Source organism: Microtus oregoni, unplaced genomic scaffold, assembly GCF_018167655.1.
Source record: "Microtus oregoni isolate MIOR12 unplaced genomic scaffold, Mior012 000044F_ref0000062, whole genome shotgun sequence".
In the NCBI taxonomy this organism is placed as follows: domain Eukaryota; kingdom Metazoa; phylum Chordata; class Mammalia; order Rodentia; family Cricetidae; genus Microtus; species Microtus oregoni.
In genome coordinates this window covers 3,255,092-3,397,036 of record NW_024543218.1, presented here as the reverse complement: position 1 = coordinate 3,397,036, position 141,945 = coordinate 3,255,092, and the positions used below count along the sequence as shown (strand labels likewise).

Genomic DNA, 141,945 nt, shown 5'->3' with positions numbered 1-141,945 from the left:
ACTCATTGGTGGATTCTAGCCATAAACAGAGGACATTGCACCTATAGTTCAGGAGCCTGGAGAGGCTGGATAATGAGGTAAACCCAAAGAAAGACAGATATAGATCCTCCTGGAAATTGGAAGCAGACAAGACTGTCAGGCAGGGGTTGGGAGCATGAGGGTGGGGAGGGGAGAAGAGAGGGAGAGAGGGAGAGGATGGGAGAATTGGGGAGAGCTTGGGAGGGTGGACAAGGAGGAGGGGTGGATATGGGAGCAGGGAAGAAGATATCTTGATTTTGGGATCAGTTTTGGGATTGGCAGGAGACTTGGCTATGGAGAGGATTCCAGGTGTTCATGGGGATGTTCCCAGCTGGGTCCTTCGGCTGTGGAGGAGAGAGAGCCTGGACTGGCTTTCTTCTTAAAGAATTTCAGAGCCCAAGTCTCCCCCAAATGAGGGAAAGTGCAAAAAGTAATCAGAATACACACTAACAGTAAAGTTTTTAAAAGTTGATTAACCATTTAATCAAAGCAATTGGTTACAGTTGGTGCCTAGAAGCTCACATACCAGGTGTTACCGTGCTGGAGTTCATTCCTCTTGAAAAGAGAGAATCATAACTTGCAGGCATGAAGCCTGCCTTGTAGGAATGTTATCATATTCTCTTTCCCAGGTGCCTGAAAAACATTCAGTTGGGAGCTCTAAGCAGTGATGACTCAAGATGACATCCAGGTTGTGAGGACTTCCAGAGACATAAAACTGAAGTCAGTATAGGGTTAAGGTGATCAGGCATTGACAAAGTGGTGTGGAATTTGAGTGAACTGATAGGAACGGAGGTTTGTGAAAGTACGAGGATCAAATGCCATAGTGTTGGTGGGTGGGCTGTAGAGTTAACCAGACTAGCTTTACTATAAAATATTCAGCTTTAATAAGGGGGAAAAGGGAAGCTTACAAAGCCAGAGTTCCAGCAAAGCACAGGAAACCAGAGGAGGCAGGGAGCACACCTGCAAGTTTTAAAAGTAAATATTAACCTAAGGGGAACACGTCCTACAAACAATGTGATTGGTTGGGCTTCCTCTTCATCTCCCCCTTTTTTCTAAATAAGACAGAACCAAACCAAATAAAATTATATACAATAGGAACAAATAATAAATATAAAATTACAAATAACAAACAATATTAAGCAAGAAATATGTAACAAAAGTTTTACTAAACATTCTCTTTCAAGGAGTCTAAATAATGTAGAGAGTAACTCCAATTATCTAATCTTCAACTCCATCAAAGATCTGAGAAGGGAAGTAATATTACTTAAGCAACCAGGAAGTACAAACGAGAAACTTCCAAAATGTGCAATAAATGACAGAGACAACTGACTACCTGGGCAGTCTCGTTTGCAATGTTGAGTCAACCAACTTTGGCTAAGGCCTAACATAACTGACATACCATTATCAAAGGCAAGGAACTTTTTTAGAACTATCCTACCCTGTCTTGGCAAGATAAGACAATCCTGTTTTATCTATGGATAGTCTGTATCTTTCTCATTAGTCAAAGTATGGGCTTTTCTTTACCCAAAGTCCATTTTGCCCAAGAAGACAAGCTTCCAGTAGAGTGTCTGGTGCTCAATGTTCTCTCGGGAGTAGAGCGGTGTTGCCAGGAGTGATTGTATCTGGTTGGCATGGAATTCTAGGTTAAATTAAAGGCCATTTTCTACAGCTCTTTGAAGAGGTCGAAGAATATACTATCTATACTAAATATAATCTCTATGTATCTATCTATAAAACCTGATTATCCTAAATATAAAGATGCCAAACATATATGCCTGTTGATTTATAATTCTCGATACCTATCTAACTTGAGGACTAAGAGAATAAACAACTGTGCAATATATGAGGACAATGATCTCCAAATGTAAACAATGTCATTATTCTGTTCTTTATTCTGTTTCTATAAAAACTTCAAAAACCGCATTCTTCCTGGAAGAAGGAATGTAGTGAAACCTGTAACTGGGCCATTGATCATTTACATTTTGTTTAGAAATGTAAACCATCAGTTGTCCTTTCCATGGTTGGAGTAGTGTTTCTATATTGACTTGATCATCGACTTGACCTACTGAATACCTGATCTCTTTCTGTACTTGAGTTGTTCTCATGGGTACTTTTGTCACATGTACTGGAAACCAATCACCACAGCTGTTTATTTTATATTTACCCATTATCCAGCTATTGAATGTTAACTATTTATTGTATGTTTATCTCAATTTTTTATGTGTTGAAAATTTTTCACACCTACACACAAAAGAAAGAAATGAAAGAGAGGAAGGAATAAAGACAGACAGACAGACAGACAGACAGACAGACAGACAGACAGAATTGGCAAAACTGAAGGCAAACTAGGCAACTGTTGAACAGTGGGTAGGTAAGGAGAACTTCTCATGTTGCCCTTTAATGCAGCCCTTAATTATATGACCAGGAAGAAGACACAGCATGATTCAGTTGAAATCCTGTGAGTACTGTATACTGTCTGTTCTCCAAAACTCAGCAGTCAATGTTAGTATACTTAGCAAACAAAATGTGACCTTATTTACACACTGAAGTTATATCTATTTCTTCTTTCTGCATTTCTGTTATGGTTGCTAAGCAGCTTGAAATGTGACTGTGATTTCTCTTCTACTTGTGCCTGTTTTCTACTGTTGTTATTTCAACCACAATGTCCAGAGCAGCTTGAGGAGGAAAGGGCTTGTTTGTCTTACATTTTCCTGTCACATCCCAATATTGAGGAAATCACAGCAGGAACTAAAGCAGAGGAATGCTGCTTAATGGCATGCTCCTTGTGTCTTGCTTAGCCTAGCCAGGGGTTTCAACATGCTCAGTCTGGGTGCTTCCACTTAAATTATTAATTCATAAAATACCCTTACAGGCCAGATCTGATGGAGCCTTTTCTCTGTTGAGATTCACTTTTTCCAGATGTCAGTAAATTATATCACACAAGTGAAAAATGAAATGACATATTATTGGGCGGAACCACACTTCACACCTAGTGTGCCAAGCTGTATTTTGTTCTGGAGGAATCAAAGATGAATCCAACAAAGTCACTGAAGTCAGAAAGCTGAAAATGCAGGAACAAGTCAAGGTGGATAAATACAGTTCATTTCTGCTGCTGTGAATCACATTGACTGCCTTGTTGAGAATAAGGTTTGATGTCTTCGGTCAGGCATAGGGATTTTCTTGGAAAACACTTTGAAACATAAGTATGTTAAGCTTGCAAGCATGATAGAGTACACACTGTTTAAGAATCAGAGGTCACTAAGTATCTTACAAAGGAGTGACTATCCTCATGAAGGTAGACTGATCCCCTCCAAAGTACCACTGGTGCAGCTACTAAGAAACCTTAAGGTAGAGAAAAGCCAACACTCTCAATTTTGCCTACTGCCTAAGTGATCTGAAGCCTATTCTACAACCTATACTGAGCAACATGATTTTTTTTTCTATTGCTTATGGTAAGGTCAGGGAATTTCTTGGAATCCAAGTCACATAATGTTGGGAGGAACAATGATTGCAATCAGGTGAGAGCTTGGGTCTTAGCAGGATGTCTGTATAATTACAAAGATCATCAAAACAATGACCAATTAGCACAGTCTAATTGACTTTCTTGGATGTTGATCCTGGAACTCAGCATGAAATTCCATAGCAACAGAACTCTTCCAGGGACAGTACTCAGAGAAAATAATATGGCCTTCCTGTTGAACCTTTGGAGCTGGAGCTGTGGGAACTGAGAAATATGAGCAGAAGACCCTTAAAACTTTGGTTTATGTACTTAGAGATCCCCAAAGGCCTCAGACCACAGGAAGCCTTGGCTAAAGCACAAGTCATGGATTGAAAACTGAGAGGTACAGTATGGATTGCAGATTGCCCAAGGATTCTGAGTCTCTTCCCATAACACATGAATATGAAGCTGGGAACTCACATCATGCTATGTAAGAAAATAGAATTGGGGCTTGGGGGATCTAAAACCTAGTGAATTCATGAGGTATTTTAAATTTCTTGATGGTAAAAGCAAGGAGAAGTCAACTATACTACTTCTGTTCCTGTCTTTACCAGCAGCAAGGAAAAAGATTAGAGACAATCTAATGATAGAATACAGAAAAATAATGATGAAAACCAATAAAGTCATAATATGATTCTTTTGAAAAGAGTAATCATATTGTAAATCTTTAGAAAACAAGACTCATTACTAGAACCAGAAAAGATATGGGAGACAACACTCCCAAATTTATACAATAAAATATGACATGCATAAAGAGACAAATCTCACCTGAATTCACTTGTGTGAAACTACCAGGGTTTCTCTGTGGTTTTGGAGCCTGTTTTGGAACTAGCTCTTATAGACCAGGCTGGTCTCGAACTCACAGAGATCCACCTGCCTCTGCCTCCCAAGTGCTGGGATTAAAGGCATGCACCACCACCGCCTGGCTAACTTCACTTGTATATTGTGTTTAAAGAGTTCCCTTAGAAGTTGGGGGTATCATTATGGTTACTCAAAGCTTGGGAAAGGTGATGAGAAAGGTGGATGGAAGGTGGCTATAAGTAATATATTTTGAAAGAGAAAGATGCCACAATTCATGGGTAAATGTAGGGTTAGAGGAATGGCTCCACAGTTCAGAGCACTGGCTGCTCTAGCAGGTGATCCAGGTTCAATTCCTAGCACCCACATGGAAACTCACCACTGTTTGTAATACTGGTCTTGGGGAACTCACTGCTCTCTTTTGGCCAGCAAAGTTACCAGGCTTGTACTTGGTAATTACTTGTAAGCAAAATACCCTTATGCATAAAATAAATTATTTAAAAAAAGAAAAGTGTAAAAATAGTAGTTATAATGATCTATTACCCCAAATATGTGAAGGAATGTGTTTTATAAGTAGTTTAATTTAACATTTTACAACGTATTTGTATAGTGTATATATTTTATACATCACATTATATAAGATTAAAACATGCTGCTATGTATTTAAGGTATAGTCTAAAAATTTAGACAACTCAGACAAATGGAACATTTTCTATAAAAATTATCAAAGCAATAAAAAATTTCTCAAACTTAGGCCTCAGCACAAATCTGCAATATCTGCTAATCTGGGAGGCAGGAGAATTCTAACTTAAACACCTTCCCAGAATACAGAGTGAGTATAAGGCAATCTTGAATGAATCAGTTAGAGCCTTTCTCCAACCAAAAGTGGAAAATAAGGCTTGACATATAGATCAATAGGAATGTTCTTACCTAGTAATGATGAGAACTCAGCTTCAGTCCTCTCACCAAGAAAGAAAAGGGGAAAAGGTCTGTGGACATGGCTTGATGGGTCAAAGCACTTGTCAAATAAATATAGTGTCCATAACAGTGAGTTATCAAAACCCAAACAAAAAAACTGACTGTACTTCTCATGTCTATAACCCCAAATTTGTGTCTGCCCAGGGAGTTAGGGAATGGACACGGGAGGATCCTGAGAGGTAGTCAGCCAGGATGTTTGGGATAAGTAACAGAGGAACACAGCTAAGAGGCCACATCTCAAACCAGGAGGAAGCTAAAGATCCACATCTAAGCTTGTCCTTTGACCTCCACACATGTGTCAAGGTGCATGTAGAGTGAAATGACCAGTAAAAAAAATCCTATTATGGCCCCAAAATAAGAATTAGTGAAAGAAACCAACCTTGGCCCTGGAACCAGAGAAATCCAACCTTGCCCACTAGAACCAGTGAAAGAAGCCCATTCTAGCTTTGAACAGAGTCAATAAAAGGAAGGCACCCCGACTCTAGACACAGTGCCAGTGAAATAAACTCACCGTGACACTGAAACCATAACCAGTGAAAAAACACACCCTATCTCTGAGTCCTGATTCAGTGAAATAAACTAACCCTATTCCTGAAACCAAAACCAGTGAAAAAAAGTATACCCTAACCCTGAAACCAGAACTAAGCAAACACATCCTGAGCCAAAGAATACACTGGAATTAGAACAAAATAAGACTCTGACCAACTGAACATAAAACTAAACACTCCCATAGCAGAGAAACCATCAACAACTGAGCATAAAACCAGCTAATCACTGAGTATAAAGTCTATCCAATCTGAGCTTGTCTAAGATCAAGGAGATTGAAACCTGAACACTTCCCTTCCTGAAAATCTTCCTGGAGAAACTCTACCCTTAAGTATCCCTAGAAAAGTTTCTGTGTCTGCTTAGTTCAGAGTTTCCCTTCCACACTCTTGTAGAGTCACTCAAATTTCTGGCTTCCTCTGCTAATGAATCTTGAAATCATTTAGGTGAAGATTTTCTATTGCTGGCACAGATCAGAATCTCTGCTTGGCAGCTCCTTCAGGGGAACATAGCTGAAGAAATAACTTTTTTTCTATAACCACAGTGGATTGCTACATTTCTTCAGGGAATTCTCCTAGCAGAGTGAAGCAGAGTAACAACTTGGGCAGTAGCTGAGAGGAAAAGGTGCTTCTGATGTGAGTCTCCATTGGGAGCAAAGTAGTGATCAGCTGTCTCGAAGAGAAGAGCAGGTTTGCCATATTTTTTGGGAGACCATCCTACACTGGATCCCAGCTGCAGTTATAGCCTGACATCCTGACAACAGGACAGCTTTTTCCATACATTTGTAGGTAAACAGGATACTTTCCCTTCACAGTTGTAGGTATAGCCTCACTTCCTAATAAATCAGGATACCTTTCTCCTCACAGCTGTAGGCATACACAGGATATTTCCCTCCACAGCTGTTCATATTTCCTGCCTTTCTTACAAGTCAAGATACCTTTCTTCTTATAGCTGGATGTACCCAGAACACCTTCCCTTACTGCTGTAGGTACAGCATGAGTGGATGAGATGTTAAGATACTTTAGTTCCATGTCTATAACACTTGTAGGCATATCTGGACTTCCCAACAAGTTAGGATAACTTTTTCTCCAGAGTTATAACACTTTCAGGGATAACCTGACGTCCTGACAAGTTAGGACACTTTTCTTCTGGAGCTGTAACACTTGAAGTGCACACACACCAGCATTCATACACATTTAATCACACCCGTGCATATGCATGTATGCATGCATGTTACACACACCCAAACTCACCCACCCAGAAGAAATAGAAATTCTGAGTAGACTTTGTTCTGATTAATTGTCCATTAGCTTGGCACAAGCTAGAGTTGTCTTGGTAGAGAAACCTAATTGAGAAAGCACCTCTATCAGCTAGACTGAAGACAATTCTGTAGGGCATTTTCTTGATTAATGATGCATATGGAAGGGCCCAGGCCATTGTGGGTGGTTTCATTCTGGGTCTGGTGTCCCTGGGTGCTGTAAGAAATCAGATTGAACAAGCCCTGAGGAGCAAGCCAGTAAGCAGCACCCTACCATGGGACCTGCGTCAGTTCCTGCTTCGAGAACATGGAATAAGTTGTTTCTTCCCCATGTGCTTTGTTGGCATGTTGTTTCCTCAAAGCAGTTGGGAGCAAACTATCCTCAATAAACTTATCCTCAATAAAAAGGTTGAATTGGCAATAATAAAAAGCAGAAGCCCAGTTACTTTTCTGGTCAATTTACCCAGCATTTAAAGAAACAATACCAATTGCTCATAAACTGCTCAAAATATTAAAAAGAAAGATGCGAAGGAACCTTTAAAGACATCTTTATGAATTTCAAGGAACCAAAAATCTTACACACAGCTACTGAGTTCGAAAATTAGGCAGCTGCTTTGAAATGGAGCCTAGTAGCTCTTCAATACATGAACCAGAGAGAAATATCTAACAGTATTGAAAAGGAGAAGAGTAGTTATCTTTGTGCAGAGTGGAAGCAACTGTGAGCATCTCACCACAATTTTCCAGAATTTTCTACAGACTTTTTGTAGGGGAGACTTAGCCAATCACTTTACTTGGGGGCAGGGTCCCCCAAGGATATTTTTTACTTATAAAGATTGCCTGCATGCTCCCAGCCGCCCCCTCTGCTTTCCTGTTCTCCGCGGGAACCTGTGGTTCTGTAAGTCTATTTCCCCATTAAAGCTGTATATATTTTTACAATCTGTCTGCATTCATTTACGCCATTACAACTTTTCATGGGAGAGATAATTTATAAAATAAGATTAGGACAGAAGCTAATGCAATATTTGATGATTTGCCCTTTTGCCCTTCCACTGATTAAGCTATGATAATTTTCTATAATCCAATATTTCTTTTAAAATGTTTTTTCATATCTGTTGAAAACCACCATTGAATGCCACAGAAATTTATTTAAACATTGTTTTCAAATTGCACATCAAATTTTCATTATTTTTTGTAATGTGGATTAACATATATTGTGCTGTAAGTAAAATTTGTACATATTAATCATTGAATTAACGATATCTTTTTTCTATGTCTCTGTGTGCGTGTGTGTGTGCATATGTGCATGCATGCACGCATGTGGATGTGTGCATGTGTGAATGTATTTCATGTATTCCAGGCTGATCTCAACCTTACTTTGTGCTTGTGGAGTTTCTTTAACTTCTAATCTCTTCATCTCTGTCTCCTAAGTATGAGAATTATAGTTATGCACCACGATGCTATACATGTGCCCTTCATTTTTTCCTAAACTAGATTCCTAGTGATGGCAGAGAAGGATGAAAAGATCTGACATTTAAGGTCGTCTGTTCATTTCGCAATTACTGTTTAAGAAGTTTATATTGATTTATTACCCCTTCCACTTCTTTTTTTTTTTTTTTTTTTTTGCTTCAGCTGCTGTTTATTGACACTCAGGTGGGCACTATAGCAACAGGCCTGGAGATGCTGCACAGTAGAACGGAGGTGGAGAGTGCAGGGTGTGACCGCAGTGACAGCTGAGAAGTGCACAACGAGCAGTGGGGGAGGCCAAAGCTGTTGGGGAAGCAAGTCCGGCCTGGGGGCCAGAGGTTATTATCTACACAGGAACCTGGGCCCCACGCCCTAAGCCCCTACTCTTGCTGTCTCCTGACTCCAGGCCAGGGCTGGGAGTTCTCTGGACAACTTTCTACAGGAGCAAAGTACACAAGAGATGTTGCTGCCCCTTTGTGATAAAGCCAGAGGGTTTCCAATTCTGCATTCCTCTGTCACCCCTGGTTTGGGTAGGGCCATATGATAGACAGACAGCTGGGCTCTATTCCATGTTTCAGCAACAGTAATTTTCCGGGGTGTCCCAGCCCACCAGCGCCACACTCTGGCCCAGAGTGAGCACTACAAGCGTTACTGGCCTAATGGATGGGATGGGGGAGGGGATGGGACAGGGGCTAGAAGAGGGGCTCCAGAGGGCCATCAAGGCACAGGCACTACACGCATGGTGTTGGTGAAGCCAGAGCCAGGGCACCACCCAGTCAGCACAATGACCACATCTCCCTTCTTGAAGAAGCCTCGGGCCTTGCCAACATTCATGGCCAAATTCACACGGAGGTCTACATCCTCAGCCCAGGCGTCCTGCACTGCATCCTTACACAGCACAGGGAAGATGCCTCGGTACAAATGGGCCTGGCGAGCTGTCTGGGGATTGCGCGTCACAGCAATGATGGGCGCACGCGGGCGGTACCTGGCCACCTGGTGAGCACTCCTGCCAGACTTGGTGAGCACGATAATGGCCCCACTGCAGCACTTGAAAGAGGCCTCCACAGCACCCACGGCAGCAGCTTCTGTGGGGTCGCTGGTGATAGGCGCCAGACGGCGGAGTTCCTCGAATAACTGCAGGTGGTAGATGGCAGCCTCTGCCTCACGGGCAATCAGGTGCTGCATGCGAACGGCTTCCAGAGGGTAGTCCCCTTTGGCGGTCTCTCCAGACAGCATGATGCAGTCTGCTCCATCTAGGACTGCATTGGCCACATCACTGCCCTCAGCACGGGTGGGGCGGGGCTTCTTGATCATGCTCTCCAGCATCTGTGTGGCGCAGATGACTGGCTTCCCAGCTCGGTTGCATCATCCAATCATCACCTTCTGAGCCAGGAAGACCTTCTCTGCAGGAATCTCAATGCCCAAATCGCCACGAGCCACCATGATCCCATCACTGGCCTCCAAAATCTCATCAAACCTGCGGACGCCTTCGTGGTTCTCGATTTTGCTGATGATCTTGATGTTCTTGCCCTTCTCTCCCAGGACCTTCCTAACCTCGTGCACATCAGCTGCCTTGCGGATGAAAGACGCAAACACCATGTCTACATCCTGCTCCACCCCAAACTTCAGGTCCTGGATGTCCTTTTCTGACACAGCAGGGAGGTCCACAGCGGCTCCGGGGAGGTTCACCCCCTTCTTGCTGCCCAAGGAACCACCATTCTCCACCTCTGTTATCAGGAAGTCAGCGCCTTTCTCCTTCACCTGCAGTGAAATGAGCCCATCGTCTACGTAGATCTTGCTGCCCACTTCCACCACCTTACAGATGTTCTTATAGTCCAGCCACAGGGTGTTCTCGTCACACTTTTCCATGTAGGCATTGTCCAGGGTGATCTTCAGGGTAGCTCCCTTCTTCAGCTCCACTTCTGCAGTGCCGCTCCCTTTGATGATCTCAGGCCCCTTTGTGTCCAGAGCCACGGCAACAGGCCGGTATAGAATGGGATCAGAGGCGAAGCTTTCTGTGGCTGCACGCACGTTCTTGATAGTTTCCGCATGGTACTCATGAGTTCCATGAGAGAAATTGAGACGAGCCACATTCATTCCCGACTTGATCATCTCCTTCAGCATCTCCACAGACCGGGAAGCAGGACCAATGGTACAAATGATGCCAGTGTCACGGGCCGTGATGGGTGCGGAGTCAATGTCCAGGCGGCACATATGTTCCAAGAAGGTGTCAGCCATGGCCGCATGCAGCTGCTGGGTTTGAATGAAGGCAGTCCCTGCTTCGCTGTGTGGCTTCGGCATGGTTCCTGAGGTCCTCGGGCGTACTCCGAATCCTGCAACGATACCCAAGACGGACGACGGAAGGGTCGAGACGAGTCTCTGCTGTGCCCCCCTTCCACTTCTTAGTTAACAATAAGCACATGATCCAGAAAAGCCGATTCACTAAGTGTGTAAGGGAAGATGGTATCTTGTAAGAGACTGAATAAAAAGTAGCATAGCCACACTGCTGCCCCTAATCGTGCATGCTCAGAAGATATCTATGAGCAGTGGTATCTTCCCCTTGGGACACTGTGTGTGTCAACTCCAGTGGGGGAGATTCAGTCCAGCATTGCTACCAATCCCTTGGGGAGATCTCTACTTAGGAACCACCACTTGGGTAAAATTAAATCCTTGGCTATACAAGAGAAAACCATTTTCACCAAAATTCAAAAAGACATAGAGGGAAAAAGTATGTATAACTAAGATAGATACAACATAGAGAGAGATACTGTGCTTAGGTGTCCTTACAATAGATGCTTAAATATTTGTCAGATAGCTTAATGGATGTAATTCATAGTTGGGTATAGTGGTATATGCCTTTAATCCCCGAAGTTTGAGGCATCTGTCTCTGGTGGCAGCTACATGGTTTCTCCTCTGACTCTGTCTACTCTTTCTATATATCAATTCATTAACTAATAAAAGCAACTGTATATTGAGGGACTTCCCATACCACAAAGGCAGGCTGACACTTGTCTACATAGTGAGTTCCAGACAAGCAATGGGCTACAAAAGTCCTTGTCTTAAAAAATAAAAAAATAATGTAATGTAATTTATAAAACTTAAAGATTTAGTACAAATTGAAAGCAGAAGTATACAAATTTAAAAATTACTTATTTATGCCTACACACACACACACACACACACACACATATATATGTGTGTGTGTGTGTGTGTATATATATGCACATCATATTTCTGCAGAGTCTGTGGAGGCCAAAGAGGGCAGTGGGTCACCTGGATCTATGTTGTGATCTGCTATGTGGGTGTGAATCCTCTGCAGAACAGTAAGTGCTCTTAACTGCTGAGTCATCCTTCCAGGTTTTATTCCTCATCGTCAGGTATTTCCTTTTTAAATGAAATTGTAAGGTGTATTAATTAGATTTAGAGATGATTATGGTATGCTAACACAGTAAAATGCAAGACATAGACATTCTGGCCCTAATTAAAGAGAGTTGTTGATTGTTTTGTAGTTAGGTTTTTATACATTTATTTTTATTCTGGCAACAAGGTTTCTCTGTGTAACCACTCTGGCTGTCCTGAATCTTTCTTTGTAGACCAGTCTGGTCTCAATCTCATTGAGATCTTTGTGCCTCTCCCTCCTGAATACAGGGATTGGAGGCATACAACCCCATTGCCCATCTTGAGTTCTTGATCATTTTGAACATTCTCTTTGAGATATCTTTAGAATGATACATACTGCCTCTGCAGAAAATCCGTGTTTTATCACTTGTGTCAAATTTTCTTGACTCTTAGTGAGGAAAATATACCAACTAGACCCCAAGGAGAGCAGCTTCTATCCCTTGCCCTGCTCCTTTATTTCCTTGCTATTTCTAGCCTGCCTCACTGAGTCCCAGTGGACAGAGGCCAACACAAAAGGGCAGACAGAGTGCTTTTGAGGGGCTGTGGTGGCCTGGAGTCAGCTAGCAGGAGGGCCACACAGATGTTTTGCATTCAATACACTGACTGTACCTCAAGCAGCTTCTGTCCCAAACAGCAATTGCAACTCCACACTTAATCAGCAGCAGTTTATGCTATGGGATACAGTGAGGAAGGAATTTTGTTCCCTCAGACACTGGCCTCAGACTCACAGAGATATGAGATAGGGGATCCCAACAAGACACTAAGTAAATCTATATCTAAATCTCTTATCCTTCTATTGAACTCAGGATTTAAATGTTGAGGGAAATTCCTGCTGGCTCAGAAAGGTTGAATAACAAGTTCCTAATGTGTCCTTGTTGTTGGCATTTATGAAAAATGGAGTGTCTTTCTACACGGTCCCCACTTAAAAACTCTCACTAGACTTAGTTTCTCCCTACAGCTTCCTGTCAGATGGTTGCTGATGTTGCCTGTTAACCACAGGTTAATTTTATTTAATCATAAAATGTAAAACATGCTTGCATCATTAAAAAGGCAGCAAAAAGTGTAGTGCACCTTTACACAGTGAAAATAATTTTCTACAACAGCAGACCACTATTGGACATGGGACCACTATTGCTGGTGGGAATGCAATCTTGTGCAACCACTGTGGAAGTCAGTGTTTCGGTTTCTCAGGAAATTCGGGATCAACCTACCCCTGGACCCAGCAATACCACTCTTGGGAATATACCCAAGAGATGCCCTATCATATGACAAAAACATTTGTTCAACTATGGTCATATCAGTATTATATGTAATAGCCAGAACCTGGAAACAACCTAGATGCCCTTCAATGGAAGAATGGATGAAGAAAGTATGGAATATATACACATTAGAGTACTACGCTGCGGTAAACAACAATGACTTCTTGAATTTTGCATGCAAATGGATGGAAATAGAAAGCACTATCCTGAGTGAGGTATCCCAGACCCAAAAAGATGAACATGGGATGTACTCACTCATAATTGGTTTCTAGCCATAAATAAGGGTCACAGAGACTACAATTGTTGAACCTAAAGAAGCTAAATAAGAAGGTGAACCCAAAGAAAAACATATAGTTATCCTCTTGGCTATGGGAAGTAGACAAAATTGCCGGGGAGAAAATTGGGTTCTTGGGGGTGGGGTGAGATGGGGGTAAGGGGAGATGGGGAGAGAAAAGTGAGAAGGGAAGGAGGGGGGGAACTTGGGGAAACAGGAGGATTGGGAAAAAGGAAGGTTGGACAAGGGAGCACGGAACCACAATTCTTAGTTAAGGGAGACACCTTAGGGTTGGCAAGAGACTTGACCCTAGAGTGGATCCCAGGAGCCCATGGTGATGTCCCCAGTTAGTCCCTTGGGCAGCTGAGGATAGGGAACCTGAAATGACCCTATCCTATAGCAATACTGACGAATATCATGCATACCACCATAGAACCTTCATCTGGTGATGGATGGAGATAGAGACAGAGACCCACACTGGAGCACTGGACTGACCTCCCAAGGTCCCAATGAGGAGTGGAAGGAGGGAGAACATGAGCAAGGAAGTCAGGACCACGAGGGGTGTACCCATCCACTGAGACAATGGGGCTAATCTATTGTGAGCTCACCAAGGCCAGCTCAACTGTGACTGAAAAAACATGGGATAAAACTGGACTCTCTGAACATGGCGAACAATGAGGGATGATGAGAAGCCAAGGACAATGGCACCAGGTTTTGACCCTACTTCATGTTCTTGCTTTGTGGGACCCTAGCCAGTTTGGTTGTTCACCTTCCTGGACATGGACGGAGGGGGGCGGACCTTGGACTTTCCACAGGACAGGGAACCCTGACTGCTCTATGGACTGGAGAGGAAGGGGGGAGGAGTTTGGGGGAGGGGGAGAAGGTTGGGAGGAGTGGGAGGGAAGTGGGAGGCTGGGAGGAGATGGATAGTTTTTTTCCTTTTCTCAATAAAAAAAGAAAAAAATGTAAAACATGTTTGCATAATTAAAAAGGCAGCAAAAATGTAGTGCACCTTTACACAGTGAAAATAATTTTCCACAACAGCAGACCACTGTTGGAGGTCAGACCTCACTCCATATGGTGTGGATGATGTGTAAATAGAGACTGTACTTTTGTTTCCTGACCTCCCAGGCTTGAATAATCACACAAAACTATATTAGTTACAACACTACTTTGTCAACAGCACAGGCATATTGCTATATAGTTCTTACATCTTAAATTAACCCATTTCTGTTATTTTATATTTTACTATGAGGGTCATGGTTTCTTACTTCACATCATGACTCTTGGGTGGCTACATAGCATCTGCATGACTCTGCCTTCTTTCTGCCCCCATTCAATTTAGCTTTCCAAACTAGCTATAGTCTGCCCTGCCATAAGCCAAAAAAGATTCTTTATTAAACAGTGGTAATAAAGCATGTTCTTACCATACAGAAGGGAATCCCAAATCAATGATGCCTACCATTGAGGCTTGTGTGCATGGGGAGTGCAGACCCTCAGTGTCTCTGAAGCTCCAACTGCTCATAAGGTCTCAGAAAGGGACCCTAGGGAGGTTGGGCAGCTACCTAGGATAGAGCACAATGATAACATGATGGCAGGTAGAACAAGCCCCCTCAGATGAATCAGGAATACTGAAAGATGCAGTTGTTAGGTGGGGTTGAAGAGGAACCCCAGCTTAATGTTGTTCAGGGTGTTTGGTGTCCTCTGACCAGACAGGTCTGGATTCTTGTGATTTTTGACAGACCTAACTTCAACCTCTGGCGACATCTCCCGGAGGTCTAAGTCTTGCCTAAACTGTAAGAAATTCATCCAGCTCTGTTCATACTCGGGGAGAACACCATGCTGCCATGAATGTGTCTACATAATCATGTTCATATATGTACTACATAAAGGTATAAAAGGACTGGAATTGAGCCGGACTAGATATTAGAAAAGTAGGATTATTGTTCCCTGATCTTGGTATAATATTACAAACCAATGGGTAGAACAGAGACAGCAAACTCCATTGGAACAGGTACAGGGGAGTAACTGAAGAGTGAGTGAACCAGGGCCAGAGCCCACTGAGGGTCCGGACATAAATCTGGGACCTTCAAGGGAGTAGACCTAAGCCAGACCAGGACCCCTGTTTGTCTTGGTGTGAGTCTAGGACCTCCAAGGAAATGGTTCTGAGCCAGGACCTCTGCCACTCTGAGACTGAATCTGGGACCTCTGAGGGATTAAGCAGAACCAGAGATCTCTGCAGAGCCAAGTGTCAGTCATGGACCTTAGAGGGAAAAATGCTGATCCAGGACCTCTGTTGCTCAGGGCCTTGCTCAGGGACATCAAAGGGAATAGACAGGAAACTGAAACCTCTGCAGGTCCAAGTGTGAATCTGAGAACTCTGAGGGAGTAAGACTGAGCCAGGTCTTCTACTGTTCTGGGCGCACTTGAGCCTGGGAATTCTGAAGCAATAGACCAAAGGCAAAGATATTTGCAACACCAACTCCAAGCCAGGGACTTCTGCAGGAGGAAATCCAGACCAAAATTTACAGAAACAGGTCAAAGCTGGTAACCTAGGCCAAAGTAGTCCTGAGACAGCAAACTCCAAGTGAGCAGAGCAAAGCCCAGGAATGTTGAGCTATCTCTAGGAACACAGGATAACCAATGGGGTAACTAGAACTATAGTACTGATAGTACCACAAAACAATCATCTGAGCTTTGGATTAATGGACACCTAGAATATTAATCAATAGAATCTCAGACAGCTGCAACATGCACCTAAGAGTGGAATAAAAGTACAAAAGGTAAAACCATATGCAACACCACAAAGAGCAATAAAACACCAGGAAAACCTAAAGAACCTTCAACAGCAAGACTTGAACAACAAAATATAGATGAAGCAGAAGAAAGTGACCTAAAAAATAAATTCAAGAGTTTGTAACTCATAAAGAGGAAATGAGAAATTCCCCCAAAGAATTGGAGGGAAAGGCAAAAAAAAAATTGGAAGACATCATCAAATCCCTTAAAGGAATCCAAGAAAAAGCAATCAACCATATGAAAGAAACTATTCAAGACTTGAAAACTAAAATAGAGACAATAAAAAAAAACACAGACTGAGGGGATTATAGAAAAAGAAATAATGAGAAAATGATCAGGAACCACAAACACAATCATGAATAACAGTATATAAGACATGGAAGAGAGAAGCTCAAGCACTGAAGATATAATACAGGAAAAAAACTCATCAGTTAAATAAAATATTAAATGTATCAAAAGCTTAACCCAAAATATCCAGGAAATATGAGACACCATGAAAAGGCCAAATCAAAGAATAATAAAAATAGAAAAAGAAGCTCAACTCAAAAACACACAAAATATATTTAACAAAAATCATAGAAGAAAACTTTCTCAACTTAAAGAAATATATACCTATGAAGATAAAAGAAGTTTACAGAACACCAAATAGACTGGATCCATAAAAAGTCCCTTCAACACATAATAATCAAAACATTAACATATAGAGTCAAGAAGGAATATTAAGAGCTGCAACGGAAAATGGCCAAGTACCATATAATGGTAGACCTATCAGAATTATACCTGACTCCTCATTGGAGACAGTGAAAGCCAGAAGGTCATGATCAAACATTATACAGACATTAAGAGACCACAAATGCCAGCCCAGACTACTATACCTAATAAAACTTTCAATTACCATAGAAGGAAAAAAACAAGACATTCCATGAAAAAACTAGATTGAACCAGTACCTAGCTACAAACTCAGCCCTACAAAAAATACTAAAAGGAAAACTCCAACTGAAGAAAATTGGCTTAACCAACAAAAACATAGACAATTGATGGTCACATAGTAGCAAATTCCAAAGAAGGGGAAAATGCACAAGTTAACATCACCAACAATGAATACTAAAGTTAACAGGAGATAGCAATCACTGGTCATTAATATCCCTTAATGTAAATGGACTCAACTCACCTATAAAAAGACACAGGCTAACAGATTGCATGTGAATACACAATCCATTTTTCTTCTGCATACAAAAAACAACCACATCTCAACCTCAAAGACAGACACTGTCTCAGAGTAAAGGTTAGGAAAAAGGATTCCAATCAAATGGAAATAAGAAACATCAGGTGTAGCTATCCTAATATCTAACAAAATAGAATTCAAGCTAAAATCAATCAAAAGAGACAAAGAAGGTCATTTCATACTAGTCACAGGAAAAATCCATCAAGAGAAATCTCATTACTGAACATCTATGCCCCAAATGCAAGGGCACCCTGATATGTAAAAGAAACACTTCTAAAGCTTAAAACATACATTAAACTCCACACACTAATAGTGGAAAACTTCAATATTCCCCTCTCATCACTGGCCTGGTCAATCAGACAAAAAATGAACAGAGACATAAGAGAACTAACAGATATTATGACCCAAATGGACTTAACATACATCTACATAATATTCCATTCAAAACAAAAGAAAATACTTTCTTCTCAGCACCTGATGGAACTTATAGAAAAACTGACCAAATACTCAAACCGAACCTCAACAAATACAAAAAAAAATTGGAATACTACAATGTACTTTCTCATACTATCATGGTTTAAACTAGAAGTAAACAGCAATACTAATTTCAGATAACCTACAAACACAGGGAAATTAAGCAATGTTAACCTGAATCATCAATGAGTCAGGGAAATTAAAACTTCCTAAAATTCAATGAAAATGACCACACAACATACCCAAATTTATGGGACACAATGAAAGCAGTGTTAACAGGAAAGTTCATAGAATTAAATGCCTACATAAAGAAGCTGGAAAAATCCCACACTAGTGAATTAACAGAAAATTTAAAGTTTTGGAACAAAAAGAAGCAAACTCACCTAAGAGATCTAGATGGCAGGACATAATCAAATTAAGAGCTGAAATCAACAAAATTGAAACAAAGAAAAAATAACAAAGAATCAATGAAATAAAGAGTAGGTTCTTCAAGAAAACAACAAAATAGACAAACCTTTATCCAAATTAACAAAAGGCAGAGAGAGAATATCTAATTAACAAAAACAGAAATGAAAGGGGGACATAGCTGCAGACACAGAGGAAATACAGAGAATCACCAGGTCATATTTTGAAAACTTGTACTCCACAAAATTGGAAAACTTAAAGAAAATGGGCAACTTTCTGGATACATATCACTTACCAAAATTAAATCAAGACCAGATAAGCAAATTAAACACACCTATAATTGCTGAATAAATAGATATAGTCAAATAAAGTCTCCCAACAAAAAAAAAAAACCCAGGACCAGAGGGTTTCAGCTTAGAATTCTACAAGTCTTTCAAAGAACCAATACCAATATTCCTCACATTATTCCACACAATAGAAAAGTAAGGAAAATTGCCAAACTCTTTTTATGAGGCTACAATTACACTGATACTCCAACTACAGAAAGACATTATAAAGAAAGAGAATTACAGACCAATCTCATTAGTGAACATTGATGCAAAAACACCAAATGATATACTGGCAAACCAAATCCAAGAACACATGAGAACCATTAGGCAGCATTATCATGTTGGCTTCATAACAGAGATGCAAGGATGGTTCAACATATGAAAATCTGTCAAAATAATCCACCATATAAAAAAACTGAAAAATAAAAACCACATGATCATCTCATTAGATGTCATAAAAAGGTTTAGACAAAATACAACATCTCTTAATGATAACAATCTTGGAGAGAACAGGGACACAAGGAATATGCTAAACATAATAAAGGCAATATACAGCAAGACAACAGCCAACAACACACTATAATGGAGAGAAACTCTCAGTGATTCCACAGAAATCAAGAACGAGAAAAGATTGTCCACTCTCTCCATATCTATTCATCGTATTTCTTAAGGTCCTAGCCAGAACAATAAGATACAAATGGGAAATCAAGGGAATACAATTTAGAAAAGAAAAAGTCAAACTCTCACTGTTTGTTGATGACACGATAGTTTACATAAGCAATCCCAAAAATTATGCCAAGGAACTTCTACAACTCATAAAGACTTTCATTCAGTAATGTAGCAGGAAACAAGATCAACTAAAAAAAATAATCAGTATCCCTCCTATACACAGACAATAAAATGTCTGGGGAAGAAATCAGAGGAATAACACCCTTCAAAATAACCACAAGTAGCATAAAATATCTCAGAATAACTCTAACCAAACAAGTGGAAGACTTGTATGACAGGAACTTTGAATCCTTGATGAAAGCAATTGAAGAAGACACCAGAAAGTGGAAAGATCTCCTATACTCTTGGGTAGGCAGAATTAACGTAGTAGAAATGGCAACTTTACTAAGAGCAATCTACAGATTCAATGAGATGCTCATCAAAGTCTCAGCAAAATTCTTCACAGACCTCAAAAGAATGGTACTCAACATCATATAGAAAAACAAAAATCCCAGGACAGCCAAAATAATCCTGTACAATAAAAGAACTTCTGGAGGAATCACAATCCCTGACTTCAAACTTTACTAAGGAGCTACAGTACTGAAAACTGTCTGGCACTGGCATAAGAACAGACAGGAAGACCAATGGAACTGAATTGAAGACCCAGATATTAATCCACACATATTCAAACACCTGATTTTTGACAAAGAAACAAAAAATATCAAATGGAAAAAAGAAAGCATATTTAAGAAATGGTGCTAACATAACTGGATATCAACATGTAGAAGAAGGAAAATAGACCATATCTATCACCATGCACAAAACTCGAGTCCAAAATGGATCCAAGACATCAACATAAAGCTAGCCATACTGAACCTCATAGAAAAGAGAGTGGGAAGTACACTTGAAAGCAATGGCACAGGAGACCAGTTTTTAAATATAACCCCAGCAGCACAGACAATGAGAGAAACAATTAATAAATTGGACCTCTTGAAACTGAAAATCTTCTGTAAATCAAAGAACATGGTTAATAAGACAAAATGACAGCCTGCAGAATGGGAAAATATCTTCACTAATCCCACATCATACAGTCTCCAGAATATACAAAGAACTCAAGAAATTGCTCATCAAAAGAACAAATGATCCAATAAAAAACTGAGCACAGAACTAAACAGAGAACTCTCAGTAGAGGAATGTAAAATGACTGAAAGACACTTAAGGAAATGGTCAACATCCTTAGTTGTCAGAGAAATGCAAATCAAAACAACTCTGAGATTCCATCTTACACCAGTAAGAATGGCCAAGATCAAAAACACTGATGACAACTTATGCTGGAGAAGTTGTGGGGTAAAGGCAACACTCCTGCATTGCTGGTGGGAATGCAAGATAGTACAGCCCCTTTGGATGTCAGTACGGTGGTTTCTCAAAAAATTAGGAAACAACCTTCCTCAAGACCCAGTAATACCACTTTTGGCTATATAACCAAGGGATCCTCAAACATGCACAAGGACAAGTGCTCAACTATGTTCATAGCAGCATTGTTGGTCATAGCCAGAACATGGAAAGAACCTACATGCTCCTTGACCAATGAATAGATAAGGAAAATGTGGTATATTTACATAATGGAGTACTACACAGCAGAAAAATAATAATGACAGCTTAAATTTTGGAGGAAAATGGATAGAGCTGGAAAACATTATTTCGTGTGAGGTAACCCAGACACAGAAAGACAATTATCACAGGGATTCACTCACAGGTGTTGCGGGAGGTCCTCCCACTCCTCCAGCCTATCACCGCTGAGGTACCAGCCCACTGGGGCGTGGTTTCTCTCCCTTTAAAAAAGCGGCCACTTCCCTCTTCTCTCTCTCTTCACTTCCTGCTCCGCCTGCGACTAGACTCCTTTCCTGGTTGCGAAGAGGGCTGTTGCCTGGGACAGTGATCTGTAAGTTTTTTCCCCTTTAAATAAATACCACCCTAATAATCATAACCCCGAATTGGTGTGGCATTGTTTGTGACTTACGCCTTCATTTTGGCACCCAACGTTTGGTTTTAGAACCTCTCCTTTCCCCACTCACAGCAGCGAGTTCGGCTTGGCGGCCCCAAGTTCGGCTTGGCGGCTGCAGGCTTGGCAGGCGCAAGTTCAGCTTGGCGGCCACGGGCTTGGCGGGCTCTAGTTCGGCTTGGCGGGAGCCCTCCCCTTCCTCAGCCGCCAGCGGCCTTGGACTCCCCACGTGGATTTAAACTCCACAGGCCCGCGTAGTCTCTGGCCGCGTGGTTTGCTCTTTTCTGAGTCATTTTTAAATCTCCCTTGCAAGTACAGCTCTTAAGTGGCATGAACCAGAGTACGTGGTTGCTGAAAGCTGCAACCCCTCAGGGTGACTCTGTCACGTGGAGGCAGAAGCGGCTTCCAGATTGCTCTTCTCTACCCCTGGATTCTGGGTTTCTGGTTCCGTCTCAGGAATTGATTTAATTACATTTACTTTGTTGAGAAACTTGCATTTTCCAGTTTTTAACATCTACTAAGGCACTGAAACAGGACCATGTTTTCACCGCGACTCTGCAACAGCGCCACCTGCTGGATAATAGGTAATATTGCAGTTTTTGTTTCTAACGCAAATTTTACTGCTTTGTTTTCACTAATACAATGGATTAGTAAATTTATATTTACTAATACAATGAATTACATCATACAAGGTTTATATGATTATGGGGATACCTTAATTTGCTTGTTACTAGCCTTCAGTTTTCTTTTCCATATTCTATCATTAAGGAAGAATATGGCACTACTAAGAACGATTGAATCTTTACGTACTAATAATGAACAGAAGAATATGGCACTCCTAAGAATGATAGAATCTTTACGAACTAATAATGAACAACTAATTGACAGGATTAAAATTATTGAAAATCAGAGGTTATCTGAACAAGTGGATACTATGACAGACAAAATTGATTCCATATCCAAGGGTATTAGAAAGTTACCTGAAAGGGTACAGGCTGTTGAATTTGATGTTCAGACTTTATCACAAAGTTTTGATAAGGTAACAGACAGAATGTACCTCCAAGATGGGAATCTACATGATATACAAGAAAAGTTTAAGGAGGACATGTTATCTTTGAAGGAAAAAATTAAAGCTTTGGAATCACAGGTGCAGAATGGGGACCAAAAAATTGATACCTCAGTGAAATCACTGGAAATATATACAGGTCAGGAGATTCAGGATTTAAGAGAGACAATGATAAAAAGATTTGAAAAGATTGGGGAAATTATTGCAGCTGGTGAACAGAGTAAGGAGGCACAAGGACAGGATACAAGGCCTCCACCAGCTATTAGAACTGGCTTACCCAGGGTTCTAGCGACATACCCTATACTTAATTCTGAAAAAGCATCAACTTCTAAAGGCTCAAAGGGAGTCAGAGATGCTAGATGGACGCCAATAGCAATGAATGATCTGAAAGAAATTAAGCAAGCTGTTGTTAATTTTGGCTTGCACAATGCATATGTAAAGGAAATGATAAGGACTTGGGCTTCTAATGCTAGAGCTACTCCCCATGATTTCCATCAGTTAGTGTCTGCAGTTTTAGATAATGGACCTTCCTTGATGTTCGGAATTTATTTCAGAGAAGAATCCAAACATATGGAACAGCAAGGAAGAGCAAAAGGTATTGAGGTTTCCCAAGATCAAATTCTTGGTGCAGGAGAATATGCTGATCCACAGGTCCAAGCTCTTTATGACAATGAAGTACTGTGTCTATGTCACCAAGCAGCTTTAAATGCTTGGAATAGGATACAAGATCCAGCAAAAAGAGTTGAATCATATACCAGAATTAGGCAGGGACAGAGAGAACCCTTTATTGACTTTTTGCAAAGATTAATTAAGGCTCTGGACATAGGGGTAACAGACCCAGAAGCTAGACGAATACTTCTTGAATCTCTAGCTTTTGAGAATGCAAACATAGAATGCAAAAAGATAATTGGGCCTTTAAAGTCTAGATCAGCACCTATGGATGAATGGATTCAGCATACGATGAATGTTGAGACGTTTAGCTATAATGATGAATCTTGGGTAGGAGAAGCGATTTCCAAAGCAATGAGGAGACATCAAACTGCCAGGTGTTTTAATTGTGGTAAATTAGGACATTTGCAAAGGAATTGCAGGCAAAGAATTTCTAGGAATAATATCTCTTCTGGGAATGACAAAAATAGGAGACCTCGGCCTTCAGGTATATGTAGGAGATGCGGTAAAGGCAGGCATTGGTCCAACGAATGTAGGTCAACAACAGACAGACGGGGCAATCCGATATCATCGGGAAACTCCTTGGGGGGCCTCTCGCAGGCCCCCAAGCCAACAGTGGCCCAGTCATTCCCAGTCACAGTGGAGAACGTGCCTCACCAAGAAAATTAAAAGCTCCAATTTCTGCTGTAAAAAGTAATACTGGTCTAAATGAAGAATTACGTGTGGAGGATGAGTCAAAAAACCCAATAGGACAGAGTAAACGTATATTTTGGCAGACTTCTATTAATGATCAAAGACCAAAGCTAAGAGTCTGTATAAATGGCACTTTTATTGAAGGCTTATTAGACACAGGTGCGGATGTAAGTATCATTACCCCAGAATCTTGGCATCCGAATTGGCCTCTTCAAGAGGTAGATGTTCAGTTCCTGGGAATTGGAACCCTATCTCGTGTAAAACAAAGCACAAGATGGGTTGAATGCATAGGGCCCGAAGGGCAAATAGGAAGACTAAGGCCATATATAGCCAATATTGCCATAAATTTATGGGGCCGTGACCTGCTACAGCAATGGAATTCCCAGATTAACATTCCTGTATTTCCAGGAACTCATAATTCTGGGAAGGATATGATGAGGTATTATGGAAAAAGGTCACCAGCCATTCAGGCTGTACAAGAACATACAGCAAATACCAAACCTTTAGAGGTACCAACGGCCCTACCTTTAAAATGGCTAACTGAGAAGCCAATATGGACCAAACAATGGCCTCTAGCTGAAGATAAACTACAGGCATTGGAACAGCTGGTGCAAGAGCAACTAGATGCTCACCATATTGAAGAATCAACCAGCCCTTGGAATTCTCCTGTGTTTGTTGTAAAAAAGAAATCTGGTAAATGGAGAATGGTGACAGATCTAAGAGCTGTCAACAAAGTAATTCAACCTATGGGCCCACTACAATCTGGAATTCCTTTGCCTTCTCTGTTACCAAAAGGATGGCCTCTTATAGTTATTGATTTGAAAGATTGTTTTTTCACTATACCGTTACAAGAAAAGGATAGAGAAAAATTTGCCTTCACAGTGCCTACTTATAATAATTCTCAGCCTAATAGGAGATATCAGTGGACTGTCCTCCCACAGGGTATGCTCAATAGTCCTACACTGTGCCAATATTTTGTAAGTAAGCCATTGGAAATAATTCGTAAACAATTCCCCAAGTCCATCATTTATCATTACATGGATGACATCTTATTATCTGATTCAAATAAAGATACTTTAGAAAGGATGTTTGAAGAAGTAAAGAAAGTCTTGCCTAGGTGGGGATTACAAATTGCCCCTGAAAAGATTCAAAGAGGAAATTCTATTAATTACCTAGGTTACAGAATAGGGTTAGAGAAAATTAAAACGCAAAAGGCACAAATTAGGAGAGACCGGTTAAAGACTCTTAATGACTTCCAAAGATTGTTAGGAGGCATTTCCAGTCTACGACCAGCTGTTGGGATAACACCTTATCTAATAGTTCAATTAAACAAAACCTTAGATGGTGATAAAGATTTGAATAGTCCAAGAGAACTGACAGCTGAAGCAGAAAAGGAACTGACAATGATTGAGGAAAAATTACAGGAGGCACATGTGGATAGGGTGAACCCAAATCTTAGCTGCATCCTAGTCATATTGCCTTCCAGAATTTCTCCTACAGGGATTCTAATGCAGAGGGAAGATATTATTTTAGAGTGGATATTTATACCTAATAAACCAAGTAAAAAATTAAAAACTTATGTGGAAAAGGTCTCTGAATTAATTATAAAAGGTAAGCTGAGACTTCGTCAACTAGCAGGTATAGACCCAGCAGAAATTATAGTGCCTTTTACTACTGAAGAAATAAAAAAGTTATGGGAAGACAATGAACCGTGGCAAAGAGCTTGTGCTAACTTTTTGGGAGAAATTAATAGCAACTATCCCAAAAGTGATAGACTTAATCTCATAAAAAGAACTTCTTGGATTCTTCCTAGAATTGTACGTGATGCTCCAATAACTGGAGCCCGTATGTTCTATACTGATGCAAATAAATCAGGGAAAGCAGGTTACAAGTCAGATGAATTGAGTAAGGTGGAACAAAGCCCTTATAATTCTGTCCAGAAGGCAGAATTATATGCCATTCTTATGGTGCTAAGGGATTTTAAAGAACCTCTTAATATAGTTACAGATTCACAATATGCAGAAAGAGTTATCTTGCATATTGAAACCGCTGAATTTATACCAGATGACACAGAGTTGACTTCATTGTTTATCCAGGTACAAGACATAATCAGGAACAGGCTTTGTCCGATGTACATAACACACATCCGGTCCCATACAGGTCTGCCTGGTCCTCTAGCCAAAGGCAATGCTGAGATTGATCAATTATTGATTGGAAGTGTGTTGCAGGCCTCGGAATTTCATAAGAAGCATCATGTCAATAGTAAAGGCCTAAAGAAAGAATTTTCCATTACTTGGCAACAAGCTAAGGACATTATAAAGAGATGCCCTACTTGTTCTTTCTATAATCAAACACCGTTGCCTGCAGGGAGTAACCCAAAGGGTACTAAGAGAAATGAAATCTGGCAGATGGATGTGTTCCACTTTATGGAATTTGGTAAATTAAAATATGTACACCACACCATAGACACGTATTCAGGTTTTCAATGGGCTACAGCCCTGAGCTCAGAAAAGGCTGATTCAGTAATCACACATTTATTGGAAGTTATGGCCATCATGGGTATACCTGCGCAAATAAAGACAGATAATGGTCCAGCATATGTATCTAAGAAAATGAAACGCTTTTTTGATTATTATAATATAAAACACATTACAGGTATACCAAATAATCCTACAGGTCAGGCAGTTATAGAAAGATCAAATCGTACTATAAAGGATATGCTGAACAAACAGAAAGGGACTGAAAATACCCCCAGAAATAGATTACATAATGCTTTATTAACCTTGAATTTTCTTAACGCTAATGAGAAAGGAACGACAGGAGCAGAAAGACATTGGATAATGGAAAAGTCTGCTGAACTAAATCAACCGATTTATTTCAAAGATGTGCTGACCTCTCAGTGGAAGCCAGGAGATGTGCTACGTTGGGGAAGGGGTTTTGCTCTTGTTTCCACAGGAGAAGAAAAATTGTGGATACCATCAAAATTAATAAAGTTTCGATTTGAAGAGGAGAAACCTCTTGGAAAGGAGAAATGACAACTCATCCACAATGATGATATTCATACAGGTGGTAAGAAAAACATAGAATGGATGCAGGGTTCTGTTCTTATCTCCACAGGAAAACACTCATCTTTGAGAAATTCAAGGGACCCTGGATGTTTGGATACTGACAGATGGAAAAATACCTGCCCAATAGGAAATATCAAGACAACTGAATGGATTGTGTAAGTAATATTAAACCATATTTCTAAATTTATAAAGCTGGTTTTGAAGTTGGACTCTGGCTCAGTCCCTCTCCAATTCCAAGCCTGTTAGTAAGAGAAAAACCCAGAGTTTCTGGAGTTTCTGTCTCATGTCAAGAGCCATGATATGGGACAGAAAGAAATATGAGTTTAGAAAACATCTTTGCTTTTCTTCATATCTATCATACTTTTCATTGAATATATCTATCATGTCTTTCATTGAATATATATATATATATGTCTATATGTGTCTATATGATTAATGTTTAAGTTTTTCATAATGAACAATGAGTTTTTCCTGAAGTGACATTTGAAGTTTCCAGGAAGAAGATGGGGCCCCATAACAACAACTCCACCTGGTTGATATGACGTCATGATACTGATAGCGCTACTACAAGACCTGCTTTGGGTACCAGCTGCACAAGACAGTTCCAACTTGGTTAGCTGAAATGGTGCACATCTTATACAACATTTTGGCCAGACCTGCACAAAATACTCAGAGACTATTGGCAATTTTAAAAGACATTGATCTTGAAATTTAACCATCATTTCACTTTCACAGGATCCCCCAGAAAGAACGTCGCCCCCATGACAGCTGGAAGTAATTCTAGAGGACGACGTCCCCTTTCCCAATAAAACTTGCCCTTGGGTTTAGGGACATCATTTAGGGGTTGATTATAATTAGTATACGATTGAGGGTTGGGGGAGGAATTTTATACGCTCAGGGATCATTTTGAAAGAAAAAAAAGAGGGATGATGGGATAATAGATTTGTAATTGTGAGTTACTGTTTTTAGACAAATACATTGCTATAGATTCTTGTATATTGATACAAAGTTAAATTATATTGACTATTGTACGCATGCATGTTTCTACCTCTGTTTAAAACATTTTTTTATGTATTGACATATATTGTATTGATATATATATATATGTATTGTATATATTTACCATATTGCAGTGTACATTTCTACCTCTGATTAAGATACTTATATAATGATTGTGTATTGATATATATTTACCTACTGCAATGTTTATTTGTACATTGTTTATATTTGGAGGTCATTGTCCTCATTTGTTTCACAGTCGTTTATTGTCTTAGTCTTTAAGTTAGATAGATATTGAGAATTATATAGACTAATAGTCATCTAAGTTTGTCATTTATAATAGACTAATCAGGTTCTTTAGATATATAGAGATTATACTCAGTATAGATAGATAATCTTCAACTTCTTCAAAGAGCTGTAGAAAATGGCCTTTAATCTAACTCAGAGTTTTGTGGTAGTGAGACACAATTGCTCCTGGCAACACCACTCTATTCCCGAGAGAATGTTGAGCACCAAAGACACTCCACCTGGAGCCTTTCTTTTTGGCAGAACTGGCGTTTGGGCAAAGAAATGCCCATACCTCAACAACTGACAAAGATACAGAGCATGCATCAATGGATAAAACAGGACTGTCATATCCTGCCAAGACAGGGTAAGATAGTTTTGAAAAGTTGCTTGCCTTAGAAAATGGTATGTCAGTTATGTTAGGCCTTAGCCAAAGTTGGTTGCTTTAACGCTGCTAATGTGACTTTGGGTGATTGCCCAGGTAGCTAGTTGTCTCTGTAATTTGTTGCATGTTTTGGAAGTTGTTTTACTGAACTTCCTAATTACCCAGGTAACATTATTTCCCTTCTCAGATCTTCGATGGGGTTGAAGACTATATAAATGTAGTTACTTTCTCTCATGACTTGGCCAAGTTATTTAGTATACAAGACCTAAGCTAGTTAGAATAGGATATTTGTACTTATTGTATATAATTTCATAGTAGGTTTAGAACTCTCTTATTTAAACAAAAGGGGGAGGTGTTGCGGGAGGTCCTCCCACTCCTCCAGCCTATCACCGCTGAGGTACCAGCCCACTGGGGCGTGGTTTCTCTCCCTTTAAAAAAGCGGCCACTTCCCTCTTCTCTCTCTCTTCACTTCCTGCTCCGCCTGCGACTAGACTCCTTTCCTGGTTGCGAAGAGGGCTGTTGCCTGGGACAGTGATCTGTAAGTTTTTTCCCCTTTAAATAAATACCACCCTAATAATCATAACCCCAAATTGGTGTGGCATTGTTTGTGACTTACGCCTTCACACAGGTAGTTTTTAAACATAAACCCAAGAAAACTAGCCTACAAACCACAATCCCAAAGAAATTACCCAAAAATGAGGACACTAAAAGAGACTTACACAGATCTAATCTACAGGAGAAGTAGAGAAAGACAGAATCTCCTGACCAAATTTAGATCAAGGTCCCATTGTGGACCTTGTGGGAAGGCTAAAGGGGGTAGGGAAGAGGCAGGGAGGAGAATAGAGAGAAATGTTGAATTCAATAAAAATCAATAAAAAATACATTCCTAAAAATGCCATCTGGCCATAAACAATATTAGAAACCAAAGATACAGGAGGGAGATAATGAGAGGAGAAAACAGTTTTGAGCCTAAAGGGAAAGAAAGTTCAAGTGTTCTTGAATGAGTGCTGATAATAACTGCCTCACAAGAAGAACACAAGAGTTTGTGGGGTAGGGAGTTTAGGGAAGATCGAAACTCACATTTGTCAATTGTGACTGAAAGTCTGGGAGAAGGCTAGGAACTAGGCAGGCAGTCAGGCAGGCAGCTGTGAGGTCCTGCTGATGAACATCTTTTTGAGAGCAGTGAGAAGCCATTTGTGACTGTCAGTCAGGAAATGATGCACTCTTAAGTAGTACTTAAAATGGTACTCCCAGTGCCCACTGAGGACACATTAAGAAGGAAATACTAATGTCTAGTATCTATTTATTTTCTTGGTACTGGTCACACTATGTAGCACAGGATGACATTAATTTAACCATCAATCTGCTTTAGCCCCACACATGCTGGTATTATAGTTGTGAATGAAGGAACCTAGCGAAGGCTGAAGTCTTGAGATTAGATCACATTAAAATGCTGGACACTAGCTCAGACAAGTTCAGGACAGGAGAAAACTGGGGAGTCAGACTGACAGACTTAGTGAGACAGACTGTGTCTCTACAGTGGAGGTCCCCATAGTTCTATAATCTGCTCTGCATTGGTATTGGCATTTGATGACACAAACAGAAAGTCAAGATCCCTATCTTTGCAGATCACTTCCTGCTTGATGGGTGTGAAGTCCACAATGAAGAGGACTGTAAAGACCATGTTAGAGATATAACCATTTGTGTTCATAGGTTTCATGTACATGAAACATGATGATACTATAGAAAAATAGGACCACAGCAAGGTGCTCCAAGCAGGTGGAAAAGCATTTGCAGGGCCTGCTGGCTGAGAGCACCTTTAGGAAGGTGACCAGGATTGGCATGTCAGAAAGGCTAATGAGGTACTTGAGTAGAGGTAACAGAAGGATGGCATCCACAAGGACAAAGTCATTTTTAACTGATATGTCACCACAGGCCAGCTTCAGCACACCCAGGACCTTGCAGGTGAACTTTCTAAATACTTGGTGGCCATACAATGACAGTCTCATGGCAATGACTGTTTCTGTCAACTACCTGATGACATAGAATACCCAGACGGCTCTTGGAGGCATTGAGAAAAAGCTGTGGCTCATGTGCACAGGTACCTGAGTTGCTGACAAATAGCAAGGTAGTAATCACAGGCTGTGATGACAAGCAGCAGGCATTCTGTGGAGCCTGTGGAAAGTCTCAGATGCATCTGGATGTCACAGCCATCAGAGAGATGGTCTTCTGGGATGACAGTAGGTGGAACAGCATCAGAGGCACAAAAGTAGATGTGTAGCAGATTGTCTAAATGGAAATATTACTCAGAAATTGTATATGGTGTGTGTAGGCAGGGATCAAACATACACACAGTCATGAAGGCAGTGTTCGGAGCAGGGTCACCAGGTTCATAACTGAGCACAGAGGAAAGAATAGATCTTCCAGGGATGAGTAGTCAGAAAATTCCTTCAAGATAAATGCAGAGACTTTTGTCCTGCTTCTGGTCTACATAATGCAGAGTTATGCCTGGATACACAGTAGAGTGGAAGGAGAGAGCATGCAGTGTATTGAGAACACAAAAAATTTTAAGGTCTTTTCCAACATGGATACACATTCTGTGACTTGAAGACAGTCTCCTCATCTTCTGTAGGTTACATCGCATCCATGTGACTAGTGAGGATAACATCCCTAAGAGGGTATTTATGGAAGTATCAATAGGCAGAATCACAGAGAGCCAAAGCTGAATGAGAAATAAAGGTCTTTACTGTAGGATTCTTAAAACGTTTCAATGGCTAATGTTTATTGGAAGCTCTCCAAAAGCAATGTAGACTATGCACTTCCAAACTTACCTGAAGTTACATCCACTTCACCTCTTATCCTATCACAGAGAAGTGACCTGAAAACAGCATTTGAGAGCTGGTAGCCTGGATAAGAGGTCCTAAAACTTACACACATACTGGAATTATTTGGAAGACTGTCAAAACACAGTGTGTGTTCCTTCCAGAGTTTCTGGCTTAGGGCAGATGTGTGCTGTTGCTGCTTTGATGGCATAGGAATGAATGTCTCTAAAGGTCCTGCTGACTTTGCTGCAGCCTCTAAGCCATGGCTTACACTGTTCTCACTATCTGGAATATTTTCATTTTTTCCTCACCTGTAGTAGCTGATCTGTCTCTTCTGGTTCTGTTTGTCACACTGTATGCTTTATATCTCAGGAAGGGGGCAGATACTGACCTGTAAACCTGTGAGGAGGCACACCCCCAGAGAGATAATCTGTTAGGTGCTTTGTATGGGCTACAGCTTTATAAGATGTCCTTTTGTGTTTCCATCTCTACTTAAGAATCAGAAATGGTTTTAGAATTAGACAATGTCTATCCTTCTCTAAATCCAAGCATGATGTTAAAAGAAAAATTCAAAACTCTGTCTCATGTCAACAGTCTTCTGGTATGGAACAGAAAGAAGATCAATTTTGAAGGAATATTTTACTTTCCTTCATGCCCATTTTGTCTTTATCTTATCTTTCAATGAATATATGTCTACATGAATAATGCTTACATTTTCATCAAAGAACAGCTTCCAAGAAGAAGACATTGGGGCCCCACAATGTCTCTACCTGGTTGATATGACGGCATGATGCTGATAGCACTACGAGACCAATTTATGGGTACAAGCTGCAGATATGGTGCACCTTCTTACAATGTTCTGGCCAGAATTCCAAATAAGAAATTCAGAAAAACCCTATCAAATACTCAGAAACCATTTGCAATTATCCAAAACAGCCATCTTGAAATTTAACCATCATTTTGCGTTTATAATATCCCATAGAAATAACATCGTCCCTGGAAGCAATTCTAGAAGATGCCATTCTCTCTCCCAACAAAGTTTGTCGTCACAGTCAGGAACAACATTTACGAGTTGATTATTACTAATATAGGATTGTCAGGAGCCATTTCAGGCTTCTCCTTTCTCACAGGGCATTGAAGTAAAAATCTTGAGACAGAAAACTTAAAGTTAGCCAAATCATTATGTGCTGATCGTGGAGACTCAAGCTCTGGAAAGTACCACAAAGTGTCTTCAGGGCTTGCTGCTATCACTAACAGCAGGTGTTCTAGCCACTGACCTTGCAACTGCCCTGCTTAGCTCTCAAACTGCCCCACTTAGTTGCCTAGCTACCAAGCCCCTCCTTCCCTTCCCCCTTTCCTGAGTTCCCCCTGCCCGAGTACCTTTCTGAGGAGTATTTAAGGCATGAAACTTGCTTCAATAAACGGATTCCTTGACAAAATACTGCTTGGCATCCGTTTCTCTTTCCTCCCAAGTCTTTCAGATAGTGCCTCTTCAAGACCCTGGAGTAACTTAGGACCTGCTGGGTGGGTCATAGGATTGGGTGAAATGATGTACACCCAGAGATCTCAAAATGAGCGAAAATGGAATTGGATAATAGGTAGATTACTTACTCCTACTAATAAGTTTGTAATAGAAGGAATACTTGTGAAATATTTTTTATGGATTTACATTGGTATACTTTTGTATATTGACACAAATTCGAATTATATTTATTATATAGACTGTTTTGATTTTTGTTTAGAATATTTGTAACAACTATATAAGGTTATTATGTCAGATTCTATAAATGTATGATTCTACCTGTTTAAAACATATTTTTATTGATGCAATTTTATGATATATTTATCATATTGCATTATATTACTCTACCTCTGATCAAGATTTTTATACATTGTTTACATTTTGAAGTCATTGTCCTGCTTTACTGCATAGTTCTTTAAAGATTGTTTTATATTCTGATATGAAGTCTTATTCTTCAACACTGTGATGAGACTTTGGTTGATTGGTCAGTCAGTTGTCTGTCAACTACTACACTTTTTGGAAGGTGCTAGACTGCACTACCTGCCTACTCAAGTAATATTATTGCTCTTCTCAGGTCTTTGATGGGGTTGAAGATGAGATAATCATACTTACCATCCTCTTATGATCTAGTTAAGCCATTTCTACTACAACATGGACTCCTTAGGATAAAATGCTTATCAAACCATTAGGATGTATTCCTTCCTTAATATTGATTATGCTTATTGTAATTCTAACTTTAATTTTGACATCTTGTGTACAGAGTTTTGTATAGGGTTTGGAATTTCGTATTAAGTTAAATGGGTAGGTGCTGTGAGAGCTCCTTCAGTCAACAGCTTTAAAATATCAATGCACTTGGGCATGGTCTCTTACAGTATGAATGAATCTATAAAGGGTATAGTTGCTCTCTTGAATCCAGTTCTTGATTCTGGATGCTAGCTATATCGTATATGAGATCCATTGCTCTGTAGGTGCTCATCTGACCTATAAAAGCCCAAGGTATTCTTACACTCTAACTTGGTGTTTTCAGAAGTCAAAGATTCAATTAGTACTCACATAGTTCAGGGTCTGTCACTCTGACTTGTACAGCCTTCAAAATTCATCATTAAAACATGAACTCAGTGTTACATGATGAACTTAGAATGAATGCAGCTACATTAGGTAAAATCAAGCACTTCCGTCTCAAATGTTTCATGTGTGATTATTGGTTTGGGAAGATTGGGAGATATGGTATAAATCTTTAATTTTCTGTTGGAAAATGTGTGGATTGTTTTTAATTAAATATCATAAATCAGTCTGCCTTAGCAAGAGGAAGTATTTCATTCAGCTACAAAACTAAGAAAAGTTCCATATTTCAGCTATTCATTTTATACTATCACTTTGTTTAATTCACCCACAAACGGCTGTGAATCAAGGATTTTTTAATTGTTTTTTATTCAACTATATTTATCCACTATTCACCCTTCCTCCCCCATCCCATTGTCCCATGATTCACATGTTCCAAATTTACTAAGATCTTGTCTTTCTCTATGTCCTATATAGAATAGATTTATGTATGTCTCTGTTTGTTTCCTCTTTGTTGTATATGTTCTGGGCATTGTGAATTGTAAGCTGACTGTCCCCTGTTTTATATTGAAAAGCCACTTAGGAGTGAGTACATATATTTTTTCTTTTTGGTTCTGGGTTAACTCACTCTTTTATGATGTTTTCTAGGTCCATAAATTTGCACATAAATTTCAAGATGTAATTGTTTTTATCCACTCTGTAGTACTCTACTGTGTAAGTATACCACAATTTCTTTTTCCATTCTTCTGAGGAGGGGTTGTTTTCAGGTTCTGGCTCTGACAATATTGCTGTGAACACAGTTGAGCATTTGTCCTTGTGGTATGATTAAGCATCCATTGAGTACATATCCAAAGGGCATGACTGGGTTTTATGATAAGTTGTTTCCTAATTTTCTTTCATTTTTTTTTAATTTTTGGTTTTCTAAGACACGGTTTCTCTTGAGCTTTGGAGCCTGTCCTGGAACTAGCTCTTGTAGACCTGGTTGGCCTTGAAGTCACAGAGATCTATCTCTGGCTCCCAATGTGCAGGGATTAAAGCCATGCCTCACAACCCGGCAGGTGACTTTCTAATTTACGGAATAACCATACTGATATCCAAAGTAGCTGACTCAGTTTGTAACCCCATCAAAAATGCAGGAGTGTTCCCTTAACTCCACATCCTCTCCAGCTTAAGTTGTCATCAGTGTTTTGATCATGCCTATTGTTACAGATGTAAGAGGGAATCTCAAATTTGTTTAGATTTTCATTTCTCTAATGACTAAGGAGTTTGGAAATTTCCTTAAGTGTCTCTCAGTCATTTTAGATTCATATGTTAAAAGATTTATTTTTAGGTCTGTACTCCATTTTTATTGGAGTACTCCATTTTTTATTTGATGATCAATTATTTAAGTTCTTTGTATGTTCTAAAGATCAGTCTTCTATCCAATGTGGTTTAGGTGAATATCTTTTCCCATACTACAGGCTGCCTTTTTTTGTATTGTTGATCATGTCCTTTGTTTTACAGAAACTTTTGCTTCAGGAAATCTCATTTATAATTTTTCTCAGTGTCTGTGATGCCTGGGGTTATAATTTGAAAGTGGTCCTCTTTACCAATGTGTTCAAGTGTACTTCCAACATTCTGTTTTATGTAGTTCAGTGTGTTTGTCTTTATGTTGTAGTCTTTGATCCATTGGGACTTGAGTTTTGTTCATGATGATAGATGTAGATCTACTTTCATTCTTCCCCACATTGATATTCAGTGATGCCATCACCATTTGTTAAATATGTTTTCTCCATTTTATATTTTTTGGTGTTTTGTCAAAAATCAGGTGTAGTAGGTGAGTGGAGTGATGTCTGGGTCTTAAAATCAGTTCCATTAGTCCTCCTATCTGTTTTTGTGCCAACACCAGGCTCTCTTCAGTACTGCAGCTCTGCAGTCATCTAAAGAAGTCAGGGAATGTGATGCCTGCAGAAATTATTTTTTATGTAGGATTGTTTTGGTTATCCCGCATTTTTTTGGCTTTTATATATGAAGTTGGGTGTTTTTATTTTGAGATCTGTGAAGAATTTTTCTGATATTTACATGGGAATGGTAGTGAGCCTGTAGATTGCTATGGTGATTTCTACCTAACAAGGGCAAAGGACATCTTCCCATTTTCTGGTGTCTTCTTCAAAGATTTAATGTTCTTTTCCAACAGTCCTTTCACTTCTTTAGTTGGTAATTCCATAATATTTTATATTATTTGTGGCTACTGTTAAGAGTGATGTTTCCATCATTTATTACTTCAAACCATCTTTCCTTTTCAGAAAATATTCCTTGTAACCACCTTCTATCTACCTTCCTGATGACCACTCCCAATCTTCTGATAACTATAATTATATTCCCAACTTCTAAGGATACTTTTATACAAAACCTACAAGTAAGCGTATGAGTGATTTGACTCTTGATGCCTCTCATATTTCAGTTAATGATATCCTTTGAGCTTAAAAACATTGTTGAAACTTTTAGGATTTTATGGTTCTGGTTTGAGAGCCAAGTTGTGTTTCTTTCACTGGGCCTTTTAATGTTTTGGCTGTTTTCAGGGAGATGTTGTTTCATTATCTAGTTCTGGATTCAGAGACAAAGTTCTTTCCTTTGGCTGTGGTTTGAAGACCAAAGTTGGAATACCCTTCCTGTAACTGAAAAGGATTTATCCATTACTTTGCTGGTTCAAACTAAAATAAAGAGAGTTATAATGATGCATGAACAAATTGTTGACATTTTCAAACTTTTTTCTACACAATAACTGATTTTTGTTAACTGACTGTAAGTGGCTTGACATCTAAAAGAACAATTTAAAAGAAGCACCCAGCTTTTTCATCAGGTCCAAAGATTATGATAATATGCACAAGCTTTCTCAGATGACTACACACTAAGTCTTACTCTTATATAAAACACAAAACATTATGACACTGAATTCATTTATAGTTTCACTACAGTATGATTTTTTTCTCATATTTTTTAAAAGTATCCAAATTATCTTCAGCGTTTCTCTACAGAAGGGCTCATATTATGTATTTGGAGATAATTGTGAAAAAGAATTTACCACATTCCATTCACAGGTATCTCTAGAGTATGTTACATTTTAAGCTTTTGAAGAGTACAGGCGTCTGCAAAGGCCTTATCACACTGATATCATCCATAGGGTTTCTCTCCAGTATATGTCCTTCTATACATTTGAGAGCACCATGTTGAGCAAAGGCCTTAACACACTGATTACATTCATAGAGTTTCTATCCAGTATGTGCTCTTTTATGCCTTTGAAGATGACTGAGAAGGGCAAAGGCCTTACCACACTGGGTATATTCATAGGGTTCCTCTCAAGTATGTGTTCTTTTATGGCTTTGAAAATTACTGTGGTGTGCAAAGGCCTTACCACACTGATTACATTCATGAGGTTTCTCTCCAGTATGTGTTCTTTTATGCCTTTGAAGATGACTGTGACATGCATAGGCCTTATTACAGTGATTACATTCATAGGGTTTCTCTCCAGTATGTGTTCTTTTATGCAGTTGAAGATGACTGAGACTTGCAAAGGCTTTACCACACTGATTACAATCATAGGGTTTCTCTCCAGTATGTGTTCTTTTATGCATTTGAAGATTATTATGTCGTGTAAAGGCCTTACCACACTGATTACATTCATAGGGTTTCTCTCCAGTATGTGTTCTTTTATGTGTTTGAAGAACACTGTTTTGAGAAAAGGCCTTACCACACTGATTACATTCATAGGGTTTCTCTCCAGTATGTGTTCTTTTATGCACTTGAAGATTACTGTGTCGTGCAAAGGCCTTACCACACTGATTACATTCATAGGGTTTCTCTCCAGTATGTGTTCTTTTATGCCTTTGAAGATGACTGAGACGTGCAAAGGCCTTACCACACTGATTACAATCATAGGGTTTCTCTCCAGTATGTGTTCTTTTATGCATTTGAAGATGATTATGTCGTGTAAAGGCCTTACCACACTGATTACAATCATAAGGTTTCTCTCCAGTATGTGTTCTTTTATGTCTTTGAAGACCACTGTGCCATGCAAAGGCCTTACCACACTGATTACATTCATAGCGTTTCTCTCCAGTATGTGTTCTTTTATGGCTTTGAAGATTACTGTAGTGTGCAAAGGCCTTACCACACCGATTATATTCAAATGTTTTCTCTCCAGTTCGTGTTCTTCTACGCAATTGAAGATTAATATGACGTGCAAAGGCCTTACCACACTGATTATATTCATATGGTTTTTCTCCAGTTTGTATTCTTTTATGTGTTTGAAAAACAGTACATTGAGTAATGTCTTTACCACACTGATTATATTCATAGGGTGTCTCTCTAGTATATATTCTTTTAATCTTTTGAAGATGGCTCTGATCAGCAAAGACCTTACCATGCAGATTACATTCATATGTTTTCTCTCCAGTATGTTTTCGTTTATGACTTTGATGAGTTACATACAGAAAGTCTTTATTATCTTGAACATATTCATAGGGTTTCTCTCCACTGTGTGTTCTCTTATGCATTTCACGATGATTGTGACAAGAAAAGACTTCATCACATTGCTTAATTTCACAGCATTTTTCTCCGCTATGTGTTTTTTCATTCCTTAGAAGATGAGTGTTATAAGACAAGACTTTACCACAGTGAGAATATACTGAAAACTTTTCTCCAGTTTGATTTCTTTCAATCCTGCAAGCAAAATTTACACATGTAAAAGCTTTACCACATTCAATGCAGTTGAACCTTATACCTATATGAATTAACTTCATATTTTTTCAAATTGTAAAAAGGAATCTAATATCAAGGTTTTATAGCTTTGTTTAAAATCATGTTTTGTTCTCTCATTGGGGGTCATTTTACATCTAGAAAAAATTTTTGTGATGATAAATTCCATTGTGTCATGGTTTATCTTTTCATCTATAACACTACCTATATTTTTCTAGGGTATTTTTTACATTTTTGAAGAGAACTGCATATACTGAGTGCTTTACCTGTTGTAATAAGAGCGGCGGGCTACGTTCCTGGCACCCACCCACTCATATTATGACAGAGTGGCTCTCTAACGTGATGGACTACATCCACTTAAAAACCTGAGAGGTCTTTAGAAAAGGGAGAGAGTTTAATACAGCTTTGGCTTTTTGTGGGTGGCTTGCCACAAAGAAGTTTTCCTGACTCAGCAGCAGGAAAAAACTGGCTGTTTTAAAATGCCGGCTTTCTGGGCTGTGCCGCCATCACCATATCTGTCTGGCTCCTGCTGGAGACAGAGCTTTTGAATGGAGCATTTGGAGTAAAGTGGTACACCTCGCTTGATGGCGATGTGGACTGCCATGTGCCTGGAACTGTGAGTGGCTCAGGGGCACCAAATGGCTCTGAGGCAGGAGAGGCTCAGCTCAACCATGCTGAACTATGCTGGTCTCAGCAGGAACTACCGTAATTACCATAATAATAGCATGGTTAAGGTTTAGACTAGGCAGGACTCAGGTGGTACCATATTACCTGTACATGGTGCAACTTAAGTTTTTAAGAACTGCTTAACATTTTAAGAAATGCTCCTGGATAGTAAAAAAAATTACAGATTCACAATAAAACAGATTCAGACATAAAAGACCACTAAATGAGTCACAGTGTTGGATGAATGTACGTAGGCTTGGGAGAGAGAAGAAAAAGAATATAAAGAATAAAGTTAATGTCTTTAAAAAAAGGGTAAAGTCTTTAAAGAGACAGAATAAAGTAAACTGATAGAGTAAAAATAAGACACATAAAAATGGAAAATTCACAGTGAGTCTGGATTCTTTGTATTATTGTGCTTTCTTTAAAATTTTTGACTGTACAGGAGCTAAGTACAGAGAGACATTTTATTACATGGGCTACCAAGCTGAACCAGAATGGATTTCATAAGGGTGTTATGACTTCAGAATTTTGGTTTAAGGATATGATGCTTTGGAAAGGAGTTTCTTCTTTTGTTTTCACAGAGGATGAGACCCTGTGGATTGTGTCTATCCCAATATGGTATGATCATGCCCTCCTGAGAGGTTGCTGTGAACACCTTCAGAAAATTACTTCACTCAACTGCCGACTGAGATGAACCTAGCAGACAGGTTATCCCATAAAAGACCTGAATAACAGCACCCCCATTCAGCAGGAAGCAGTTTGGAGAGAAAAAAACTGTGCCCATGTTCCCAAATATTGTTTATAAATGTTCTTTTACATTTAAAGGGGGATATGATATAGGTATGAATAATTTGCATTGGTGTGGATTTTAAGGTCAATTTTGTTATACGTATATGTATTTCAGTATCTTGATTAAGGTATTGTGATTGTGTAGTTCATTTTTAAAATGTAATGTATAATTAGGAAATACAGGTTGTTGATGGATAATCATAAATATTAGTCAAGCTTGTAGTCATGTTAGTTAGATATTCAGGTTATATATAGAGATATATTTCAGTTAGATAGGTATTCTTTATATCTTTGAAAGACTGCAGAATAAGAATATGGCATTTAAATGTTTTAATCCCTTAGGGCTTTTCATGACAATGAGACACATCTGCTCCTGGCAGCATCAAGCTACTTCAAGAGGAAGATGGGCATCGAAGAGGCTCCTTATGGAGTTTGATAGCCATTTGGGCAAGAAACTGCTCTTGCCTGGACTGTTGCATAAACTGGACACAAAGAACCCGCAGAGAAAGGACAGCTGAACTTGCCTAAAGGCAAGATGTTCTTTCAGGGTTCCTGATTCATGAAAGAGTCTGCAAGACATTCTGCAGGACACAGCAGAAAGTGACTGAACTGTCTTTGAAATTTCCTGCTTCATGGAAATGTCTGCTGAACACTATGGGTCTGAAGGCCGAAGACGGATGCCCCAACGAAACAAAAGAACTTTGGGTGACTGTACAGGGAGCAAGATGTCTCTGTCATTTCTAGAGTTTTGGATTTCTTGTTTACTTAGGTAATATTATATCACTCTGGAGTCTTGATGGAGTTGAAGAATAAATAAATAGTTATAGTTTTCCTTAGTTATGATAAAAGATAAAATAGATATAAATATTGTAACTGTAATTCTTGCTTGATAACTGTTTTGCTATATGTAATTGTACTATGTTAAAGTTAAAGCCTTTCTTTTTTGTTTAAACAGAAAAAGGGGAAATGATGGAGGTGGGTCTTGTATCTTATCTGTTGCTTTCATTGGTTAATTAATAAAGAAACTGCCTAGGCCCATTTGATAGGCCAACCCTTAGGTGGGTGGAGTAAAGAAAACAGAATGCTGAGAGAAAGAAGCCAAGTCAGTGAGTCGCCATGATTCTCCCATCAGACACAAACACAGGTTAAGATCCTCCCTGGTAAGCCACCAGCCCAAGGTGCTACACAGAATATTAGAAATGGGTTAGATCAATATGTATGAGTTAGCAAATAAGAGGCTGGAACTAATGGGTCAGACAGTGTTTAAAAGAAAACAATTTCCGTGTAATTATTTCGGATAATGCTAGCCATGCGGGTGGCCGGGTGCCAGGAACGTAGCCCGCCACTCTTATTACAACATTTACAAACATTACTCCATTCATAATTTTACTATATTGTGAATCATTATACATTTGGTAAGTGAACTAAGACACCCAGAAGTATTTGCATAGACCTAGAACTCATGTTTGTTTGTTTGTTTTTGTTGTAATGTGAGTTTGTATTTATGTATTAACCATGATGATAGAAAATAAATTAACTTTGTATTTGTGGATCAAATTAAACATGTATACTCTACATAGGAACTACAGTTTATCTTCTTAATTGTTCTTAAGGAGAGGTATGCTAAATATTTCCATATTCCTATTCCATATTCCTTTGCTCATACACTTGTGTCAAGAGTGACATATCATATATATATATGAAAAAATCATATGTATATATATATATATATATATATGAAAAAAAGAATAGTGTATAAAAGATTTCCAAAATGAATCCACAAGGTTCAACTTTCAGAGACTTGAGGTATAGATATTAAGGTTTTTCCACATCACTGCCCCTTGACCCTTGACTAATCTGATTTCACTAAACTTAGCACAGTCACAAAAAGTATATGAGTGATACAAGGCTTACCATGGGCTATTGAATTAGTAGAAAGTTTTGCAGCTATACTCATCATCATTGAAATATGTATACATTTTCTGTCATGAATAGCAAGAAGCAAATGAAGCAGCAGTTCTACAACATAGCTCTCATGATGCTATGAATCAAATGGTGATATCTGTTTAGGCATTGCTACCTAGACTTTTTCTTAAATGAAGGCTTTGCAGATGCAATTCATATACAAGAAATTGAGGTATATGGATTTGTGAGAATTTAATAACCATCAATATATTTAAAGCTGTGCTTATTTACACTTTTGCTTTTGTTTTAAAGTTCCAGAACACATTACAAACTATTTAAGGGAAATTTGTTATGAACTTGCCCAAGAAAATTACCTTGCATGTCTTCTAGAACATTTACAATGCTCTTTGGTGTTAAGGTCTTCCCAAAAGTATCCTAAAATACAGTACCAGAATAGAAGTTATATTATTTAAGAATGTGCAACAATTAGCTTATTATCTTAAGTGCACCTAAAAACTGTGACTGTGTTATTCACCCCATTATTCTTTCTCTAAAACAAATTACAGAGCAAAATTATAAACCAAGGAAAAGTTGTCTCCATATTTTGAAACATGAAAGAAATTCATTTTCACCTATAGTAGTTAGGTTCCAGTAGGTCTCCAGCATCACATCTTTGTAGAGATTCTTCTGGGAAGGATTCAGTAAATCCCACTCTTCCTTAGTGAAGTTGATGTGCACATCATCATAGGTCACTTCCTTCAAAAATATACCATATATGAGTACAGTGTAAGTATGAGAGTGAAATGCATACTTCTTTGACAGTATAGTTTTACGATTCTGGTGTTCCCCATTCTTGTTCCATGACATAGACAGTCACTTTAGAAGGAAATTGAAAAGGAGAATCAATTCTGTTATTTCTGTGTCATTTGTATAGGATACCTCCTTATATGAGCAGTATCTATTCATGGGGAAAGAAAAAGAGAAAAGATCAACAGTATGTTGTATGCATGAGAAAATTAATGCCTACAGAAAGGAAAAAAAAGATGGGCAAACTGGGCTTATTGGTGTATTTTGCCTTTACCACAATGCTCAGCAAACAGAGGTAGGTATATTTGTTTCTGAGATGAATGCCAGTCAAGATTTAACAGAACTGCTTATCCATTTTTGGATACCATGTATTTTGTCAGAGGTTGAGGCATGAGCATGTCTTTGCCCAAAGGCTAGTTTTGACAACAAGAAAACAAGCTTTGAGTGTCTCCGGTGCTTAACATTCCCTGGAAATAGACAATGCTACCAGTAGTAATTGTGTCTCACTTCAACAGTACCCTAGGTTATGTAAAATCCAGATTTTACAGCTGTTTGAAGTGGCTGATTTACCTATCTATTCAACATTTATTCTTCATGTGTGTGAAAAACCTGATTATTCTAACTATAAGTAAGACAAACATTGATGACTATTGATCTATAATTCTAATACCTATATAACTTAAAGACTAAGACTTCATATTAGAATATTGTACAATAAACAATTGTACAACAAATGAGGACAATGGGCTCAAAATGTAACCAATGAATAGGTATCTTGATCAGTGGAAGAAATGTACATTGCAATTTGATAAATATATTTATTAATATATAAAATGTTTTAAGCATTGGTAGAAGCATGAATGCATATAATATTCAATATTTAACATTATATCAACATACAAAAATCTATATCAAAGCAATTGCCTATAAATTATAACTCACAAGAATTCACTCTATTACTTACTTATTATTATTGTATGTAAATTCACACTATCTTATTCCATCCAATTTTCCCTTTTATTTCAAAGAAATCCCTGAGCCCATAAAATTTCCCTTCCAACCCACAACCCTATACCAATTATAATCAACCCCTAAATGATGTCCCTAACCCTAGGACAAACTTTGTTGGGAGAGGGGATGTAGTCTTTTAGAATTACTTCCAGCTGTCATGGGGGCGATGTTCTTTCTATGGGATCCTGCGAAACTAAAATGATGGTTAAGTTCCAAGATTACTGTCTGGTATAACTGCAAATAGTCTCTGAGTATTATGTAAAGTTTTTCTGATCTTCTTCTTATAAGGTCTGTCCAGAACATTGTAAAAAGTGGACCATTTCAGCTAACCAAGTTGGAACCATCTTGAGCAGCTGGTATGCGAAACACGTCTGGTAGTAGCACTATCATCATCATGCCATTGTATCAACCAGGTTGAGTTGTTGTTGTGGGGCCCCAACTTCTTCCTGAAACTTCAGAAATTACTGCAGGAAAATTCATTGTGCATTGTGGAAAACTGAAACATTATTTATAGTCATATACAGACATATATATTCAATGACATGTACAATAGACTTGAAAGTAGAAATGTAGAAAAGTGAAAATTTTTCTAAATTCTTCTTTCTGTCCCATGATCCTGACATTGAGAGAGAAACTCTGAATTTTTATTTTAATGACATGCTTGGATTTATAGAGGGACAGAGCCAGTGTCTTTCTCCAAAACCAGCTCTATATATTCATAAATATACATCCACTTACAAAAGGCACCCAATGAAATGATAGGATAAAAGTGTACATTACTGAATCTAAAAAAAAAAAATAAAGGGGCATATATGTGTATGATGTAAAAGTATAGATCATTAAAATTAATTTAAAAAGGCAACTACTTATTTATATATTTTATATTGATATAGATATGGATGCTCCCTTTTGATATAAACTTGACATTTTTATCAAAACATACTGTCTATGATTTTTATATTCTTACTCAAACCATTTTATCTAATTTAACTCACTTAAACATGTAATGAAAATTTCTAGTCCTTGAAAGTTATTATTATAAACCAATTAGGATATAAAGTACTGGATGTTAGTACTTTGTTATTTATTACAATGGAAATTATACTCAAGTTAGGTATGTTTTCAACATTATATGGAATGTCATTAGCTGATTCAAATGTAAATACTTTAGAGAAAATGGTTGGTGAAGTAAAGCAAACTTTGTCTCCTTGGGAATTACTTCTGAAAATATACAAAAAGGTGATTGTATTAATTATTCAGCATATAAAATAGTGTTATAAAAATTTGAGCCCAAAAGTTAAAAATTAGGAGAGGTTATATGTGGAATCTTAATAAATTTCAGAAATTGTTGCAAGACATTGACCATCTATATCCCATTATTGGAGTAAAAAATTGAAAATAGTAATTAGAACCAAACCATAAAAGGGGACAAGTCAAAGAGAATTATCATCTAAAGCAGAAAAAATGGTTTAGTAGAAATAAAATTATAAAAGGTACTTATGGATTGTTTGGATCTGGAGTTTGGTTACATTCAAGACTTTTTTTTTTGATACAGGTTTCTATGTAGCTTTGGAATGTGTCCTGGAACTACCTCTTCTAGTCCAGACTGGCCTTGACCTCCACCTGCCTCTGCCTCCCAAGTGCTGGGATTAAAGGCTTGAGCCACCACCTCCTGGCCGTCATTCTAGACATTTTATGCTCTATGCATTCCCTATAGGTATTTTACTGCAGAGGAAAGATATTATCTTATAATCGATATTTTAAACATATAAACATACTGAAAGACTAAAAAGTTATGTGGAAAAAGAAACTGAGCTGTTTTTAAAAAGAAAACTGAAACTTCGTCTATTAGCAAGAATTTACCAAGGTTAAATTTTAGCATGTTTAGTCCAGTGCTCCAGTGTGGGTCTCTGTCTCTATCTCCATCCATCACCAGATGAAGATTCTATGATGATATGCAAGATATTCGTCATTATTGCACTGGAGCACTGGACTGAGCTCCCAAGGTCCCAATGAGGAGCAGAAGGAGGGAGAACATGAGCAAAGAAGTTGGGACCACAAGGGGTGCACCCACCCACTGAGACAGTGGAGCTGATCTATTGGGAGCTCACCAAGGCCAGCTGGACTGTGACTGAAAAAGCATGGGATAAAACTGGACTCTCTGAACATGGCGAACAATGAGGGCTGATGAGACGCAAAGGACAATGGCACGGGGTTTTGATCCTGCTAAATGTGCTGGCTTTGTGGGAGCATAGCCGGTTTGGATGTTCACCTTCCTGGATATGGACGGAGGGGGGAGGACCTAGGACTTACCACAGGGCAGAAAACTCTGACTGCTCTTTGGACTGGAGAGGGAGGGGGAAAGGAGTGGGGGGAGGGGGAAAAGGGTGGGAGGAGGGGGAGGGAAATGGGAGGCTGGGAGGAGGTGGAAACTTGTTTTTTTTTCCTCCTTTTCTCAATAAAAAAAATTTAGCATGTTTTACTAATGTTGAAATTGAATCATTATGGACAGGAAGTGAACATTGGCAAAGAGCTTACAGTAATTTCTTGGGAGAAATTAACAACAAATATCTCTTTAGCCATAATATTAGTGATCATACAGGGAAATAACTATTTCTAGGGAAAGGTTTCATCTAGCTTCCTGTATTTAATTTTGGGTTTGAGTCTCTCTCTGATATCTACGCATACATAACAAATACTCATCTTTAACCTCTTACAGATCTGCTGCATATGACAATTAAAATGATTAAGTTTTTTTGCAATGAAATATGAGCATGCATTACAGTGACTCTGAAGTCTCCAAAAGAAGTGTGAGTCACACAAGGAAGATTTCAACTGCACTATGTAATTGTTTCACCATCTAAACACCAGGTTTGGACTACACACTGCTCGGGACAGTATCAAAATGGTACACTGAGATATTTGAGACACCTGGGAACATATGTTTTAATTAAGCAAACAGTTCATTTTGGAGGTTTGAGGAAGAGATGATGGGCAAAAACACAGACAGATTGAATGACAGAATTGAATCAAAGACCCAGATATTAATCCTCATACCTATGAACACCTGATTTTTGACAAATAAGCTAAAATTATACAATGAAAAAAGAAAGCATCTGCAACAAATGGTTATGGCATAACCTGATATCAACATGTAAGGATGCAAATAGATCCATATCTATCACCATGCTCAAGTCCAAAGGGGATAAAGACCTTAATATAAATCTGATCACACTGCAACTGAAAAGAGAGAAAGTGAGGGCTGGAGAGAAGGCTCAGCCGTTAAAGGCTAGGCTCACAATGATAAATATGAAGAGAAAGTGAAAAGTAGCTTAACAAGCATGGAACAGAAGACCACTTCCTAAATATAACACCTGAAACGCAGAGTCTGAGAGGAAAAATAAATAAATTGGACCTTCTGAAACTGAGAAACTTCTGCAAAGCAAAGGACACAGTCAATAACACAATAAGGCTGCTTATTGGATGGGAAAATAAATTTCCAATCCCATATAAGATAGAAGACTGATCTCCAAAATATATAAAGAACTCAAGAAATTAAACATCAAAATTTCAAATAATTCAATTAAAAATGGGGTACAGAACTAAACAGAGAATTTTCTATAGAATATTCTCAAATGGCCAAAAGACACTTAAGGAAATGTTCAACATCCTTAGCCATCAGGGAAATGCAAATCAAAATGACTCTGCAATACCACCTTACACCTGTCAGAATGGCTAAGATCAAAACACCAATAACTGCTTATGCTGGAGAGGATGTGGGAGTAAGGGGAAGACTCTTCCATTGCTGGTGGAAATGCAAATTGTACAACCACTCTGGAAAACAGTATGTCAGTTTCTCTGAAAATTAGGATTCAACGTAACTCAAGACCCAACAATACAAATGACAATAGTGTAAACTCCTTTATACATTAATATTGGTTTTAAAGTAGAGGATATTCATGCTATAATCCACAGACACAGAGTTAGTTAACAACAAAGGATCAAGGGAGGGATACATCAATCTCCCTGAAAGGGGCACTAGAATAGGTCTTCTGAATTGAATGGCGGTAGTTGGGTATGGAAACAGGAGAAATCAGGATCAGGGTGGTTGGATGTAGGGAGAATAAGGAAAGACTACAGGAATTGGGGAACATTTAGGAGTTGGTATGGTACCTAGTAGAGTAAATACTCATTAGGTTGTATAAAAATGCCACTAGCAAGGACTTTTAGGAAAGAGGGATAAAAAGCCTGTGGAGTCTTTTCTAACCAGGCAAAGTATTCAATGTTGGGACTGAAACACCAACCCAGCAACAGTCACATCTACATCTAGTCCTGATTGTAACATGTGTTGAGTTATTTGTTCCCCATAACTTGTAGGAGTAAACAACAAATAACTCGTGAAACTTCAGGCCCATTCCATTAGAAGGAGACAATGCCCATCCTAATTGGATGTCCAAGACCTGAAGCTCACTTCACTACAGGTCTGTGATAGAACCAAACAAGATAGGAAAAAAGTCCAAGAAATGATTTCTCATAATATTCTGTTATTCTTATAGAATGGTGCCTCAGACAATTGTTACCAAACTGGCCTAATCCAGGAACTCAAAGCAGCAGGAGCAGACACAGGCAGTCAAACAATAAGAGGAGATAAGAAGACCCTGCTGGCAATGGGGAGGAAGTACCATAGCAACTGCCTCCCACCTTGGTTGAGGACACTAGGTTAACACAACCCACAGAATCAACTAAGCAGGAGTTATTGGTGCTCACAGAGACTCTAAAGGTAAACAATGAAGAGAGATTTGGGGGAAATATGAGACTGAGATGAATGGTGGAAGGAAGCACTGCAGTCAAGGTAAAAAAGAAGAAGAAACAAAAGACTAATGAAAGAGAGGAATGAGGACAAATGAGGGAAGATTGTGTCAAGGAAAGATGAAAATTCAGCAGAGTAAATGCCAAACCCCGTGGTTCTCTCTCAGGTACATGGGGCTACATATTTTGTTTGGCTGGTTTTGTGTTTTTGTTTTGTGTTTCTTGAGACAGGGTTTCTCTGTAGCTTTGGAGCCTTTCTTGGAACTAGCTCTTGTAGACCAGACTGGCCTTGAACTCACAGAAATGCACCACCAGTGACTGGTGAGGCTTCACTTTCCAAGGGCTTACTTAATTAGTTCTATCCCTACTGAAGCAGTAATCTAATTGATATTTAAAATTAAAACTGCCTTGACCAGGCAGTTGTGGCACACACCTTTAATTCCAGCACTCAAGAGGCAGACGCAGGCAGATCTCTGTGTGTACAAGACCAGCCTGGTCTACAAAATGAGTTCTAGGACAGGCTCCAAAGCTACAGATAAACTCTGTCTCAGAAAAACTAAACCAAACTAAACCAAACTAAAATGAAATAAAACTCAGGAGTCAGATAGCAGGGTAAGAACTTGAAAGATCAGAAAATCAATTGATCAGCCACTGGTGACTACTACCTCTTCAATTTATCCATGCAAGAAAAGAGCCCATATCTTCTCTCAAGCCTGCCTTAATAATCCTGATTCCTACCTGGTCAACAACATCCAAACCTCTAGGGTAATTTACAGTGAGGTTGTTGTTAGCTCTGTCCTGACTCCAAGCAAACTGTATTATGAGAACATCATCAAAATGTCATAATTTCCCCTTTCTTACTAAATAAAAAGTGAAGGATTCAACCAACACAGTAAAGCTATATACAAAATATACAACAACTATGTACAAATATATATAGGAAACAGTGACCAATTCATTTGTATTTGGTAAATTTAGATGTAGAGAGCTGTGTGGAGCCGCACCTGATGGTGCTGGCTTCTGCCCTCCGTGATCCCGAAAGTGAGTGCTCTCTGTGATAATCAACTTCTAATATGGCTAAGGCCTGACTCATGCTATTATCACACAATTATTGTCAGCTGCTTGCATATGTGTGGACCTATGGGCACTGCCCATGTGGCAATCCAGGGTTGGCAGCTTGTGCCTTTTTAAGGGCTAGGAGAGGTTTGCCCGGGGTGAGAGAGAGAGAGAAAGAGAGAGAGATCACGATTCTGTAAGAAAGTCCTGAATAAAACTGCCTGCAAGAAGAGTTCGGGTGTTGTGTCTTCCTTGATGGTCAAGGTGGGCGTGACATTTAGAGAAAATACTATATTATCTATCCTATCTAGGTAAGTCCAAAGTGTTGTACCTAAATCATTATTTATCCCACCCTAAAATAAACTTTTTATATCTCTTAACCTTACATATTTCATTCTAGTTTCTGAGGTGTTTCAATTTGGTAACAGAGAAAACTACAATTATCTAGTATTTAAGTCCTTTAGAGACCTGTGAAGGTTATAGTACTCCCTGAGTAAACAGAAAATATAGTGTTTATTTATCTCCATGCAGAAATCTCAAGTCCAAATAGATCAAAAGAGAAAACCAACCACATTGAACTTCATAGAAGTGAAAGTGGGAAATACACTTGAACACATTGGTACAGGAGACCACTTTTTAAATATAACTCCAGCAGCACGAACACTAATAGCAATATTTAATAGAAGGGACCACCTAAAACTGAGAACTTTCTGAAAAGCAGAGGAAATGTTCAATAAAACGGCAGCCTACAGGATGGAAAAGGTCTTCTTCAACCCCACATCAAACAGAGGGATGATATCCAAAATATATAAAGAGCTCAAGTAACTGGTCATCAGAAGAACAAATAAGCCAATAGAAAAATAATTGTACAGAATTAAACACAGAACTCTCAAGAGATGACTATAAAATGACTGAAAGACACTTAAGGAAATGCTCAACATCCTTAGCCATTAAGAAATGTAAAAACAACTCTGAGATCCCACCTTACACCTGTAAGAATAGCCAAGATCAAAAACACTGAAGATAGTTTATGCTGGAGAGGATGTAGGGTGATGGGAAAACTTCTCCAGTGCTGGTGGGCATGCAAACTGGCACAATCACTTTAGAAATCAGGAAGGGAGGAGAGCAGAGAAAAATATATACCTCAATGAAAACAATTTTAAAAATCCAAGAAATGACATAAACTACTGACTGCCTGGACAGTCACCCAAGATTCCACTGTACTGTTGGAATTTTAACTTTAGCCTATACACCTAGAAAATCTGACCAAGTTTCTGTGAAGCAGGAATTTTGAAGGATTGTCCTTCTTTGCCATGGCAATGCTCAGCTGTCACTTTCTTTCATGTCCTGCCTATCTAATTTAGACAGTATACTGTCAGTAGTCAACTCAAAGGGCAGTTTCTTGCCAGTGCCTAAGTCTTGACAGCAAGAAAGTTAACTACATTTAGTCATTTCTATGATATCCATAATTTCTCTGAAGTAGATTGGTGTTGTCAGAAACAGACATGCCTTATATAATCATAACATCTTAAGTGCCATATTTTGAATAGGAAATATTTGATGACTTATTGAAAATGTATTTTTGGCCAGAGAGTGATGGGGCATGTCTTTAATCCCAGTACTTGTGTGGCAAAAGCAGGTTGATCTCAGTGTGCTCAAGGCCAGTATGTTCTACAAAGTGATTTCCAGAACAACCAGAGTAATTCAAAGGAATCCTATCATGAAAAAAATGAAAATGAAATATCTTTTGGCTTCACCTTGAAAGCCTACCTAACAGGACTATAAGTATGATTATAACATGTAACATTAACTTGTAATTTTATTAATTTAAATAGCTTGTAATAGTAATTTTCAGGACTAGAGATTTATTTTATATCATAAAGTTCGGCAGAAAACCTTACATAAGAGTAGATATGTATGTACAGTATCTTTTATCAAAAATAACCTTAAATTTCCATGAATATACAAAAATATGTTAAATAAGATTAGAAACATCTACAATATAACAAAAATAATCTCAAATATGTATTAATATAAAAAATCCATACTAATATAAAATATTTAATAAAAATAGTTTTTTATTTAAGGTCAAATTAGTAATCTATCATTTATCCTATGATTTCTATATCTTCCCTGTTTCTTTTCAGAACAAGATAACTAAATATTTTCTCCTTTGTTTATATATTTTACCATTACCCATAGTAACTTGTTACCTCCTCCACCTCAATGATGGCATAATTCATGACCTAATGAATGACCAAACCCCAACTCTTAGGAATATGGGAACCATGCTTTTGAAATTATATTTTGATGTCTGTGAGCAACGGCATCTATAAGGGTCCCTGAAATAAACCTAAGAAAATTTCAATTTATGGGAGAATTACCTGTATTATTTCTTGTCCAGTCTTTGTGTAATGGGAAAGTATAGGAATTATCTCAAGTTCTGTCTAGTGTAGTGCATGAGGACCATATTAGATAGTAATCTTGGAATCATCCTGAATAATTTATAGCCCAAAGCTGACCTTTGGAGGAGGGTAGTCAGTTTAGTGGCATTACCACACTCTAGGAGGAATCAATGTAAAATCATTAAGATTTTAATGGTCACTGCTAAGAATGATCGTGGTTTACTGTAGAAAACCTTTTAAGTGCTATATGTAGTAAAGCTCAAAGAGGTTAAAGGAGCATAGTTTTTTATTTATATACAGAATCGAAAAACTTACTTTTAAGTTACTTGATAGAGATTTAGACCCAAAATCATGAACAGGAATTAAAAAGAAGCCTTTTATTTAAATTAGATTTTAGATGTAGTGCAAACTGATGTTGTTCATAAATCCTGTAATCAGTTAGTAGGGCGGGAAGCTGAAAGATCAATGAAGCACAGCATCCATCCACTAGATCTTAGCTCTATAAAGTTCCCAGTCCAATGTGGGAGCCCACATGTGACTCAGTTTCCATCTGGAGTCATTTCAGACTTAAAGATTCTATTTGAGTCCAAGCATACCTGCTGTTCTAGTAACCTTGAGGGCTGTGAATAACATCTGCGTTAGCCAACAGAAAAAGCATTTTGCCCAGCTATAAGAGTCCATTTTTTTTCTATTAATATTTGGGCTAGTGGAGGCCAGCCAGGGGCACCCCTAGTTAATGATTAGAAGCTGCTTAGCTGAATCAGATAATGCACAGGTTTGAGCTGCCTCCAAGCACAGTGCAGGAAGGTGGGGAGCTGACTGTACTGCTTTTTGATCTGCATTTTGACTGTGTTTAGTACATATGCTGGCTGAGAAATAAACTCAGGCTGTTTTCTATTGACCTTTCATCCTTTCAGTCTAACCTATGTTTCTGTCTTCATTTCTCTTAATCTAACTTTTCCTTAGCCTCAGCATTCCCTCCAAGGGAAGCCCTAGATAAATGTTGTTAAGACTCACCAAATGGGGTATCCTGTCTCTATAAATCCTCAAAGTGAATGCAGTTTCTACAAAACACTCAATCCTCAGCTCTTCTCTCATTACCACCTTATATTCCTCTCTCTTCCCAAGCATGCCACTTCCTATCTGCAACTCCTTAGTGATAGGATTAAAGATATGAGACACCAGCATTGACTCTACAACAAACTAGTGTGACTACTGGGATTAAAGGTGTGTGTCAGTATTGCCTGGGGTGTAAGGCGGGCCATGGCATCTGTTTTACTTTATGATCTTCAGGCAAGGTTTATTATTAAAATATAAATGAAAAAATAAAATAAAATACTTAGAAGCAAGCATCTGAGATCAAGAAGAGAAAAGTAAAACTGTTTATCACCAAAAAATATAAAAAATATTCTGAGTACAAACTGGGGAAGGTCCATCGTTTTCACAAACAATGAATGATATAATTAAATTATGGTTCACAAAATCAACAATATGGATGACACCATTGACAAAACAAGGCACAAACACAAATCTACATACACACACATGCACAAACACACACACACACACACATACACACACACACACACATATATATATATATATAATTGTTTCTTAAAGAAGAACAACAAGGTTCTAATCTAATTCACTGAATCACTGGCCATCACACATGCTGTACACTCCTGTTCTCTCCTTTACCAATAATAGAAAATGGGTTCGGTGAGAAGGGCTCTTTCACCAAAATTTACAATATTCACTTGAAGTCTTCTGATGTTTTTCCTTTACAGAAAATAGATTTGATTACTGAAAGCATCTCATTCTCTTGTGATAAAGAAAATTATGTCTGTTAGGATCACTTACCATGTTTCCTACAATTGGTGATGGAATCCAAGTCTGCATCACAGTGAGGAAATGAAATCTTTTTAAATGGAATTTCAAGAGAACAGATTTTTAAAGAATCAGTTTACATGTAAATCAACTTGATTTCCTCTAACTACTTGGAGTTCCAACCACTTCTGAAATTAAGGTTACTGCTATTTTTTGTGTATGTTTGTATATATTTTTGTGTATGATACTCTCTATATGATTGCTAGAAGTGATCAAAGCTTCACCCAACGCTCACCACGATATAGCTTGTGATCTTCCTGCCTACACCTACTGCAGAGGCAGAATAGAATCATGGAAAGAACCCACAAACTGTCTGCTACTTGTATTCCCAATTGCTAACTCTTCCCGTAATTCCACATTGGCTAGGGCTCACAATATTAGCAGTTCCTCTATAGGAGGATCAGAGATTAAATGACTCAGACTGCACAGTCCTTCCAGTTCTGCCCTCCCAGCCCAGCAGACAGGGCCCCTGTTTAAAAAGATTGTATTTAGTATACATTATTCCACTACCCTAGAGCACATCCTGTTCTACATCCAAAGTACAGGGTCCTCTGTGTGCACATTGCATTGCACACTCACTTTCCAGTGCAGCCATCCCATTGCCTCAGAGAAGGAAAATCCTGAAGACAAACACAGGTCACATTCATAAAGGAATCACTGTTCCTGTGTAACTGTGGTTACTTTGTAACTGTTGTTAAACAAAAACAGACCATGAATTAGAAAACAATCAGGATCATGTTATGGCTCGGAGGGAGCAAAGACAATGAGAATATGATGCAGTTTTAAGCTCAAAAATTATTTTGAAAACTTGAAATAGACTTTATGGCCATGTGCTCGAGAGACTAAGGATTTTTATTAGAGCACAATAAATATTTCTCATGTATTTTCCCTAAAGATGAACACCTTATTCCAGAAAAGTAACAGTCCTGTTAAGCAGGGCCACAACATTTTACCCAGATTATCTGTTTTTGATGAACTATTGTAAATATCACAACTAGATTTCAAGATAAGGTAAGTGCCATACCTAGATTACCATTGTCTGTGGACTGCAAACAATGGTCAATCAGGATAATCATACAGCATCACAATTGACCTCCTGATTCCACATAAGTAATCTCAGTTGAAGGAGGAAAGCTCTTACCCTCAGGCCAACCTCTCAATTCCTGCACTGTGTCTCCACCAGCTTCAAAGTTGGTCAATAAGTTCAATTCTTATACCAATCCCTCTTCATTTCTAAGTCCCCAATAAAAGCCAGAATGATTAGCAGACACTCATTAACTGCTCTATTTTTCTTTCTCACTGACTAGAGAAGGACAAACCTGGAAGGAGTTGCAGGACTGTCTTCCCAGAACTGGCAACAGAGGCAGGATTAGGTGTGTAAAATAATTCTCAATTATGTAGCATGAGGCAAGCCTAAAGTATAGGAGACATTGCTCTACATAGAAATCAACATAACTTGAAAGAAATGAAATGAAACTACCAATGACTTAGAAACCTTGGAAAACAGAAACAAATAGAGATAACAGCAGCAATTTACTTAAAGAAAGTATTTGAAACTGAAACCAAAAAGTGATTTTTAAAGTGATGATAAAAATGCACTTTTAACTGTGCAGTAGTGGCTCAGGCCTTTATTCCCAGCACTCAGGAGGCAGAAGAAAGTGGATCTTTGTGAGTTTGAGGCCAGCCTGGTCTACAAGAGCTTGTTCCAGGGCAGGCTCCAAAGCTACAGAGAAGCCTTGTCTCAACACACCAAAAAAAATGCACTTTTAAGATTAAATAAAATTTTCTATATTGATTTTAAAAAGGAGTAGGCCATTCCCTAGGAGAAAGAATGTCATTAACAAGAGGTAGATTGATGGTACAAATATACATATGTTCACGCTGAGATTTGTAACCGAATACATAGAGTTAGTCCATGGACTGTTTTTCAAATCTCTGAGCCGACATAACTCTGTCAAGCAAGATCGATCATATTTCTTACCAAAAGCAATCTACAGATTGAATACAATGCCCATCAAAATCCCAGCAAAATTCTTCAAAGATTTCAAAAGAACAGCACTCAAATTCATTTGAAAAACAAAAAACTCAGGATAGCCAAACAATCCTATACAATAAAAGAACTTCTGGAAGCATCACAATCCCTGTCTTCAATCTTTACTACAGAGATACATTACTGAAAACAGCCTGGTATTGTCATTAGAACAGACAGGAGGACCAATTGAGCTAAATAGAAGACCCAGATATCAACTCACATATCTTTAAACACCTGATATTTGAGAAGGAACGAAAAAATATCAAATGGAAAAAAGAAAACACATTTAACTAGTGGCGCTGGCATAACTGGATATCAACATGTAGAAAAATTAAAATAGACCCATATCTATCAGCATGCACAAAACTCAAGTCCAAATGGATCAAAGACCTCAACATAAAGCCAGCCACACTGAAAATTACAGAAGAAAAATTGGGAAGTACACTTGAATGCATTGGCACAGGGAACCAATTCCTAAACATAACCGCAGTAGCACAGACACTAAAAGAAAAATTAAATGGGACATCCTGAAACTAAAAAGCTTCTGTAAAGCAAAGGACAGGTTAACAAGGCAAAATGACAGCCTACAGAATGGGAAAAGATCAAAATCCCACATCAGACAGAGGTCCGATCTTCAAAATATACAAAGAACTTAAGATATTGGACACCAGAAGAACTCATAATCCAATAAAAAATAGAGTACAGACCTAAACAGAGAACTCTCAACAGAGCAATCTAAAATAGCTGAAAGACAATTAAGGAAATGTTCAATATCATTAATCAGAGAAATGCAAATCAAAACATCTCTGACATTCCATCTAACACCTGAAAGAATGTCCAGGATTAAAAACACTGATGACAACTTATGCTGGAGAGCTTTTGGGGAAATAGAAACACTTCTGCATTGCTTGTGGGAATGCAAGCTGATACAGTCCCTTTGGATGTCAGTGTGGCAATTTCTCAGAAAATTAGGAAATGACCTTTCTCAAGACCCAGTAATACCACTTTTGGGTATATAATCAAAAGATGCTTAATCGTGCCTCGAGGACATGTGCTCAACTATGTTCATAGCAGCTTTGTTTGTCATAGCCAGAATGTGGAAACAACCTAAATGCTCCTCCATAGAAGAATGAATAAGAAAAGTGTGGTACATTTACACTATGGAGTTCTACACAGCAGAAAAAAAATAACAACATCTTGAATTTTGCAGGAAAATTGATGGATCTAGAAAACATTATTTTGAGTGAGGTAACCCAGACACAGAAAGACAATTATCACATGTACTAACTTATAGGTGGTTTTTAAGCATAAAGCAAAGAAAGCCAGCCTACAAACCACAATCCCAGATCTTAGACAAAAATGAGGATGCTAAGAGAGACTGACAAACATCTAATCTACATGGGAAGAATAAAGGATAAAGAGACAAGATTTCCTGAGTAAATTGGGTGCATGGGGACCTTGGGAGAGTGTTGAAGCGGGAGTGGAGAGGCGGGGAATGAAGCAAAGAAATTGTAGAGCTCAGTAAATATCAATAAACAAAGATCGATCATATCTGCAGAGGATAGTTGCCTAATTGCAAATTAAATGTTACTTGACTCAAGATAACCTTCCTAATCTGGACACCCACACAATCACACAACATTAATTTACACATGCTGGGCAATTACAAACCTCTCCTGCTACCACAATCAGGCCCTTTCTCATAGTGGTGGCTGCAACAGCTGATTGCCTATGCTGTGCCCCCTGCAGTGCACACAATAATCTATTCTTCCTCTTGTGGTCTGAGGACAGAAGAAATGCTCCATGTGCAAATCCTTTTCCTGTGACTGTGTTGGACAGTCAACTACATGGCTCAAATGCATTTTTATTTTATTTTATTGGTTTTGTTTGAGACATGGTATCTCTGAGCTTTGGTGCCTGTCCAGGAACTAGTTCTTGTAGACTACACTGGATTCAAACTCACAGAGACCTGCATGCTTCTGCCTCCCGAGTGCACCATCAATGCCAGGCAAATACATAATTTTAAAACTGTGAATGGGTACAGTCACTTAAGAACTTTGAGGGTGTAATATAGAGGACACTCAAGATTGTCCAGGAAAGCAACAGACAGGGACCAAAGCCATCTGAGTCAAAATAACAGAAGTTGTCTCAGAAACAATATTTTTATCCGGACAGAAATGCAGCTCTTCTACAATTAATATGCCTTTCCACAGAGAAATCACAATACACACTTAGAAGATTAATAAAGAAAAGTTTCTTAAATGATGTTATGCATTGATCTCTGTCCAATGCTCAAGGGGAGCTAGGATAGACAGATTTTGCATTCAATATATGCTGTTATCCATAAGCATCCCTTATGATAATGGTCCAGATTAAACTTTGAACAATTGAAATAGAAACAGGAAACTTGCCAGTCTAAATATTTAGGCAAAAGTATTCTCAGAATATTCTCTTAAGTATGCCAGTTACCAGTTACAGACAGGGTTCTAAGGTGACGATCACAAGGGAAAAGAAAGACTGGACTGGACAAGTAAAAGATAAAAAAGATAAGGTGAGGAGGTGTTGCAGAAGATCCAGGCAAGTCTAGTAAGCTTCTTAAGAATAACATCTTAGGCGGGCAGTGGTGCAGCACGCCTTTAATCCCTGTACTCGGGGATTTTTCGAGGTGTTTCTCAGTAGCTTTGGAGCCTGTCCTGGAACTCTTGTAGATCAGGTTTGCCTTGAACTCAAAGAAATCCATCAGATTCTGCCTCCAGAGTGTGGGAATTAAAGGCACGCACCACTACTACCTGGCAGTGAGTTTTTATTTTTAAATCAGTGATGGCTTCTTTGAAATGGTTTGGAGTCAAATATCTGCACAATCCTGGTAAACAATGTGTACCAGGGCATTCTAATCTCTTCCAGTTCTGATTAGCATATATTTAAAGTCTGGGTGTTTTACATGAAGTTCTCCCTCTGCTAAATTCTACTTTGTGAGACTAATTATTTTTTAAGCATTGGTCAATCTATTGTATCACCAATTCTACTCTTCAACATTATGGTACAGTAGTGGAAAGCTACACAACACATGAGATGCCTTTGATAACCTCTACAAATTTAAATCTCAATTCAGATCATATTTAAAGCTTAAATGCAAAGTGCTCGATACCGAGAAGATATTGGAGAATCTAGGCTTCTCTGAGTTTGGCAACTTGTTTCCATGAGTGCAAGAACACTGTTGAAGTTGACTAGGAAAGTGTTTTTACACACAACTTCCTGCTCCCAATACTCTAAGGAGATGAAGCCACAGAACAAAGTTATTCAGAGGCCTGCTCCTAGGTTCAGGAGATAGCAGGGACCATGAGGGACTTCACATACAGGGAGAATGATGGCAGGTTCCCACCCAGACCCATGGAGGTAACACCATAGTGTTTTCTGCACCTCACCCTCTGCTCCTCCCCATCAGGAGACAGCATTTCCTCACTTACCATGTTGGGCTTCTCCATTTTGCAAAAATTCTCAGTGCATCGTCTCCCTGCAACAGCAACTGCACCGAGAACAGGAATTCTCTGGCGCCAGCTCCACTTCAAAGCCAAGACTGAAGATGGCTTCCCAGGAAGAGACCTGCACTGCTTCTGACTGGCAGGTCACCTGGAGTGCATGATTGGCTACTGAGTCCTGAGTGACAAGAGCACCTCCCATAGGGATACAGTGTGCTTAAAGACACAGAATACTGATTCCTGTGCAATCCATTGCCCCTAATAGAGAACTTCTCCAGATCTGAGAATATATACATTTCAATAGCACTTGCCCCTGGCTACAAAAGCAATCAATGTCATCTTCTTGCATGCCTAGGAACTTTCCCTTTTTCTTCCAGCACACTATATGACTTGTAGGGTGCACTGTGCTAGGTGGATCAAGCATTTTCCTGTCCCATGGGGTAAGGATGCCTAGAATACTAACAATTAAAGAGAGTTTTAAAGTTACTAAATGAAATATTTGTTCTGTGGCTTCATTTCTGAGGTCAGATGAACTGAAGGTACTTTTTATATGGTTTTCACAGGGATTTTATACAACAGGAAAGAGAAAAGCAGGAAACAGATCTCAATCAAGATGATCAGTCTTTCCCCCATCAGAAAGGTGGATAATGGCTCATTGCTTTAGGGTTTTGTTCCTTAAATTTGAAGCAAATTCCAGGTAAATGAATAATAATAAAAAGAATAGTGTTCATGGAAATTTGAATATGTAGAGAATAATGGAGCTAGAAAGAATGAGCACTATTGTTAGCCAGCACATCTCACTCCATAGTCAGGTGAATAAAATATACAACTGCAGTATTTAAGATTCTCTACATGAACAGGATTTGTAGAATGAATCTCACCATGTATGTAAAAAGTAGGCTTATTAAAATGTCTCACAAGCTATTGTCCAGGTAACTTAAGAAAAACTGCCTACCAATGGCAATTGAAGAATCCAATAGCTTGCTTCTCAGCCTTTTGTCTAAGGTCAGGTGAAGATTCTAGTAGTTGTTCTGCCCCCAAGGCTCTGTGACTCAGCTGGTTTTAAGTATTCATCAAAATTACAATGCAGTAGGCTCTAATGCTAGTAAAGGAATGAGCTTGGTAGCCAGAGCTAGAGCACGGAGGCAAAACAGAGACTTTTCTTCTTCTTCAAAATACTTTATATGTGACTGCTGCTACCAGAATGGGAGATGCTGATTAAAGTTCGGTCATAGTCTTTGTTGGATTCAGGTTCGTTTTTAGTTTTTGGTGATTTCAAGACAGGATTTTTCTGTGTAGTTGTAGAACTCATTCTGTAGGCCAGACTGGTCTCAAATTTAGAAAATCCCACTGCTCATGAGTGATGGTGTTAAAACTGCACACAGACATGAGTGAGAGAGATAGCTCACTGGTTAAGTGTGCACAAACACCAAGCAGCTTAATGTGGATCCTATCATCTCAAACTATACACATTAAAGGAATATTTTCCCATTTCAAACCTTTAAGTAAAATCTCCTCAGGTATAATCAATTCTTTGTGTAGTCAATTTTAACTGCCAAAAATAGCCAGACATTTCAACAGCCAAGACAGATGAAATGAGAAAAAATTCTTGCCTGTAGGAGGCATAAAGAATGTTTATAAAGTTGTTTTCAAAATTGTTTTTCCTCAACGAATGAAGCATGGAGATTTTACGTAGGGAGTCTGAACATGCTCATGCAATGTTCTCCCTTTCCTTAAGCATGCTCAATTAACAAATCCACTTTAATGATAATCACAATGTAAAAGCAAAGACATTTAGTGACATTCTTTCCTCAAAATCATGTAGGAACAATTGTAAATTAAACAAATGATGGAAAGAAATGCCTCTGGCATGTTCATACTGTACCATAAGGTTTTAGTTGAAATTCAAGTGGATGACACTGTGAAAAGTCAATTATCAATTTTGATTCTTATTCTAAAAGATAACTTTACCAACACCATAAAAAGTACCTTCAGTTCATCTGATCTCAGCATGAAGCCACAGCACAAACTTCTCCATTTATTACCTTAAAATTCTCTTTAGCTGTTAATAATATTCTGAGCATTCTTTCCACCGTGGGACAGGAAATCACTGCACCCACCTAGCACAGCACAGTACACTGTACAAGCTAGCTAGCCACATTGTGTCCTGGAAGAAAAAGGGAAAGTTCCTATGGAGTGCAAGATTATGACAGTGTCTACTTTTGGAAGCCAGGGATAAGTGTTATGAAATACATATCTTGGCCCTTCTAGAAAAGATGTTTGACTGGGGTGGGAGCAATGGCCAGGAACCACTGTGCTGTGTCTTTAAGCACACTATAGCCCTGTGGACAGTGTTTTTTTTTTCATTCAGACCGAATTAGCTAATCAGGCCCTTTAAGTCATGCAGGCCTCTTCTGGGCAGACATGTTCAGACTCAGCTTTGCAGAGGAGCTGCCTTCAGTGGTTTTTTATGCTGCAGTGTAATTGTTGCTGCTGGGAGTTGAAGAACTGAGAGGTTTGACCAGCTGGGAAACAGCAACATTGTGAGCAAGGGAATGTTGTCTCCAGATGGGGAGGAACAGAGGATGTGGTATAAAGTTCCAGTTTTCTATTTGAGAAAAGCACAGTTCTTTCAAATGGGCAATATGACACCAGGTGACATATAATTGAAATGCAAAACATTGTTGTCTGGAGGAGTTACCTGATCAATCAAGGCTTTTTTTTTATGCCCTCTTGAGGAAGGAAGAACAATCTTGGGAGACCTAGTAATAGATTGGTGCCTAAGCCTTTTGAGTTTCCCTAGGGATCTGATCTACTGATAATAAAACAAAGCTCCTTCTCTAAAACCAGAAATATGCTTAGGGGAGCTGGTAATGGTCTGGTGACAAGGCCTTTGTGGAGGGGTTGCTTCAGATTCTAAGAACCCAACTCTTCCCACCATATGGAGATTTAGTTATCAGTCCCATGGCCACTCTGCTCATAGTAAAGTTCTTGAGATACCCTGTGTTCTCATTGTATAGATTTGTTTGAGTAGTCTCCTCCTAAATTCATGTGATAATTTGTACTTATAATTCTCTAATATCTTTCATTTCTCCCTTGGAATTATACAAGATGCTATTCTCCTTTTAAAAAATTTTTTGAGACAAGGTTTGTCTCTAGGAGTGTCCTGACTATTCTGGAACTCACTGGGTAAATCAGGCTGTCCTTGAACTCAAAGAGATCACTTGGCGCAGCAAGGGTGTGTGCCATCAATGCCCAGCAAGATGCAGTTTTTCCTAGGAAGTTTACTAGGCATCTGCAAGACTTCCCTACCCTAGGATTGGAGTCACCATTATGAAAATGTTCCTGGCTGAGCAGAGTTGGCATAGGCCTTTAATCCCAGCACTAGGGAGGCAAAGGCTGGCTGTAAGTTCAAGGCCAGCCTGGTCTACAGGAGCTAGTTCCAGGAAAGGCAATTAGGCAACAATTCTATGCAGACATGGTTGATCTTGCTTGACACAGTCATGTCAGCTCAGAGATTTGAGAAACAGGCCATTGACTAACTTTATGTGTCAGGTTACAGATCTCAGTAGCCAACATATGTATATAGAAACCATTAATCTATCTCTTATTAGTGACATTCCCTCTCCTATAGAAAGGCCAACTCTGTTTCAAAGTCAATATAGAAAGTTTTATTTAATCTCAAGAGTGCAATATTTTTATCATTTTAAAATCTTATTGGTGTAATTTTCAGATATTTTTTTAAGTGTATTGCTCCTCTTGTCTCTGTTTCTGTCCTCCAATGTTTCAAGTCATTAATAGTTGCATTTTATTTCTCTCAAGTGATGTTAATTATTGATTTCTTTGTCTCTTATAGTTTAGGCTTGCCTCATACTATATAATTGAGAATCATTTTGAACACCTAATCCTGCCTCTGCTGCCCAGTGCTGGGAAAACAGTCCTGCAACTTCTTACAGGTTTGGCATTGACTTGTCAATGAAGAAGAAATGTAGAGTAGTTACTGAGTGTCTGCTGATCTTTCTGGCCTTTATTGGGGACTTAGAAGAAGAGAGACCTGTGCAAGAGTTGAGGTCATTGACCAACATGAAGCTGGTGGAGACACAGTTCAGAAAGGGAGAAGTTGTACTGAGGGCAAAAGCTTTCCTCCTTCAACAGTAGTTGAAATTAGCATTGTGGAATCAGGTAGTCAATTGTAGATGTTTCATGAATGTCCAGATTGACCATTGTTTGCAGTCCACAGACCAAGGCAATCAAGAATCTGGGAAAGAAACTGACCTTATCTTTAAACCTAATTGCTATATTTAAAGTAGCTCATCTAAAATACAAAATCTGGGGGAAATGTTGTGGCCCTGCTTAACAGGACTGTTACCTTTCTGCATTAAGTTGTTCATCTTTAGAGAAAATACATGAGAAATATTTAATGTGCTCTAACACAAATCCCTAGTCTCTGGAGCACATGGCCATAAAGTCTATTTCAAGTTTTCAAAATAATTTTAGAGATGAAATCCACATTATATTTACATTCTCCTTGTTGCCTCCAAACCCAAATATGCCTGGATTGTTTTCTAATTTATGGTGTGTTTTTCTTTAACAACAGTTACAAAGTAACCACAGATGCACAATAACAATAGTTACTTTATGAATGTGACCTGTGTTTGTCTTCAGGATTTCCCATCTCTGAGCCAATGGGATGGCTGCACTGGGAAGTAAGTGTACAATGGAATGTGCACACAAAGGACCCTGTACTTTGGATGTGGGATAGGATGTGATCTAGGGGAGTAGAATAATGTGTACTAAATACAAAGTTTTTAAACTGGGGCCCTGTCTGCTGGGCTGGGAGGGAAGAACTGGATGGATTGTGCTGTCTGAGTCATTTGGTCTCTGATCCTCCAGTAGAGAAGCTGTTAATATTGTGAGTCCCAGCTGGGTGGCCCTAGCCAATGAGGGATTCTGGAAAGTCTTAGCAATCAAGAGTACTAATGGGAGAAAATGGTTAATTTGGCTTATATTGCCATATTGTCGTTCACTACTAAAGGATGTCAGGAAAGGAACTTAAAGAGGGCAGGATTCTTAATAAATTTTTGTATGTTGAACCATTCTTGCATCTCTGAGATGAATCTGACTTCATCATGGTAGATGATTTTTTTGATGTGTTCTTAGATTTTAGCTAGTATTTTATTGAGTATTTTTGCATCTATGCTCATCAGGGAGATGGGTCTGTAATTTTCTTTTTTGGTTGAATCTTTGCATGGTTTTAGTAGAGGTGTAACTGTACCATCATTAAAGGGGTTTGGCAATGTTCCTTCTCTTTCTATTATGTGGAACCCTTTGAGGAGTATTGTTATTGGGTCTTAGTTCTGATGGAATTCTGCCCTGACACTCTCTGGCCCTGGGCTTTTTTTTTTTTTTTTTTGGTTGGAATGACTTCCCTTTCCTTGCAGGTTATAGGTTGATTTAAATTATTCACCTGATCTTGATTTAATTATGGTATGTGATACCTATTCAGAAAATTGTTCATTTCTTTTTTTCTCAAAACCATTGATTTACTATAATACAAATAAGGAAATCTTAACATTGATATACAAAGATTACAATTTGACCAAAGAATTTCTTCTTTACTACACAAAACATGATCCAGCAGTAAAAACAAACCATTTTCCTTTTTCCAGTAAAACAAATGATATAGTTTTGGTAATAAAATAATTTTGAATATAGCCCAACTATATTTACCTATTATCCAGTCAGAAAGTCTTATCATAATTTAGTGGATTGGTTGTATCTCCACTAACAAAATATTTAACCCCTAAAGCAGCAGTCATTTATAGCAACTCTGGTACCAACATCAAAGGTGTTCGGTCCTTCCGAGCTTCCCGGGATCGATTCCTGACTACCTTGCTATGAATAGCACAGCTCACACAATAATGCAGCTTGACATAGAGTTTGGGGAGCACATAGGCATCGAAGACACTTGCTTCAGACATGTCCCTGATGGCAGCCACCTCTACGATGTTCTGAATGATGAACTTCTTAATGGCCTTGTCCTTGGGCACACAGCGGGCTCAGTTAGTGCAGCGAACTGGCTGCACATGGCTGCGGCCCTTTTTGGCACGACCGTTGTTTCTCCTTTTTTTGGTCATCTTGGAGCCAAGTCCCGAAAGAGGCTAAAATGGCTCTCTTAATGAGGATATCTTCTTCCCTGCCCCTATATCCACCCTTCCTTCATCTCAACCCTCCCACTCCACCAAGCTCTCCTCAAACCTTCCCTTCTCCCTTCTCTCTCCCACTCTTCCTTTCCCCCATCCCACCCTCACCCCCACCCCCATGCTCCCAACTTTTGCCTGGCAATTTTGTCTGCTTCCGATTTCCAGGAGGATCTACGTATGATTTTCTTTGGGTTCAAGTTATTATTTTGCTTCTCTAAGCTTGTAAACTATAGGCTCAATGTCCTTTGTTGATGGCTAGAGTCTACTAATGAGTGAGTACATACCATATTCATCCTTTTGGGTCTGGGTTATCTCACTCGGGATAGTATTTTTTTTTTGGTTTTTTTTGAGACAGGGTTTCTCTGTGGCTTTGGAGCCTGTTCTGGAACTAGCTATGTAGACCAGGCTGGTCTCGAATTCACAGAGATCGGCCTGCCTCTGCCTCCCGAGTGCTGGGATTAAAGGCGTGCGCCACCATCGCCCGGCGGGATAGTATTTTCTATTTCCATCCATTTGCATGCAGAATTCAAGGTGTTATTTTTTTTTTACCACTGCGTAGTACTCTAATGTGTATATGTTCCACACTGTCTTTATCCATTCTTCCATTGAGGGGCATCTAGGTTGTTTCCAGGTTCTGGCTAATACAAATAATGCTGCTATGAACATAGTTGAACAAATGTTTTTGTAGTATGCTTGGGTATATTTCCAAGAGTAGTATTGCTGGATCCTGAGGTAGGTTGACTCACAATTTCCTGAGAAACTGCCACACTTATTTCCGAAGTGGTTTCACAAGTTTGCATACTTAGCAGCAATGGATGAGTGTTCCCCTTACTCCACATCCTCTCCAGCATAGGCTATCATTGGTGATTTTGATTTTAGCCTTTCTGACAGTTGTAAGATGGTATCTCAAAGTTGTTTTGATTTGCATTTTCCTGATTGCCAAAGAAGTTGAATATGACCTTAAGTATCTTTTGATCATTTGAGCTTCTTTTGTTGAAAATTCTGTGTCTGTTCAGTACTCCATTTTTTAATTGGGTTATTTAGAATTTTAAAGTCTAGTTTCTTGAGTTCTTTATATATTTTGGAGATCAGACCTTTGTCTGATGTGGGGTTGGTGAAGATCTTCTCCCATTCATCAAGATTCCTTTTTGATTTAATGACAGTGTCCTTTGCTTTACAGAAGCTTCTCAGTTTCAGGAAGTCCTATTTATTCATCATTGCTCTTGTTGTCTGTGCTATTGGGGTTTTACATAGGAAGTGGTCTCCTGTGCCCATGTGTTGCAGTCTACGTCCCACTTTCTCTTCTATAAGTTTCAGTGTGGTAAGGTTTATATTTATGTCTTTAATCCATTTGGACTTGAGATTTCTACATGGTGATAGATATGAATCTATTTTCATTATTCTACAGGTTGAAATCCAGTTATGCCTGTACCATTTGTTAAAGGTGATTTCTTTCTTCCATTGTATGCTTTTAGCTCCTTTGTCAAAAATCAGGTGTTCATAGGTTTGTGGGTTAATATCCAGGTCTTTGATTTGACTCCATTGTTCAACATCTCTGTTCCTATGCCAATACCAAGCTGTTTTCTTTACTGTAGCTCTGTGATAGATTTTGAAGTCAGGGATGGTAATGCCTCCAGAAGGACCTTTATTGTGCAGGATTGTTTTGTCTATCCTGGGTTTTTTGTATTTCTATATAAAGTTGATTATTTTTCTCTCAAGGTCTGTGAAGAATTTTGTTGGGATTTTGATGGGGATTGCATTGAATCTATAGAGTGCTTTTGTTAGAATTGCCATTTTTATTATGTTGATTCTTCCAATTTAAGAGCATGGAAGATCCTTCCATTTTCTGGTGGCCTCTTCAATTTCTTTTTTCAAAGCCTTAACCTTCTTGTCAAATAGATCTTTCACTTCCTTGGTTAGTGTTACCCCAAGATATTTAATGCTATTTGTGGCTATTGTGAAAGGTGAAGTTTTTCTGATTTCCCTCTCTGCTTCTCTATCCTTTGTGTATAGGAGGGCTACTGATTTTCTGGAGTTGATCTCGTATCCTTCCAAATCATTGAAGGTGTTCATCAGCTGTATTAGTTCTTTGGTAGAGTTTTTGGGTCATTGATGTACACTATCATATCATCTGCAAATAATGAAAATTTGACTTCTTTTTTTCCAATTCGAATCCCATTGATGTCCTTATGTTATCTTATTGCTATTGCTAGATCTTCAAACATTACATTGAAGAGATATTGAGAGAGTGGCCAGCCTTGTCTTGTTCCTGATTTTAATGGAATGGCTTTGAGTTTCTCTCCATTTAATTTGAATTTAGCGGTCGGCTTGCTGTGTATTGCTTTTATTATATTTTGGTATGTTCGTTGTATCCCTATCCGCTCTAAGACATTTATCATAAAGGGGTTTTTTATTTTATCAAATAATTTTTCAGGATCTAATGAAATGATCGTATGGTTTTTTTCTTTCAGTTTATTTATATGATGGATTACATTGATAGATATTTTTGTGTTGATCCAGCCCTGCATAACTGGGATAAAGCCTACTTGATCATAATGGATAATTATTTTGATGTGTTCTTGGATTCAGTTTGCCAGTATTTTATTGATAATTTTTGCATCGATGTTCATGAGTGAGATTGGTCTGTAATTCTCTTTCTTGGTTGAGTCTCTGTGTGGTTTTGGTATCAGGGTAACTGTAGTTTCATAAAAAGAGTTTGGCAATTACTCTTCTGTTTCTATTATATGAAACATATTAAGAAGTATAGGTATCAGCTCTTCTTGGAAATTCTGGTAAAATTCTGCATTAAAACCACGTGGTTCTGGGCTTTTTTTTGGGTAGGGAGGTTTTTTATGACATCTATTTCCTTACAACTTATAGGTCTATTTAAATTGTTCACCTGGTCTTCATTTAATTTTGGTATATAGTACTTATCTTTAAAGGGTCCATTTCTTTTACATTTTCCAACTTTGTGGCATACAGGCTTTTGTAGTATGTCCTAATATTCTCTGAATTTCCTCAGTGTCTGTTGTTATGTTCCTTTTTTCATTTTTGATTTTGTTAATTTGTTTGTTCTCTGTCTGCCTTTTTATTAGTTTGGACAGGGGCTTGTCAATTTGTTGATTTTTTTCAAAGAACCAGCTGTTTGTTTTTTTTAAAGCAATTATGAGTTTCAATTTTTAAATTTCAATTCTTTTAAATTCATCCTTACCCTATTTCTGTTTCCCATTGTTTCCAGGTCAATAAGAATTTCTTTCTTCTTTTCTCAAGTATGTTGATTGTTTATTTCTGTTTCGAGCAATGTCTTCTGTAGATTAGGCTTGCCTTACACTATGTAGTTAATAATTCCATTGAACTCATAATCCTGCTTCTTCTGCCCAGTGCCAGAAAAAAAATCTTGCTACTGCTTCAAGGCTAGGCCTTAGCTGGGCAGTGAGAAGAAATAATAGACCAGTAGATCCCGTGTAAGAATTGAGTTCAATGGTCAAATTTAAAGCATATGTTGTCCCAGTTTAAAAGGGCATAGACATGAAGGAGCATAAAAACTCCCCTGTTTTGAAAGTAGTGCATATTAGAAATATGTAGTTACATTGATTGAAGTGTGATCATAATTAGTATTATTAATAAATTTCCAGATTCAGATATTGGGGTAAAACTGACAGAACACAGATGAAACCAAGCAGCTACATTAAAATTATGCAGTTAACTTGTTTGATTGAAGCATGATCCTAATTAGTATTATTAATAAAATTCCTGAGTCAGATATTGGGTAAAAGCTGTCAGAACAGAGAAGCAATCCAACAGCCACATTCACTTTTTAGATCTCTAAACTTTTGGATCTAATGAGGGAAGAGATCCCGTCCCCACCCATCTTAAATTCTTGTCCTCATCTCCCAAATGCTGGAATTAAAGGCATGAGCCACTTACTGCCTAAACCTCTGGTTCACTAGTGGTTACCCCCCACTTCTTATCTCCAGAGAAGCTTTATTTGTTGGAATAAACATGAAATATCATGGAGTAATTGATAAATGTCCTGACTGGTCACTTCTCACATCCACAGACCAGGAAATCTAGAATCTGGATTAAGAAGGGAACTTAATATGGAACCCAATTACAGATAATACACTAGTTTGAACAAAATATAACTGGATAAAATGGTATGGCAGTGCCTAAAAGAACTGGTATTTTACAGGTTTAAGATGAACATTCTGAGAGAAAATGACTGAAACTTGGTGTGCTCTATTATAAATGTTTTGACTCTGGACTATATGGCCATAAAGTCTATTTCAACTTTTTAAAATAATTTTTGAGGATAACAATTCCTTAATTTCCTTCTTTATTCTTCTTCTAAGCCTTTCCATAGACTCTTCATTGTTTTCAAATTCATGGCTTCTTTTTGCTTTAACAGCAGTTAATGTGACCTTTGTTTGGCAGCAGAATTTATAAGTTGTGATACCTCTACCTGTCTTCAAAGGACATCAAGTCTGTAATGAAAAATGCACACAAGGAAAACTGTATCTTGGAGGAGGAACAGGAAGTGCACTGAGAGACTGGAAGAGTTCCTACTAAAATACATATTTTATTGATGAGAGTCTTTCCCTAGGGTGGAAGGTCATAGCTGCGAAGGCCTATACAATCTAATCTTTAATCTCTGCTCATCTAGTAGGGGGGCTGCTATTATCCCGAGGCCCAGCTGGGTGATTCTACAGGGCAACATTGGGAGGTAGATTTTTGAATTTTTCTTGATTTCTTCTCTTATGATGCTCTGGGCAAAAGTGAAGGAGACCATAAGTCATGCCATGAGAAGTGGAGGTACATTGCCTTCTGAATAGGATGAGCAGGTTTGCTGTGCTGTCAGATCTTCTGGGAGTTTGATGGACCATATGGTAGACTGTGCTTCTGTTCATTCATGTGTTGACCTAGGCCATGTACCCAGGACTCTAAATATTCTTGAGTGTTCATTTGGAAAATAATGGACAGAGACATTGAAGACTGCAGTATAGAATGGTATAGTGACAAAGAATACATTGTTATTTTCACCTAAAAGATCCAACTCTTAGTATGATTTAAATGAGAAGACAAACAGTGAAAATAATGCGTGTTCCAGGATTTAATAATGAATCTAAATATGACATGAGATTGTGTAGTATCATGGGAAATAAACTCTGATAGCAGTAGGTCAACTAAAATTAAGTAACAGCATGCTGCATTGTTATAGTTGATGTAAAATTACACATATTTAGTGTATGAATTCAGGTTCATTTGGACATAATACTCCCATGGGCCAGCACCATTACCATAGGGGACACAGTAAAGTGTCATGCCCAGACATTCTCTTTATATCCATGTGTTGATGTGTCTTCATTATATACAGAGTAGTACTCATAAAATGACATAAATTACTATAAATCCCAGCAATCTCCTCAGTATATTTTCCATATTAATGGAATTAGAATTTAGAAAAAAAAAGAATTTAGAAGTATTGGATTCTCATGCTTATGGCAGCTATATTCATGGTGTTCTAAATATAAAATCAACCTAAATGTTCACTTATAGAGAAAAAGTTTTGTGTCTCATGAGGCCAGTGTGCTAACAAATGAATGAGGATGATAACAATGGTCAAAAGCTCATGAACCCATAAAGGACTGTCACAGTCAGTACTGTGTCCATCATAAAAAAAAATGTAATTACAGCTTAGGGTATGTCAACCCACCTATTTCTCTCATTTGTTTCTAATCACTATTGTGCTCTCATAAATCACGTGGAAGTGAGAGCTTCAGCAATAAAAAATGAGAATCTAACTAAGGTAGCAATGTAAAATGAAAGACAAAGAATGAATCTAGTTGAGGCAATCACTGGTAAATGGTTTTTCTAATGTTCATTTAGTTGGTATGTGGAGAGGAAAAATATCAAGCTTTTTAAAGCAAGGATTATTATGGAGATTAGATGCAAATGTGCTACTATGGCATAAAATGCAGAAAAATGCTTTATTTGGTTAGTGTGAGAACTTTTTCAATGAGTCATACTACACAAAAAGTAAAATTAAAGTGAAGAAATAGGTTGCCTTGTTTTGTATGAATTTAAATTATGACAATAAATTGTATTTTGACAAAAATGTGATAATCTTAGACAATTGAGTGTTTTCTTTTGTTGAAATAACCAACCTTAGAAAGTTACACTTTCATTTTTGCTTTGCATACTGCTTAAAGAATTAATATTTTAATATATCTCTTAATATATGATTAATACATAATTAGCATAGCAAAACATTATAACATTACTTATATTTTCATGTTATTAAATAATTACTCAAAAGGTATTTCTCCTTAAAGAGAAACAAGAGCATTCTTTTGGAATTAAATGAACATGGACCTCTGTAATATTCCACAGTTCAAACTAGTGGAAGAGAACACAAGAAAATGGCCTGGGTTTGTTTTCTGTATAATTTAACTTTTACATTGCTGAATTGTACAGAGATATAACATTCCCCATGTTTAATAAACAAACATGTTTCAGCTGATTGCATTTCCACCTGCATTTAAAACTTTTGCGGTACTCCACTTGAAGCTTTCTTATGCAGTCATTTCAGACTACCAGCTGACTTGCAAGCCTTTGCAAGTTCTTGCTGTCTTTCTTCAATCCCTTGTTTACCAGAGTGCTTCAAATTCCTTAATGTCTTTATAAGCAAAACTACATTTTATGTTACATTTTAGGATTAGTGAAATCATTTCTTTCATGTGCACACGTTCTTGGATATATGCACTTGTTCATTCATGTACCCCAAAGGCTGTGGGTGGTTCTTGATTGGTCAGCAAGAACAACCACATAGTTTTCATTTATTGTTGGCACCACCTAGTGGCCACAGTAAAACTAAAAATAAATAAATAAAATCACTTTTGTATGCTTACACATCATAAATTTCTCTTATGCCTACTTTTCTTTATAGACCACAATTAACCATCATGCATTTAACTAATTCATCATTTTGAACTTTCAATAAATTTGAAACAATTAAAAATGGGAAAAAGATATTCCACAGTATAAGTCAGTAATCATATTTGGCCCCATAACTTCATGGTAAATTTCTATAGGATATAGTACATGGTAACCAAGTATCAGTGTACTGACTAAGAAAGGACATTTCTGGGAAAAAGTAGGAGGTAATTCCCAGTAATGCTTCCCAGAAACTATTCAAGAGGCAGCCATGTTGAATAACAGACCACAGGTAGGCTGTAGCCACAAACAAATGCATGACCTTGACACCTGTGGGTGTCTGTCCTAGATAATCAAATCAAGGCTCCACACATTCTTTGATTTACAGAAATATAGGGAAAGCAGCCAGAAGGTGTCTGACCTGTGCTCTAGGGTCAGATAGAGAAAGAAGACACACAAACAGTAAACTTAGGTTCTCTTAAGAGAGCAGCTTATTTGTTGCTAATGTTGAGTCATGAAGTCCTTGGTTGAAGGAGGCAAGCCTCTGGTCACTGCTAGAAAACATAGCCCACCAAAGAAAAGGCTCTCTTTATTTTATTATTGAAAAAAAAATTTCTGCCTCCTCCCAGCCTCCCATTTCCCTCCCCCTCTTCCCGCCCCTCTCCCCCTCCCCCCACTTTTCTTCTCCTCCCTCTCCAGTCCGAAGAGCAGTCATGGTTCCCTGCCCTGTGGAAAATCCAAGGTCCTCCCCCCCTCCATCCAGGTCTAGGAAGGTGAACATCCAAACTGGTTAGGCTCCCACAAAGCCAGAACATGAAGTAGGAACAAAACCCCGTGCCATTGTCCTTAGCTTCTCATCAGACCTCATTGTCTGCCATGTTCAGAGAGTCCGGTTTTATCCCTTGCTTTTTCAGTCACAGACCAGCTGGCCTTGGTGAGCTCCCAATAGATCAGCCCCACTGTCTCAGTGGGTGGGTGTACCCCTCATGGTCCTGACTTCCTTGCTCATGTTCCTCCTCCTTCTGCTCCTCATTGGGACCTTGGGAGCTCAGTCCGGTGCTCCAGTGTGGGTCTCTGTCTCTATTTCCATCCATCGCCAGATGAAGGTTCTATGGTGATATGCAAGATATTCATCAGTATGGCTATAGGATCGGGTCATTTCAGGTTCCCTATTCTCAGCTGCCCAAGGAACTAACTGGGGACATCGCCCGGGGCACCTGGGAGCCACTCTAGGTTCAAGACTCTTGCCAACCCTAAGATGGCCCCCTTAACTAAGATATGTGCTTCCCTGCTCCCCTATCCAACCCTCCTATATCCCAATCATCCCGTTTCCCCAAGTTCCCCACATCCTCCCCTTCTCACTTTTCTCTCCCCCTCTCCCCTAGGTTCTCTTAAGAGAGCTGCTTGATTGATTTGTTGCTAATGTCATAAAGCCCTTGGTTGAAGGAGGCAAGCCTCTGGTCACTGCTAGAAAACATAGCCCGCCAAAGAAAAGGCATTACAAAGATGCTGCATTTGACTATGTTTTTGGGCGTTCAGAATTTTTTCCAAGTTATTTCAGATTTTATGTGGAAATCTGGCTACACATTGGAATGCCATTTGTGAAGAGACATTTTTTCTTTAACTGTCAGCTCAAAATTACCACACAGAGGCTTTTAAGATTTTAAGAATTGAAAATGCTTACCCAAAAGGTCATAGTTATTACTAACCTGCTCTTACATTTTAGTTAACCCATATTCCCCATTTAGTATCTTCCACTGGTAGAACATTTATCAGCATGGCACATTCATGTCTTCCTCCCTCTGCTTCATGCCCAGCTTCTGGCCAGTCAGTGTTTTATTCAACCAATTTGAGTGACAAATCTTTAGAGTATACAATAAAATTACTAGGAAATGGGATTTGGCTTACCAAATATTCAAAACCTGGCTACTCATGAAACTATGACTTCATTTTTATGTAAAACCTACCCAATAGCTGGGAATGTTCATATTACAAATATAAACTAGCATAAATAAGCATTTGGAAAGCTACACAAGCAAAGTTAGTAATGATTTGTATGTATATGTATGTGCCAGTGTATATACTTTGTGTGTATATTTGTGCATGAGTGTGTATACATATTTGTGGAGATGTATGTATGTGTGCAATTGTGTATGCATGTGTATGTGTGGAAGACAGAGGAGAAACTCTGGTGTTATTTCTCTGATTTTCCCAAACTTATTTGTTATTTTTTTTTGAGATGGGGTCTGTGATTGCTTTATAACTTTCCAAGTAGACTAGGCTAGCTGCCAAACAAGCCCTAGATACCCATTATTCTCCATGTCACAGTACTGTGTAAAAGGTCCTTGTGACTATCCTTTTTTTGCTCTTCAGCATGATTTTTGGGCCTCCAATTGAGTTCCTTAAGCTCACAAGACAAGCTCACCTGTCTTCTCAGCCCCACTCAATTCCAGGATTTTGTCCTCACTGTTTGGTTTTGGTTTAGTTTTTGATACAATTCCATGCAGCCTTGAGACTGGGCCCCCAAGTACTGTGTAATAGGTGTATGTGAAGTCCAGAAGTTGATATGAAGGGGCTTCCTCAATCTGTCTCTTTCTCTATCTCCATCTCTCTTTCTCTGTCTCTCTCTTTATCTATATCCCATTTTGAGACAGGATCTAACACTGGAGTTCTCTGATTCTCCTACTCTAGCTAATCAACAAATCCCAGGGATCTTCTTTTCTACATCTTACCTTAGCTGGGATCACAGGCATAGCCATCCACAACTTGACATTTTATATGGGTACAGGGATACAAAATCAAACACCCAATTCTTACACACAGTTCTTTAACACCCAAAGCTCCACAGATATTTCCTAAAAATCATGGTATATAAACAATGTGAACAGATGGTTAGATACTAGATAAACAGATTGATATATGAGAAGACAAATACTAAATGCCTATCAATTATGAAGTCTAAATGTGGAATTTAGGAATGTTTTGCCATTGTTACATTTTGAACATGAAATTTCTTCATAGATTATTTGCTTAATAACTGGTTTCCCAGATGGTGGCACCATTTGGGGATTGTGGGATCGTTTTAGTCTAGGTGCAGGAATAGATCACTGGAGATATGACTTGAAAGTTATACATTTCCCTTGTCTATTCTGTATTCCTTCTGCTTTCTGGTCCCCATGTCATAAGGAAATTCCTCAACCACCTGATTCAGCCACAGTGATTTTTGCCCAAGGGCACAGGACTAAGCAACTGTGAACAGTTGTACCGAGTAGATATCTAGACCTCTACTGGGCCTTCCACAAGACTAATTAATTGATTAGCACTTAAGTGACTGTGGAGCAGTTCGAATGATATAGGATCAGAGCATAATTCTACTTTACAGTTGATTATGTTTTGCATTTGATTATTTGATTATCTTTAGCACCTTTAATATCCATTTGTCTTTGTGTTCTATTTTGTGTAGAGACACAAGATCCATGGGAACTCTTTTATAAAATTTTATAAAAGAACATTTAATTGTGAGTTGTTTACAGTTTCAGATGTTTAGTCTATTATTGTCATGGTGGGAAAAATGGAAGCATGCATGTAGCTAGGGTGCTACAGAAGAAGTTGAAATTTCTATGTCCAGATATGCAGCCAGCAGGAAAATAGAGACCCTCCTCCTGGGTGGGGCTCTTAAAACTCAAAGCCAACTACTAGTGACGTACTTCCTCTAAGAAGGCTACACCCACTCTAACAACATCACACCTATTGCCTCCCATTTACTGCCAATGCTTGGTAGAACTAAGTATTCAAATATATAAACCAATTTAGAAATTCTTACTTAAACAAACCATGATATTCTCTACCCACCATTATGTCTTACTTAACATCCTTTAATTGTAAATAGAAATCTTTGGAATGTACTAGTTTACAAACCCTTATTTCTACCAATCCAATGGCCTAGAACAGAGGTCTCCAAAGTATAATCTAACACACATGACTCATAACCACAATTTCACCAAAGTATTTTAAAAGTATCTTAATGTATGTCCTTTATTCTGTTCCTACAAAACTTCATAAAACTTACATTTTTGCAGAAGGGAAGGTGGTGAACCTGTACCTGGGAAACTGATCATATTTTTCTCTAGAATGAACCATCTCTTATCTTTTTCATGGTGGGGTTGTGTTTCTGCATTGACATGATCAATGACTGGCCCTAATGAACCACTGGTCACTTTCTGTCCTTGAGTTGTTCTCAAGGGTATCTTAGTCACAGAATCTGTAAATGAATAACACAGCTATTTATTGTAGATTTATCTTAAGGTTTTTATTTTATATTTGAAAAGTTTCATGCATACACAAAAGAGAAAGAAATGAAAGAATGAGGAAGAAAGAAAGCAAAGGGAAACTAAAAGAAAATATGTAACTGTTGAAAAGTGGATAGGCAAGGAGAAACTTCTTATGTTCTCCAATATTGCAGCTCTTAACTACATGACCATTAAGGAGACAGCTTGATTCAGTTGAGATCCTTTAAGTACTGTGTGCCCTCTTTACTCCAAAGCTTCGTAATCAAAGTTAGTACACTTAGGAAACAAAATGTAACTGCAACATTGACATTATTCATATTTCTTCTTTCTGTATTTCTGTTATGGCTGCCATTTTGCTTGAAATGTGAGTCTGATCTCACTTCTACTTGTGCCAGTTTGTTTTCTATTATAATGATACAGCCACAATGTTCAGCACAGCTTGAGTAGGAAAGGCCTTATTTGACTTCAATTTCCCTATCACAGTCCATCCTTGAGGAAATCCCAGCAGGAACTAAAGTAGAGAAATGTTACTTAGTGTCTTGCTTTGCCTGCCCAAAAGTGTCATCATTCACAGAGGTCTGTGTGCTCCCACTTAAATCATTAATCATAAAATGTCCCTTATGAGTCAGATCTACTGGAGACTTTTCTATGTTGAAATTCTCTATTTCCAGATGTCAGTAAATTATATCACAGAGGTGAAAAAGTAAATGGCACATTATTGGGCAGAAGCACACTTCATACATAGTGCTCCAAACTGTTTTCTGTTTTGGAGAAATGAAAGATCAATCTAACATTCACTGAAGTCAGCTTAAAATCCTATATCAAGCCAAACATGGAGAAGAGAACACCAGATGATTTGTGCTGCTGTGAATCACAGTGACTGCCCTAGCTGAGGATATGGTTTGATTTCTTTTGATCAGGAACACTCACTTTGTTGGACAACACTTTGAAATATCAGTACATTTGAACTTGTTAGTATGAAAGAGTACACACTTAGTGTTCAAGAATCATTGATATCTGAGTATCCTACAAAGGTATGTCTGTCCCAAAGAAGGTAGACTGGTCATCTCCAATTATCACAGGTGCAGCTGCAGAGAAACTAAAAGGTAAAGGAAAGCCAACACACATCTGCCTCCTACTTAAGGACTCTGAATCCTATTGTACAGTCTATACTGAGCAACATGTTTTATTTATTTATGATACGATCAGGATATTCCCTGGAATTTAGTCACATTCGCCACCCTATTTTTATGAGAAACAATGATGGCAAACAGGTGAAAGTTTGCTTCTTAACAGGACATTTGTAAGATTATGATAAACACAGAAAGCAATGTTCAATTTCACAGTCAACTGACCTTCTTGGAAATTGTCCCAGGAACTCAGCATGAATTGCCATAGGACCATAACTCTTCCATGGTGAGAACCCAAGGAAAATGACTTAGAATTCTAATTAATTCTCTGGGTTTGGAACTGTGGGAGCTGAGGAGTATGGGCAGATAAACCTTAAAACTTTGATTTATGTAGAGTTCCCCAAGCTCAGCGGACCATAAGAAGATTTGGCTAAAGCACTGGTAAGGGTGTGAGCACTGAGTGTTGCAGGATGGATCAGAGATGAAGGAACCCGAATCTCATTCTATGACACAAAAAGGTGGACCTAGGAACTCAAGTCATGTTGTTGTCAGGATACAGAGATGGAACTGAGGTGATCTAAAATCTAGAGATAGGGAATTCCTGAGGTATTTTTAATTTCTTCTTGTGTAAAAGCAATGCAGGGCCAAAAAAAAAATCACCTCTGTTCCTGGCCTAACCTGCCTTGCCCTGTTCTACAATAGCAAGGTAGAAGATAGGAGCAGAAACAAACAATATAACACAGAAAAATAATAAATCAATAAGACCATAATATTATTCTTTTGAAAACCATGATCAGATTGTAAATCTTTAGAAGAAAAAGACTTTTGTTCTTAAAATCAGAAAGTAAATGGAATACACCATTCCCAATTTTGCAGAATAAGGAACATAAAGTAATAACTGTAACATCTTGTAGAAGATGAAAGTGTACAATGTTCAAAAGTGTATTTGAGACTAATGGATACCATAAAGTCAAATATGTAAGGCATGAAGAGACAAAACTCACATGAGTTCACTTGTACTTAACAGTTCCCTTAGTAGTTGTGGACATAATTATGAGAAAGGTTGTCAGGAAGACAGATAGAAAAAAAAACATACAAAGAATACAAAGTAGGAAGTACATTTGAATGCTTTGCACAAGAGACCACTTCCTAAATATAAGCCCAGTAGGACAGACACTGAGAGAAACATTTGAATGCTTTGCACAGGAGACCACTTCCTAAATATAAGCCCAGTAGGACAGACGCTGAGAGAAACAATTGATAAATGGGACCTCATGAAACTGAGAAGCTGCATTATAGCAAAGAACACTGTCATCAAGAAAAAATGGCAGCTGTAGAATTGGTAAAGATCTTCACCAACTGCACATTGGATGGAGAATTGATCTCCAAACTTATAAACAACTCAAGAAATTGGTCATCAAAAAATCCAATAACAACTGGGCTACAGACCTAAAGAGGGAACTCTCAACAAATGAATCTAAAATGACTAAGAGACACTTAGGGAAATGCCCAACATTTTTAGTCATTAGAGAAATGCAAATCAAAACAGTTCTGAGATTCCATCTTACATCTGTAAGTATAGGCAATATCAAAACACTGATGATAATTTAAGCTGGAGAGGTTGTGGGTAAAGGAAACACTCCTCTATTTCTGATAGGAGTACAAACTGGTACTGCTGCTTTAGATATCAATATGGTGATTTCTCAGAGAATTAGGCAGCAAACTGGGAGGTGGTGGTGCATGTATTTAATCCTAGCACATTTTAGGCAAAGACAGGTGGATCTTTGTAATTTTGACACCAGCTTGGTATACAAGAGATAGTTTCAGAACAGGCTCCAAAGTGACAGAACCTCTGTCTTGAAAAATCAAAAACAAAAAAAAAAAGGGGGAAAGGAAAAGAAAAAATAAGAAACAACCAACGTCAATACCTGGAAATAATGCTTTTTTATATATACCCAAAGGATGCTCGATCATACCACAAGGGCAAGTGCTCATCTGTATCTACAGAAACAATATTTGTCATAACCAGAACCTGAAAACATCCCCTCAACTGAAGAATGGATAAAGAAATTGTTGTACATTTATACAATGGAGTAGTACACAGTGGAAAAAAATAATGACCTCTTGAAATTTCCAGGCAAATGGCAGGATCTATAAAACATTTTATAAAATGAGTTAACCCAGACCAAGAAAAACAAACAATGTAATCATTCCTAAATAACTTTTAGATATAATGCAATGGACAACCAGCCTACAATGCACAATTCCAGGGAATGTAGACAACAAAGAAGACCCTAATAGAGTTATTCATGGATCTAATCTCTGTGGTATGTAGCAAAAGACAAAATCTCATGTGTAAACTGAGAGCACACAGATCATGAGAGAAGGTAGAAGGGGAGAGGAGAGCTGATTCAGAGAACGAAACACACCCTAACCCTGAAAGCAAAACAAAAGGAACACAACCTGACATAAAACCGGAGCCAAAGGATACACTTTGGTCCTGGAACCAAAACCAAATTGGCCTCTGACCAACTGAACATAAAACTAAACAATCCCTGTGCAGGAAAACCAACCAACAGTTGAGTATAAAACCAACTAATTCCCAATTATTAAATCTAACCAATCTGAGGTTATCTAAGCTCAAGGGGATTGAAACTTGACCAATTCCCTCCCTGAAAATCTTCTCCCTGGAAAACTCCATTCCTCAGAAGCCCTAGAAAAGCCCCTGCTCATGTTCATTTGGGAACTGTCCTTCTCCACTCTTCCTGAGTCAGCCACTTTCCTGGATTCCTCCTTCTGTAATGCATCTTGAAAGAATTTTGGGTCAAGATATTTTGCTCACACAGGTCAAAGTCTATTCTTGGAAACTCCAACAGGGTAGCAAATTCAAAGTAATAACTTATTTTCATAAGCAGCAGATTGGTCGTTTTCTGCAGGGTTTGTCATTAGCAGAGGGAAGCAGAAGTAATAACAACTTGGGCAGTAGTTGAGATTAAAAGGATATTTCTGCTGTGAATCTCCCTTAGAAGCAGAGAAGAAATAAGCTCTAATGGCTCTCTCTCAGAGAAAAGCAGGCTTGCCTTAATTTGTGATTGACCATCGCATACAGGACCCCAGATTCAGGTATAGCCTGACACCCCATTAATTCAGGATACTTTTTTTCTTGTGACTCTATGTAACAAGGTTACATTATCTTCAAAACTATAGGTATAGCCTGACTTCCTGAGAAGTTAAGACACCTTTACCTCCATAGCTATAACATTTGTAGGTATGTCTGAACTCCCCCAAAAGTGAGGATACTCCAGCCAGAGTTGTAACACTTTGAAGTATAGCCTGACTTCCTTACAAGTCACAATACCTTTGCCTCTGGAGCTGTAACAGTTGCAATGCACACACATCAGCATTTACACATACACAAATCACACTCATGCACATTCTTGCAAGCATTTTGTACACACTCAAACTCACCCAGAGAATATAGAAATTCTGAGTAGAATTTTGTTCTGATTGTTTGTCCATCCACTTGACTCAAGCTAGAATTATCTGCTAAGGGGAGCCTAACTGAGAAAAAAACAGCATCAGATGAACTGTAGACAATTCCGTAGGGCATTTTCTTGAATAATGACTCACAAGGGCCCAGGCCATTGTGAGTGCTTCCATTGCTGCTCTGGGATCCCTGGGTTCTAAGAGATCAGATTGAAAAAGCCCTGAGGAGCAACCCAGTAAGCAGCACCCCCATGGCCTCTGCATCTTCTCCTGCTTCTAAGACTTTGAATAAGTTCTTTCCTCCCCATGAACTTTGTGGATATGTCGTTTCGCAGCAGTGGGAAGCAAACCAAGATAACTTATCCTCAATAAAAAGGGTATATTGGCAATAGAAAAAGGAGAAGCCCAGTGACTTTTCTAGTCAATTTACCCAACAATTAAAGAAACAATACCAATCTCTCATAATATTAGGAAGAAAGGTTCCAAGGGACATTTAAAGACATCTTTAAAAGTAAAAAGGCACCCCTCCCAAACCGAATCCAAGAACACATCCGAAAAATTATCCATTATGATCAAGTAGGCTTCATTCTTGAGATGCAGGGCTGGTTCAACATATGAAAATCTATCAATGTAATCCAGCATATAAATAAACTGAAAGAAAAAAAACCATATGATCATTTCATTAGATGCTGAAAAATCATTTGACAAAATTCAACATCCATTTATGTTAAAAGTCTTGGAGAGATTAGGGATACAAGGGTCATACCTAAATATAATAAAAGCTATATACAGCAAGCCGACAGCTAACATCAAATTAAACGGAGAGAAACTCAAAGCCATCCTGCTTAACTCAGGAACACGACAAGGCTGTCCACTCTCGCCAAACCTCTTCAATAAAGTGCTTGAAGTTCTAGCAATAGCAATAAGACAACATAATGGGATCAAGGGGATTCGAATTGGAAAGGAAGAAGTTAAACTTTTGTTATTTGCAGATAATATGATAGTGTACATAAGCAACCCCCAAAACTCCACCAAAGAACTTTTACAGCTGATAAACAGCTTTCGTAATGTGGCAGGATACAAGATCAACTCCAAAAAATCAGTCACCCTCTTATACACAAAGGATATGGAAGCAGAGAGGGAAATCAGAGAAGCTTCACCATTCACGATAGCCACAAACAGCATAAAATATCTTGGGGTAACTCTAACCAAGGAAGTAAAAGATCTATTTGACAAGAACTTTAAGGCATTGAAGAAAGAAATTGAAGAGGATATCAAAAAATGGATGGACCTCCCTTGCTCTTGGATTGGGAGGATCAACATAGTAAAAATGGCAATTCTACCAAAGGCAATTTATAGATTCAATGCAATCCCCATCAAGGTCCCATCAAAATTCTTCACAGATCTGGAGAGGACAATAATCAACTTTATATGGAAAAACAAAAAACCCAGGATAGCCAAAACAATCCTATGTAGTAATAGGGGCGGCAGGGCTGCGTTCTCAGCACCCCCGGCCGCCTGCCCGGCTAGCTTATGCCCAAAATAATTACAGACACTGTATTCTTTTAATCACTGCTTGGCCCTTTAGCCCTAGCCCTTACTGGCTAATCCTGTTATCCCGATCAACCCATCTCTAATAATCTGTGAGAACTGGTCTTACCGGGAAGATTCTAGCCTAGTCCATCCTGGGTCGGAGCTTCATAGCGTGCGTCTGCCCAGGAGCCAGGAGCATGGCGTCTCTCTCTGAGGCGTCTGCTCCCGAGAGAGCTCTGGAGTCTCTGAGCTCACTTCCTCTTCCTCCCAGCGTTCTGCTCTGTTTACTCCTCCCACCTAACTTCTAACCAATAAAATGGGCCAGGGCAATGCCTTTATTAGCCAATGACCTTCCTCCATCATTTCCCCTTTTTCGGTTTAAACAAAAAAAAAAGGCTTTAACATAGCAAAATTACATATAACAAAACAGTTATCAAGTAAAAGTTACAATAATCTTTATCATAACTAAGGAAAACTATAACTATAACTAACTATTCTTAACTCCATCAAAGACTCCAGAAAGATATAATATTACCTAAGTAAACAAGAACTAAGAAACTTCAAACTCTAGAAATGACAAAGACACCTCGCTGCCTGGACAGTCACCCAAAGTTCTTTTGTACCGTTGGGGCATCCATCTTCAGCCTTCAGGCCCATGGTATCCAGCAGACATTTCCATAAAGCAGGAAAATTCAAAGTCAGTTCAGTCACTATCTGTTGTGTCCTGCAGAATGTCTCACAGACTCTTTCAAAATGAATCAGGAACCCCGAAAGATCCTCTCACCTTAGGCAAGTTCAGTAGTCCTCTCTCTGCGGGTTCTCTGTGTCCAGTTTATGCAATAGTCCAGGCAAGAGCAGTTTCTTGCCCAAATGGCTATCAAACTCCATAAGGTGCCTCTTTGATGCCCATCTTCCTCTTGAAGTAGATTGGTGCTGCCAGGAGCAGAGTGTCTCATTGTCATGAAAAGTCCTCAGTTATTAAAACATTAAATGTCCTATTCTGTAATCTTTGAAAGACATGAAGAATGTCTATCTAAAATATATCTCTATATATCTAGAAAATCTAATTAACATGACTACAAGCTTTACTATTATCAATGATTATCCATTAACAACCTATTTCTTAATTATGCAGTACATATTTAAATGAACTACACAATCACAATACCTTAATCAAAATCAGAAACACTTATACATATAACAAAATTGACCTTAAATCTCTATCAATAAAGCAAAATCTATACTAATGCAAATTATTCATATCTATATCATATCCCCCTTTAAATGTAAAAGAACGTTTATAAACCATATTTGGGAACATGGGCGCAGTTTTTTCTCTCCAAACTGCTTCCTGCTGAATGGGGGCGTCGTTAATTAGGTCTTTCATGGTATAACCTGTGTGCTAGTTTCATCTCAGTTGGCAGTTGAGCGAAGCAATTTTCTGAAGATGTTCACTGCAACCCTTCAGGAGGGCGTGGTCCATCATACCAAATCGGAATAGAAGAAATGAACAGCGTCTCATCCTCTGTGAAAACAAAATAAGAAACTCCTTTCCAAAGTATCATATCCTTAGATCCAAATTCATAATATCTATGTTGGATTAGTTCAGCAGTATTTATAAATAAATATCTTTTAGCAGCTGTTTCTCCTTCCTCAGCATTTAAACAATTCAAAGAGAGCATAATAGCATACAGTATCAAAAGTCTCTGTGTATTTTCCATCTTTGTACGCTTTGTTTTAACCTCTATTTTGTTTATTTTTACTTTTAACTTTTTGCTTTTTGAGACAGGTTCTCTGTATCTTTGACCTGAAGTAACTCTGTAGACCAGGCTGTCATTGAACTCTCAGAGATCTGCCTGTCTCTGCCTCCCAGGCATTGGGATTAAAGGCGTGTGCTACCACACCTTGAAGTCACAGAGGTCTATCTCCCTCTGCCTACCAAGTGTTGGGATTAAAGGTGTGTACCACACACAACAACCCTATACAATAAAGGATCTTCTGGAGGCATTACCATCCCTGACTTCAAACTCTATTACAGAGCTACAGTAATGAAAACAGTGTGGTACTGGCATAAAAACAGAGAAGTTGACCAATGGAATCATATAGAAGACCCGGATTTTAACCCACAAACCTATGAACACCTCATTTTTGATAAAGAAGCTAAAAGTATACAACGGAAGAAAGAAAGCATCTTCAACAAATGGTGCTGGCACAACTGGATGTCAACCTGTAGAAGAATGAAAATAGACCCATATCTATCACCGTGCACAAAACTCAAGTCCAAATGGATTAACGACCTCAATATCAGCCCGAACACACTGAAAATGATAGAAGAGAAAGTGGGAAATACCCTACAACAGATGGGCACAGGAGATCGCTTCCTATGTATAACCCCAGAAGCACAGACTTTAAGGGCAACATTGAATAAATGGGACCTACTAAAACTGAGAAGCTTCTGTAAAGCAAAGGACACTGTCACTAAGACACAAAGGCAACCCACTGACTGGGAGAAGATCTTTACCAACCCCGCAACTGACAAAGGTCTGATCTCCAAAATATATAGAGAACTCAAGAAACTAGACTTAAAAAGGCTAATTAACCGAATTAAAAAATGGGGCACTGATCTGAACAGAGAATTCTCAACAGAAGAAGTTCAAATGGCCAAAGACACTTAAGGTCGTGCTCAACTTCCTTATCAATCAGGGAATTGCAAATCAAAACAACTTTGAGATATCATCTTATACCTGTCAGAATGGCTAAAGTCAAAAACACCAAGGATAGCCTTTGCTGGAGAGGCTGTGGAGGATGGGGTACCCTCATCCATTGCTGGTGGGAATGCAATCTTGTGCAACCACTGTGGAAGTCAGTGTTTCGGTTTCTCAGGAAATTCGGGATCAACCGACCCCTGGACCCAGCAATACCACTCTTGGGAATATACCCAAGAGATGCCCTATCATATGACAAAAGCATTTGTTCAACTATGTTCATAGCAGTATTATTTGTAATAGCCAGAACCTGGAAACAACCTAGATGCCCTTCAATGGAAGAATGGATGAAGAAAGTATGGAATATATACACATTAGAGTACTACTCAGCGGTAAAAAACAATGACTTCTCGAGTTTTATGGAAATAGAAAACACTATCCTGAGTGAGGTATCCCAGACCCAAAAAGATGAACATGGAATGTACTCACTCATAATTGGTTTCTAGGGTCACGGAGTCTACAATAGGTGAATCTAAAGAAGCTAAGTAAGAAGGGGAACCCAAGGAAAAACATATAGTTATCCTCTTGGCTAAGGGAAGTAGACAAAATTGCCGGGGAGAAAATTGAGATCTTGGGGGTGGGGTGGGATGGGGGTAAGGGGAGATGGGGATAGAAAAGTTAGAAGGGAAGGAGGGGGGTCCTTGGGGAAACAGGAGGATTGGGATAAAGGAAGTTTGGACAGGGGAGCACGGAACCACAATTCTTAGTTAAGGGAGCCACTTTAGGGTTGGCAAGAGACCTGACCCTAGAGTGGCTCCCAGGTGCCCAAGCCAAGTTCCCCAGTTAGTTTTGGGGCAGCTGAGGATAGGGAACCTGAAGTGACCCTATCCTAGAGCAATACTGACGAATATCTTGCATATCATCATAGAACCTTCATCTGGTGATGGATGGAGATAGAGACAGAGACCCACACTGGAGCACTGGACTGAGCTCCCAAGGTCCCAATGAGGAGCAGAAGGAGGGAGAACATGAGCAAAGAAGTCGGGACCACGAGGGGTGCACCCACCCACTGAGACAGTGGGGCTGATCTATTGGGAGCTCACCAAGGCCAGCTGGACTGTGACTGAAAAAGCATGGGATAAAACTGGACTCTCTGAACATGGCGAACAATGAGGGCTGATGAGACGCAAAGGACAATGGCGTGGGGTTTTGATCCTGCTTAATGTGCTGGCTTTGTGGGAGCATAACCAGTTTGGATGTTCACCTTCCTAGATATGGACGGAGGGGGGAGGACCTAGGACTTACCACAGGGCAGAAAACCCTGAAGACTCTTTGGACTGGAGAGGTAAAGGAGTGGGTGGAGGGGGAGAAGGGTGGGAGGAGGGGGAGGGAATGGGAGGCTGGGAGGAGATGGAAACTTGTTTTTTTTTTTCTCTTTTTCTCAATTAAAAAAAAAAGAAGAGTGAGACGAACTCCAGGTCAAAGGCACAGAAATTATATTCAAATATTTATAGGCGAAAATGTTCCCAACCTAAAGAAAGATATCACTATGAAAGTGCAAGAAGCTTACAGAACACTAAACAGACTGGATTAAAAAAAACCCACTTACCATATAATAATCAAAGCACAAACCATACAGAACAAAGAAATAATATTAAGAGCTGCAAAGGAAAAAGGTAAAGTAACATATACAGGTAAAACTATAAGAATTACACCTGACTTCTAATTGGAAACCATGAAAGCCAGAAGGTGCTGGATATATGTGCTGCAGAAACTAAGAGACCATGGATGCAAGCCCAGACTACTATATTCAGTAAAGCATTAATTCTCCATTGAAGGAGAAAACAAGGTATTCAATGAAAAAATCAAGTTTAAACAATATATATCCACAAACCCAGCCTTACAGAGAGTACTAGAAAGAAAACCTCAACCAATGATGCTAACTACACCCACAATAACACAGACTTCTGATAATCCACCCCAGCATAACCCAAAGAAGAGAAACATACTAACACTACTACCAAAAGATAACAGGAGCTAACAACCACTAGTCATTAATATCACTTAATATCAGTGGTCTCAATCCACCTATAAAAGGACTCAGGCTAAAAGAATGGGTACAAGAACAGGATCCAGCATTCTGCTCTTTTAGAAGCATACCTCAACCTCAAAGACAGAAACTACCTTAGAATAAAGGGTTAGGAAAAGGTTTTCCAATCAAATAGACCTAAGAAATAAGTGGGAGTGGCTTACATAATATCTAACAAAATTGATTTCAAGCTAATATCCATCAGAAGAGATGGTGAAGGACATTTTTTTTTTTTTTTTTGGTTTTTCGAGACAGGGTTTCTCTGTGGCTTTGGAGCCTGTCCTGGAACTAGCTCTGTAGACCAGGCTGGTCTCGAACTCACAGAGATCCGCCTACCTCTGCCTCCCGAGTGCTGGGATTAAAGGCGTGCGCCACCATCGCCCGGCGTGAAGGACATTTTATACTCATTACAGGAGCAATTCATCAAGATGAAGTCTCAATCCTGAATATCTATGCTCCTAATGCAAGAGCACCCACATAGGTAAAAGAAATATTACTAAAACTTAAATCACACATCAAATCCCACACACTAATAGTAGAAGATTTCAACACTCCTCTCTCAATAATGGACAGATCAACCAGACAAAAACTTAACAGAGAAATAAGAGAACTAATATATGTAATATATCGAATAGACTTAACAGACATTTATACAACATTGCACACAAACAAAAAAAGAATATACCTTTTTCTCAGCACCTCATGGCCCATCTCTAAAATTTATCACATTCTCGGTAATGATTCAAACACCCACGGATACAAAGGAACTGGAGTAATCCACTGGTTCTTATTAGATCACCACGGAGTAAAGTTAGAATTCAACAACAATACTACTCCCAGAAACCCTACAAATGCATGGAAACTGAACAGTCAACTACTGATCCACCCCTGGATCAAGGAAGAAATTAAAAAAGAAATTAAAACCTTTCCTGAATTCAAGGAAAATGAAGGCAAAGCATATCCAAATCAATGGGACACTATGAAAGCAGTGCTAAGAGGAAATTTAATAGTACTAACTGGCCACATAAAGAATATGGTGAAATCTCACATCAGTGACCTAACAGCATGCCTGAAAGCTCTAGAAACACAAGAAGCAGACTCATGCAGGAGGAGAAGAAGACTGGAAATAAAAAAGAAATGAGGGCTGAAATCAACAAAATAGAAAGATAGAAAACTATACAAAAATTAATAAAACAACGAGCTTGTTCTTTGACAAAATCAACAAGATTGACAAATCCTTATCCAAACTAATCAAAAGGCAGAGAGAGAACATCCAAATTAACAAAAGCATAAATAAAAAGGGGACATAACAATGGACACTGAGAAAATTCAGAGAATCATTAGGTCATACTACAAAAACATGTACTCCACAAAATTGGAAAATGTAAAAGAAATAGACAATTTTTTAGATAGATACTAACTACTAAAATTAAGTCAAGACCAGTTGAGCAATTTAAATTGACCTAAAAACCACAAGGAGATAGAAGCTGTCATCAAAAACCTCCCAACCAAAAAATGTCCATGGCCGGATGGTTTTAGTGCAGAATTCTACCAGAACTTCCAAGAAGAACTATTACCTATACTCCTCAAAGTGTTCCACATAATAGGAACAGAAGACTCACTGCCAAACTCTTTTATGAAGCTACAGTTAACCTGATACCAAAACCGAACAAAGACTCAACTAAGACAGAGAATTACAGACCAATCTCACTCATGAACATTGATGCAAAATTCTCAATAAAATTCTGGCAAACCGAATCTAAGAACACATAAAAAAAAATCATCCATCATGACCAAGTAGGCTTCATCCTAGAGATGCAGGGCTGGTTCAACATATAAAAATCCATCATATAAATAAAGTGAAATAAAAAAAAACATATGATCATTTCATTAGATGTGGAAAAACCATTTGACAAAATTCAGCACCCCTTCATGATAAAGGTCTTGGAGAGATTAGGGATACAAGGATCATATCTAAATATAATAAAAGCAATATGCAGCAAGTCAACAGCTAACAAAATTAAATGGAGAGAAACTCAAAGTGATTCCACTAAAATCAGGCATGAGAAGGCTGTCTGCTCTTTCAATATCTCTTCAACATAGTTCTTGAAGTCTTAGAAAAAGCAATAAGACAACAAAAGGAGATCAAGGAGATTTAAATTGGAAAGGAAGAAGTCAAATTTTGGTTATTTGCTGATGATATGATAATGTATATAAATGATTCCAAAACTCTATAAAAAAGTCTTTGAACAATTAAAATAGTAAGAGACAACTTGTCAGGCTATACATTTAAGCAGATGGGAAAGTTTCACAGCGAAGAGATTCTCAGAATAATTTCTTAAGTATAAGAATTACCTTTCCCGGACAGGCTCCAAAACCACAGAGAAACCCTGTCTCAAAAAAAGTGAAGAAAAAAAAAAGAATGACCTGAAACAACTTATCATTCTTCACTGACAGAATTCTGAGGTGATGGTAAGAGGGGATGAGAAAGATAGGAAATGTAAAATGTAAAAAAGATAAAAGCTAGGGTGGGGAGGTCTTGGAGAAGATATACCCTATGCTTTGTATGCTTCCTAAGAAAACAACAACTTGCCAAGCAATGGCGGCACATGCTTTTAATCCCAAGACTTAAGAGGCAAAGCCAAGTAATCTCTGAGAGGTTGAGTCAAGCATGGTGTACAGAGTGAGTTCTAGAACAGTCAGGACAGTCTAGGAGAGTCAAGTCAGTCCTACACAGAAACCATGTCATGAAAAGCAAAACAAAGCAAAAATAATAAATAAATAAATAAATAAATAAAAGAGAAGAAGAGAAGCATCTTGTATGTTGTATACTTCTATGGAGGAAATGAATGGAAATGGGGAAATTAAAAGAAGTCAGTAGAAACTATCAAACAATGTGACAAATTTATGATGAGGTTGGTCAAACAATTCTACAAAGGGGAACATGGGTATCTCAAAGAACTTCAGGAAGTGTAGAGTAGCCTTGGGACTGTGAGCCATAGCTTCTTATGGTTCTCAAGAGTTGGGTGCCAAAGATCTGAAGAACCCCTCCACAAAGAACTTGCTTGGCACCAGACCATTACCAGCTTCAAAGCATGTCCCTGGTTTTAGAGAAGGAATTATGTTTTATTATCAATAAATCAGGAATCTCTCAAGGCTTAGGTCCCAGACTGTTAGTAGGTCTCCTAAGAATATCTATTCTCCCTGCCTGAGGGCTTAAATGAAAGCTTTGATTGATCAGGCCAGTGCTCACACAACAGTGTTTTACATTTCAAATATATGTCACCGGGTGTCACGTTGCCTATCTGGCCTAAGTATGCCTTTTTCAAAAAGAAAACAGGAACTTTATGGCTCACCAGCTTTAAGTTTGGTTGGGACCCTGCAATGCCTCTTGAGCAGCTTGTTAAAGGCCTGTTCTTTGGTATTGGGATGGGCCAGTGACTTATTTAAATGAGTGATGGCTTCTTTGTAATGGTTTGGAGACAAATATCTTAACAATTCTGTTGAACAATGGGTACCAAAGTTTCAGAGTCTCCACCAACCCTGATTAGCATATTATTAGCTTCTGCATGATTTAGCAGCAGTCCTCCCTCAGCTAAATTCTACTTTGTGAGGCTTGACTGTTTCCTGAGCATTGGTAAATCCTCTATATCACCAATTCTGCTCTTTTACATTATAATAGAATAGTGGAGTGCCTCCCAACACAAGATGTCTTTGATAACCACCACAAATGTAAATTTAAATGGAGCTTATGTGTAAAGGTTGAATGCAAAGTGCTCAATATCAAGATGATGCTGGAAAAACTAGGCCTTTCCAGTTAGGGAACTTATTTCCATGAATGCATCAAGCATGTTGAAGTTGACAATAAATATGTTTGTACACACAGCTTCCTGCTCCCAATTCTCTAAGCAGATTTAGCTACAGAGCAGTTATTCAGAGGATTGCCCCTAGTTCCATGAGTTAGGAGGGACCATGTGGAAATTGATAATACAGATAATATGACAGCAGGTTTCCACAGATCCAGGGAGGATGTACCATAGTGTCTCCCACACCTCACCCTCTGCTCCTCCCCATCTGGAGACAGCATTCCCTTGCTCACCATGCTGTGGTTCATCAGCTCAAAAAAGCTCTCAGCTCATCATCTCCATGCAGCAGCTACTGCACCACAACACAGCAAACCGGTGGTGCCAGCTCCTCTTCAAAGCCAAGTTTGAAGACACGTGCCTAGAAGAGCCCTGTACCACTTCTGACTGGCAGGGCACCAGGAAGGCACAATTGGTAGTTAGGACTGAGTGACAAGTACACCTCCCATAAGGCTATACTGTGCTTAAAAACACAGCATGGTGGTTCTTGGCCATTCCTTTCGCCCCCAAAGATCTTTTCTAGATCTCCCAAAATATGCATTTCAATAGCACTTGCCCCTGGCTCTAAATCAGACACTGTCATAATCATGCACTCCATTAGAACTTTTCCTTTTTCCTCCTGAACACAACATGGCTAGCTAGCTTGTACAGTGGACTGTGCTAGATAGGTGGGGTAATTCCCTGTAGAACAGTTAGAAGAAAGCCCAGAATATTAACAAACAAAGAGAATTTTCAGGTCAAAAAAGGAGATGTTTTTGCTGGGACTTCACACTGAGATTGGATGAACTGAAGGTATTTTACCTGGTTTTCAGTAATTTGAAACAAGCATGAGAGAAAAGCAAAAACCTGATCTCAAACAAGATCTTTCTCCCATCTGATGGCTGGATGACAGCTCCTCTGTTTTATTAGTTTTACTCCTGAAATTCAGAGCAATATGGAAATTTGAATATGCAGAGAATAATGAAGCCAGGAAGCATTATTTTATCAGCACTGTTGTTAGCCAGCACCTCTTCATCCATGGACTGATGCATAAAAATATGCAGCTGCATTATTCAAAATTCTCTACAGGAACCAGACTGGTAGAGTGAATCTCACCATTTAAGATGAAAGTGCGCTATTAGAATGTGTCACAGGCTCCGGTCCAGGTTGTCTAACAATAGCTGCTTACCAATGAAAATTAGAAAAATCCAGTATATTGCCTCTCAACCTTTTGTCTATGATCAAGTGAAGAATTCAGTAGTTGTTCAGTCCATGAGACTCGATGTCTAAGTTGGTTTACAGTATACACTAACTTTTAAAGTTAATAATCTATTCTGGAACTTATCTCTGTGGGCCTAAATTACCCCCTTTCATTAACTGAGCATGTATTTTAAGATGCCTGATGAAGTGTTAATCTAATTAATCTTTATCAATAAAAATCCGGAGTCAGATATGGGGGTATGAACCTGAGAGATCAGAGAAGCAGCAGAGCACCACCAGTGACTCCGACCTCCTCCATGTAAAGAGAGAAAGATCTCCCGGCCCCACCTGTCTACTTCCTGTCTCTTACCAATTCACAGTTCTCAAAACCTCTATGATATTTTGTTCAGCTAATGGCTAGGTTTGATCTCTGACTATAAAGCTGATTATCAAATAAAGATCAAATTATTACACAACCCCTGCAACTTCTCATATATCTTACTCCATTGCAACTTCCATCCCTCATATGCAGACCTCCATGCCAGCTGTCTCATAGCTTGGAAATTACAACATCCTGTTGTCTCAAATGTAACCTAGCTTCATCTTCAACACTTAATGCAATGAACTCCCACAGTCTCTTCACTAGGGCTTTGAATCTCCAATCATACACGGCTACAATTGTGATGAACAGACCACAGAAGAAGAATCCATGACCTTTACATTTTGCATCTTTCTTGTTTCCAGAATCAGTAAATCATAGGTAATCCTGAGATTACCTTTAGCTTGGACTAAATTTGCTGTAGGCTCTGTATGATGCTGCTTCTGAGACTGATGTGGGAGTGCCCTCTGAATGCTGTGATTACCATTAATGAATAAAGAAACTGCCTTGGCCTGCTGATAGGGCAGAACTTAGGCAGGCAGGAAGAACTGGACTGAATGAGGGGAGAAAGAAGAGTGGAGTCAGGATATGCCATAGATCCCCCATGAGAGATAGATGTGCTGAAATTTGCCATTAGGCCACGAACTTGTGGTGATACACAGATTAATGGAGATGGGTAAAATTAATATGTAAGAGTTAGTCAAAAAGAAGTTAAGATTAATGGGCCAAGTAGTGATTTAATTGATACAGTTTTTGTGTGGTTATTTTTGGGATCTGGGCAGCTGGGAAACAAGCGGCCAAGTGGCCTCCCTCCAACATGAGACAAGGAAATACTTTCTATATTCCATCTATAAATTAAGGGCATAGCTGGATAGAGTCTCAGGTTACCATCCTAAACTTTAAATGCACAGCAAGGGCCTTCCTTTAATGGTGCTAAAATCCTTGAAAATCCCTGTCTCTTTTTCACCACTGGACTACCATCTGAAACTTCCTAGTACTTTTATTCTTGGGACACGGAATAATTCAGATAGGTTTGGGGGCCAAAATATCACACAAATAATCTCTAATTAAATGTTGTTATGAAATATTTTAAGAATCTGCGTTTATGGCTGGAGAGATGGCTCAGAGGTTAAGAGCACCAACTGCTCTTCCGGAGGTCCCAGCAACTGCATGGTGGCTCACAACCATCTGTAATGAGATCCTGTGCCCTCTTCTGGCCTGCAGGCATGTGTGCAGACAGAACACTGTATTCATAATAAATAAATAAATCTTTAAAAAAAAGAAAAAGAAAAAAAAAAAGATTCTGCATTTACTTACCAGGCCAACATCACATAATAGAGCCAAAAGTGATGAAGCCGGGCTTAGACTGGAGAGTCCACAACAAGATAAAGCTATGACTGTTTATTGAGAGCAGTCAGACATTTTATACATTTAGCAGAAATAGAAGTTAATAAAAATTTCCAAGACCAATACAGTGTAGTTGCCATGACATCATGAAGACTACAAGCTATACAGGGAATACAAGATTATTGTCCCAGACCAAGCATCCTGTTGAACTTCCATACTTCCTTGACCACTAAGGGAACACTTAGAGAAACACAGATTAGCCTGAATGACTCACTGCTAGAGGGAGTGCATCACCATGTCAGCAACTGAAAGGCAGTATGCCCCGGGAGCCATGGATATTAATGTGAAATAACTAAGACACATGTCTCTCACAGTAGATGGTCCAATCCAACTCCTTTGTTCCCTGCAGAGTTCTTTGCCCACTAAAATCCTATAACCTTGACCTCCACTGCCTGCCACTACCCTCAACGCTCCTGTCTTTCAGGTCCTACAACGACAGTCAGCTAAGCTGTGTAGAGTTTTCTATGACTTTTGCCATCTAAAGTCCTGTTAGCTTGACAATTCTTCCACAGTCAATATTCCCAAGTCCATTGCAGCAACAAAACCACTTTTATGGTACGATTTTTATTCCAACTTTCTTCTTTGTTCCTGTAATTAAATTATCTAACCTAAAGCAACTCTGGTAATGGATAGGTTTATTTGTTTGTTACCCCCTAAGTCAGAGTCCACCACTGTGGGGATATTAGGATGGAAACTCAAGTTAGTCACTGGAGGCAAAACATGTGGAACCATTGTTTCCTGGTTTTCTCTTGTGCTTTGTAACTGTTTTGTCCTCAGCTAGCCCCCTTAATCAGCCCAGGTCCACTTGCTTAGAGACATTGCCAACTCAGTGAAAGAGTCTTCTTCCAACATCAATCATCAATCAACATAATCACTTTCAGGCAGAAATCAGACATTCTGATCTCTGATGACTGATACTCAATTGATAATTCCTCAGATGACCCTAGGCTTTGTCTTGTTGACAGCTGAGGCTAATTATCACACATAGCCAATATTATATGAAAATGTTTTAAATAACCAAAAACATAATGTATTATTCCTGTCAATCACTTAACCAGCAATGACCTAAACATGAAGATAACAACAAATGGAAAACACAGATATTCCAGAAAATGGAAGGAGATAAGGATCTAATATCAAGAAGAGAAAACTAAAACTGTCACTCCACAGAAACTATTCAAAACAAAAACTTAAGGAACTGATAGCAGAGGAAATATTCTGAATACAAATTGATGAAGGTCTGTCATTTTTTGAAATTTTAATGATATAATTAGATTATTGTCCATAAAATCAACATAGATGGCACCAATGCCAAAACAACAAAGACAGATCTATGAATACATGTTATGGTCCCTTAAACAAGAACTACAAGATTCTAGTCAAAATCGAACTCCAGAAAAATCACTGGCCATCATTCATCCTGTACACTCCAGTTCTCTCCTCTTCTGTTCTCTCCTCTTATGGTAATGGTAAAATAACAAAAAAAAGGGTTGGGTAAGATCGGCTCTTCCACCAAAATTCACAAGATTCACTGGATGCCTTCTGATATTTTTGCTTTTTGGAAATAGTTTTGATTACTAAAAGGATCTCATTCTCTTATGATAAAGAAAATGATGTCTGTTAGGATCACTTAGACACGATTTCATTTCCTACAATTGGTGATTGCCTCTAAGTCTGTATCAGAGTGAGGAAGTATAAACGTTTTAAATGAAATTTCAAGAGAACAGATTTTTAAAGAATCACTGTATATGTGAAATAACTTGCTTTACTCTGACTGCTTTATAAATCACAAAAAAAATTTGAAAGCAAGGTTATTCCTATTTTTTGAATATGTTTGTGCATGAGACAAAATGCCTGTGATATGCAAAAAATGATTGTCAGATCTCTTGGATTGGGAATAGTAGAGATTTGTTAACCTGCAAACTTGAATGTAGGTTTAAACTTAGGTCATCCACAGGGAAAAAATATGTGCTGACCCACCTGCCAAGACACATAATAAATTTTATCAAATTATCCAAGTCTTTCTCACATTAATACAAACAAGAAAAACAAGACACAAATAAAGAAGTAAAGAAATGATTTTTGGGAATATGAGGCATTAGAATTAAGATGATATGTAAGATAATTTTGCAGCATTAAATGAATACAACTCAGTAACTTTGTCCAAAAATTTATAAGAGGAAAGCTAATCACAAAGTAACATTCACAGTGGAAACCCTCAGAATGCTCATTGGGATTGTGTGTTAATCACATCAATGTTTAAGTAGCAAAGACTCAAATGTGAAGATAGCAACAACTGGAACACACAGATATGCCAGGAAATGGAAAGAGGTAGGCATCTAAGATGAAAAAAATAATCTGCACAGAAACATCCCCCAAACCTCAAACTTAAGGAACTGATGATGTAAGAAATTTTCTGAATAAAATTGGGGAAGGTCCATCATTTTCAAGAAAGTGAATAATAAATTAGATTTCAGTTGTAGATTACAAAGAAAAAGCATATACCGATTCACATACTATGCTTTCTGCATTTTACACAAAGATCCATCAATCAAGAATGTGTACAATGTTTATGAAAGAATAAAGGTGTTAAAGAGAAAGAGCTGTGAACAAAAGCAGGAATATGTAGTCAATTTTTAATCAAAAACCAAAGTAAACTTAGGCAAAGAAAAGTGTGATCTTGGTCAATACTACCCAGTTATCTTTGGTTATATGTGTACAAAAATTAAATAAACATAAAATGTACAACTTTCACAAAGATATCTCAAAGTAACCTTTAAACTGTTGTTTCTGACCCCCAGTTACTGATCTGTCTTCTGAGATGCAGCCACATGATATAGATGTTCTCTTTGTGAATAGAGAAGATCTCTTACCACAGCTCTCCAGATCCTTGTGCTATCTTCTGGTTGAAGGTAAACACAGTCCTACCGATGTCCAATCCCAAAACACCCTAAAAACTGATTTAAAATCTGCTTCCTGCTACAGGCATTATGGCAGAATTGGTGGATTGTGCCATATCTAGCTGGCTAACATAATGCACACCTGAGAAATCTCTGCACATCAGAAACTCCTTTTGTCCCCTGGTAAGCTTCACTGGATCACACCATTGTGGCAAGTGGCAGAATCACATTAACAGAATTCTACTCAAGTATTGCTCTACCAGTTCCTAAACAATTTGTAATCTTTAGAACAGAAACCTGAAATTGGAAAGCAATATTCAGATATTCAGTAGTCTAGAAATTAGAACTTCAGTTTTCTAATCTCTCTTCCCACTGCACAACAAAAGCAGTGCGTATACTCTGGACATAGATACAACCAGCATCATATCCTTCCGTTCCAGGGCTGCAGAGTCTCCCCTTCTCCACTAAATCTACACACAAGGAGGCTCAGAGAACAAGGGCCACTGCCAGCATGAACCACGTGGACCAACATAACTACAGTCTGGCTCATGATTCTTCCAAGTCACAGCAGAAATAACAGTTCAACAGACCTGCTCTATTCACCACTCCCTCTCAGCATGGGATAGCTTGTGGTCTTCCTTAAAGGTACCTACTACAGAGGCAGAGGAGAGTCATGGAAATAACCCACAAACTATTTGCCACTAGTACTCTTGATTGCCAATGCTTTCCAGAATTCCCTCATTGGCTAGGGCCTCCTAGCTGGGACTCACAATATTAGCAGCTCCTCTACTGGAGGATCAGAGATCAAATGACTAAGACAGCACAGCCTTTCCAGTTCTGCCCTCCCTGCCCAGCAGACAGAGCCCCAGTTTAAAAACTTTGTATTTAGCACACATCATTCCACTCTCCTAGAGCACACACATCCTGTTCCTCATCCAAAGTGCAGCGTCCTTTGGGTTACATTCCATTACACACTTACTTTCCAGTACAGCCATCAACTTGTGTGAGAAATGTGAAATTTTGGGAAAAAAAGTCACATTCATAAAGTAATTACTGTTACTGTGTAACTGTGGTTACTTTGTAACTGTTGTCGAAATAACAGACCATGAATTAGAAAACAATCCAGGCATATTAGGACTTGAAGGCAGCAAAGAGAATGTAAATATGACATAGTTTTCATTTCAAAAATTATTTTGAAAACTTGAAACACACTTTATGGTCATGTGCTCCAGAGACTAGGGATTTATATTCATGCACATTAAATATTTCTCATATATTTTCTCTAAAGATGAATGTCTTAATGCAGAAAAGTAACAGTCCTTTTAAGCAGGGCCACAACATTTTACCTAGATCTTCTATTTTAGATGAACTTCTGTAAATAGAGCAATTAGGTTTAAAGATATGGTCAGTCCCTTTCCAAGATTCTTGACTGCTCTGGTCTGTGGACTGCAAACAATGGTCAATCAGGTCAATCATAGGGCATCTACAATTGACTCCCTGATTCCACATAGCTAATCTCAACTTCTATTGAAGAAGGAAAGCTCTCACCCTCAGTCCAATCTTTTTGTTTCTGCCCTGTGTGTGGTCTTTCTGACCAGCTTCAAGTTGGTCAATGAGCTCAACTTTTGCACAGGTCCCTCTGCTTCTAAGTCCCCAATAAAAGCCAGAATGATCAGCCGACACTCATTAACTACTCTATTTTTCTTTCTCATTGACAAATCAAGGTCAAACCTGTAAGGAGTTACAGGACTGTTTTCCCAGCACTAGGCAGCAGAGGAAAGATTGATTAGGAGTTCAAAATGATTCTCAATTACACAGCATGAGGCAAGCCTAAACTATAGGGCACACTGCTCTACACAGAAATCAATAATCAACATCACTTGAAAGAAATAAAATGCAACTATTAATAACTTTGAAATGTTGGAAAACAAAAACAGAGACAAGAGAAGCAATACACTTAAAGAAAATATCTGGGTTTCACCTGCGTTAGTTCCTGCACTGAGCGGTTGCTTCGGTCCACGCTTATTTCTCTGCTCCTCCTTGGTCCTACCACTGTCATGCCTCGGGGAAGTCGCAGCACAGCTGCCAGGCCGGCCAGCCGCCCAGCCCACCTTCCTACGCACCCACCGCCCTCAGCGGCCACCCTGGCACCTGCCGCTTCGGTCCAGCCGGGCCTTATGGCTCAGATGGCATCCACCGCTGCTGGCGTAGCTGTGGGATCGGCTGTAGGGCATGTCATGGGAAATGCCCTGACCAGTGCCTTCAGTGGGGGAAGCTCGGAGCCTGCTCAGCCTGCAGTCCAGCAGGCCCCTGCCAGTCCTGCCTCTTACCCCCTACAGATGGGGCCCTGCTCCTATGAGATCAAGCAGTTCCTGGATTGCTCCACCACTCAGAGTGACCTACCCTGTGCGAGGGCTTCAGCGAGGCCCTGAAGCAGTGCAAATACAATCACGGTCTGAGCTCCCTGCCCTGAGGAGGCCATGGGCCTGTTCTTACTTACCCTAACCCCTCACCGACAACCTGACCAAGAAGAGATTGTACCTGGTACTGGGAGTAAGGAGGGTAATTCTCACCCTACAGATTAACAAAAGACATACATGCTCAATTAAAGAGTTTACTTAAAAAAAAAAACAAACAAAAAAAAGAAAATATTTGAAAATGACACCAATAAGTGATTTTTTAAATGACAAAAATACTGCACTTTTAAGATTAAATAAAACCTTCTATATTTGCGGCGAGCTCCCTGACCAGCAGGAAGGAACAGCCACCAGACGAGGGTTCTTCTCAAATCACGCTTTATTGGAGCCTCTTGGTTGTAGGGAGAGCAGAAAGCAAGGGGCTCGGAGCTCTGAACTATAGCTGCTTATATAGGGAGTCTGCCTACAACTTTTGATACTTTGATACTTTAACTACTTTTTTGGAGACCCACTGGCAGGAAAGAAAGCAGGGGAACATCCTTGTCAATTACAGACCAGGATGTTCCCCTGCTGGTGAGGGGAAGTGTGGGCAGCTAGATCACAACAACTCACCCTGTTTTCCGGTGGAAGAACTGCAACCCTAATATGGAGTTATATATCAAGCGAGGCTGGGGCCAAATGCCATCTTGTAATGGCAGCTATTCAAATCGGCTCACAGCATATATTGACTTTGAAAGAGTAGGCCCTTCTATAAGAGAGGGGATGTCATTAATAAGAGATAGTCAATGGCCTGTTTCTCAAATCTCTGAGTTGACATAATTGTGTCAAGCAAGATCAACCACATCTGCAGAGTATAGTGGCCTAATTGCAAATTCAATGTTCATTGGCTCAAGATAACCTTCCCACACAAACGATCTGCATTCATTCACATGGCATTAACTTAATAACACATGCTGGGAAATTACAAATTCACTGAACCTACCACAATCAGACCCTTTTTCTTTTCTTTTCTTTTTTAAAAAAATATTTATTTATTTATTATGTATACAATATTCTGTCTGTGTCTAAGCCTGCAGGCCAGAAGAGGGCACCAGACCTCATTCCAGATGGTTGTGAGCCACCATGTGGTTGCTGGGAATTGAACTCAGGACCTTTGGAAGAGCAGGCAATGCTCTTAACCTCTAAGCCATCTCTCCAGCCCCCAGACCCTTTTTCATAATGGCAGCTTCAATAGTTGATTGCCTCTACTTTTTCCACTGCAGTGTACACAATAAACTATTCATCCTGTTCTGGTCTAAAGACAGAAGGAATGTTCCATATGCACATCCTTTACTGTGACTGCATTGGAGAGTAAACTACATGACTTAAATGAATAATTCTAAAAGTGATAAGTTTTACAGTCAATTTTTAGGGGAATTTTAAAGTGTAGGACACCTGAGTCAACATAAGAATTTGTCTCAGAAACTATTTTTCTAACAGGATGGAAATGCAGCTGTTCTAGAATTAATAAACATTTCTATTGAGAAATCACTTCATACACTTAGGGGATTAATAAATAAAAACCTCTTTAATGATGGTATACATCAATTTCTGGCTACTGGTCAAACAGGAGCCAGCTAGACAGATTCCACATTTGCTGTTGTCCTTAAGCTTCTTTTACACTTTGAACAATTAAAATAGAAACAAGCACCTTGCCAGGCTAAACATTTAGGCAGATAGGAGAGTTACAGGGCAAAGATATTTCCAGGATAATTTCTTTCTTTTTTTTTTTCTTTTTCTTTTTTTTTTTTTTTTTTTGGTTTTTCGAGACAGGGTTTCTCTGTGGTTTTGGAGCCTGTCCTGGCACTAGTTCTGCAGACCAGGCTGGTCTAGAACTCACAGAGATCCACCTGCCTCTGCCTCCCGAGTGCTGGGATTAAAGGCGTGCGGCACCATCGCCCAGCTAGGATAATTTTTTATGTACACTGGTTACCTGAATCAGCAGATCATGCTTCATTGACAGGGTCCTGTGTTGAAGGTGAGAAGAGATAACAAAGATAGGAAATGTAAAACATGAAAAGTTAAAAATTTAGGGTGGGGAGGACTTGCAGATGCCTAGTAAGCTTTCCGAGAAAAACAGCAACTTGTTGGGCATTGATGGCAGGTATCCTGATGAGCCAAGGGACCTCTATGAGTTCAAGGACAGCCTGGTCTACCCAGTGAATTCCTGGATAGTCAGGACAGTCCTACAGAGAAACACTGTTTTAAAAAAAAATTTAAAAAGGAGTAAAAGAATAGAATCTTGGATACTTCCAGAGGGGAAGTGGAAGGAAATGGGAGAATTATAAGAAGTCAGTAAACAATATCATATGCATTTGGGAGGTGGTTAGTCAGACAATTCTACTCAATTGGAACACAGGTTATCTCAAGAACTTTACTAAGGGCACAGTGGCCTGAGGACTGATAACCATAGCTCTACATGGTGAAAGAGTTGGGTTTTTTTGGACCTAAAGGAACCCCTCCACAAAGGCCTTGGAACCTGACCATTACCAGCTCTCCAAAGCATATTCCTGGTTTTAGGGAAGGAGCTCTGTTTTATTATCAATACATCAGGTCCTTAGGGAAACTCACAAGGCTTAGCCCCCAGGCTGTTACTAGATCTCCTAGGAACACCCAGCTCCCTGTCTGAGGGAATAAATAATACCCTTGATTGATTAGGTAACTCCTTCTCACAACAATGTTTTGCATTTCAAATATAGGTCACCTGGTGTCCTATTGCCCATCTGGAAGAACTGTGCTTTTCGTAAGAAGAAAACTGGAACTTTGAGCCACATCAGGCCTTAAGATTGTTTAGGAACCTGTAATGCCTCCTTGAAAAGCTTGCTAGAGGGTTTTTTTTTTTTTTAATATGGGGATGTACCTGGTGTCTGGTTTGAAATCAGTGGTGGCTTCTCTGTAACAGTTTAGAGCTAAATATCTCGACAATCCAGTTGAACAAAGTGTGCCCTAGCATCCTAATCTCTAACTGATTAAAATACATTTATTTTTTGGGTGATTTAAAGGCAGTCCTCCCTCAGCTAATTCTACTTTGTGAGACTGAACTATTTCCAAGGCATTGGAAAATCCTTTATATTAGCAATTCAACTCTTCTACATGGCAGCTTAGAAGTGCAGTGCTACCCAACAGGTGAGATGCCTTGATACCATCCACAAGTTAAGCACAAATGGAGATTGCATGTAAGGTTAAATGCAAAGTGCTCAATTTTGAGAAGATACTGGAGAAACTAGGCCTCTCTGAGTATGACATATTGAAGTTGAGAAGAAAGATGTTTGTACACACAGCACCCTGCTCCCAATTCTCTAAACAGATTAAGCCCACAGCGCTAGGTCTAGGAATTAACAGGACCACATGGGACTTCCCGAGGCAGGGAATATGGCGGTTGGAAGAGGCAGGGAATATGGCGGCAGGTTCCCACACAGATCCCGCAAGGATGCACCAGGCTGTCTCCTGCAACTCACCCTCTGCTCCTCCCCATCTGGAGACAGCATTCCCTAGCCCACCATGTTGTTGTTCCCCAGATCACCAAAGCTCTCAGTTCATCATCTCCCTGCATCAGCAACTTCACCACAGCACAGGAAACAAGTGGCACAAGCTCCTCCAAAAAGCCTAGTCTGCAGGCACATGCCTGGAAGAGCCCTGCACTGTTTCTGATTGGCAGGTCACCTGGAGGGCCTGATTAGCTGGTGCAGTCTCAGTGGCAAGAACAGTGTCCACAGGGCTATAGTGTGCTTAAAGACACAGCACACTGGTTCCTGGCCATTCCTTACACCCCAGTCAATGGTCTTTTCTAATTGGCCAAGCTTTGCATTTCAATAGCACTTGCTCCTTGCTCCAAAAGGAGACACTCACAATCTTGCACTCCCTAGGAACTTTCCCTTTTTCCTCCTGGACACAATGTGGCTAGCTAGCTTGTACTGTGCACTGTGCTGTGCTAGGTGGAAACAGTGATTTCTTGTCCTCCAGGGGGAAGGGTACACAGAATATTAACAGCTAAAGATAACTTTAATGTCACAAACGATGATTGTTCTGTGGTTTCATGCTGAGGTCACATGATGGAGGAAGGTCATTGGTTAAAAAATAAAGAAACTGCCTTGGCCCATTTTATTGGTTAGAACATAGGTGGGTGGAGTAAACAGAACAGTATGCTGGGAGGAAGAGGAAGTGAGCTCAGAGATGCCAAGCTCCACTCTCCAGGGCAGACATCATAGCTCAACTCTCTGAGGCAGACAGCGATGCAGGCAGCCACCAGGTCATACATGCTGAATCTTTCCCGGTAAGACCGGTGCTACACAGTTTATTAGAGGTGGGTTGATTGGGATATGAGAATTAGCCTGTAATGGCTAGAGCTAATGGGCCAAGCAGTGTTTAAAAGAATACAGTTTGTGTGTTGTTATTTCTAGTGTAAAGCTAGCCATATGGGTGCTGGGCAGGATGAAAGGCAGGCCCGCAGCACATACTACAGAATGGCACCCAGACGTGGGGACAACTGTATCCACTGAAAGCCTGAGAAAGCTTGGGAAAGAGTAAAGCATGTTTTCTTGGTAGCAGCGATTTCTCGGGTCTGCTCTGCTTGCTAGAAGCAAGGAAGCACTCTCATCTAAGAGAGGCTTCCTGACTTAGCTTCAGCTGCAAAACCCTGCAGCTCTTAAGAGGTCCTGCCACGAAACATTTAAATGGTGTTGATAAAAGCTGACTGAATGCTTGTTTGTTTTCAGCAGTAGCAGGAAAAAAACCTATTGTTTTAAAATGCCGGCTTTCTGGGCCGTCCTGCCAGGGCAAACTCTGCCTGTTTGAGGCACGAGGGACAGCTACAAAGAGAGGACTTGAGTGTTGTCTGTTGCAGTTTGTTTGATGGCAAGGACCTTGAAACACTGTAGACTTGTGGCACTGAATGTGGCTCTGGCCCGTACCTCAGCCACAAGGTTGGAATGGCAGAAAGCTAAGGAATGGGCTACATCTAGCCAGCAAAGCCACGGCTTTAGTCCTACTGATATTGCTTGGTAAATTAAAGACTCATGTGGTCAGAAAAACAGAGAGAGAGATATAGAGTAAAGAGAGATTCAAAGACAAAGAAAATTTTTAAATGATTTACAGTGTGTTAAAAATATGTGCAGGCTAAAAGTTGAAGTTCTTAAAGTAAAAAACACACAAAAAAGAGAGTTGTTGGGTGTGGTAGTACACACCTTTAATCCCAACACTTGGGAGGCAGGGCAGAGGGAGATTGACCTCTGTGACTTCAAGGTCACAGAGGCCTTGGTAGCACACGCCTTTAATTCCAGTGCCTAGAAGGTGGAGACAAACAGATCTCTGTGAGTTCAAGGTGTAGTAGGGCACACCTTTAATCCCAATGCCTGCAAGGCAGAGACAGGCAGATCTCTGAGAGTTCATGGACAGCCTGGTCTACAGAGTTATTCCAGGTCAAAGATACAGAGAACCTCTCTCAAAAAGCAAAAAAATAAATAAATAAAAAAAAATAAAAAAATAAATAAAAGTAAAAATAAACAAAATAGAGGTTAAAATAAAGTGCACAAAGATGGAAAATACACAGAGAATTTTGACACTGTATGTTATTATGCTCTCTTTGAATTGTTTGAATGCTGAGGAAGGAGCAACAGCTGTTAAAAGATATTTGTTTATAAATGCTGCTGAACTAATCCAACATAGATATTTTGAAAATGCCTTGACTTTGAAATTTGGATCTAAGGACATGATGCTTTGGAAAGGAGTTTCTTATTTTGTTTCCACAGAAGGTGAGAGTCTGTGGATTTCTCCTATCTGAATATGGTATGATGGACCACGCCCTCCTGAAGGGTTGCTGTAAACATCTTTAGAAAATTGCTTCGCTCAATTACCAACTGTGATGAAACTAGCACACAGGTTATACCATGAAAGACCTCATTAACGATGCCCCCATTCAGCAGGAAGCAGTTTGGAGAGAAAAAACTGCGCCCATGTTCCCAAATATGGTTTATAAACATTCTTTTACATTTAAAGGGGGATATGATAGAGATATGAATAATTTACATTGATATGAATTTTGTTTTAGTGATTTAAATTTAACGCCAATTTTGTTATATGTATATTTGTTTCTGATCTTGATCAAGGTACTGTGATTGTGTAGTTCATTTAAAAATGTAATGTATAATTAGAAATAAAGATTGTTAATAGATAATCATAATAGTCAAGTTTGTAGTCATGTTAGTTAGATTTTCTAGATGTACATAGATAAATTTTAGATAGACATTCTTCATATCTTTCAAAGATTACAGAATAGGACATTTAATGTTTTAATAACTTAGGAGTTTTCATGACAATGAGATACTCTGCTCCTGACAGCACCAATCTACTTAAAGAAGAAGATGGGCATCGAAGAGGATCCTTATGGAGTTTGATAGCCATTTGGGCAAGAAAACTGCTCTTGCCTGGACTATTGCATAAACTGGACACAGAGAACCTGCAGAGAGAGGACTACTGAACTTGCCTTAAGTTGAGATGATCTTTCGGGGTTCCTGATTCATGAAAGAGTCTGCAAGACATTCTGCAGGACAAGCAGATAGTGACTGCCTTTGAAATTTCCTGCTTCATGGAAATGTCTTTGGGAAACTAAGGGCCTGTAGGCTGAAGATGGATGCCCCAACAGTACAGAGGAACTTTGAGTGACTGCCCAGGCAGCGAGATGTCTCTGTCATTTCTAGAGTTTGAAAGTTGCTTATTTCTTTTTTGCTTAGGTAATATTATATCTTTCTGGAGTCTTTGATGGAGTTGAAGAATAGTTAGTTATAGTTATCGTTTTCCTTAGTAATGATAAAGATAAAATAGATATAAATATTGTAATTTTTACTTGATAACTGTTTTTTTATATGTAATTTTGCTGTGTTAAAGTTGAGGCCTTCCTTTTTTTGTTTAAACAGAAAAAGGGGAAATGATGGAGGAAGGTCATTGGTTAAAAAATAAAGAAACTGCCTTGGCCCATTTTATTGGTTAGAACATAGGTGGGTGGAGTGAACAGAACAGTATGCTAGGAGGAAGAGGAAGTAAGCTCAGAGATGCCATGCTCCTCTCTCCCGGGCAGATGCGATAGCTCTGCTCTCTGAGGCAGACAGCGGTGCAGCCAGCCAAAAGGTCCCACATGCTGAATCTTTCGTGGTAAGCGCACCTTTTGGTGCTACATAGATTATTAGAAATGGGTTAAGAGGCTGAAACTAATGGGCCAGGCAGTGTTTAAAAGAATACAATTTGTGTGTTGTTATTTCAGAGCATAAGCTAGCCGGTAGTGGGAGCTGGGTGGCGATATGCAGCCCTGCAGCTCCTACTGCAGTCACATGAACTGAAGGTACTTTTTATGGTTTTCACAGCGATTTCACACAACAGAAAAGAGAAAAGGAGGAACCAGATCTTAAACAAGATGATTGGTCTTTCCCCAACTGATGGCTAGATGATGGCTCCATTACTTTATGGGTTCTATTCCTGAAATTCAAAGCAAATTCCAGGCAAATGAATAATAATAAAAAAGTGTAGTGTTCATAAAAATTTGAATACATAGATAATAATGAAGAATGTCTTCATGAACACTATTGTTAGCTAATACATCTCCCACTTTGGTCAGGTAAATAAAATATACAACTGCAGTATTCAAGATTCTCTACATGAACAGGACAGGTAGATTGAATCTCACCATGATTGTAAGAAGTGGGCTTATTAGAATGTCTCACAAGCTGTGGTCCAGGTAACTTAAAAATAGCTGCCTATCAATGGTAATTCGAAAAATCCAGGACATCGCTTCTCAATGTTTTGTCTAAAACCAAGTGAAGAATTCTGTAGTTGTTCAGTCCACGAGACTGGCTATTCTGTGTGTTTTGTTTTCTGCTATGAATTTGAGTAGTGTGCTTTCAAGGTCCCTGAAGAATAGTTTTGGGATGTTGATGGAGATTGCATTAAATATATTAATTGCTTTTGGTAGAGTTGCCATTTTTATTATGTTGATTCTACCTATCCAAGAGCATCTTTCCATTTTCTTGTATTTTCTTCAATTTCTTTCTTTAAAGACTTTAAGTTTTGAAATAACAGATCTTTCACTTCTTGGTTAGTGTTACCTGAAAATATTTTAAATTATTTGTGGCTATTGTACATGGTAATGCTCCTCTGATTTCTTTCTTAGTTTCTTTCTTATTTGTATATAGGAGGGCTACTGATTTTTTTGAGCTGATCTTGGATCCTGACAAATTACTGAAGGTATTTATGAGCTGTAGTGGTTCCCTGATAGAGTTTGTGCAGTGACTTATGCATAATATCATATCATCTGTGAATAGCAAAAGCTTAACTTCTTCCTACCAGTTTGGATCCCCATGATCTTCTTTTGTTTTCTTTTTTCTCTAGCTAGAATTTCAAGACATATGTTTACTAGGTATGGTGAGAGAGGACAGCCTTGAATTGTTCCTAATATTAGTGGGTTCATTTTGAGTTTCTTTCCATTTAACTTGATGTTTGCTCTATGCTTTCTGTATATTTCTTTTATTATGTTAAGATACCTTCCTTGTATCCCTGATCTCTCCAAGACCTTTATCATGAATGGGTGTTGGATTTTGTCTCATGCTTTTTCAGAATCTAATGAGGTGATTATATTTTTTCTTTCAATTTATTTTTATGGTGGTTTACATTGACAGACCATATGCTTCTTATGTTAAACCATTCTGCATTCCTGGAATGAAGCTAGTTTCATAATGATGAATAAATTTTGGTGTGTTCTTTGATTCAGTTTGTCAGTATTTTATTGAGTACTTTTTCATTAATGATCATGAGGGAGATTGGTTTGTAATTCTCCTTTTTGATAATTTGTGTGGACTTAGTATCAGGGTAACTGTAACATTATGAAATGGAAATGTTTGTATGGAAATATTCCTTCTGTTTTTATTTTGTATAACCATTTGAGGAGTATAGTTGTTACCTCTTTTTTGAAGTTCTGGTAGAATTCTTCACTGAAACCATCCAGTCATTGGCCTTTTATTTTTAGGTGAAGGGAGGCTTTTGATGTCTATTTCTATTTACCTGAAGGTTATAGGTGTATTTAAATTGTTCACCAGGTCTTGATTTAATTTTGGTATGTGGTACCTATTCAGAAAATTGTCCGTTTACCTTACATTTTCCAATTTTGTGGAATACAGGATTTGAGGTATGATGAAATAATTCTCTGGATTTTCTCAGTGTTGTTGCTATGCCCACCTTTTCATTTATGATTTTGTTAATTTGGATGTTCTCTCTCTGCCTTTTGGTTAAGTTGGATAAGGGTTTGTCTATCTTCTTGATTTTTTTTTTGAAATAACAGCTCTTTGTTACATTGATTCTTTATAATATTTTCCTATCTATTTTACTGACTTCACCCCTAAATTTGATTTTTTCCTGTCATCTACTCATCCAGGGTGAGTCTGCTTCTTTTGTTCTGGAGCTTTCCAGTGTGCTGTTAACTCACTAGTGTGAGATTACCTCACTTTCTTTATGTAGGCACTTAGTGCTATGACCTTTCTTCATAGCACTGCTTTCATAGAGTCTCATAGGTTTGGGTGTGTTGTGCCTTCATGCTCATTGTATTCTAGAAAGTCTTTAATTTGTTTCCTTCTTCCTTCTTTGACACATTGTTGATTCAGCTGAGGACTATTCACTTTCCAAGGTTTTTTAGACTTTCTGTGATTAGTGTTGTTAAATTCTACCTTTAAAACATGGTGATCTGATAAGACACAGGTGGTTACTACAATTGTTTGTGTCTGTTGAGGTTTGCTTTATCATCATGTATGGGGTCAATTTTAGAGAAGGTCCATGAGGTGTGTATTTTTTTTTTTTTTGGTTTTTCGAGACATGGTTTCTCTGTGGTTTTAGAGCCTGTCCTGGAACTAGCTCTTGTAGACCAGGCTGGTCTCGATGGTCTCGAACTCACAGAGATCTGCCTGCCTCTGCCTCCCAAGTGCTGGGATTAAAGGAGTGCGCCACCACAGCCCAGCGAGGTGTGTATTCTTTTGTGTTTGCGAGGAATGTTCTATAGGTGTCTGTTAAGTCCATTTGAGTCATGATATCTGTTAGTTATCTTATTTCTCTGTTAAGTTTTTGTGTGGTTGACCTTTCCACTGGGGAGAGAGGGGTTTTGAAGTCTCCTACTATTAGTTTTACTATTAGTTTGTATGGTTTGACTGCGATTTAAGTTTTAGCACAGTTTCTTTTACATATATGTGTTCTCTTGTTTTGGGGGCATAGATGTTCAGGATTGAGATTTAGTCTTGATGGATTTTTTTCCTGTGTTGACTATGAAGTGTACTTCCCCATGTCTTCTGATTGATTTTAGTTTGAAGTCTATTTTGTTAGATATTAGGATAGCTATACCTGCTTGTTTCTTAGATTCATTTTATTGAAAATCCTTTCACAACCCTTTACTCTGAGGCAATGTCTGTCCTTGAGGTTGAGGTATACTTCTTATATACAGCAGGAGGATACATTCTGCTTTCATATCTATTCTCTTAGCCTGTGTGTGTCTTTTTATAGGTGACTTGAGTCCCATGATATTTGGAGATATTAATAACCAGTGATTGATAATTCTTATTATTTTTGGTGGTAGTACCTGTGTTTCCTTTCTCTGAAGTTTGCTGAGAAGGGGTTATCTGTTGCTTGTGTTTTTGTGGGTACAATTAGCTTTCTTGAGTTGGAGTTTTTCTTCTATTTCTTTCTTAATGGGAGTATTTGTGGATAATTATTGTTTAACTCTGGGTTTGTTATGGAATATTATGTTTTCTCCATCGATGGTCATTTAAAGATTTGCTGGGGCTAATTGTCTGTCTTCCATCCATGGTCTCTTACTGTCTACAGCACATTTGTCCAGAACCTTCTGGCTTTCATGATTTCAATTAAGAATTAAGGTTTAACTCTAATAGGTCTGCCTTTATATATTGCTTGGCCATTCCTTTTGCAGGTCTCAATATTCTCTCTTTACTCTGTATGCTCTGCATTTTGATTATTATATGGTGAAGGGACTTGATTTTGTTTCAGTCTATTTGGTGTTCTGTAAGCTTCTTCTACCTTCATAGTGATATACTTCTCTAGGTTCTGAAGTTTTCTTCAACAATTTTGCTGAATATGTATTCTGTGTCTTTAAGCTGGAGAACTTATCCTTCTTCTATCCTTGTTATTCTTTTTTTTTTCTTTTTTTTTATATTTATTTATTATGTATACAATATTCTGTCTGTGTGTATGTCTGCAGCCAGAAGAGGACACCAGACCTCATTCCAATGGTTGTGAGCCACCATGTGGTTGCCGGGAATTGAACTCAGGACCTTTGGAAGAGCAGGCAATGCTCTTAACCACTGAGCCATCTCTCCAGCCCCCTATCCTTGTTATTCTTAGATTTGATTTTTTTTTTGGTTTTTCGAGACAGGGTTTCTCTGTAGCTCTGGAGCCTGTCCTAGAACTAGCTCTGTAGACCAAGATGGCCTCAAACTCACAAAGATCCACCTGTCTCTGCATCTCAAGTGCTGGGATTAAAGGTGTGTTCCTCCAAAACCAAGTGCTAGGTTTGAATTTTTCATGATGTCCCAGATTTCCTGGATATTTTGTAATAAAAATTTGTTGAATTTAAAATTTTCTTTGACCAATGAATATATTTCTTTTTCTGTACCTTCAACTGCTGATATTCTCCCTTCCATCCCTTCTATTTTGTAAGTTATGTGTGCATCTGTTGTTCCTATTTATTTAAATGGATTTTCCATTTCTAGAATTCCTCTTTTGGTGTTTTCTTTATTGCCTTTATTTCAGTTTTCAAGTCTTGAAGAGTTTCAATTCTTTGATCCATGTGTTTGATTATTTCTTTAAGTTTCTTTAAGAGATTTGTTGATTTCTTCCAATTTTTTTCTTTGCCTTTTCCTCCATTTGTTTAACTGAATTATTTATTTCCTCTTTAAATCTGTCCATCATCTTCTTAAAGTTACGTTTAAAATTATTTTTTTCTCCTTCTTCTGTGTTAGGCTGGTAAGGTCTTCCTGTAGTATTTCTATTAAGAAAAGTCATCCTGTGTACTTGAGTATCGAACTCCTCCTCAGCAGAATTTACCTTGGGATCAGCATTTATATGGAATACAAGGATCTTTATCCCCCTTTCCCATTTACAGAGATTATTCACATTCTCCTTTCTCATATGTCTCCTCTCACCAATTTTCTAATCATGCTTTTTACTAATCCCTCAGCATCCAGTCAAACCACTGGATAAAGTTCATCAATCAGTGCATTGATATTTGTAGATTAGACCATTTCTCCTGTTATCCTGCAGCTGCCTAACTCTGGGTGGTTCGTGCATGATGTATAGAACCATCAGCCAGGGCCAACTCATCTCTTCCTCATTCAACCAGTAATAGGGAATAGACTATAGGTGTATTCTTGACAGCAGAAGACATAGTAACAGGAGTAGAAACCGTTGGAAGTTGGCCATTACTTCATGTATCTTCCTTGTGTCTTCAGAACCTACTAGGTCCTGATCTCTAATATACCACCTTCATTTGATAACACATTGTGGCTGTACATGTCCTACTTCATAACTTGATAGATCCAGAAATACCCAGCTCATGATGGGCATTTCACATCACTTGGTAATGTGGTGACTGTAATGATTTCAGCCACATATGGTTGATAGTTCTAGGTTCAAGCTTTCCGCCAATCAGGGATGTTAAAGGCGCCCTCCTGCATAATCCACACAGGACTCAGCTAAGCCCTTGCCCACTTGCATTAGCACCATCATCTGCATATGACGTAGCCATGTCAGCCCCTGTGTGCATGCACTAGGCAGTTTTTAAAAGCTGGGTGAGCCATCTTCCTCCCTCTCTCTGCACACTGACTTCACAAGCCTGTGCCTGCCCCCTCTAATAAACTCCTAAGAGTGTTTGTTGTCTGTTCTGTGTTCCTTCGTGGTAAGAAAAAAATCCTTAGAAGGTGCGGTTCTGCCAGCACAAAGAAGTCCAATTAGAAGAAATCAAACCAAATCAAAATGCCCATACAGCACTCTCTGGTGGCTGAGCACATGTGGGGGAGACAGGACAGCAGGGAGCCCATGCAAACCCAGAACCACGTGTTTCTCCTCTAGAATCCCACCTAAATACACTATGGGAGTGGGTCTCACTGCTTCCTGAGGGGGGGGTCTGTACCTGGCATGCTGGGATTTGGAGTCCAGACTAATGCAACTCCCAAGCCAGGGGGCCGGAATGGATGCCAGGGGCTGGAGAATAAGCTCCAGACTTAACATTTCTCACTTGTGCCAAGTAATTTCCGTGACCCACCGTCAAATGTTCAGTTTTTCCCAGTGAATTGAATTAATGCCATGAGCTTGCATATTTGACTATATTTATTTTTACAAATGCTTTTATGGGCAGCAGTGGCAGACACTTGGAATGAACTTAAGAGGTAATAAGTGCTCCTTTTCTTGTATGTTATTCAGGTTTTTTGTTTTCCTGGGTTGTGTGACTGTTTTCTTTATAGACAATGTAGCAGCTGTGGCCTTCTGCCTAGTCAGCCTGCTCGGAGCAAAACAGCTTACTCTAAGATTAAAAGAGATCATCATCATATATGTTCCTCCAGAAGCATTGTACATAGGGCTGTTATGTGACTTTTCCTTGAAGTTTTCTGGTTTTGTGTTCTCTATCTTTTGTGTTTGTAAAAATTATGGTGTTGGTAAAGTTATCTTTTAGAATAAGCATCAAGATTGATTATCAACATTTCACTTTGTCATCTGCTTGATTTTCAACCAAGAACTTATGGTACAATATGAACATGCCAGAAGTAATTTTTTCAATCATTTGTCTAATTTACATTTTTTCCTACATGATTTTGAGGTAAGAATGTCTTTAAATTTCTCTGCTTTTACACTGTGATTATATTTAGAAGTGGATTTGTTAACTGAGCATGCTTAAGAAAAGGGAGAACATTGCATGAGCATGTTCAAACTCCCTACATAAAATTCCCATGCTTCATTTGTTGAGGAAAAACATTGTTTTGAAAACAACTTCCAAGCTCTTTGTGCCTTCTGCAGGCAAGAACTTTTTTCTCATTTCTTCTGTCTTGGCTGTTGAAATGGATATTTTTGGTAGTCAAAACTGACTACCTCTGGGATCATCTTATACACAAAGAATTGATTATACCTGAGAGAGGTTTTACTTAAAGGTTTTTGAAATGGGAAATCCTCCATTAATCTGTATAATTTGAGATTATAGGACCCACCTTAAACTGCTTGGTGTCTGTGCACACTTAACCAGTGAGCCGTCTCTCCAGCCTATGTTTGCACAATTTTAACATCATGAGCAGAGGTAGTGGGATTTTCTGGTTTGAGACCAGTCTGGCCTATAGAATGAGTTCTACAGCTACACAGAAAATACTGTCTTGAAATCACAAAAAAAAAAAAACAAAAAACAAAAAAACAAAAGCCTGAATCAAACCAAGACTATGATCCAACTTTAATCAGCATCTTACATTCTGGTAGCAGCAGTCACATATAAAGTATTTTGAAAAAGAAGAAAAGTCTCTGTTTTGCCTCTGTGCTCTAGCTCTGGCTACCAAGCTCATTCCTTTACTAGCATTAGAGCCTACTTCATTGTAATTTTGGTGAATACTTAAAACAGAGCCTTGGGGGCAGAACAACTACTTGATTCTTCACTTGACCTTAGACAAAAGGCTGAGAAGCAAGCTATTGGATTCTTCAATTGCAATTGGTAAGCAGCTGTTCTTAAGTCAGCTGGACAACAGCTTGTCAGACATTCTAATAAGCTTGTTTTTTACATAATGGTGAGATTTATTCTACCTGTCCTGTTGATGTAGAGAATCTTGAATACTGCAGTTGTATATTTTACTCACCTGACTATGGAGGGAGATTTGCTGGCTAACAATAATGCTCATGAGGACATTCTTTCTAGCTCTATTATTCTCTACATATTCAAATTTCCATGAACACTACGCTCTTTATTATTATTCATTTGCCTGGAGTTTGCTTCTAATTTAAGGAATAAAACCCATAAAGCAATGGATTCATCATCCAGCTTTCTGATGGGGGAAAGACCAATCATCTTGATTGAGATCTTGTTCCTCCTTTGCTGTTTGCTGTTGTAGAAAATCCCTGTGAAAACCATGTAAAAAGTACCTTCAGTTCATCTGATATCAGATTGAAGCCACAGAACAAATATTTACTTTTGTGATTTTTTTAAAGATAATTTTTTTAATATTCATTTATTTATTTATTTATTTATTTATTATGCATACAATATTCTGTCTGTGTATATGTCTGCAGGCCAGAAGAGGGCACCAGACCTCCTTACAGATGGTTGTGAGCCACCATGTGGTTGCCGGGAATTGAACTCAGGACCTCTGGAAGAACAGGCAATGCTCTTAACCACTGAGCCATCTCTTCAGTGCTTACTTTTGTAATTTTAAAACTCTCCTTAGTTCTTAGAATTCCAGGAATCCTTACCTCTGTGCTACAGGAAATTACTCCAACCACCTAGCACAGTGCACCAGACAAGTCATGCAGTGTGCTGGAAGAAAAAGGGAAAGTTCCTAGGAGTGCAAGAAGATGACATTGATCGCTTTTGTAGCCAGGGGCAAGTGCTATTAAAATGCATATGTTCTCAGATCTGGAGAAGTTCTCTGTTGGGGTGAATGGATTGGACAGGAACCAGTATTCTGTCTCTTTAAACACACTATATACAAATGGGAGGTGCTCTTGCCACTCAAGACTCACTAGCCAATCATGCCCTCCAGGTGACCTGCCAGTCAGAAGCAGTTCAGGTCTCTTCCGGGCAGCCACCTTCAGTCTTGGGTTTGAAGAGGAGCTGTCACCAGTGGATTCCTGTTCTCGGGTGCAGTTGCTGTTGCAGGGAGATGATGAGCTGAGAACTTTGGCAAAATGGAGAAGCACAACATGGTGAGTGAGGGAATGCTATCTCTTGATGGGGAGGAGCAGAGGGCAAGGTGCGGAAAACACTATAGTGTTTTCTCCATAGGTCTGGGTGGGAACCTGTCGCCATATTACCTGTAATGTGAAGTCCCTCATGGTCCCTGCTAATTCTTGGGCCTAGGGGCAGGCCTCTGAATAACTTTACTTTGTGGCTTCATCTCCTTAGAGTATTGGGAGCAGGAAGCTCCCAAAGTCTATCCTAGTCAACTTCAACAGGGTTCCTGCATTCATGGATACAAGTTGCCAAACTCAGAGATGCCTCGTTTCTCCAGTATCTTCTCGATATAGATCACTTTGCATTTAAGCTTTAAATATAACCTGAATTTATATTTAAATTTGTGGAGGTTATCAAAGGCTTCTCACGTGTTGTGTAGCTTTCCACTACTGTATCATAATGTTGAAGAGTAGAACTGGTGATACAATAGATTGACCAATGCTTAAAAAATAATTAAGTCCCACAAAGTAGAATTTATCAGAGGGAGAACTGCCTCTAAAACACTCAAAATGTCAGTATATGATAATTAAGGCTGGAAGAGATTAGAATGCCTGGGTATACGTTGTTTACCAGGATTGTCCAGATATTTGACTCCAAACCATTTCAAAGAAGCCACCACTGATTTAAAGGTGGTGGTGGTGCATGCCTTTAATTCCAGCACTCTTGAGGCAGAGGCAGGTGGATTTCTTTGAGTTCAAGGACAACCTGATCTACAAAAGTTCCAGGACAGGCTCCGAAGCTACTGAGAAACCTGACTCGAAAAATACCAAAGCGCAGGAATTAAAGGCGTGTCCCACCACTGCCCAGCTAAGATGCTATTTTTCTTCAGAAGCTTACTAGTCATTGGTGTATCTTCTGTAACACCTTCCCACCCTATCTTTTTTATCTTTCCCTTGTCAGTCCAGTCTTTCTCCTCCCTTGTGATCATCACCTTAGAACTCTGTCAATGAAGAATGACCTGCTCTAACAGTTCATGGGCATATCGAGAAAATAGTCTGATAATATTTTTGCCTAAATATTTAGATTGGCAATTGCCTGTTTCTATTTCAATTGTTCAGACCATTATCATAAAGGATACTTATAGATAACAGAATATATTGAATGCAAACTCTATCTAACCTAGCTCCCCTTGAGCATTGGACCGAGATAAATGAATAACATCATTAAAGAGACTTTTCTTTATTAATTTTCTTTGTGTGTGCTGTGATTTCTCAGTGAGAAGGCATATTAATTCTAGAAGAGCTGCATTTCCATCTGGATAGAAATATTGTTTCTAAGACAATATTTCTTCTGTTATGTTGACTCAGGTGGCCTTGGTCCCTGTCTATTGCTTTCCTGGAAAGTGACCTTGAGTGTCTTCTATATTACACCAACAGAGTTCTTTTTGTTTGTTTGTTTGTTTGTTTTTTGAGACAGGGTTTCTTGGTGGCTTTGGAGCCTGTCCTGTAAGTCACTCTGGTAGACCAGGCTGGCCTCAAACTCACAGAGATCCACCTGCCTTTGTCTCCCAGTTTCTGGAATTAAAGGTGTGTGTCACCACCGCCTGGCTCACCACCAAAATTCTTAAATGACTGTACCAATTCACAGTTTTAAAATTATGTATTTGTCGGGCAGTGGTGGTGCATGCCTTTAATCTAAGCACTTGTGAGGCAGAGGCAGGCAGATCTTTGTGAGATTGAAGACAGTGTAGTCTACAAGAGCTATATCCTGGACAGGCACCAAAGCTACAGAGATACCCTGTCTCAAACAAAACCAATACATTAAAATAAAATAAAATAAAATAAAATAATGCATTTGAGCCATGTAGTTGACTGCCAATGCAGTCGCCGGAAAAGGATTTGCAAATGGAGCATTTCTTCTGTCCTCAGACCTCAATAGGAAGAATAGATTATTGTGTGCACTGCAGGGGGCACAGCATAGGCAATCAGCTGGTGGAGCCACCAATATGAGAAAGGGCCTGACTGTGGTAGCAGGAGTGGTTTGTAATTGCCCAGCAGGTCAAAAGTTAGCTGGGGGAACCAGGTATTTAGGGGATGAACTTAAGGCTCGCCCAGTATCAAAGTTAGTCAGGGTCCAGGTTAAGTCCTGAGGTAAAAGTCAGGGCAAAAATCAGCAAGCCTGGCAGAATCAGGCCTCCTTGAGAGGATTTTGGGTACACTGAAACTTTCATTTGGATGATCCTGGGTCGTCCTGTGGAGATGCAGACTTGACATGAGACACATGGATCCAGGCTGCAATACCGTCCACTTTGAGGGCAGTAGGTGTAGGGTCCCTTCCAGCTAGGTTCAAGGTTCTGGGATCGGTGTCTCAGAACGTACACAGAATCGCCAACCTGGAACAGGTGTGAGATTTCCGGGTGCCCGGGCTGGTGTTGGGAGGTGCCGGCAGAGAAGCAGGGAGAGTAGCTTAGTCCAGCAGGCAGCAGCAGGGATAGCTAGGGCCCCTTTAAGGAGGGTCTAGTCCAGCCAGCAGCAACAGGCTCTGGTCAGATTGTAATTGGTTTTAAATACCATCTCATGCCCCAAGTCCTTCCTGACACCCATGGAGACAGTCCCGCTGCTCGCCCCTGGGAGACAAGTGGGGGAGATGTCTGAACCCCCATGTCCAAATATTTCCTCCAGGGGAAAATCTTTTGCCAGCCTCCAGGGGCAGCGGTGGGGGATATGTATCTCGGATATCCTAGGAGGCTAGCCCTGCTACTAGTTGACAGAAATCAGGGGTGAGGGCAGGGGTATCAAAGCAAGGGCTTGAGGAGGCGTGGATTGCAGGTATGAGCAGGCAGCTGCTGTTCTGGCTGTGGGGTGCTGCAGCTTTCCTCATGTCCCTCCGGATATACCCCAGGCGTCAATTCTGGAACAAATGTGAGATTTTTATGTGTCAGGGTGGCCAGGGGTCTATGCCTGGCCTTGGAGATCTGGAGAGCCTTCAACCAAACCTGCAGATCCGGTTTGTGAGAAAATGGGTCATGAGGGGCCTTAGGAAACTAAGAGGGGGGTCCCCCATATTGGATCTCATGGGGGTTAGTCCAAGCTGAGACGGGGTGTTTCATACACCAAACAGTGCTAGGGGAAGGAGCTGTACCCAGTCTCTAGTGCCAGATTCCAAAGGCTAATTTGGTAAGGGTCTTTATTTATCCTTTTTACCTGCCCTGAACTCTGGGGTCTGTACATACAATGTAATTTTTCCCAGTCTTACCTATGCCTTGACTTTTCTGGGCAACAAGGCAGTTTTACCATCAATTCCTATTACCTTGGGCAGGCCAAACCTCGGGAAGATTTCTTCTTTAAGCTTCTCTACCATCTGGCCGATGTCCCTTTAAGTAGGCTGCTCAGGTCATTTATCATTGCTGTCCTGCCTTCTTCAACAAATCTTACCAGCATGTGCCACCAAAACCGGCTCTGCTTGGGCATTGCTGAACCCCAAGCTTTCCACAGTTGCGGTCTGGGAGCTGGAGGCAGTTGTTCTCTGTCTGCAATGCCAGAGCGCTAGGCTGGATATTGGCTGGATATCAGGGAAACTTGCAAGCAGCTGAGGAAGGCTGTTTGGAATTGGGCTCCAGCACCTCCTGGGCCCCTCCTCCCTTCAATCAGTCGCTGCCTGCTGGGGCAGGTGGCTATAAGTTGAGTTCCCAGGCTTGGGCTGTGACCCAGGCAGCTGGGAGGAGGATTCAGCTGGCAGTGGCTGCAAAGCCTTTCTCAGGGAGGTGGGCACGGCAAAGGCAGAGAGCAGCCTGCTATTCTTTACAGCCCTGGAGAACAGTAGGGGAGTCAAAGTCTCCAAGAGGTCTTTTTTTAATAAAAGCGTGACACTCAGGAATAATCAGCGGTCCTTGTGTCCATAGTTGAGTGCTTTATACACCCCAGAATCGAACACCTGGGTTCACAGCGTAAGCAAGGGGGGGGAATTTCAGTACTATCACTGTGGCTGCTGTGTTGGCCTCTCAGATGGGCAGAGCATCTCTTCAGTAGCCGGCTGTGCTAGGCGCTGCACCATTCTCTGACCCGCTTCTGCTCAGCAGCTGCTTTGGGAAGTGTCTCGAGCCCAAAGTCCTGTAGGGCCATTCCTCCTCACTGAAGTCCGCACTTGGCCACTCAGGGTCTGCTCTGTCTGAGGTGCGCAGTCTGCAGCTGTTGCCTTCCTATCTGTCTATTTTTTTTTTCTTTTTGCTAAGTCCTGGAGGGAGCATCTCTGCAGTCCCTCCATTCTCTGCAACTTGCTACGAATATCTGATGCTGACTGGCCTATAAAAGACATCACTATTTTGGCTTGGCGATCTGCTGCCATGGGATCAGAATGGGTATACATCCTGTACCCCTCCAATAGTCTTTCTAAAAATCCTGTAGGAATACTATCAGACCTTTGTACTATTGCTCTTACCTTAGCCAAATTAGCAAATTAGTGGGGTGCTTTGCAACCCCCCCCCTTTATTTAGACCCACCAATTGGACTCTGGCAATAAAGATGGAGCTGCTCCCTACCAGCTGGAGTATTGAAGTTCCATCCTCTATCTTGTCCGGTGATTGGGTTGGCCTGCTGTCAGCTTCTGGGACATTCTTTTTTGTTTTTTTGCTTTTCGAGACAGGGTTTCCCTGTGGCTTTGGAGCCTGTACTGGAACTAGCTCTGTAGACCAGGCTGGTCTCAAACTCAGAGATCTGCCTGCCTCTGCCTCCCGAGTGCTGGGATTAAAGGCGTGCGCCACCATCGCCTGGCTTTGGGACATTCTTTTGAGCTTTAAAGAGAACTCACTGTTTTTCCTCTGTGGTTAGGAGCACCTGTAAGAGCTGCTGGCAATCATCCCAAGTGGGCTGATGAATAACCTGAACAGATTCTATAAGCCTAGTCACGGCCTGAGGGTCCCAAGAAAAGGAAGGGTTATAAGTAAAGATTTGAGGCAGAAAAAGGCAGTATTGCAATTGGCCTGCTACTGAGTGAAGGGGAAATGTTTGGGAAGTCACTCTCATCCTTCCCCTGTCCCAGTGTGGACACTGAGTACCTAAGTTTTCAGGGCTAGGGCCCGACCAGCAGGGCTCCTCAGGAAAGAAGTGCTTCCTCTGGGGGAGGAGGAGGGAGAAGCCTGTCATGCTTGGCTGGATATCAGGAAGAACCGGAGGTGCCTGGATTCTGGGTTTCTTTTATTCCTGTACAGGAAAGAGGGGAGACAAAAGGCTTGAGGAGGGGCAGCCACCGCTTTTGGAATCGGGAACTGATGATGGCCAGGAGGCCGGTGCCAGGTTCTGAATTCCTGCAGGTGGATTTTAACAAAAACAAACTGACATACAAAAATAAAAATACAAAGAAACAGACATAAACTCAAAACCAGAAGCTGGTGCTCTCACCACCACTCTGGTGTAGAACTGAAAATACACAAGAACAAAAAATCAGAAGCCGCATGGTAGCAGATCCAAAAATACAGATGGAGGATCACATCTCCCCTGGAGATTAGGGCGACCTGGTCACCCCTCCCTCCCATAAATGCCCATGAAACGTCTTTCAGGGCTAGGGCAAGGGATCTCAGGACACGTCTGCCTCCTCCCTTAGCCCCGTTTCAATACAGACCCTGCGCAAGTACAATTCTCAAGTTACTGATTCACAATTACAAAGAAACAGAAACACAATACACAAACAGACATAAAAATGAGCTCGTTTCTTTATACTTCCAATTGGGTCCAGAGTGTGTCTGGGAGTGACTCGATTCCCGGTCAGGGAACCAAATGTTGGACTCTAGCATCCAAACACCAAGAAGGAGTCACCCCCGAGACCACCTCACACACCACAGCCGATGCAAAAGCATGAGGATTTTATTAATTCTGTCATGACAGGGTCCCCCAGCATTCAGGAAGCCAAGGGACCTCGAATAACTGGTACAGTCTACTTTTAAAGGGGCCACAGAAGCAAGGGGGTTGTTCTTTGACTATTCTGACTGGGTTATTTGAAAGGGCTATTACCAATAATTGACTGGATAGCTGTTGCCAGATCAGATGAGGTAAGAGGTCATTTGACCTTGTTTCCCAGGTGACAGAACCAAAACATACGTATATGGGTAATTGTTCAGGAACTGAGTAGCTGCAAGTGTAGCTGTTAGGTCCTTGGTTCCCAGGGGAGGGGGGGAAGCACTATGGAACAGAGGCTGAGAGGATTCAGAATTGTCAAAAATGGCTTCAGGATTGTCTTAAAGTCTTACAGTTTAACTTTTATGCTCAGATCCTTGCCTGCTATAAACGTCCGATTCTAAGCACTCTGGGATTACTGAGGCTGGCAATCAAGGCTCCCTGGTAGAGAGAAATAATACCCCATCTTTCTTCTTCCATTGTCCTTCCAGCAGAAGGTGTGACACAAATTGAAGTTGTGCCTTCTAGCTTCACGTTCTAGATTGAAGTTGAGTATCATCCATCCTTACTATTTCGATCATTGGCTGGTTGTCCTCCTCCCTTAAGGTACAGATCACAACTGTGCCCTCCAGTTTTGAATTGTAGTTCATTCCTGATATAATAAAGTTGAAAACCAAGAACAACTGTCATAATCAATTCATTGTCAACATGACATACAATCATATCACCTTATTAATTTCCAAATGAAAATCAATAACCTGGTTTTAATTATGAGTAAACATAACATAATTATGTCAAATACAAATGATTTTATATTTAGAATATTGGCAAGGTCTCATTCTAGTATCTCAAAGTTCTGATAACCAGAAATATTCTCTTAATTGATGTTGCAACATATGATAATAGAATTTAAAGGACATAGAAATAACTGTACAAATGCATTATCAACAAAATACAACAGAAGCACTCATATCAGTTAAAGTTCTCATTGCTGCAATAGTCACGTGACTTTAGATGGTATTTAGAGCTGCCATACTCTGCTGCCCATTCTGTATTTCTCCCAACATCTGCAAACACTTCACAAGGTCTTGGGTCTTTTCCTAGAGAAATGACCCACGCCTTCATTCCTGATGGACATGTGACGTTTGTCATACTTCTTTGATTACACTGCTTTTGTTTCTCATTTGTCTTAATGGCAAGTCCTGGTATCACAAGGAGATGCCCTGAAAGATCTCCTGCATTCTGGACATATTATCCTGCTTATCTCTATTGTGATGAGACAATCCAATTTCCCCATGCTAATCTGGATATATCAACCTGCCTAAAGTTCTTATTTTTTCTTTAGCCTGTTGGTTTAAGAGCACTTGAAGCCCAAATGTCCTTTTCACAGAGGAAGTTTTCCAGTGTAGTCAACCTGCCAGTAGGTTGGTGGTTGGTCACTCTAGTAATGGTGTCATACATGGGGCTAAGTTTTGGTCTGTGCTAATGCGTAATATGGCAACTCAGCAAAACTGTAGCTAAGTCAGCCATGATGAGTTCAAGTCCATGTTCTTGGACCCATGCCTATCTCCCATTTTGGCAATGTGGCCACTTAGGTCATGGGCCCATTGGACACTGACATGAATAACTGGGAAAAGAGGCTGATTGTACATGGAAGAGTCATTCTGTCTCAATGAGTTTTGAACTCCTCCTTAGCTGAATGAACCTTTTGATCAGCATTTACAAGGAATACAAAGGTCTTTATACTCCTTTCCCTTTCACAGAGATTATTCACATTCTTCTTCCTCAGATGTCTTCTCTCACCAATTTTCTAATTATGCTCCTTACTAACCCCTCAGCATCCAGTCAAACCACTGGATAAAGTCCATCAATTATTTCATTGCTAGTTGTCGATTAGACCATTTCTCCTTCCAAATAAACCACATTGAAATATGTATTGTTTCAATTTCTGCCCACTGTGAACATTTCCTTTCACAAGCATCTTTCAGGGTTGTCCCAGACAGGGATTGTAATCCTGCAGCTGTCTAGTTCTGGGTGGTTCCTGCATGATGTGTTCAACCATCAGCCAGGGCCTAGTCATCTCTTTCTCATTCAACCAATCATAGGGAATAGACTATAGGTGTATTATTGACAACAGAATGCATAGTAACAGGAGTAGAAACCATTGGAAGTTGGCCATCTCTTCATGTATCTTCCTTGTGTCTTCAGGACCTCCTTGGTCCTGATCTGTAATATACCACTTCCATTTGATAACATGTTGCAGCTGTATATGTCCTACTTTATAACTTGATAGATCCAGAAATACCCAGCTCATGATGGGCATTTCACATCACCTGATAAGGTGGTGACTATAATGATTTAAGCCACATATAGTTGATACTCCTAGGTTCTAGGGGTCATGTAGGGACAGACAAGCCCTCAGGCACCCAGGGATGTTAAAGGCTCCCTCCTGCCTGATCCACATATTACTCAGCTAAGTCCTTCCCTACTTGCATGAGCCCCATCATCTGCATATGATGTAGCCACGTCAACCCCTGTGTGCATACACCAGACAGCTTGTAAAAGCTGAATGATCCATCTTCCTCCCTCTCTGCACACTGACTTCCCAGGCCTGTGCACATCCCCTCTAATAAACTCCTAAGAGTATTTTTTGTGTGATCTGTGTTTCCTTCTTGTTAAGAAAAAATCCTAGCCCATAGAAGTCCAATTAGGTAAAATGAAACCAAATCAAAATGCCCATCATTTTATTAAGTACAGAGCCCTCTGATGACCTATCCCATGTTGGGAGACAGGAGGTGGGCGAGAGGGAGGAGCCCATGCCTACTGGGACTACGTGTTTCTCCTCTAGGATCACACCTAAATACACTGTTGGAGAGGTCCTGACCCCTCCCTGGGGGCTTGTACCTGGCATGCTGGGATTTGTTGTCCAGGCTAATGCAACTCCTCATCCAGGGCTTGCTGGGATGAATGTCAGAGCCTAGAGGCTAAGTTCCAGACTTAACATTTCTCACTTGTGCCAAGTAATTTCATTGACCCACTGTCAAATGTTCAGTTTTTCCCAGTGAATTGAATTAATTGTATGTGCTTGCATATTTGAGTATATTTATTTTTGCAAATGCTTTTATGGGCAGCAGTGGCAGATATTTGTAATGAATTTAAGAGGTAATATTGTTCCTATTCTCTGGTGCTCCTTTTTTGGATGTTATTCAGGTTTCTTGTTTTCCTGGGTTGTGTAATTTTTTTTTGTTTGTAGACTATGTAGCAGCTGTGGCCTTCTGCATAGTCAGCCTGCTCAGAGCAAAAGCAGCTTTCTCTGAGATTAATAGAGATCATTATAACTGTTCCTCCAGAAGCACTGTATAGAGGGCTGTTAGGTGACTTTTCCTTGATATTTTCTCATTTTATGTTCTCTATTTTTGTGTTTGTGAAAATTATGGTGTTGGTAAAGTTATCTTTTAGAATAAGCATCAAGATTGATAGTCGACTTTTCACAGTGTCATCTACTTGAATTTCAAGCAAGACCTTATGGTACAGTATGAACATGCCAGAGACATTTCTTTCCATCATTTGTCTAATTTACATTTGTTCCTACGTAATTTTGATTTAAGAATGTCCCTAAATATCTCTGCTTTTACATTGTGATTATGGTTAGAAGTGGACTTGTTAACTGAGCATACTTAAGGAAAGGGAGCTGGTGCATGAGCATGTTCAGACTCCCTACATAAAATCTCCATGCTTCATTTGTTGAGGAACAATACTGTTTTGAAAACAACTCCCACACTCTTTGTGCCTGCTGTAGGCAAGATTTTTTTTATCATTTCTTCTGTCTTGGCTGTTGAAATGTCTGGCTATTTTTGGTAGTTAAAACTGACTACCTCTGGGATTATCTGATACACAAAAAGAATTGATTATACCTGAGAGAGATTATACTAAAGTTTTTGAAATGGTAAAATCCTCCATTAATCTGTATAATTTGAGATGATAAGACCCACCTTAAACTGCTTGGTGTTTGTGCACAATTAACCAGTGAGCCATCTCTCCCACCCATGTCTGTGCACAGTCCTATCACCATCACTCTTGAGCAGAGGTAGTGGGATTTTCTGCATTTGAGACCATTCTGGCCTACAGAATGAGTTCTACAACTACACAGAAAAATCCTGTCTTGAAATCACAAAAAAAAAAAAAAACAAAAAAACAACAACTGAATCCAACAAAGACTATGGCCCAACTTATTCAGCATCTTACATTCTGGTAGCAGCAGTCACATATAAATATTTTGAAGAAGAAGAAAAGTCTCTGTTTTGCCTCCGTGCTCTAGCTCTGGCTACCAAGCTCATTCCTTTACTAGCATTAGAGCCTACTGCATTGTAATTTTGATGAATACTTAAAACCAGCTGAGTCACAGAGCCTTGGGGGCAGAACAACTACTAGAATCTTCACCTGACCTTAGACAAAAGGCTGAGAAGCAAGCTATTGGATTCTTCAATTGCCATTGGTAGGCAGCTATTCTTAAGTTACCTGGACAATAGCTTGTGAGACATTTTAATAAGCCTACTTTTTACATACATGGTGAGATTCATTCTACAAATCCTGTTCATGTAGAGAATCTTAAATACTGCAGTTGTATATTTTATTCACCTGACTATGGAGTGAGATGTGCTGGCTAACAATAGTGCTCATTCTTTCTAGCTCCATTATTCTCTACATTTTCAAATTTCCATGAACACTACTCTTTTTATTATTATTCATTTGCCTGGAGTTTGCTTCTAATTTAAGGAATAAAACCCATAAAGCAATGGAGCCATTATCCAGCTTTCTGATGGGGGAAAGACTAATCATCTTGATTGAGATCTGGTTCCTGCTTTTCTCTTTATTGTTATGTAAAAACCATGTAAAAAGTACCTTCCATTCATCTGACATCAGAATGAAGTCACAGAACAAATATTTCATTTTGTAACTTTAAAACTCTCCTTAATTGTTAGTATTCTAGGCATCCTTACCTCTGTGGGAGAGAAATTACTCCACCCACCTAGCACAGTGCACCATACAGTCAGGTAGTGTGCTGAAAGAAAAAAAAGGTAGTTCCTAGAAGTGCAAAAAGGATGACATTTATTGCTTTCGTAGCCAGGGGTAAGAGCTAGTAAAATGTATGTATTCTCTGATCTGGAGAAGTTCTCTATTAGGGTGAACCAGTATTCTGTCTCTTTAAGCACACTGTATCCCTATGGGAGGTGCTCTTGTCACTCAGGACTCACTAGCCAATCATGCCCTCCAGGTGACCTGCCAGTCAGAAGCAGTGCATGTCTCTTCCAGGCAGCCATCTTTAGTCTTGGCTTTGAAGAGGAGCTGGCTCCAGTGGATTCCTGTTCTCAGGTGCAGTTGTTGCAGGGAGACAATGCGCTGAGAACTTTGGCAAAATGGAGAAGCACAACATGGTGAGTGAGGAAATGCTCTCTCCTGATGTGGAGGAGCAGAGGGTGAGGTGTGGAAAACACTATGGCATTATCTCCATGGTTCTGGGTGGGAACCTGTCGCCATATTCCCTGTATGTGAAGTTCCTCATGGTCCCTGCTAACTCTTGAACCTAGGGGCAGGCCTCTGAATAACTTTGCTCTGTGGATTTGCTCCTTAGAGTATTGGGAGAAGGAAGTTGTGTGTAAAAACACTTTCCTAGTCAACTTCAAGAGTGTTCTTGCATTCATGGAAACAAGTTGCCAAACTCAGTGAAGCCTAGATTCTCCAGTATCTTCTCAATATCGAGCACTTTGCATTTAAGCTTTAAGTATAATCTGAATTTATATTTAAATTTGTGGAGGTTATCAAAGGCATCTCACATGTTGTGTAGCTTTCCACTACTGTAAGTTTTCGTGGGTGTTTGTAATCCTGGCCATTCAGTGCTGTTTTGATTTGCATTTCTCTGATTAATGATATTGAACATTTCCTTAAGTGTCTTTTAGCTATTTTAGATTCCTCTGTTGAGAGTTCTCTGTTTAGGTCTTTACTCCATTTTTTTTTATTGGATTATGAGTTCTTCTCATGTCCAATATCTTGAGTTCTTTGTTATTTTGGAGATCAGACCTATTCAGCTCCATTGGTACTCCTGTCTGTTCTTTTTTTTTAAAATATTTATTTATTTATTATGTATACAATATTCTATCTTGTGTGTATGCCTGCAGGCCAGAAGAGGGCATCAGATCTCATTTCAGATGGTTGTGAGCCACCATGTGGTTGCTTGGAATTGAAATCAGGTCATTTGGAAGAGCAGACAATTCTCTTAACCCTTGAGCCATCTCTCCAGCCCCTTCCTGTCTGTTTTTATGACAATACGAGGCTGTTTTCAGCTCTGTAGTAAAGCTTGAAGTCATGGATTGTGATGCTTCCAGAAGTTCGTTTAGTTTTTAGGATTGTTTTGGCTATCCTGGGTTTTTTGCTTTTTATATGAATTTGAGTGCTGTTCTTTTGAAGTCTTTGAAGAATTTTGCTGGAATTTTAATGGGCATTGTTTTCTTCTTTCTTTCTTTTTTTTTTTTGTTTTTCGAGACAGGGTTTCTCTGTGGTTTTGGAGCCTGTCCTGGAACTAGCTCTTGTAGACAAGGCTGGCCTCAAACTCACAAAGATCCGCCTGCTTCTGCTTACAATTGCTGGGATTAAAAGCGTGTACCACCACTGCCCAGCTAAAAGTGCATTATTATCATCACTTTAAAAATCACTTTTTGGTATCAGTTTCAAAACTTTAAGTGTATTGCTGCTCTTATCTCTATCTGTTTCTGTTCCCCAATATTTCTAAATCATTGATAGTTTCATTTCATTTCTTTCAAGTTATGTTGATTTCTAAGTAGAGCAATGTCTCCTATGCTTTAGGCTTGCCTCATGCTATGTAATTGAGAATTATTTTAAACACCTAATCCTGCCTCTGTTGCCTGTTCTGGGAAGATAGTCCTGCAACTCCTTCCAGGTTTGTCCTTCACTAGTCAGTGAGAAAGAAAAATAGAGCAGTTAATGAGTGTCTGCTAATCATTCTGGCTTTTATTGGGGACTTAGAAATGAAGAGGGATTGGTATACGAATTGAACTCAAGGCCTGCCGATGGTGGCGCACGCCTTTAATCCCAGCACTCGGGAGGCAGAGGCAGGCTGATCTCTGTGAGTTCGAGACCAAACTGGTCTATAGATCTAGTTCCAGGACAGGCTCCAAAGCCGCAGAGAAACCCTGTCTCAAAAAACCAAAAAAAAAAAAAAAAGTTTTGAGCTCAATGACCAACTTTGAAGCTGGTGGAGACACAGTGCAGGAAGTAAGAGGTTGGCCTACAGGTAAGAGCTTTCTTCCTTCAACTGAGATTACTTACATGGATTCAGGTAGCCCTGATTGATCAGTTGTAATGTTGTGATGCTGTATTATTATCCTGATTGACCATTGTTTGCAGTCCACAGACAATGGCAATCTGGGTGTGGGACTGACCTTATCTTGAAACCTAATTACGATATTACAATAGTTCATCCAAAATAGGTGATCTGGGTAAAATGTGTCCCTGCTTAACAGGACTGTTACTTTTCTGGATTAAGATCTTCATCTTTAGGGAAAATACATGACAAATATTTATTGTGCTCTAATACAAATCCCTAGTCTCTTGAGCACGTGGCCTATTTCAACTTTTCAAAATAATTTTTGAGATTAAAACTGCATCATATTCACATTTTCTTTGCTCCATCCAAGCCCTAACATGATCCTGATTTTTTTTCTAATTCCTGTTCTGTTTTTCTTTAACAACAGTTACAAAGTGACCACAGTTACACAGGAACAGTGATTCCTTTATGAATGTGACCTGTGTTTCTCTTCAGGATTTTCCATCTCTGAGGCAATGGAATGGCTACACTGGAAAGTGAGTGTGCATTACAATGTGCACACAAAGGACCCTGTGCTTTGGATGAGAAACAGGATGTGTTGTAGGAGCATCAAATAATGTGTACTAAATACAAACTTTCGTGGTGGGAGAGATGTCTCAACAGTTAAGAGCATTGCCTGCTCTTCCAAAGGTCCTGAGTTCAATTCCTAACAACCACATGGTGGCTTACAACCATCTGTAATGAGGTCTGGTGCCCTCTTCTGGCCTTCAGGCATATACGCAGAAAGAATATTGTATACATAATAAATAAATATTTTAAAAAAAATAAATACAAACTCTCTAAACTAGGGCACTGTATGCTGGGCTGGGAGGGCAGAACTGGAAGGACTGTGCTGTCTGAGTCATTTGATCTCTGATCCTCTGATAGAGGAGCTGCTAATATTGTGAGGCCCAGCTAGGTGGCCCTAGTATGTGAGGAATTCTGGGAAGGGTTAACAATGGGGAGTACTAGTAGCAGACAGTTTGTGGGTTCTTTCCATGATTCTATTCTGCCTCTGCTGTAAGAAGTAGTAAGGAAGATCACAAGCTATACCATGGTGAGTGTTGGGTCTGTTGAACTGTCATTTCTGCTGTGATTTGGACTGATCATGAGGCAGACTATAGTTATGTTGGTCCATGTGGTTCATGTTAGCAGTGTTCCTTGTCCTCTGAGCCTCCCTGTATATGAATTTATTGAGGTAGGGGAGTCTCTGGAAATTCAGGATATGATGGTGATTGTCCAGAGTGCACACATGGACACTGCTCTTGATGTGTAGTGGGAAGAGAGATTAGAAAACTGAAGGTCTAGATTCCCGAACTTCTCAATATTGCATTCCAATTTCAGATTTGTGTTATAAAGATTACAAGTAGTTTAGGAACTGGTAGGAAATGATGATATTGATCTTCTAGCAATGCATGATTAGAATGCTTTTAATGTGATCCTGCCACTAGCTGCAATGGTGTGATCCTGTGAAGCTTAGTTCGAGGGGACAAAGGAGTTTCTCATCTGCAGACATTTCTCAGATGTGCCTTGTGTTGGGCAGGTAGATAGAGCATAATTCACATCTTGGGCCATAATCCATGTAGGAGAAAATAAATTTTAAATCTTTTTCCTTTTTTCATAAACAACTTTCCTCATGACACATTATTTTAAAAAAAACACATCCCTTGTGATTGAGTTTAAAAGATAAACAAAATGCAGCTCCCACCTCCTTATTCACAATTCTTCCCATTACCCCCAAATAAAAGGGAAAAATGCAAACAAAAAATAAAACAAAACAATGTGATAGACAACAATAACAAACAACAGTGCAAAACTTCCCAAAACGAAGTAGTGTGTTTCCCCAGGGGTAAGTGGAATTTACACTGAATCCACTGGGAGTGAGTTCTTTCTGCTACAAAAATCTGCAAAGAAAGACATTCAAGACAGAAAAATAAACAAAAAGGAACCAAAAAAAATTCACCAGACAATCTGGAGAGGCAGGAGCCCCGAGGAAAGAAGGGTAGGGTGTGCCTAGACCTGGGAAATCAGGAGAAGGCAGGGACTGCAAAAGGCAGAGAGAAGATGAGGGAAGGAAAGAAGCTGAACAGATTGGTACTTTTCCAGAGCTCTAGATTAAAAAAAAAAGGCCTCCTACCATCCGTGCCCACCTACCCTTGAGCAGGCCCAAAGAGAGTGAAGTGGAGCAGGAAAATAGGGAGCAGGTTGCACATTTGAGAAGTGTCCATATCGAATCTCCATAGGGAATATGTCACCCCTGCCTTACTCCCTGGACCTGCCCTACTGCCCAGAGCAGGTCCCTCCTCAGTTAGTTATGGGATTCTCCTCCTTCCACAGTATATCTTTTTTAAAAAATAAATTCCCACCTTCTGTTTTTCTTTTTTTTTAAATTCTTTTTTTTTTTTTTTGATCCAAGGGCCAGCTGTTTAATCCACTGTAGAATTCAGACTGGGAGCTGTTGTAATTGGTAGTTCAGGCCCGGTATTGGGCACACGGGTATCCTGTCTGTTGTGCTGATGAGAATCACCTTGATCTGTCTCCCTCTAATCAGGGAATTATCTAAAGCCAGGGAAGTCCTCACTGACTCTTTGTCTAAGAATTCTACATAGGCCAACCCTTTGGCAAGGCCACTGAATTTCCCACAGACTATAATAACACAGTTGAATGAAACCACATCCATGAAAGTGAGCTTCCAGCTCTTCTGCTGTTACACCATAGTCCACATTGCCAACAAAGATGGAACTGGCATCAGCCTCCGTCTTCTCCTCAAGAGATGTGATCACTGAGCCAGCATTGCCTGTGGTTGTACTCTTATTTATCTGCTTCTCTACCTCATTTTGTAGCTCCTTTAACTTCTCATTCTCTTCCTCTATCTCCCTGACTCCCTGAAGCTTTGATCACTTCTAGCAATCATATAGAGAGTATCATACACAAAAATATATACAAACATACACAAGAAATAGCAGTAACCTTAATTTCAGAAGTGGTTGGAACTCCAAGTAGTTAGAGTAAATCAAGTTGATTTACATGTACACTGATTCTTTAAAAATCTGTTCTCTTGAAATTTCATTTAAAAAGATTTCATTTCCTCACTGTAATGCAGACTTGGATTCCATCACCAATTGTAGGAAACAACATGGTAAGTGATCCTAACAGACATAATTTTCTTTATTAAAAGAAAATGAGATGCTTTCAGTAATCAAATCTATTTTCTGTAAAGTAAAAACATCAGAAAACTTAAAGTGAATATTGTAAATTTTGTGAAACAGCCCTTCTCACCGAACCCATTTTCTATTATTGGTAATGGAGAGAACAGGAGTGTACAGGATGCGGGATGGCCAGTGATTCAGTGATTTTGATTAGAACCTTGTTCTTCTTTAAGAATCAAATATATATATATGTGTGTGTGTGTGTGTGTGTGTATGTGTGTGTGTGTGTTTGTCTGTGTGTGTAGATTTGTGTTTGTGTTTGTGCTTTGTTTTGTCAATGGTATCATCCATATTGTTGATTTTGTGAACCATAATTTAATTATATCATTCATTGTTTGTGAAAATGATGAACCTTCCCCAGTTTATATTCAGAATATCTTTTATACTCTTTGGTGATAAACAGTTTTACTTTTCTCTTCTTGATCTCAGATGCTTGCTTCTAATTATTTAATTTTATTTTTTCATTTATATTTTAACAATAAAGCTTGCCTGAAGATCATAAAGTAAAACAGATGCCATGGCCCGCCTTACACCCCAGGCAATACTGACACACACCTTTAATCCCAGTAGTCACACTAGTTTGTTGTAGAGTCAATGCTGGTGTCTCATATCTTTAATCCTATCACTAAGGAGTTGCAGATAGGAAGTGGCATGCCTGGGCAGAGAGAGGAATATAAGGTGGTACAGGAGAGGAGTTTAGGATTGAGTGTTTTGTAGAAATAGCATTCACTTTGAGGATTTATAGAGACGGGATACCCCATTTGGTGAGTCTTAACAACATTTATCTAGGGCTTCCCTTGGAGGGAATGCTGAGGCTTCCCCTCTCTGAGCCAGACTCAATGCAGCCAGCCGCCAGGTCAGACATGCTGAATCTTTCCTGGTAAGCACACCTAGTGGTGGTATGCAGATTAATATCTGAGAATTAGCCTAGAAGAAGCTAGATATAATGGACCAGGCAGTGTTTAAAAGAATACAGTTTGTGTGTCGTTATTTTGGGGCATAAGCTAGCCAGGCAGACAGGAACTGGGGCAGCAGGAACATACCTCACAGCTCCCCATAACAAGAGAGGAGCTGAGGATTGGGTGTTTTGTACTAACAGCCTTCACTCTGAACACTTTATAGGGACAGGATACCCCATTTGGTGAGTCTAAAAACATTTATCTAGGGCTTCCCTTGGAGGGAATGCTGAGGCTAAGGAAAAGTTAGATTAAGAGAAATGAAGACAGAATCATAGATTAGACTGAGAGGATGAAAGGTCAATAGAAAGCAGCCTGAGTTTATTTCTCAGCCAGCATATGTACTAAACACAGTCAAAAGGTAGATCAAAAAGCAGTACAGTCAGCTCCCCACCTCCCTGCACTGTGCTTGGAGGCAGCTCAAACCTGTGCATTATCTGATCCAGCTAAGCAGCTTCTAATCACTAACTAGGAGTGCCCATGGCTGGCCTACACTAGCCACAATCCTAATAGAAAAATGGACTCTTTGAGCTGGGCAAAATGCTTTTTCTGTTGGCTAACACCGATGTTACTAGAAGAACAGCAGGCATGCTCAGACTCAAATAGAATCTTTAAGTCTGAAATGACTCCAGATGGAAACTGAGTCACACGTGGGCTCCCACATTGGACTGGGAATTTTATAGAGCTAAGAACTAGTGCTTGGATGCTGTGCTTCTCTGATCTTTCAGCTTTAAGCGCTACATCTAAAATCTAATTTAAATAAAAGCCTTCTTCTTAATTCCTGTTCATGATTTTGGGTCTAAATCTCTATCAATAACTTAAAATTAATTTTTTGAATTCTGTATTTAAATAATAAACTATGCTCCTTTAACTGCTTTGAGCTTTACTACATACAGCATTTAAAGGTTTTCTACAGTAAACCACGATCATTCTTAGCAGTGAGCATTAAAATCTTAAAGACGGGCGTAGGGCCCCACAACATTGATTCCTCCTAGAGTGTGGTAATGCCACTAAACTGACTACCCTCCCCAAAGGTCAGCTTTAGGCTATAAATTATTCAGGACAATTCCAAGATTACTATCTAAGACGGTGCTCATGCACTACACTAGCCAGAACTTGAGATAATTCCTCCACTTTCCCATTACACAAAGACTGGGCAAGAGATAATACGGGCAATTCTCCCATGAATCGAAATTATCCTAGGTTTATTTCAGGGACTCTTATAGATGCCATTGCCCACAGACAACAAAAAATAATTTTAAAAGCATGGTTCCCATATTCCCAAGAGTTGTGCTAAGCAGTTAGGTCATTCATTAGTTCATGATTTATGTCATCATTGAGATGGAGGTGGTAACAGGTTAATGTGGGTAATGGTATAGATGCCATTGCCCACAGACAACAAAAAATAATTTTAAAAGCATGGTTCCCATATTCCCAAGAGTTGTGCTAAGCAGTTAGGTCATTCATTAGTTCATGATTTATGTCATCATTGAGATGGAGGTGGTAACAGGTTAATGTGGGTAATGGTAAATATATAAACAAAGGAGATAATATTTAGTTATCTTGTTTTGAAAAGAAAAAGGGAAGATATAGAAAATATAGGATAAATGATCGATTACTAATCTGCGTTTAAATAAAAAACTATTTTTATTAAATATTTTACATTAGTATGGATTTTTGTATATTAATACATATTTGAGATTATTTTTGTTATATTGTCGATGTTTCTAATCTTATTTAACATATTTTTGTATATTCATGGAAATTTAAGGTTAGTTTTGATAAAACATACTGTACATACATTTTTACTCTTATGTAAGGTTTTCTGCCCAACAAGTCACTTTACGATGTAAAATAAATCTCTAGTCCTGAAAATTACTATTACAAGCTATTTAAATTAATAAAATTACAAGTTAATACTTACATATTATAATCATACTTACAGTCATGTTAGGTAGGCTTTCAAGTTGAAACAAAAAGACGTTTCATTTTTTTCATGATAGGGGTCCTTTGTATTACTCTGGCTGTCCTGGAAATCACTTTGTAGACCAGCCTGGCCTTGAACACACTAAGATCAACCTGCTTTTGCACACAAGTACTGGGATTAAAGACATGCACCATCACTCCCTGGCCAAAAATACATTTTAAATAAGTCATCAAACATTTCCTATTCAAAATATGGCATTTTAGATGTTTTGATTATATAAGGCTTTTATGGCAAGGCATGTCTGTTCCTGACAACACCAATCTACTTCAGAGAAATGATGGCTATCATAGAGATGACTAAATGTAATTAACTTTCTTGCTGGCAAGACTTAGGCACTGGCAAGAAACTGCCCTTTGAGTTGACTACTGACAGTATACTGTCTAATTAGATAGGCAGGACACGAAAGAAAGTGACAGCTGAGAATTGCCATGGCAAAGCAGGACAATCCTTCAAAATTCCTGCTTCAGTGAAACTTGATCAGATCTTCTAGGTGTATAGGCTAAAGTTAAAAGTCCAACAGTACAGTGGAATCTTGGGTGCCTATCCAGGCTGTCAGTTGTTTTTGTCATTTCTTGGTTTTTTAAAATTGTTTTTTATTGAGGTATATATTTTTCTCTGCTCTCTTCCCTTCCACTCTTCTACCTTCTCCAATGATCTCCATGCTTGCAATTAGTTCAGAAGTTTCTGTCTTTTTCTACTTTCCATGTAGATTAGATCCATGTGTATTTCACTTAGATTCCTCTTTGTTATCTAGGTTCTCTGGGGTTGAAAATTGTAGGCTTGTTTTCTTTGCTTTAGATCTAAAAGCCACTTATGAGTGAGGACATTGTATATTTGTCTTTCTGGGTTACCTCACTCAGTATGATGTGTTGATTCATAAATTTGCCTGCAATTTCAAGATGTCATTATTTTTTTTCTGCTGTGTGGTACTCCATTGTGTAAATGCAGCATATTTTCCTCATCCATTCTTTGGTCAGGGAGTGTTTAGGTTGTTACCAGGCTAATACAAATAGTGCTGCTAAGAATATCGCTAAACACATGCCCTTGCAGTATGATTGAGAATCATTTATGTTATACCTAAAGTGGTATTGCTTGGTCTTGAGGTAGGTTGTGTCCTAATTTTCTGAGAAATCACCATTCTGATTTCTAAAGTGATTGTACCTGTTTGCATGCCCACCAGCAATGAAGAAGTTTTCTCTTCACCCCAGATCCTCTCCAGCGTAAACTGTCCTTAGTGTTTTTGATTTTGGCTATTCTTACAGGTGTAAGGTGGGATCTCAGAGTTGTTTTAGATTTCTTTAATGTTGAGCATTTCCTTAAGTGTCTTTCAGTCATTTTATAGTCATCTGTTAAGAGTTCTCTGTTTAAGTCTGTACAATTTTTTTCCATTGGCTTATTTGTTCTTCTGATGACCAGTTCCTTGAGCTCTTTATATATTTTGGATATCAGCTGTCTGTTTGAAGTGGGGTTGAAGAAAACCTTTTTCTATCCTGTAGGCTGCCATTTTATTAAATATTTCCTCTGCTTTTCAGAAAGCTCTCAGTTTTAGGTAGTACCATCTATTAAGTATTGCTATTAATGTTCGTGTTGCTGGGGTTATATATAGAAAGTGGTCTCCTGTACCAATGTGTTCAAGTGTTCTTTCCACTTTCTTTTCTATGAAGTTCGATGTGGTTGGTTTCATGTTTTGGTCTAATTGGACTTGAGATTTCTGCATGGAGTTAGATAAACACTATACTTTCTGTTTACTCTGGTAGTATTATATCCTTCTCAGGTCTCTAATGGAGTTAATACTAGATAATTATGGTACTCTCTGTTGTTTCCAAATTGAAACAACTCAGAAACTAGCAAGAAATATGTAAGGTTAAGAGATATAAAAAGTTTATTTTAGGTTGGGATAAAAAGTGATTTAGGTACAACACTTTGGACTTACCTAGAAGGATAGATAATGAACTATTTTCTCTAAATTTACCAAATACAAATGGATTGTTCATTGTTTCCTATATATATTTGTATATAGTTTTTGTATATTTTGTATATAGCTTTACTGTGTTAGTTAAATTCTTCATTTTTTATTTAGTAAGAAAAGGGAAAAGGTATGACATTTTGTTCATGTTCTCATAATAAAGCTTGCTTGGAGTCAGGACACAGCTAACAACAACCTGACTGAGAATTACCCTAGAGGTTTGAAGGACTTTGGCCAGGTAGGTAGGAATCAGGATTATTAAGGCAGGCTTGTGAGAAGATATGGGCCCTTTTCTTGCATGGAGAAATTGAAGAGTTAGTAGTCTCCAGGTGGCTGATCAATTGGTTTTCTGATCTTTCAAGTTCTTACCCTGCTGTCTGATGCCTGAGTTTTTATTTTATATTATTTCAGTTTAGTTTAGGTTTTCTGAGACAGGGTTTTTCGGTGGCTTTAGATCCTGTCCGGGAACATATTTTGTAGCCCACGCTGGCCTTGAACTCACAGAGATCTGCCTGCATCTGCCTCCCAATTGCTGGAATTAAAGGCACGTGCCACAGCTGCATGGTCTGAATTTTTATTTTAAGTATCAATTAGATTACTGCTTCAGTAGGGATAGAGCTAATTAAGTAAGCCCTTGATAAGTGAAGCCTCACCAGTCATTCGTGGTCCATTTCTGTGAGTTCAAGGCCAGTCTGGTCTACAAGAGCTAGTTCCACAATTTCTGTAGTCTTTCCTCATTCTCCCTACATCCAAGCACCCTGATCCTGATTTCTCCTGTTTCCATACCCAACTACCCCCATTCAATTCAGAAGACCTATTCTAGTGCCCCTTTCGGGGAGATTGATGTATCCCTCCCTTGATCCTTTGTTGTTAACTAACTCTGTGTCTGTGGATTGTAGCATGAATAATCCTTTACTTTACAACCAATATTAATGTAAAAGGGAGTTCACACCATTTGTATTGCTGGGTCTTGAGGTAGGTTGAATCCTAATTTTCAGAGAAACTGACATACTACTTTCCAGAGTGGTTGTACAATTTGCATTTCCACCAGCAATGGAAGAGTCTTCCCTTACTCCCACATCCTCTCCAGCATAAGCAATCATTGGTGTTTTTGATCTTAGCCATTCTGACAGGTGTAAGGTGGTATTGCAGAGTCATTTTGATTTGCATTTCCCTGATGGCTAAGGATGTTGAACATTTCCTTAAGTGTCCTTTGGCCATTTGATATTCTATAGAAAATTCTCTGTTTAGTTCTGTACCCCATTTTTAATTGAATTATTTGAAATTTTGATGTTTAATTTCTTGAGTTCTTTATATATTTTGGAGATCAGTCCTCTATCTTTTTTTTTAATTATTTTTCAGTCCTCTATCTTGCATGGGATTGTAAATTTTTCCCATTCAATAATCTGCCTTATTGTGTTATTGACTGTGTTCTTTGCTTTGCAGAAGCTTCTCAGTTTCAGAAGATCCCATTTATTAATTGTTCCTCTCAGACTCTGTGGTACAGGTGTTATATTTAGGAAGTGGTCTTCTGTTCCATGCTTGGAAGGCTACTTTTCACATTCCTATCAGTTTCAGTGTGGTCCAAGTTATATTAAGGCCTTTATCCCCTTTGGACTTGAGTACTGTGCATGGTGATAGATATCGATCTATTTGTACTCCTTTACATGTTGATATCCAGTTATGGCATAACCATTTGTTGCAGATGCTTTCTTTTTTCATTGTATAATTTTAGCTTCTTTGTCAAAAATCAGGTGTTCATAGGTGTGAGGATTAATATGTGGGTCTTTGATTCAATTCCGTCATTCAACCTGTTTGTGTTTTTGTCCATCATCTCTTCCTCAAACCTCCAAAATGAACTGTTTGCTTAATTAAAACATATGTTCCCAGCAGTCTCAATCATCTCAGTGTACCATTTTGATATTGTCCCGAGCAGTGTGTAGTCCAAATCTGATGTTTAGATGGTGAAACAATTACATAGTGCAGTTGAAATCTTCCTTGTGTGACTCACACTTCTTCTGGAGACATCAGAGTCACTGTAATGCATGCTCATATTTCATTGCAAAAAACTTAATCATTTTAATTGTCATATGCACCAGATCTGTAAGAGGTTAAAGATGAGTATTTGTTATGTATGCCTAGATTTCAGATAGAGACTCAAACCCAAAATTAAATACAGGAAGCTAGATGAAACCATTCCTTAGAATTAGTTACTTCTCTATATGATCATTAATATTATGGCTAAAGGGATATTTGTTGTTAATTTCTCCCAGAAATTACTGTAAACTCTTTGCCAATGTTCACTTCCTGTCCATAATTATTCAATTTCAACATTAGTAAAACATGCTACAATTTAACCTTGGTAAATTCTTGCTAATAGATGAAGTTTCAGTTTTCTTTTTAAAAACAACTCAGATTTTTTTCCACATAACTTTTTAGTTTATTAGTATGATTATATGTTTAAAATATAGATTACAAGATAATATCTTTCCTCTGCAGTAAAATTCCTATAGGGAATGCATAGAGCATAACATGTCTAGAATGAAGGCCAGGAGGTGGTGGCTCAAGCCTTTAATCCCAGTTCTTGGGTGAAGAGGCAGGTGTAGTTCAAGGCCAGCCTGGTCTAGTAGAGCTAGTTCCAGGACACATTCAAAAGCTACAGAGAAACCTGTATCAAAAAAAGTCCTGAATGTAATCAAACTTCACATCCAAACAGTACATAAGTGCCTCCTATAATTTTATTTCCACTAAACCATGTTTTTCTCTGCTTTAGATGATAATTCTCTTTGACTATTTAAATCCTTGTCACCTTGTATGGTTTGGTTCTAATTACTGTTTTCAATTTTTTACTCCAATAGTGGGATATAGATGGTCAATATCTTGTAAGAATTTCTGAAAATTATTTAGATTCCACAAGTAAACTTTCCTAATTTTTAACTTTTGGGCTCAAATTTTTATAAAAGTATTTTATATGCTGAATAATTAATAGAATCACCTTTTTGTATATTTTCAGAAGTAATCCCCAAAAAGATAGAGTTTGTTTTACTTCACCAACCATTTTCTCTAAAGTATTTACGTTTGAATCAGCTAATGAAATTCCATATAATGTTGAAAACATACCTAACTTGAGTATAATTTCAATTGTAATTAATAACAAAGTACTAACATGCAGTACTTTATATAAATAAGTAGTTACTTTTTAAAATTAATGTTAATGATCTACACTTTTACATCATACACATATATGCCCCTTTATTCTTTTTAGATTCAGTAATCTACACTTTTATCCTATCATTTCATTGGGTTGCATTTGTAAGTGGATGTATATTTATGAATATATAGAGCTGGTTTTGGATATGGACACTGGCTCTGTATCTGTATAAATCCCAGCATATCATTAAAATAAAAATTCAGAGTTTCTTTCTCAAAGTCAGGAGCATGGGACAGAAAGAAAAAAAAGAATTTAGAAACAATTTTCACTTTTATCCATTTCTATTTTTGTCTCAATTGTACATGTCATTGAATATATATGTCTGTATATGACTATATAAATAATGTTTAAGTTTTCCACAATGAACAATGAATTTTCCTGAAGTAATTTTGAAGTTTCCAGGAAGAAGTTGGGGCCCCACAACAACAACTCAACCTGGTTGATATGATGGCATGATGATGATAGTGCTACTACCAGACGTGTTTTGCATACCAGCTGCTCAAGATGGTTCCAACTTGGTTAGCTGAAATGGTCCACTTTTTACAATGTTCTGGACAGACCTTATAAGAGGAAGCTCAGAAAAACTTCACAAAATACTCAGAGACTATTTGAAATCATACCAGACAGTAATCTTGGAACTTACCAATCATTTTACTTTCACAGGATCCCATAGAAAGGATATAGCCCCCATGACAGCTGGAAGTAATTCTAAAAGACTACATCCTCTCTCCCAACAAAGTTTGTCCTAGGGGTAGGGACATCATTTAGGGGTTGATTATAATTGGTCTAGGGTTGTGGGTTGGAAGGGAAATTTTATGGGCTCAGGGATTTGTTTGAAAAATAAAGGGAAAATTGGATGGAATTGGATAGTGTGTGTTTACATACATTAATAGTAATAGTGAGTAATAGAATGAATGCTTGAGAGTTATAATTTATAGGCAATTGCTTTGATATAGATTTTTGTATATTGACATAAAGTTAAATATTGAATATTGTATGCATTCATGCTTCTTCCTTTGCTTAAAATATTTTACATGTTGATAAATATACTTATGAAATTGCAATGTACATTTCTTCCACTGATTAAGACACTTATTCATTGGTTACATTTTGAGCCCATTGTTGTTTATTGTACAATATTCTAATATGAAGTCTTAGTCTTTAAGTTATATAGGTATTAGAATTATAGATCAATAGTCATTTATGTTTGTCATACTTATAGTTAGAATAATCAGGTTTTTTAGACACATAAAGAATACATTTTGCATAGATAGGTAATCTTCAACCACTTCAAAGAGCTGTAAAATATGGAAT

General features: G+C 39.0%; 1 protein-coding gene and 3 pseudogenes across 1 annotated transcript; 1 reads left to right on the top strand and 3 right to left on the bottom strand.

Moving 5' to 3' along the window:
• Positions 1-8,849: 8,849 nt before the first annotated feature.
• Positions 8,850-10,945, bottom strand: LOC121434718 (annotated as a pseudogene).
• A 19,183-nt stretch (positions 10,946-30,128) lies between these two features.
• On the bottom strand, positions 30,129-99,738 carry LOC121434681 (annotated as a pseudogene).
• On the top strand, positions 99,669-100,299 carry LOC121434719 (coiled-coil-helix-coiled-coil-helix domain-containing protein 10, mitochondrial-like). The gene has a single exon (XM_041633631.1). The coding sequence runs from the start codon at positions 99,737-99,739 to the stop codon at positions 100,109-100,111; it is 375 nt and encodes a 124-aa protein (XP_041489565.1). The 5' UTR covers positions 99,669-99,736; the 3' UTR covers positions 100,112-100,299.
• Positions 100,300-121,187: 20,888 nt separating this feature from the next.
• LOC121434680 lies at positions 121,188-132,590 on the bottom strand (annotated as a pseudogene).
• Between the last annotated feature and the right edge of the window lie 9,355 nt (positions 132,591-141,945).

What these genes read in the sequence shown, in the direction of transcription:
- LOC121434719 (XM_041633631.1), top strand. Translation starts at nt 99,737, where the DNA reads ATGCCTCGGGGAAGTCGCAGCACAGCTGCCAGGCCGGCCAGCCGCCCA.